General features: G+C 45.0%; 1 protein-coding gene across 2 annotated transcripts; it reads left to right on the plus strand.

Annotated features, from left to right (window-relative positions):
• Positions 1-52,080: 52,080 nt before the first annotated feature.
• On the plus strand, positions 52,081-109,205 carry CCDC9 (coiled-coil domain containing 9). Of its 2 annotated transcripts, none has more exons than XM_044305951.1 (15): positions 52,081-52,140; positions 58,379-58,427; positions 59,010-59,114; positions 60,196-60,339; positions 62,178-62,585; positions 63,283-63,366; positions 64,807-64,977; positions 65,064-65,239; positions 65,326-65,378; positions 66,795-66,915; positions 70,348-70,450; positions 73,250-73,754; positions 100,117-100,275; positions 101,017-101,864; positions 107,036-109,205. In XM_044305951.1, the coding sequence occupies exons 2-15, from the start codon at positions 58,425-58,427 to the stop codon at positions 107,063-107,065; spliced, it is 2,910 nt and encodes a 969-aa protein (XP_044161886.1). In that variant the 5' UTR covers positions 52,081-52,140; positions 58,379-58,424; the 3' UTR covers positions 107,066-109,205. The 2 variants fall into 2 exon arrangements, with proteins under 2 accessions (XP_044161886.1, XP_044161887.1); XM_044305952.1 differs by lacking the exon at positions 52,081-52,140 and adding an exon at positions 55,249-55,300.
• The last annotated feature ends 34,974 nt before the right edge of the window (positions 109,206-144,179 follow it).

Genomic DNA, 144,179 nt, shown 5'->3' on the forward strand with positions numbered 1-144,179 from the left:
TAGTCATCCTTTGCGACAAACCTTCACCTTTACTGACTCTAGAGGTAGTTTCCACTGCTTTATATTCCCAACCCTTGAGACTAGTGCTCCATTCTGTTAATCTCTAATATCCACAGTTGGTATGGTCATATCTAAACACAATTACCATAGACTGGGTCAGTTCCAGTCACACAGATGTACTTATTAGATCAAACTATCTGTCATCTGTCTTACAGTCCACTATACTGCAAAAGTTAACTTAGTTGTTCCTGACTCATCTTGATAATATAACACTGTTGGAATTTGATTTGACTGTGATTTACCCCTTGTACAATATGAAACAAACAATACGACATGCAAAAACATTATAGCTCTTATAGTCCTGGCATTTCATTGCAATATGACACGTAGATCCAATAAGGCTCTTCTTCCAATTCGACAGCGGTGGCGGTGGTTATCAGGACTTGATGTAGATCTTCAAACCGTAGCTCTAGGACTTTCCGCATGTCTCTCGTTTCACCACTACCCGATCTCCTGATTGTAAAGAAAACTTGGCAAAACACATTAGACAAAAAATGTGTGCAACAGACAACATAATTTGAAAAAACTACTATGCTGAATCTGGAGCTGTTGGGTAAATAGAGACCTAATCTAGGGGCATTCCCAAAAAGTACTTAGGCCCATCTTCCGGTTAGGTGTGTACCAGATGGAGAAAAGCCCCAGGGGTAGGTACTCTCACCTCAGTTAGTATCTTTTAGCTGTAGCCTTTGCTACAGGCCAAATCTCTGAATATCCTGGAAATAGATCAATACAGACACAGACATATTCACACTGTTCCACCTTTGTTCTGAATTAGTCAATCCGCAGTCTCTGAAATGGGTAAGATGACCTTGGCATATGCCTTCCTGGAACTCCCATAGTTCTCCCATGATTATTACAGCACTCACCTTCAACTAACCTAGTGGCAGCATTGTTGAACCCAGGTGCCATCCACCACAGAACCCAATCACACCTTCTCTCTCTTGATTTGCCCATGGTCAAAATCCATCCTCTTTAGGTAGAGTGCCCTCTGAAGGAAGAGTGTCTTACAATTCTCAAGAGTCCATTCTCAATCATCACCTCTACCTTTATCCTTTGATGTTTCTTTTCAGCCTCTGTAACCTGTATCTGAAAAAGAAAAACTTTTGGAAGTCCATTGGCCCTAAGCCATCCTGTATCACACAAACTTCCACTTAACGTAGAATAGTTTAGCCTTTACCTTCTCAGGCAGCATCAGGGCATCAAACATCTTTCATACACTCAGCATTCATTATTGATGGGCTTACCCATGGATCAAACAAAATCTCTGCTTCACCAGATTAGACCATAATAATGAGTGATACCGAAGGCATACCTGGATTAATATTGATGTTAGCATCTTACCCTCAGCCATCTTACAAACCTCAGCGAGTGTCTTCAGCTCTGTCTCCTGCACTAACATTGCTGGAGGGAGTGGTTCTTTCTTGATAATATCAGATTAAGTAGGAACAGCATCTCCTGTCCGAGATGATCCATCTTCCAAGAACCTGAAATTATCTACCAAAAACTCAAAAATGTGGTTATTAATTGGAGACAGTCATGTGAATTTGAATTTTTATTTTTAGAGGTGGGAGATAAGTGGGAAGGTAGGAAGGAGAGGTGAGAAGGCACTACTACTCCCTCCCCCCTCCAGAGGCAGCAGAGTAGTCAGATCTAAATTTGTACACCCTTAAGGCGGTGATTAGTTGGTGAGAGGAGTAGGAATTGCATTACTATCTACTCCTATGTGATACTACCCTTAGCCATGAGAGATCATGGAACATGTTTGCTATGAGGCAATGGAATTAGAACCTAAGGATTGTATAGATAATAGAGATCCAGCATTTGATTTTGGATGGCTATTTCCCTATGGGCGTTGCACTTGAAGGACTGAACATTTGTAGCTCCTCTCATGGGCGAGGAAGCGGGCAAGTACGTACAAGGTCTTCCTTCCCCCTTCTACTGGGGAGGACTGATGGGCAGCCACGCCCGCCTTAGGCCTTTGTTCAGTTCAACTTCAACAAAACGGAGGGCTATAGTAAACCTTCCAGATGATCCTTAAGACCATCCACAAAGGCAGCACTTAAGACTTTCTCATGCATATCTAAAGGTAAGCTCAAAAACCCAAATCCACCCAACTTTCCTGGAGTCTAGTGAAAACTTTCTCCACACTCTCTGCCCTGTCTTAATGCATATTCAGACAATGTGACTGACTGATGACCTAAACGCTTCCTCCCAGACTCAATGATCTTCACTATGCATTGCTCACCCAACAACAATGTAGTATCGTCCCCTTCACAATATCTCACAGCTAAAGCTATAATCTTGATAGAAAGAATCCCCAGCTCTACATTGGACTAAATTTTCCAAATCTCACTAACATGAGAAAACTCTCCATATTTTAACTGATTCTCTACAAAAGAGCATAAATAAGTCCTCTGTAGTGTTGAGCGAACTTGTGTTTTAAGTTCGGCGTCTAAAGTTCAGGTTCGGATTATCGAAGTATCCCGTTATGGATTCTAAATTCCGTTATGGTCCGTGGTAACAGAATCCATAACGGGATACTTCTATAACCCGAACCCGAACTTTAGACGCAGAACTTAAAACACAAGTTCGCTCAACACTAGTCCTCTGGATTAGGAATTCTACTCATCATGGCATCTCAGTAGGGGACCAAGGACGATATATTGGTTCATCAGGGCCATTATTTGGACCTTTGGGAGGAGGAAATTCAGGGGTTAAGTGCCTAGGGGGTAGAACTGGTTGAGGTAGGGCATGTGTGGATGTTACTACTTGTGGATGTTACTACTGGGGGTGATAGATGTCATACATCATACAATGATGCAGATATCCCTACACTTTTCTCTGACTGCAACCCAAATAAGTCTGAATAAGGACTAACAGTCCCTAGATTGATAGGATTGGACACTTGCAATTGGCATCATGGGGCAATCACTGCGGGCACTTTCTTAACTAGTAAAACATACAATTGGGAAAGGTTATTTGCAGACATCATTGGATCTTATCCAATGCTGGAGCCTATAACCTGAATTGGCCCTCTCAGATGCATTACCAGCCCCCCTCACCCAACCCCCATATGGAGAGGGGTTGAATTCCTGAGGGGGGGACTTTACTAGAGCACAATAGGGGAATGGAAAGGAAGGGATAGAAGGAGCTGAAAGCACGGTGGGAGTGCAGAGGAGGGGCTGACATAAGGAACAATAGGAGTTTTTGTGGAACTACAAGACACAGATTAACCAATGTGGGTTTCAGCAGATTTGGAGAAAGGGGGATGGGATGCCACATGTTTTTTTTTCTTTGTTCTATGGGATTCAAATCCTCCATCTTGCAATAGAAATACTGACCATTTTTCTCAACTTGCTATCAGTCACTTCCATAGATAATTTTCACCATAACTCAGCTCCTTTTCCTTTAATACACTTATCGCATGAACGATTTTAACGTAATAACTGAAACTATCCGTTCTTATGCAGTTTCGATACGCAGCCTCTAGGGGGAACTCTAACAGAATACTACGTATTTCCGGATAATACCGGATAATACCGGATATCTTTGCTACACAGTATCACAAAATGCTTTCATCTTAACTGAAACATTTACCTCTCTTTCTTGCATTAGCTGAGCCGCTGTTAACATCTCACCATTTTCATTATATCCCGTGACATTAGAATTACCCATTTTCGTTATTAATATTTTACTAATATTCTTCCTAATCAGGAAAACCACCAATTTTTTTAACCTAGATTCTTCCTAACCGGGAAAACCACAAAATTTTTTATCCAGATTCTTCCTAACCGGGAACCCGCAAAATTTGTTAACCTAGATGACAATATTTCCTAATTGGGAAAGGGAAAAAAATAAATAAAAATAAATAAAACAAAACATCCAATTAGAGGAACTCAAAATTATATTATCTAGATTCTTCCGATTAGGGGGAACGCTAACCTATATAATCTAGATTCTTCCGATTAGGGAATACAATCTCACTGGGATCCAATTCTACGTCACAGATATCCGGACTCAGCTGTCTATCAACTTCCGTTCTGATCAGCACGTCAATACAGCATGAAAAGCCACACAAAGAAGGAATATTCAAAAGGGTTCTTTCGTTCTAAAGGACATATCAGCTATAATTTGAACCCTTCTATCGCGATAACACCAATTCAACTCTTGAGAATCCACTTGGGCAAAAGGCTCAGAGAAGGGTTTGTAAGAATAAAACTTCTTACCTTTGCTGCAACTTGTGACCTCGTCTGATGGTTTTGCGCAAGTCCTCTCGTGGCATTTAAATCGGAAGTTACGCAAGCTGTCTGCCCACCCAGGGACGCCAAAAATGTAATCACAATTTATGCGATTCTCATCTTCTTTGTGTGGTGCCAAATCAATTAGAAGTATAAGTATGCATGTGCTATACTGCTTTCATAATGAGACCAGACCAAGAAGTTGGTTCCATGGAAAAGCACTTCCTCATCCCCTTGAGCCACAACAAGAGAGAGATTTATTTAAGTTACATTCACTTAGGGTACTTTCACACTTGCGACAGAGGAATCCGGCAGGCAGTTCCGTTGCCGGAACTGCCTGCCGGATCCGTCAAAACATATGCCAACTGATGGCATTTGTAAGACTGATCAGGATCCTGATCAGTCTTACAAATGCATTGAAATTCCGGATCTGTCTTTGCGGTGTCATCCGGAAAAACGGATCCGGCATTTATTTTTTTCGGTCTGCGTGCGGTATTTTGAAATACCGGATCCGGCATTCTGGCGAGTGTTCCGGATTTTTGGCCGGAGATAAAACCGTAGCATGCTGCGGTATTATCTCTGTCCTGAACATTCAAAAAGACTGAACTGAAGACATCCTGAACAGATTGCTCTCTATTCAGAATGCATGGAGATAAAACTGATCAGTTCTTTTACGGTATAGCGCCCCTAGGACGGAACTCTATGCCGGAAAAGCAAAACGCTACTGTGAAAGTACCCTTAAATAGCAGACATGACGTCACAAAAGGGGTGTTCCTTAGGAAGAGACTAGTGGCTCCTTAACTTGATAGGAGTGGTTTTAGCAACTTCAACTCTAAGTTCATAGGTAGATTTGAAAACTGCAACCTAATCCCCCCATCCCCCAGTGACCGTAAGACAAAAGAATGCACACGTGGCTCATACATCTGGTTTGCGTCCATCTAGCGGACAAAAATGTGTACTACAGAATGTTCACATTATGTATATAGAGAAATAAAACCTCTCACAACTGACACACTACAGTGGAGCAGATCACCGCCAAAATGAACCAGGGGGCTACCAGATGTTTGTCTAACAGTTTAGTGGACCCTACTGCATATGGAGCTCTGAAGCAAATGGATGATCACTGCACCTCTACTAACGAAGTTGTATAGGCAGAAATGGCTTAAATTTTCGTGGCGATATCAGAATTGGACCTCTGGTAATTGTCAAAGGGTTATTTTCTCCGATGAGTCACGTTTTCTACTTCATGGAATGGGTGAATGTTGGCAGAGAACAAACACCCTGCAACCATTGCTGGAAGAACACAAGCTGGTGGTGGCAGCATTAAGGTCTGGAGAAGGTTTTGGGGGCATTCTCAGGGCCACTCACCCATGTGAAAGGCACTCTAAACCAATTTGGGTATGAATCCATCCTTGCACATCATGTACACCCATACAGGCTAATTGTCTTCCAACAAGACAAGGCGATATGTCAGATGGCTAGAAATGTCCGACCAAGACTTCCAAGTACTACCCTGGCCCCCTAATTCCCCTGACTTGAACCCAATTGAGCATCATTGGGACCACCTGGATCATCGTGTTCATGAACCCTCAATCAGCTGTGGGATGCACTGCAGTCATCATGGCTCCACATACCTGTGACAACCGACCAGGACCTTACTGAGTCACTCCCGGCCCATCTAGCTGCTGTCTGTGCTACACTGTGGTCATAATAACGTGAACTGGCTGTGTATTTTTGATGGGGTATTTTGTCTGGAAAATAAAAAAAACGCTCTTTTGCTGCTGCAAATCATCTATCTGGCAAGAGGCGCACTTGTTTTATGTTTGTGATATTGGTGAACATATGGGCGATATAATGATGCTAGCGTCAGCTGGCAACATGAATTTTTTTGTTTTGCAGTTTTGGCTACAAAGAGATATTCTGTGGTCGGTAGTTATGGCTCCAAACAAAAAAAACATCAACCCACAGAGCTGGAATATTGTGGGGAAAAACACATTATAAACATAATATTAAAGGGTTTGTGCCAAGTTTTAGGTTCTGATCATACATCTGCAAAATGGGTCCGGATCCGCTCTGCGGAAAAGATGCGGACAGCACACAGTGTGCTGTCCGCAGCTGCACTTCTGTTCTGCAAAAAAATAGAACATGTCCTATTCTTGTCCGCAGACACGGACAAGAAAAGGCATTTCTATTTAAAGTGCCGGCCATGTGCCGTCCACAAAATTCGGAACACACATGGCCGTTGTCCGTGTTTTGCATATCCGCAATTTGTGGACCACAAAACACTTGCGGACATGTGTATGGACCCTTAAACCGATCATGTGAATGGGAATCCTTTGTCTCCCCGTATGAATGGAGCGGCTGGCCGAGCATGAACACTCTATGGGACTAGTGAGGTGTAACCGAATACAATCATCCCCTGCTGTCATTTCTTCTAGAAAGGGAGGGGCTGGAAGAGGAAGCAGGAGGAGCAAGGGTGCACAGAGTGGCTTGGCCCCGCCCTCACTGCACTTAACTGCTAATTTGCATTTGGATTAGAAGCACTTTTTCTCCAGAATGAATGAAGCAACGGATCACTAGGTGAAGGAGTTGACCGCAAAGATTTACGGTATACACACTGAACTGAAAAGTGTAACTGTCATATTTTTTTATTTGCGAGTTTATTAGAGCTAGGCATGTATACCTGAGTTAGTCTGTCAATGATTGTCAAAAGATCTGTAATTACCTTATAACAACAGCTTTCCTTAAAGGGAACCTGTCACCTTGATTTTGTGTATAGAGCTGAGGACATGGGTTGCTAGATGGCCGCTAGCATATCCGCAATACTCAGTCCCCATAGCTCTGTGTGCTTTTATTGTGTAAAAAAAAACGATTTGATACATATGCAAATTACCCTGAGATGAGTCGTGTACGTGACTCATCTCAGGGACAGGACTCATCTAAGTTTAATTTGCATATGTATCAAATCGTTTTATTACACAATAAAAGCACACAGAGCTATGGGGACTGGGTATTGCGGATCTGCTAGCAGCCATGTAGCAACCCATGTCCTCAGCTCTATACACAAAATCCCGGTGACAGATTCCCTTTAATGTCCCCTGTCCCCTTCCACTGATCCCTTAAAAGACCATTGCTATGGCTTGTCTTTCTTTCCTTTAGTGTAAACAGAAGACGGAGGGGCGGTCCTTCACACTGCATGCCTACATTTGGCTTCAGAGTGAGGAGGTGTGTCTTTCAGTAATCCAATCTGATTGGCTGGCAGGGAGCTGTTGGCAGGGAGCAAATGTGTATGGGAAGTGAAGGAAGGCAGTTTTGGCCTCAGAACTGGCAGATAAGCCACCTTGAGGAGATCCTCATATTGCAGGGTTCAAAACAGCCGTAAATAAGGGAAAAACTGAAGAAAAACAGTGGTAAGTGAAGAAACTAAAGATTGCTTTATGCATAATGGTGCTGCAGCAGTAACATATGCTAAAATTGATTTTTTGATGAAAACATCACAGTTACACTTTAATAATTAAACACTATGCACTGCCCCTAGTGGTGGATTTTGATGTCCATATCCGAAAAACAGCTACAAATTCTAAAAATATATTCATCAGTACAGAATACTGAAAATTACATGGTGTTAAAGGGAACCTGTTTCCACAGTCATAGACTATAATCTGCAGTACTTCTTGAGTATTTCTGCAGGTAAGCAGTACTGCAGTAATGTCCCCTGTTCCTGCTCTGACAGCGCTCAAAGCGGCACTGAAATATATTGTCAGGACTGCTGCGCACATGCACAGGAGTTCTCTGAATGGCACAGCAGTCCTGACTGTGTATTTCAGTGCAGCTTTGAGCACTGACAGCCGAAGAATAGGATATGAATCTGGACTCCATTTCTGCAGTACTGCTCGTGCATTACAGCAGCTAATAGTCCAAGATCGCACTGACAGATTCCCTTTAAAAGGTGTTCATACACAGCTTGATTTATCCACCTGATTTTATGACTGGGGCAATAAATTGATAGTGTAGGGGGTTACTCTAAAGCAAGCATGTCAAACTCAAAGGCTAACATGGGCCAAAAAAACAAAATTTAAGTTTATGTGGGCCGCATAAAAAAAAAAAACGCCTGGCCGTGCGGAGGCGTGCGGATCCGTCCAGACTTACAATGGAAGTCAATGGGGACGGATCCGTTTGAAGATGACACAATATGGCTCAATCTTCAAACGGATCCGTCCCCCATTGACTTTCAATGTAAAAGTCTGGACGGATCCGTTCAGGCTACTTTCACAGTTAGAATTTTTTTTACAATATAATGCAGACGGATCCGTTCTGAACGGATCCACCGTCTGCATTATATGAGCGGATCCGTCTCAGACGGATCCGCTCTGAACGCAAGTGTGAAAGTAGCCTTAGGGGCGAGAACCTGGGATCTTTCATCCCTTGTCCTATTCAGCTCTATCAGGGTGAATAGGACTTCACACTGTCCCTACTGCTCTGTGCCTTGTGCACACAGTATCAGGGATGTTACCATGGCAACCAGGGCTTCTGTAGCGTCCTGGCTGCCATGGTAACTGATCGGAGCCCCAGGCTTACACAGCTGGGGCTCCGATCAGAAGCTGCCACTGCACCACCAATGAGGGGGAGGGGAGAGGTCCCTGTGGCCACTGCCACCAATGATTTCAATACTGGGGGGGTTGAGAGGGGCTGGCGCACTGTGCCACCAATGATTTTAATGGGATGGGGGGGTTGAGGGGGGGGGCACACTGCACCACCAATGATAAATTACCCCTTTATACAGGAGGCGGGTACTGGCAGATCAGCAGTTAACCCCTCAGGTGCGGCACCTAAGGGGTTAACTGCCTCTGATCGCAGCTCCCTGTCAGGGGCAGGGTGCCGGCAATGCGATTCTGCTGCCGGCACCCGCCTCCTGTATTGTGTTAAACTACTTTCACTATCAGGCCACACAGAGCGGCGCCCAGCGATGTCTCAGCACTCACCATTAGTCCTGGGCGCCGCTCCGTTCGACTGCAGTGCTCCATTACTGTCTCCTCTCCTGCTCCACATGCTGCTGATTACTATCGGAGCGATGGGAGGAGACATCAGCTTCACTAGTGCGCGTTCCTTCTTCCTGGCTGTAGCGCTGTCCAATCGCAGCGCAGGGAGAAGGAACGCCCACTAGTGAAGCTGATGTCTCCTCCCATCGCTCCGATAGTAAGCAGCATGTGGAGCAGGAGAGGAGACAGTAATGGGGCACTGCAGGCGAACGGAGCGGCGCCCAGGACTAATGGTGAGTGCTGGGCGCCGCTCTGTGTGGAAATAGTCCAATCATTGGTGGCGCAGTGCGCCCCCCCTCTATTCTCATTGGTGGCGCAGTGCGCCCGCCCCTCCTCCCCCCCCTCTATTCTCATTGGTGGCGCAGTGCGCCCACCCCTCCTCTCCCCCCCCCCCCCTCTCTTCTCAATGGTGGCAGCGGCAGCAGCACAGGGGGAGGGAGGACAGCTTCCTTCTCCCCGTGCTGCTGAGAGAACATGAGCGCGCCGATAGCAGAAATACTTGCCGGGCCGCAAAAATATTCATTGCGGGCCGCATGCGGCCCGCGGGCCGCATGTTTGACACCCATGCTCTAAACTCTAAAGCAATGAGTATTGTCCCTAAGCAATAGGTAGGACTGATCAGTGCCAACATGCAGCAAGAGTCACAATGATGGGCAGAGGTCTCACCGGTGGTCAATGTAGGAGAGAAATTGGTCTATCTATAGTTACCTTGACACTGGGTTCACACCTGAGCGTTTTACAGCGCGTTCCTATGCGCTGTAAAACGCTCAACAAGGAGAAACTAATGCTTCCCTATGGGAATGGTTCACACTTGGGCGTTTTACAGCGCGTACGATCGCGCTGTAAAACGCCCGACGCCCCAAGAAGTACATGAGCTTCTTTGGGGCGTTTTGTCGCGCGTTCCCGTACATAGACTTTCGGGAACGCGCGACAATGGGCGTTCGCTTGTCTCTGTATGTGCGATTGTAAACGCCGGTACAATCGCGCATACAGAGCGCTCCTTTCAGAACGCTCAGGTGTGAACCCAGGGTTAGTCACACAGAGGCCTCTCTCAGGAGGAGAGAAGGTAGGAAATGTCTGGCGATGAGAAAGCTGCCAGCCCCGAATCTCACACACCTCCCTGTGGATTCCACACCAGGTCAGATGTGGGAAGAAACCAGTGTCGGTCAGAGAACAGGTCACTGGATAACATGCGGGCATCTGGAACTATAACCAGAGAAGCTGTAAGTCTGGTCCTCAACGTTGAACCCACAAGAAGCGGACACCAGATAGGGCTGTGTTCAGGGTTTGTGCTGCCCCAGGCACGTTTCGTGCTCACACCCCCTATTAGTTGGGATATATCTGCCTACTGACTTGGGGGTATACAGTCACTACATAAAATGATTTTGACCACGTGGTAAAATAAAAAAAAAAGCTGTTGAAAACGCACTTGGTTTTACCATAATTACTGTGGTTTTGTGATTTAGTTACTGGCCATGCAGTTTATACAAGTAAAAAACATTTACTGTACACTTTTAATCTAAAAAAAAACAACAAAAAAAACCACAGCAAATAACCGTATCACATAACCGCAGCACACCAGTGCGGTTTTAAATGCGTGTGTGGTTAAAAAAAAAGCTCATCTGGGAAAATAACAACAGAAAGATATATCTCATGGTGTGGCAGCCATGGAGAGATTCGCAGAGTTAGGCCTCTTTCACACTACGTTTTTTTTTTTTCCGCTTTGCGGTCCGTTTTTTGCGTTCCGTATATGGAACTATTCATTTCAATGGTTCCGCCAAAAAAATGGAATGTGTTCCGTATTCATTCCGTTTCCGTATTTTCGTTCCGTTGGAAGATATATATTTGGCCGCAAATCATGTTCAGTGGCTCCATTCAAGTCAATGGGTCCGCAAAAAAAACAGAACACATACGGAAATGCATCCGTATGTCTTCCGTTTTCGCTCCGTTTTTTCTGAACCATCTATTGAAAATTTTATGCCCAGCCTAAATATTTCTATGTAATTACTGTATACTGTATATGCCATACGGAAAAACGGAACGGAACAACGAAACGAAAACACAACGGAAACAAAAAAAACGGAACAACGGATCCGTGAAAAACGGAACACAAAACACTGAAATCGACATACTGTAGTGTGAAAGAGGCCTTAGGTAGGGAGTGAAAGATGGAGACATATCCCACCTACTCTTACTATAAACAAAAGTATACGACTAGTTGTGCACTACAGTAAAATGTCTCAAGATAACCCTTCACTCTTACTACAACAATTACTACATTAGACACTTTATCATAGGCTCTTGGTTTGGTTTATGTTAATTATTTATGTTTTATATTCTCTTTATCTCTTTCTCTCATTATCTAACTTGGCGTTGCTCGTGCAGGTCTCGGAGGTGACCTTAATGAAGATACGCCTTCCCCTGAAATGCATAGAGAGACATGTTTACTAACAGAAGATCCTTGAAACTGCACAGAAACCATTGTGCTCTCCTTGGCTATGACTCAGAGGATGTTTTGCCTTAATAATCTCTCCTGATCATTGTATGAGTACTGTACACTGTATCTTTTGTACGTCCATGTTTTACTGTTATATTTTTTTCTAGAATAAAAAGAGAATACATAAAAATAAATATATATATATACCCTTACACAGCAGCCAAAAAAATATAGACCTATGGCCCCATTCACACGACCCTATTTTTTGTGGATTGGATGTAGACCCATTCCTTTCAATGGGGCTGCACAAAACATGGACAGCACACCATATGCTGTCTGCATCCGTATGTCCATTCCGTGGCCCCGCAAAAAGGATAGAGCATGTCCTATTCTCCTCTGTTTTGCAAGCAAGTCTAGGCATCGTTACAATGGGTTCGCAAAAAAAATACATAATAATAACTGATGCAACACGGAGGTCATCCATATTTTTTGCGGGTCCGCAAAATACAATTGGACATTTGAACGCACAAGTCTAAAGGCCGCTTCATCAATGGATGGTGCATTCTATGATTGGAAAAATGGCAGCATGCACCATCCAGCTGTGATTTTCCCTCAAGATTTATTCACTCAAGTGAAAAACAGACAAGACGTGGACATCATCTATTAGAGCAGTGTTTCCCAACCAGTGGGCCTCCAGCTGTTGCAAAACTACAACTCCCAGCATGCCCGCACAGCCAAAGGCTGTCCAGGCATGGTGGGAGTTGTAGTTTTGCAACAGCTGGAGGCACACTGGTTGGGAAACACTGGACTAGAGGTCCTTATAATAATGCGTTCATGTTCACAGGCCAGAGCACAAACAAGTCTAACTTCACTTATCTGAATGAGCCCTAACTCTTGCTAGATGTTTGGCCGCCGTGTTTTTTTTTTTATACTGAGGAGTTTTACTGGTTTGCTGTCAGTGTGTGGATTATGGAACGGTCTGCTGTATGACAGGCAGTGAACTCCTCTCTGCTAGTTGGCAGTGTACATATGGGTCATATACTGGCTTCACCTTTCTCCTTATATGACTGCTCTGATGTCTCCTTATCACCTTTATCCTTATATGACTGCTCTGATGTCTCCTTATCACTTACTTTTTGCTAAAGGGAACCTGTCACCTCCCAAAACCATCCCAAGCCGCCAGCAGTACCTGTGTGTAGCCCGAAGTGTGTTTCTGATGATGCCTTTCTTCCTGAAGGCAGATACAGCAAAAGTACCGAAAACATTGTTTTATCCCCTGCCCGGCGCGTTTCTCCACACATGCTTGAAGTTGCGGAGGCAGCGGCCTCCTTGCTTCAAGTCACGGTAACCGTGTCCCCTTCCATGCCCCTTTGCTGTGACTGACAGCCGGCTGTTCGGCAAAGGCAGCCCAACTCTCGTGCATAAGCCCCATCAGTCACAGCGAAGGGGCCGTGGTTACCGTGACTTGAAGCAAGGAGGCCGCTGCCTCCGTGACTTCAATCATGTGTGGAGAAACGCCACGGGCAGGGGATAAAACAACGTTTTCAGTACTTTTGCTGTATCTGCCTTCAGGAAGAAAGGCATCATCAGAAAATCATTTATAAAATCTAAAAGGACTGCTGGAGGGCACACAAAAAATCAGGTTCAACACGGACTTAAATGAATATAAATATTTTTAATGAACATGCAACCCTAGAGTGTATAAATATATATATATATATATATATATATATATATATATTTATTCATTTAAGTCCGTGTAAAAGCAGATTTTTTGTGTGCCCTCCAACAGTCCTTTTAGATTTTATAAATTTTTTCCTTGGTAACTTGGGGTGGGTTGCGGAGTGAGCACCATATCCGTATCTACTCATTAGGTGTAGCCACTGTTACTCTTATTATCATCAGAAACATGCTGCTGGCTACACTCAGGTACTGCTGGCGGCTTGGGATGGTTTTGGGAGGTGACAGGTTCCCTTTAACTGCAGCAGCAAGTCATGGGACTTAACCCTTACTCAGCCCTTCTGAAGAGATTACATTCACTTTTGGTAAGAAGAGTGTAGGTCAAATCTCCTGACTTGAGGGTTAAATCTCCTGACTTGAGGGTTAAATCTCCTGACTTGTAGTTACATAAAAAAATAAAAAGTTAGTGATAAGAAGACATGAGAAGCAGCACTAAGGTGAAAGCTAGTTAGTTTTCTCTGTGACCTGCCAGACACCCTAGGGACGTGCCCTTATGTGCCTTGCTGCTTTCTCCTATATAATGCAGTAAATGCTGAGAGAATGGGCTGAGATCACAGGTGCTTACCCGTCAGAACTACTTCATTCCCAAAAAGGCTGTCGTATGTCTGACCCTAAAGCTTGCAAGCTTAAATGGGTTGTCCGGGATTTAAAAAAAATATCGCTGCTTTCTCCACAAACAGCACCACCCCTATCCATGGGTTGTGTCTGGTATTTAAGCTCAGCTCCATTGGAATGGGGCAGAGCTGCAATACTACACATGACCTGCGGACAAGGGTGGTGCTGTTTTTGGAAGAAAGCAGCCATGTTTTTGTAATACTTTTTTCTGACCATCTCATCTGTATGGGGGTGTCCCAGATTCCCCCCTGATGGCAGATGTTTGGGGAAAGAAAGAACAGGCATGTTGGATTTGAACATTCCCGATCCTTTTTTCCTCAGAGGACATTGGCTGCTGCCGGATGTGTCTGACAGGAGTTATCCCTACTGACAACACACGCATGCTTAGCAGAGGAGTGTGCATGTGTATGAGGGGTTTGGAGGGTAAATGACTTTTAAAGGGGTTTTCCGAGCGTTTAACACTAATGGCCTGTCCTCAGGATAGGTCATCAGTATCTGACACCCAGCACCCCCGCCGATCAGCTGTGGGACTGAGCTGCGCCTAGGCCATGTGACCGCTGAATATGATGCGCCACAACCTCTTCATACAGCTGATCGGCAGGGGTGCCAGTAGTTGGACCCCCACTGTTTAGACACTAATGATCTATCCTGACATTCTCTTTAAGATAACAAGGAATGCTGTGAGATTTCAGCTCTGAAGCCAGCAGAAGTGTGAATGCAGCTCTGAATTTTACCAGATAAGTAATGCAAAGGTTTTTTATGTAGATGCATTTCTTATGTAACCTGTAAAATTGTGCTTACAGGTGACTGTACGCCCCCTACCTCCTCTTCTTGCTGATTTACAGAAGGTAGAAGAGAGGGCAGTAACAATGACTGCAAGAGCAGACTACAAACAGGATGTATTTATTAACAGTATGCAGCAAAGACGACATAGTTCTGCATAGGAGCCGTGTACATAACACAGTCTTAAAGGGAATGTATCATCAGAAAATGACCGAGTGTTTAAATCACGTTTTTATGTTAAAGGGGTTTCCCGAGACTTACTGTAACTACTGATGACGTACCCTCTGGGTAGGTCATCAGTATCTGATCGGTGGGGGTCCGACACCCGGGACCCCCGCCGATCAGCTGTTTTGAGAAGGCATCAGCGCTTCTGTGATTGCTGCGGCCTTCTCTCAGCTCACCTAGCACGTTGTATAGCGGTTGTGATTGGTATCGCAGCTCAGCCCCATTCACTTTCATTTGATCGATGAACGTGTCGTCGCCGGCCTAGGAAAAGCAGAGTGAAGGCCGCGGTGCTATCGTGAGCTCCTGTGCTTTCTCAAACAGTTGATCAGTTGGGGTCCCGGGTGTCGGACTCCCACCGATCAGATATTAATGACCTATACAGAGAATAGGTATATAAAAAAGAAGATGGCTTCGGCAGCATGTAGCAGTATCAAAAACTTCTTTATTTGTACCTCCAGACACAAATGGCAACGTTTCGACTGTTCACCAGTCTTTGTCAAGCCTAATGACATCAGTGTTGGTAGGCATATAAATACCCCCCATAATAAAAAACACGCCCCACATTTAAATCAACAAAGCTAATCATTGTGATGGAATAAATCTGTACAGGTTGTTACTTACTGAAACCGGCATGGACTCCCTCCTCCTCATGTGCGCCACAGCGTGTTATTTACTCCATTGCGCAGCCGCGGCTCACCGGCTACACATGCCGGAAGTGTCGTCAGTTACCATGACTACGGCAGGCGTTGACGTCTCCGGCCAATAGATAGCCAGAAGAGAACATTGTCGTCATCATCTGCGCGACGCCCACGTGACACCCCACATGGTGCGCACAACCGTGCGTCAATCTCATGGGTCACATGGGCGGCGCAGCCAATGGAGACATAGTGCAAGTGTCGGAGCCATGGAAACCCCGACGCCGTGGACTGCGCAACTTGTCCTAAGGTGATGTGCATGATCCATATGTCAACATGCACACAATGGGTGGCTGGATGAACATTGTAAGATCAAGATCGCAACAATGATCACCACATTCTCCCTAACTGATGCCCAAATCAAACAGAGGTGGAGACCATGTCCGGCGTCACATATCATTGTGTATAGCACATATTTTAAAAATAGACACCCATCAGACAATAAAAGGCATTATATCATACAATTATAGCAATCACTATAATGGGGATGTGTTATCACATGTAAAAAAATTAATTATAACAAATTAATTAATGATGTCCCTATACTGAAGAGGACCATCGAACGACCCACATCAGTCGATAGATGTAACGTTAAACTCCAAGTTTAACCCATAGGGTTGAAGGGATCTAAGGGTATGGATCCACTTAAGTTCCTTTTTCCTTAAGATCGCCTTCCTATCGCCACCTCTTCTCAGATATCCAACGCTGTCTATTGCTCGGAATCTTAATTGATTAATAGCATGTTTACAATCAATAAAGTGTTTGGCAACCGGTTTGTCAATGGCTCCTGTTCTAATAGTACTCTTATGCTTATTAATCCTTTCCCTCAGTTCCATTGTGGTTTCACCCACATATATTAGGCTACACGGACACTGTATCATGTAAACCACATCTGTGGATTTGCATGTGAAGTGTCCCTTGATCTTAAACCGTTTACCACTATAGGGATGAGTAAAACCATCACCTCTCATGATGCAACTACAGTTGCAGCAGGAGAGGCAAGGGAAATTACCATTCCTAAGTGGTGCCAGTCTTTTCTGTTTGTCTAAATCCTTACCTCCTATGTCCGCTTTAACCAATCTGTCACGTAAATTACGGGTCCGTTTATATGCCATCATTGGGGGGACAGAAAACTCTTTGACTGTTGGCAGTCCTTTCTGAAGGATCTGCCAATCCTGGCGTAAGATGGCAGCAATATTGCGGCTGTCACCCCCAAAGATGGACACAAAAGGGATACGGGCAGACTCTTGTTTCAGTGGTTTTCTCACCAATGTGGATCCACGATTCATGGAAGTAATCCTATGTTTGGTACGGTTAATCAGCTGGTTAGGGTAGCCTCTCTTTGTAAATTTCCTACACATCTCATCTATTCTGTAGTCAAATTGGGTGTCATCGGATACGATCCGACGTACCCTTAGTAACTGGCTCCATGGAAGAGAATTCACCATGGACTGAGGGTGATTACTGTTGTACATTAGTAGGGTATTCCTATCTGTAGGTTTTTGGAATAGATCAGTACTGATCCTTCCATTGTGCACCTGAACTCGGACGTCAAGGAACTGCAGCTCACGGGCAGAATGCATCACGGTGAACTGCAGGTCCCGGACCCCAGAGTTCAGGTGCACATGGAAATCCTCCAGTTCAGGTATGGTGCCTGTCCAAATCAAGAAAATGTCGTCGATGTAGCGCCACCAGCACAGAACCCTCTCAAAAAAAGTGGAGCGATACACAAGCCGATCCTCGACCTCCGCCATGAAGAAACCTACAGATAGGAATACCCTACTAATGTACAACAGTAATCACCCTCAGTCCATGGTGAATTCTCTTCCATGGAGCCAGTTACTAAGGGTACGTCGGATCGTATCCGATGACACCCAATTTGACTACAGAATAGATGAGATGTGTAGGAAATTTACAAAGAGAGGCTACCCTAACCAGCTGATTAACCGTACCAAACATAGGATTACTTCCATGAATCGTGGATCCACATTGGTGAGAAAACCACTGAAACAAGAGTCTGCCCGTATCCCTTTTGTGTCCATCTTTGGGGGTGACAGCCGCAATATTGCTGCCATCTTACGCCAGGATTGGCAGATCCTTCAGAAAGGACTGCCAACAGTCAAAGAGTTTTCTGTCCCCCCAATGATGGCATATAAACGGACCCGTAATTTACGTGACAGATTGGTTAAAGCGGACATAGGAGGTAAGGATTTAGACAAACAGAAAAGACTGGCACCACTTAGGAATGGTAATTTCCCTTGCCTCTCCTGCTGCAACTGTAGTTGCATCATGAGAGGTGATGGTTTTACTCATCCCTATAGTGGTAAACGGTTTAAGATCAAGGGACACTTCACATGCAAATCCACAGATGTGGTTTACATGATACAGTGTCCGTGTAGCCTAATATATGTGGGTGAAACCACAATGGAACTGAGGGAAAGGATTAATAAGCATAAGAGTACTATTAGAACAGGAGCCATTGACAAACCGGTTGCCAAACACTTTATTGATTGTAAACATGCTATTAATCAATTAAGATTCCGAGCAATAGACAGCGTTGGATATCTGAGAAGAGGTGGCGATAGGAAGGCGATCTTAAGGAAAAAGGAACTTAAGTGGATCCATACCCTTAGATCCCTTCAACCCTATGGGTTAAACTTGGAGTTTAACGTTACATCTATCGACTGATGTGGGTCGTTCGATGGTCCTCTTCAGTATAGGGACATCATTAATTAATTTGTTATAATTAATTTTTTTACATGTGATAACACATCCCCATTATAGTGATTGCTATAATTGTATGATATAATGCCTTTTATTGTCTGATGGGTGTCTATTTTTAAAATATGTGCTATACATAATGATATGCGACGCCGGACATGGTCTCCACCTCTGTTTGATTTGGGCATCAGTTAGGGAGAATGTGGTGATCATTGTTGCGATCTTGATCTTACAATGTTCATCCAGCCACCCATTGTGTGCATGTTGACATATGGATCATGCACATCACCTTAGGACAAGTTGCGCAGTCCACGGCGTCGGGGTTTCCATGGCTCCGACACTTGCACTATGTCTCCATTGGCTGCGCCGCCCATGTGACCCATGAGATTGACGCACGGTTGTGCGCACCATGTGGGGTGTCACGTGGGCGTCGCGCAGATGATGACGACAATGTTCTCTTCTGGCTATCTATTGGCCGGAGACGTCAACGCCTGCCGTAGTCATGGTAACTGACGACACTTCCGGCATGTGTAGCCGGTGAGCCGCGGCTGCGCAATGGAGTAAATAACACGCTGTGGCGCACATGAGGAGGAGGGAGTCCATGCCGGTTTCAGTAAGTAACAACCTGTACAGATTTATTCCATCACAATGATTAGCTTTGTTGATTTAAATGTGGGGCGTGTTTTTTATTATGGGGGGTATTTATATGCCTACCAACACTGATGTCATTAGGCTTGACAAAGACTGGTGAACAGTCGAAACGTTGCCATTTGTGTCTGGAGGTACAAATAAAGAAGTTTTTGATACTGCTACATGCTGCCGAAGCCATCTTCTTTTTTATATACGTATTCCAAGGCCTGATGGATCAAGGGCCTACGGCTAGGCTGCTGCATTGAACAACGCATTATCTTGAGACCGTAAGGTGCTGCTTCTACACTTTCACGTTTATCTATACAGAGAATAGGTCATCAGTATATAAGTCTCGGAAAACCCCTTTAAATGTATTTTGAAAGAATTTTTGGCAATATTAATTTTAATTGCCCATACCAATATCTATATTTAAACAAAAACCATAATAACCTGCAGTTTTCGCACTGGCCACTAAGGCTAAAATTGGCGACACTTCTTGGTCTGTAGAGATCACTTTAATGCAGGTAATTGCTTATCATAACAGGTAAGGTTAGAATGACAGATACCACCTCTGTGTATAGATAACACAGGATCCACCATTCACAATAGGTGATATCACAGCTTATCTACTCCCTCCTGACCTCTGCACAGGTCACAGAGCATGCCTAGAAAACTCTCCCATAGAAGTCAACGAGGTCCCCTCCTGACCATTGTGTCTATGGCCCATGGTGGCTGCTGTAAAGCATATCTCTAACTGCTGTTAAGAACAGGTCAGCCAAGACGGCCGCCCCCATAATCATGGTCAGCAAATAGAATACAGAAATCTGAAAATGAAAACAGATTGCTAACTGGTTTTAACTGGTACAAAAAAATTCGGTGGCACATTCATTCCCTTTAAACAAAAGGATGTGCAAAGATACAAGAGGTGCAGGGATGGCCAACCTGTCACCCTCCAGCTGTTGCAAAACTACAACTCCCAGCATGCCCAGACTACCTACAGCTATCAGCCTACAGCAGGGCATGGTGGGAGTTGTAGTTTTACAACACTTGGAGAGCCGCAGGTTGGCCATGCCTGCATTAGTGGATGCCACCTGTGTTTGCTCAGTGATTTTTCACTGACCACTGGTAGGAGATTCACCAGGAAAAAAAAAAAAACGCACGGCCCAAACACGGATACTTCACGCACGTCTTTACGGATGAACCACTGATCATCTTGTCACGGGTGTCATCACAGACACGGACGTGTGAAAGAGGCATCATTTAGGGAATGTGTCCACGTGGCGAGTCCACTGTGAAATATCTGCTGCAGATCTGGCCAATATCTGCAGGAGCTAAATCTGTACCCAATTGCGCACAAACTTCACCCTCTGGATTGCAATGGGCGTAACCCCTGCAGATATCGGCACCATCAGCTGGCATGCTGAGGATTTAACATCCGCACCTCGTCTCAAGTCCTCCGAGGGAACATACCCTAAAACTCAAGGCTTTCCTTCCTTTCTTTATCCTGCTAGGCGCAGGGTTGTTGTAACCCATGCATATAGGCCCCAAATCTTCAAGAAAGGAAGATTTATAAAATCCGCATCCTAATGAATGCATTTCATGCCCCCCGATCCATCTGAGCGGCTGTTATGTCGCCCGGTTACTACACAAGGAAAGTATCGCCCAGCAGTCTATAGCCTCAAAGGGGATAATCTGGCCAATCACTCTCAGAGATTATCACAGACTGATCTGATAATGAATGATAGGAGACTAAAGCGGATTACGTCTTCTAGTGAATAAGAAAGGACGTGAAGCATCCAGAGACAGCGTGAATCACTGCCCTCACCGTGAATCATATCCAGTCCGGAACTTAAAGGGAACCTGTCACAGGGATTTTGTGTACAGAGCTGAGGACATGGGTTGCTAGATGGCCGCTAGCACATCTGCAATACCCAGTCCCTATAGCTCTGTGTGCTTTTATTGTGTAAAAAAAACAATTTGATACATATGCAAATTAACCTGAGATGAGTCCTGTACATGAGATGAGTCAGGGACAGGACTCATCTCAGGTTAATTTGCATATGTATCAAATTGTTTTTTTTACACAATAAAAGCACACAGAGCTATGGGGACTGGGTATTGCGAATGTGCTAGCGGCCATCTAGCAACCCATGTCCTCAGCTCTATACCCAAAATCCAGGTGAAAGGTTCCCTTTAAAGGGAATGTGTCACCCCAAAAAATTCTGATAGTTAAAACCAGGTAGTGACACATATCTTTTTAATCTGTTTTTATTTTGTATTTATTATTTATTTGTTTATTTTTATATTAGATTTTATTTTCTGATTACAGATTTTTTAATTCTATTTCCTGAAGATGATTATGGGGGCGGCCATCTTGCCTGAGCTGTTCTTAACAGCATTTAGAAAGCATTAAAAGGGGTTGTGTCACTTCAGCACATGGTATTTATCATGTAGAGAAAGTTAATCTCAGGCACTTACTGATGTATTGTAATGTGATGGAAAAATAAATCCAGCCAGCAAAGGAGGCAATATGGACAATCACAATACATTAGTAAGTGCCTTGTATTAACTTTCTCTACATAGTACATGCCACTTGCTGCAGTGAGACAACCCCTTTAAGAAAACTGCTTCACAGCAGCCCCATGGTCCATAGACACAATGATCAGGAGGGGACCTCATTGACTTTTACCCTGGGTTCACACCTGAGCATTTCTGAGACGCGCGTAAAACGCGCGTATTTGTCGCGCGTTTTTATGCGCGTTTTTGCAATAGTAAACACGCGTTTGACGCGCGTTTGTGTGATTGACTGCAGTGTTGTCCAATGAGTCTATGGCCAAAACGCGCGACAAATGCCCAAAAAAAAGCTCAAGAACTTGTTTATGCGTTGGGCGTTTTACAGCGCGTTCAAACGTGCTGTAAAACGCTCAAGTGTGAACCAGGGCCATAGGGAAGCATTGGTTTTCACGTGTTGAGCGTTTTACAGCGCGTTTGAATGCGCTGTAAAACGCTCAGGTGTGAACTTAGGGTTATGGTAGAGTTTTCTAGGCATGCTCCACCTGTGCAGAAATCAGGAGGCAGTAGATAAGCTGTGATAGCACCTATTGTGAATGGTGGATCCTGTTTTATCTATACACAGAGGTGATATTTGTCATTCTAACCTTACCTGTTATGATAAGCAATTAACTGCATTAAAGTGATCTGTAGAGACCAAGAAGTGGCGCCATGTTTAGCCTTAGTGCAAAAACTGCAAAATCTATATACAGAGGTGATATCTGTCATTCTAAACTTGCCTGTAATGATGAGTAGATAACTACAGTAAAGTAATCTGTATAGAACAAGAAGCGGCACCTATTATTAGACCCAGCAGTCAGTGCGAAACTGGTTTTTGGGCTGAGAAATATTTAGGGTAAACAGGGAAACTTCCTGATACTGAGATCATATTTTTCTTAATTTTTTTTGTTTGTTGGGGAAATTATTTTTGTCACTTTCGTATTTATACCCATCTAAGGAAATATAATAAAGGTATTCTTTAAATTGTCATGTTAGCTTTGAGATATTTAACTTAATTTTTCACGTGATTGATAATTTATCTGTTGGAACATCTAATTTTTGTTTGTTACGAAAACTGGTTTTTGTTTAAATATAAATATTGACAATTGACAATGGAAAATTAAATATAACATCAGAAAAAATTCTTTAACAATGTGTTGAACATAAAAACGTGATTTAAACAATAGGAAATTTCCGGGTGACACATTCTTTTTAAAGGTTTTTTGCACTCTAAAGACCTATCCTCCAGGTAGGTCACCAATGTCAGATCGGTGGGGGCCAGACATGCAGCACCCTCACCGACCAGCTGCCGGATATAGAACAGTGGCCAGAGCTGGATGCAGGCTCCATCCACTATGGGTGTTGGTGCCCCACTGATCTGATACTGATTACCTATCCATCTCTGCGCAGTGGAAACCCCTTTATAATGGCCAGACACGTGCGGCCTCGTACACATTTCCGTTTTTTTGTATTTTTTTCACAGACATGTGTTATCACAATACCGACCCATATTATTAAATAGGTTTGTTCACATTTCCGCAATTTGCCGCGGTTCCGGAAACAAACTGACGGAGGGAGACGGGCATTTTCTTTCATCCATGTTCTGGACCAAACATGCCCATTCAAGTCTATGGGTCCATGAAAAACCACTGAAACAGCGTGGATGGCATCTGTGGTTTTTCATGGACCATTTGTAGGAGATGCTCTGGAATTTATTTTTCAGCTGAGCAGTGTCCGTGAAATATGGATGACAAAAGAAAAAAAAAAGACACGTGGACCCAATATGGACTCTTCACGGATAAAACACGGACGGATCTTCCATGGATTTCAAACAGACACAGAAATGTGAATGAGGCCTTAGACTGTTGTTATCAGATCAGCCAGAAAACAAGTACTGGATTAGTTGGATTCTAATGTATTTCAGCCTTGATTCTTTATGGGGATAAGAAGCACAAGATGTGCCTGGCAGCCCCTTATCTCCTCCTTCCTATCAGGTTTCTGTAGCCCAACTATCACCCCCCCCCCCATTCTATGCCCCAATTTTTTAACCAATCCTTAGAGCAACGTTACCTAGTTGACTAATGCGGTGATACATCTCACTACTGTATGACCAGATAATTAGGCACTTTTGCCATTCAGGACTCTATGGGAGTCCTATGGGAACAATGGGGGTCATTTCCGAAAAAACTTTTTTGTGCCATTTTTGAGATATTTTGTCGCACTACATTTTTGTGCCGTGTGTCAGGGAATGGCGGGTGCCGGACTGGAACTTTGACTCCGGCAAATTTACTTTCTTTTACGCCTGAAATCAGGCAGAAAATAGGAGTAAAAACGCCTCTAGTCGGGAGCTGCACATGCCTCATCATAAATTAGGCAAATCCTCCGGCAGAGCGGGGTGGAAGGAAAAGCCGGTCTTTGCGAATGACCCCCAATATTGCTTAAGATATCTGTATCGCCGTGCATCTATTATTGGAAAAAATAGGAATAATTTCCTAAGACAGTCTTTTCCGGGGTCGTACCCTGGGGTTGTTCCTGCAAATTATGCACAGCTGTAAGCAAAGGAATGAAAAGAAATGGATCTGAGAACGGCAGCAGTTGCTTCCATATCTGTAGGTGGAACAATTACATCCCACGACAAGCTATGTATTGCTCGCCCACTGCCAGTGTACACCCTATGGTATATCCGCTATACTCCGTACTGCAGAGGTATGTGAGGATCGAGCAGCTGCGTTCCCCCGTCCTCGGCCAGGCAGCCTGCGCAGTCACACTCAGGACTGGCCCCGAAAAAAAGAAGAAGCCACCCCTCATATAGACAGATGTAGAGAGTTGTTTCCACGCCTGGGGAGGACGCACAGTTTGGAACACACAAACATTTCACAGCAGATTATAAGATATGACACCTGATACTTGAGAGGAATTCCTCCGTTCTCAAGATCTCTGCTTGCTGTCATTCGATAGAAACTCATCAAGGATCATTTAGTAACATTCCAACGCTAGTTTTTGGTGTAAAAAAGTTTTGTGACTTTGAAAATGCCCATGCGGCAATATTTTGTCACACGGGCGTTTATACAATGTCCTCGCCACTTTGGCCCTGGTAAATTGACTAACATTTACGCCTGGAAGGTAATACGCTTAGGTCTGTTTCACATTTGCGTTATGGCTTTCCGATTTCGAGATCCGGCAGAGGATCTCAATACCGGGCCAAAACGGATCAGTTTTGTCCCCAGTCATTGTCAATGGAGACAAAACTGATCAGGGTGCATTCAGTTCCGTTTTTTTTTGAACGGACACAAAACCGCTGCAAGCTGTGAAACGGAACAAACCGAATGAAAATCAATGTAAGTCAATGGTGCCAGATCGTATTTTTTTTTTTTTTTTTTGTAAGTGAAAAAAACGGACCTGGAGCCCATTGACTTGGTTTGTTCAGTTTAAATTTAATACAATGTGGCGGAAACTGATGCATCCGGATGTATTAAATGGCAGGGATCCATTTAATTCCGGTTTTGAGATCCTCTGTCGCATCTCAAAACCGGAAAGCCACAACGCAAGTGTGAACCAGGCCTTAGGGAGTGGCGTAGATTTTTACTCCAGGCGCACAGACTCCCAAGTGGCAACGCAATAAAAACACCCTTACACATACTGTCGCACAAGCGTTTATTAGTCATTTACAAAAAAAATTCGTCAGGCCTCGTCATAAATTAGGCACACCTCCGGCAGTATGTGCGTCTAGAGTGAAAACTACGCCAAACCCTGACTGGAGTCGTTTTCACTCCTTTTTTATGCCTGTTTTCAAGAGAAAATCTTAGCAAATTTGCCAGACCCCACCAGTAATTGCAAAAGACTTGCGACCTATGCCAAAAACTGGCGTAGAGATTAGTAAATGATCTGCACTACAGCTTTAGGCCTCATGCCCACGGCCGTTGTTTTTCTCCGCATCAGAGCCGCCGTTTTGGTTGCTCGGCTGCGGACCCATTCACTTCAATGGAGCCGCAAAAGATGCATTTCCGTATCCGTTGCTCCGTTCCGTGGCCCCGCTAAAAAACATGCGCTTTGCGGACAAGAACAGGTATTTATATTGAAGGATGTCCGTGCCGTTCTGCAAATTGCGTAACGCGCACAGACGCCATCCGTGTTTTGCGGATCCGCAATTTGCGGACCGCAAAACACACCACGGTCGTGTGCATGCGGGCTAAGGGTACAGCTACAAAGTGATTTTGAGTGTGACAAGTGTCGGGGTCGCAGCAAATGTGCAAGTCGCGCATCAACCGCATTTGTGCCTATCGCAGACCTGCGACACTACACGTGTCGTGCCAAAAATTGCCATGTAGTCGGAACCTTACGGGTCACTGAAGTTTTACAAAACTGTTGCTCATAACGACATATAAAAAGTTTGGATTGGTGAGGGGTGTAGTGCTGAGACCCCTACCATTCCCTAGAACGAGAAGGTAAGAGTTCTCACATAGCATGCGGTCGACAGCGAGGAGAGACTGTACTATGTGAGCACTTCTCGGAACACTCAGACCCTATTAGTTTAAACCTTGGATATGTCGCTATGACATATCGAAATTATTATTTATTTTTTTAAGTTCAGTGACCCTTTAATTTCCATGCAGAAAAATTCTGCAGCATGCGAATGAGATATGTTCAAATCTCAGCCCCGGGTGCTGTAATCCACTGCAAATGTGCTGGTAAAATAGGCAGCATTTCTGTCTTAGGCCGTCGATCGGCCGTTTCGTGCATTGGGGAATGTAATTTGCGGTCCCCAAAGCATGGGCAACATCCGTGCAGATTCCACGGACAGATCCAGACCCACTCAACTTGAATGGGTCCGTGATCTGTCCGCACCACCAAAAAATTAGTGCATGCTCTACTTTTTTGCGGTGCAGAGGCACGGACAGAAACCCCACGGAAGTGCTCCTTGTTGCCTCTGTTCCGCACCGGACTATCCGGGTTGCGGACCCATTAAAGTGAATGTATCTGCATCCGTGGGCCGGTGCCCATATATTGCGGATCCGGCCGTGTGCATGGGGCCTAATGCGAATTCCCCCGAAAGGCTCATGCACATCGCCATATTATGGCTTAATTTTCTACCTCCATATCCAAGTCCAATTTTATACCCGATAAGCAGAACTTATTTTATTGAATTACGTGCGGATAGTGCACTGCTTCTTGTAAGGAATATTTCCATACTTACGGTAAATGATGAAGCATTTACAGCAGCGCACTATGACCCTATGGCGTTACGTAGTAACCTAGTGACTATGGACGGTACTTGTTTACTCGGTTAGGCCAATTTCACGCGAGCTTGTAGATCCAAAAACGGCTTCATCTTCCGGACCGAACACTGACGCTGTAACCCGAACTCACAGCATCAAAATGACATGATGCTGCGAGTTCCTTCCTGACCGTAATGCTGTAAGTACCGCACAGTAGACACACGGTCAGGCAGGAACTCACAGCATCATAAGTCATTATGATGCTGTGAGTTCGGGTTAGAGAAGCAATGTTTGGACCACATAATGCAGCCATCTGCGAAACGCGCTCGTGTGAAACCGGCCTTACGCAAGTCAGGACAGCGCGGTATGGCCACACAGGGACATCGAGAAACCCGACAAATGTTCTTTATATTATAGGATGTGACATTGAAGCAGTTGTTGTAGATCCAACTAGCAAAAATGTCCTTTAAACCGCTCCCTATGAAAAGTACAAATGCTACACATTGTGTTTATAGAACAAACAGGAGATATAAAGCAGACAAAGAAAAATGCAACCCTAACGCGATTTCTAATATCCTATTGTCTCCGCCTGCCGCAGTACCCTTCATAGTAAAATACAGCAGAATAACAAACACCGCCCGACTGCGTGGTGTGAACCGGGCGTGAGAGATCTACGGCGTTGAAAGAGTTAAAATCGACAGCCCTCAAAATGGTCTAACGGTAGCCGAGGCGGTGTTTAATGGGAGAGAAAATGCCTGTGTATTTCTTATGTATCCCGGTGACCTGGCTGTATCCTGGGACTCAGCAGAGGGAGTCAAGCGCAGCGCTGCCGCTCCTAGAGAGCTGCCAGTAACTCCTTCCCTCCCGGGCACCACTGCCTCGCTGTGCCCGACCCTATAAACACAGCTTGGAAGGAGAATGTGCTCTGGTGGCACCCGTCTAATGCCCTGAGGGGCACATGGCAGTTAGATTAATGGCTGCTTATTAGCGTTGCCTTGCTGCCGGTCGCCTGTATGTCGGGTGTGCACACACAATGCGCTGTATGTGGTGTTTGTGTGTTTGTTGCAAGTTCTCCCACCGAACTTATCTCTATCACTACAGAAATTCTGCATCCAATCCCGTCACTTGTCGACGCATCGTGCCGCCGCTATTGGTCGGCGGGCATCCCTCCAGGTGTACGTGTGGCTGAGATGGGCACGCCGATTGGCTGAGGAGGACCCCATGGCATCCAATCAGGCTTTTTACCCTGCCTCGCAACCAGGCTCTGTGTCTCTGCCGCAGATTAGCCTGTTCAGGAATCAGAGCTAATTAGGATAATCCCATTACTGCAGCTCAGCATCTACCAGACCACAGCACAAATTCACCTTCCCGCCCGATGCTGCGAAACGCAGGGACCTGCCAGGAACAGGGGGAGGGGGGGGGATGCTGCAGGGGAAAGTGTGCCCATCCGCTTTAATTGTCCCTTTAACCCGCGGAATGTGTGGCTTTCTATGGATTTGGTCCCCGCATACAGCCGATCATGTGACTCATTAAACATGTCATTACCATTACCTCATTGTTAAATCGCCGTTAACCCATTACTTACCCTCCCAGAGACCTACGGATAAAAAAATAAATAAATAGGGACTATGTTTTCTATAGTTTTTTATAGTTAACATCAAGTTTCATCAAGTCCATTTGACTTCTGTTCACTGGATGAATACAAGTTCTTCACATATTTGAGTCTTCGAGGCTTGAGGTGGCCATAAACATTTGATACCCACCACCCAAAATGTGTCAGTCGGTAGCTGTCACCCCCTAATCCTGAGGAGGGAGGGGGAGGCTGCTAGACAACTCTGGTTCTGCTCCTCTTAGGGGGTGGATGACTGAGGGGTGTCCGGCAGCCCCCAGTGCACAACGGCTCATTAGATGATCCCACCGGTTTTGGAGGTCATTGATATAAAGCAGAGGATCGCCTTCGTTACACATAGAGGAGATGCATTTACGGCACTGTTATTACCCGCATCGCTCCCTTTAGTTTTAGTTTATTTAGTTTTTTAGTTTTTTTTACAGGTTATCACACTTGCTGCACAACAATCCGGCAAACTGGAGTTCTCCCGATCCGGCCTCGCTGGATACAGCCGTTCACCACCAGAGCCCATTGACAGAGCACTGAAAGTGGTAGAGGGCGCACTGCGCACACGCAGCCGCCATCCATCCATTTCTATGGGGCTGCCGAAAATAGTGAACCGCTGGCTCGGCTGATTCCGTCGGGCTCATAGAAGTGAATGGGAGCGGTGGCCGGTCATACTCCCAATTACTTCTATAGGGAGGGCGCTTGGTGGTGACCAGACCAGAGTCCTCCAGCCACCACTTTGCGGGGATCTGTTCTCGATATAGGTGTGGGTCCCACACCTATCAGACAATGGGGGCATATCCTAGCAGATATGCCCCCATTGTTTCAGATGAGAATACCCCTTTAAATCAACGTGCTTCACCTGTCAAAACTGCATACACAATTACCCATCTCAGGCTTTCATGGTACAGGCTCTGCTCTTTCCATACCTCCCATAAGAGTGAATGGGAGCTGCCCAAACTACGTAACGTCTTAGTTCCCCCCTTGCACTCCCGTTAGATTTGTCTAATTTATGAGGAGGCCTCATCCTAAATTAGACACATCTGTGGCAGTTTAAAGTAAGTAGAAAGTAACATGCTTGTTAAAACAATACCTTTATTAGTATAAGGGGGTAAGGGAGCAAAAAATTGCTAAAGTGATATCCAAAATTAAAGAAGGATACTCTTTAAGAAAAACTCCTACTATGAATCAGGGCCGTCTTTAATATTGATTGGACCCTGGGCAAAATTTTACTTGGGCCCCCTGGATCCCGCCTTCCCACACCTTAGCAATCACGCCCTCCACCACAACACACACACAAAAAATCCACACATCTGGTAGAGTCCAGTGAATGACTGTAAATACTTCCAGTTCTGAAGATTCCAGCGGCTCAGGATCAGTGCTCTGGGCTCAGGCTGGAAGTGGGCACCGCTCTGCAGGAAGGAGACCGGGGCTCGGCTCACCCTAGTGTTACAGTGCACTCCAGCACCCCACAGTATGCAGTATAGCACCCTATAGTATACAGCACCCCACAGTATGCAGTATAGCACCCTATAGTATACAGCACCACACAGTATGCAGTATAGCACCCTATAGTATACAGCACCCCACAGTATGCAGTATAGCACCCTATAGTATGCAGTTTAGCACCCCACACTATACAGTACCCCACAGTATATAGTAGAGCAGTATAGCAGCCCACAGTATACAGCACCTCACGGTATACAACACCTCACTGTATACAGCACCCCAAACTATACACGATACAGCCCCCCACACTATACAGTACAGCAGTATAGCACTCCACACTATACCGCACCCACAGTATACAGCCCCCCACACTATACAGTACAGCAGTATAGCACTCCCCCCACTATACAGGCCCCCCCACACTATACAGGCCCCCCACAGTATACAGCCCACCACACAGTATACAGGCCCCCACACAGTATACAGGCCACCCCCACCCCCACAGTATACAGCACACCACACAATATACAGCCCACCACACAGTATACAGCCCACCACACAGTATACAGCACCCCACTATACAGTAGTTTACAGTATATTAACATAACAGCCCCTGTCACCTTTTTCTGATGTAATCTTTACACAAATAGGCTCCACAGTTAACTTCTGCAACACTCCACAGGACCTGTGATGACCTCATAGCCATGTGACCAGTAATTGCTAGGTTACTGGTCACATGGTAATGATGTCATTAAGGTCCTAGATCAAAACTCATTAAGGTCCTAGAATTAAGATCATTAACACAGTACGATCATGATGCCTGTGTAGCCGACAGCCTGACACCCGGGGCAGTAGCTAGCAGGGCTCAAGAGGCAGCTGCCTTGGGCCCCCCAGGAGCAACTGGGCCCAGGGCAGCTGCCCCTTTTGCCCCTTGGTAAAGACGGCCCTGCTATGAATAGGATAGTTAGTTACAGGGAGAGATAGATGGTCACTTAGTGTAAAAGGTATAACAATAAGGAGCCATTTAAATCCTGGGCCCAGGTATACCCCCTGATGGTGGAAGTACCCTGTCCCCGTACCTATATGTATCTAAAACCCTAGTAAAGCCCTACTTGAATGATGGATACAAGATAAATCCATTAACCCAAGGAAAAAAACAACATGATATCTATATATTTGTACTAAAATCCCAACGCGTTTCACCTGCGCCTGGCAGTTCATCAGGGGGTGATATATAATAAATATTCGTAGGGAATACAGATAAACCAATAGGTAAATGAAGATAATACTTAGCTCCCATAAATGGCCTGTTGGATATGATAAAGATGAAAAGTAATGGGCCCCAATGTCTGTGAGGGATCCATAATCACGGACAGCACACGTCCGGGAGCCGACCACGGACAGCACACGTCCGGGAGCCGACCACGGACAGCTCACGTCCGGGTGCCGACCACGGACAGCACACGTCCGGGAGCCGACCACGGACAGCACACGTCCGGGAGCCGACCACGGACAGCACACGTCCGGGAGCCGACCACGGACAGCACACGTCCGGGAGCCGACCACGGACAGCACACGTGCATATTTATGTTCATGAAACTGGTTATGTTCATGTAATTGCCTGGTCTACCAGCAGATGGCGACAACATTGGCAAGGTTAGTTTCCCTGGGGAGGAACCTCCTAGTTCCATTCCGGCCCTCTTTAGAGAGGGAGGAGTTTAGTTAGTGAGTAGGTCAGTCTACCCTACCCCCCCCCCCCTTCCCCCCGTGGGGAGAGGTTGTGTGAGGAGTTTGTCTGACTTAACCCCTGCTAGGGGAAGGCAGCAGGCCTGGCCCTGTCTGGACGGGTTCTGTTAGTCCTACGCCAGCCTTATCACTGGAGGTTGTGCACACCCAAGCATAGGTGAACTTGAGGTACTCCAAAGCCAGGACAAGAAGTTCCTAGGATTAAAGTAAGAGACAGACTACAGCTAAACTAAGTTCCAGCAGAAGAGGAAAGCTCCTATTTACTCCAGCTAGCATAGCAGAGCTGAGATTGTTGCAGAGAAGTATTTACCTGCCAGATTAAGCCAATACCTGCTGATGACCAAGATACTGTTTGGATTACCGTTTATTACAAGTAAAGCTGTGTTCAATGTTACTACAAGTCTGGACTCTATTTATTCTACTTAATCATTATTCAAGTGCAACTACCCCTTTTTTCATTTGCTTCGCACTACACCACGTCTGGGATCCAAGGATGTCCAGGTAGGAACACCGTGACACGTGTACACAACATCTACAGAGACTATATGCCACTCTACACCACTCTGGCAATCCTACCCTGGGTACCAACATTACCATCTACAAAGGGGACTCCATGTCCTCGTTGCTTAACTGCAACTGGCGTCACGATAACTTGCTCTATAAGAGGGACATATTTTGTAGAAACCTCCTAAGGGGCAACGGATCCCCCAGACGCTGGCAGTGGGCCGCTGCACACCTCTCCTGACATGTCTGTTTTAGTAACTGAAACAGATGTTCAATTTCTCTATTATTCCTGTCAGTCGTTTATGAATAAAGTCCAGTTGGATGTTACCAGTGTCAGACTCTGCAAGGATACCCTCCCAACTGATAACACCCTGTTGTACCTTTATTCATAAACTTCTAGCAGGAATAATAAAGGAATGGCACAACAGAGTCATAAGAATAGATACTCCAGAGTTGTTGTTACATGGGGTAATGTTACTAACGTTAGTAAGGAGAGGTGACAGGTCCTCCTTAGGTGGTCTCACTTCAGCAAGTGGTATTTATCATGTATGGAAAGTTAGTACAAGGCACTTACTAATGTATTGTGATTGTCCATATTGCCTCCTTTGCTGGCTAGATTCATTTTTCAATCACATTATACAACGTGTTTTTCCATGGTTACAACCACCCTGCAATCCAGCAGCAGTGGTCATGCTTGCACACTAAAGGAAAAAGCACTGGCTTCTCTGGTGGCTGGGACTGCGGGAGTACACATAGGCTAGTGCTTTTTTTTTTTTCTATAGTGTGCAAGCATGACCACCGGCACTGGATTGCAGGGTGCTGATAACCATGGAAACGAGCAGTGTATAATGTGAGTGAAAAATGAATCCAGCCAGCGAAGGAAGCAATATGGATAATAACAATACATTAGTGAGTGCCTTGTAATAACTTTATGCCATTTTATCATGTAGATGACGTGAGACAACCCTTTTAGGCTGAGTTCACACGAGCGTGACAGATTTGGTCCGGATGCGTTCAGGGTGCGTTCAGTTAAACTCGCACCATTTTGCAAGCAAGTTCAGTCAGTTTTGGCTGCAATTGCGTTTAGTTGTTCAGTTTTTTCCGCGCGGGTGCAATGCGTTTTGATGCGTTTTTCACGCGCGTGATAAAAAACGGAAGGTTTACAAACAACATCTCCTAGCAACCATCAGTGAAAAACGCATTGCATCCGCACTTGCTTGCAGATGCAATGCGTTATTAACGCAGCCCCATTCACTTCTATGGAGCCAGGGCTGCGTGAAAAACGCAGAATATAGAACATGCTGCGATTTTAAAGCATTGCAGAAGTGATGCATGAAAAAAAATGCTCATCTGCACAGTCCCATTGAAATGAATGGGTCAGGATTCAGTGCAGGTGCAATGCGTTCACCTACTGCATTGCACCCGCGCGGAAATCTCGCCCGTGTGAACGCAGCCTTAAGGCCCTAAGGGCCTATAAGATATAATTAGTTTGGCGGTTCCTTTTGATGAACACTTTTATTACTGACTGGGGTGGTTTCTCCAACTTGGAGATTTTAGAGCTCACTAAGGGCTATAGTATAGTATAGGTCAGTGATGGCTAACCTTGGCACTCCAGCTGTGGTAAAACTACAACTCCCAAGATGCCCCCCTTGCTTGGCTGCTCTCAGAACTCTATAGAAATAAATGGAGCAATTTGGCACCAGGAGAGGTAAAATACAGAGTGGGCTCAGCATGCATGTGGAACCTGCATTCCCTGAATTTAATGGAGGCCAGTATCGCACCAAAAGAGGTAGTATTTCGCATAGGAATCTGTCTAAAAGAGATCGCCTTGCCGGGGTGGACAGGCAAAAATGACTTTCTACAAAATGTATTTGCCAAGAATCTCACATTTAGGGCTCATGCACGCAACCATTGCCTGTTTTCACGTTCCGCAAAACATGTATACCGGCTGCGTGCGTTCCGCACTTTGCGCAACGGAACGTCTGGCACATAATAGAACAGTCCGATCCTTGTCCATAACGTGGACAAGAATAGGACATGCTCTATATTTTTGTAGTGCCACAGAATGGACATACGGTGCTGTTCACATCTTTTGTGGCCCCATAGAAGTGAAGCGGTATGCATCTATCTGACCCACAAAAAATGTGGATTGGATGCGGGAATAAACACGTTTGTGTGCAATACAGCATTAAAGGGGTTCTGCAGTTCTTTTAAACTGATGATCTACCCTCTGGATAGGTCATCAGTATCTGATCGGCGGGGGTCCGACACCCCAGGACCCCTGCCGATCAGCTCTTTGAGAAGGCCGCGGTGCTCCAGGAGCACCGCGGCCTTCTCTTGGTTTCCCTCAGGCCCAGTGATGTCACAGCTAGTATCACTGGCCTGGGCGGGGCTAAGCTCTGTTCACTTGAACAGAGTTTAGCCCCGCCCAGGACAGTGATACTAGTCATGACCTCACTGGGCCTGCGGTAAACAGCGAGAAGGCCGCAGAGCTACTGCCAGCGCCGGTTCCTTCTTAAACAGCTGATCGGTGGGGGTCCTGGGTGTCGGACCCCCACCGATCAGATACGTGATTTGCAGACAATAATAGGACATGTTCTATCTTATAACGGAAATACGGAAACATTCCATACATACATATTCCGGAAATACAGAAACATTCCTCTTTTTTTTGCGGAACCATTGAAATTAATGGTTTCGTATACGGAACGCAAAAAACGGCCCGTAAACGAAAAAAAAAAACGGTTGTGTGAAAGAGGCCTAAGCCTACAAGCTTAGCCACGGCAGAAAGCAGAGTGTTTATGCTGCAGAATCCACAGCAGATTTTGACAAAGGCAAAATCCGACGTCTGAGCATACCCTATGCATTCAATACGAGCAGATTTGCAGCATCCAAAGTGTAAAAAAAATGTGTCAGAAGCCGCAGCAGTTTCTGCTTCAAAGTAGACACTGGATTTTACAGAGGCCGCTGTGTGCACATAGCCTGAGGCTGGGTTCAGACCTGAGCGTTTTACAGCGCGTTCCTACGCGCTGTAAAACGCTCAACAGGCAAGAACCAATGATTCCCTACGGGAACGGTTCTCACCTGAGCGTTTTACAGCGCGTACGATCGCGCTGTAAAATGCCCAACGCCCCAAGAAGTACAGGAGCTTCTTTGGGGCGTCTTGTCGCACGTTCCCGTACATAGACTTCAGCAGGAACGCGTGACAATGGGCGTTCGCTTGTCTCTGTATGCGCGATTGCAAACGCCAGTACAATCGCGCATACAGAGCGTACGTTCAAGTACGCTCAGGTCTGAACCCAGCGTAAGGGTTCTCTTACATGAGTCATTAATATGAAGTCAATTGGCGCCCCTTAAGGGTGCCTGCACACAATGCAGATTACGCGTAGTTTTTTTTCTGCGCGGATTTTCGTGCAGAAAAACTTCAGTATAATACAGTACCCGCAAAGTGAATGAGATTAGAGAAATCTAATGGACACTTTTGCTGTGCGGATTTTGATATCTGCAGCTTGTCAATGATGTTTTTCTTGAGCGGATTTCACCCCTTTTCAATGGAAGGGTTAGATTTGAGAAAAATCTGCATAAAAAAAGTGCCCAAAAAACTAAATAAATAGTGCGAACTTATGTGTTTTTGTATGTGGTTTTGGTGCAGATTTCATACACGTAAGACTACAGAACAGACATACTAATGCGGACAGCACACGGTGTGCTGTCCGCATTTTTTGCGGACCCATTGAAATGAATGGGTCCGCATCCTATCCGCAAAAAAAACGGGACGAACACGGAAACAAACAACGTTCGTGTGCATGTAGCCTAAATCTGCACTTAGGGCTCATGCACATGGCAGTTTTTGCAGTACGCAAATTGCGGATCCGCAAAATACAGATACCGTTGGGTGTGGAACCTCCTGCCCTCTGTAGAACAGTCCTTCCCTTGTCTGTTAAATGGACAAAAATAGGTCATGTTCTATTTTGTTACCGCAGAACAGACCTACGGATGCACCCACATCTTTAGCCCCCACTGAAACAAATAGGTCCACATCCAACCCGATAAAAATGCTGACCAAAATAAGCTTGTGTGCATGAGCCCTTAAAGTGCCTTTCACACAGCCCGATGGAAATTCAAAAGGGGACGAACAACCGCTATTACGATCATTTGTCCCCCCCCCCCCGTCTCTGCATATTGCTGGCAGCACATCCTGTTCACACGGGGCAATGTGCTGCCGACAAATTTAGGTGCAGCATGAAAGCTAGCATCACCCGACAAATATGTTTTTTTTTGCAGGGTGATTGGCGCCACCTTTACCTCTGCCAATTTTTGGGACCGATTCTTTGTATGAACTTGGTGTAACAGGGCTCATACACAGGGTTAGGTACGACCCAGGGTGACATAACCCACAGATGAAAGGCTCATCATCGCTGCTATAAGTGGTGACTGAGGTCAGCAGCGGGAGTAAGTGTTACCCAAACAATATATCCGCCCAGAACATCATTTTCCACATCACAGGTTCCCATCCGGGCAAAAGAGGAAGTGCCGGTCAGTTACTTCTTATTCCTGAGGCTGGGCCAAACGTTTGGCGTCTTCGGAGACCACAGCGACTTGTTTACCAGTGAAATAACATGCAGGGTGGACCGTGAGAAAGGCGCCGTCCCAGGGTTCCTTGTATGTATCTTACATGACCCCCTGCCCAGTCACTCCTTGCTGACTGTCCTGTTCGGTCTTTCCTCGGCAGTACTTAAAGTGACAGTAACCTCAAAAAGTTGACCTGCCTGTTTATGTCTGGCATATAGATATCCTATGGTGGTTTATTTCATGAGCAGTCTAAATTACTCTATTTCTTCACCGTCCTGATCACAATGACAAACACAATGGCTGACACTCGACCGCACTCTAGTTGTAGTGTCCCGAGGACTAAAGTAAGATAGGAGGAAGTAAAATAGGTGCGGCGAGAAGCAAGATGGTGATGGAAGTTTACAAAACAGCGAGCTTTACAAACGGCCGTCATGGAAAATGGCCTGGGTTTGCAAAACAAGGATATATTTGTACAGGCCTCTCTGCGAGGGGGCCGCTTAGGGCCGACACTTGTGACCATAATACGGCACTCAGCGCGGCACCATGGGTTCATCGTCTGATGTCCAAATAGTCTGGTGTATATATTCTGTCTTAGAGGGGTTGTCTAAGCATACTCTCCTGCCCGATCTGACATTGGGGATGAGGAGACACAATGGTACACTGGGTAGGACAGTTGCCAAATCAATCAACTATCCCATGGGGCCTATTCTAATTAAAGGGGTTTTCCAGTCTTGGAGCAGACAGCCTCTGTGGTTCTAACATACACCCCTTAGGCCTCATGCACACAATCGTATCCGTTTTGGCGTCCACAAAACGGACCACGGCCTCTTCAACCAGCTGATCAGCTGGGTGCCAGGTCTCGGACCCCTGCCGATCTCATATTGATGACCTATCCTGACTGGGGAAATATTAAACTCTGAGACCCCTACTACTCTACCTACTAGATAGAAATGTAACTTAGGAGCCAGAGCCCCATTGCAAAATCTGTAATACGGCCCCCCACCTTCAATGCGTTTTCTATCATTCTAGTAACTATGTGGCAGAGGGTTTTTTGGTTCCCCTTCAGTTTCCTGGACACGGAAGTGACTGCTGCCTCTGCACCCCATCTAGGTGCGTCCTGCTACTTGGAACACATGCACACATTTGTATGGGAGTCTATGGAGTAAATGACGCCTCCACTTTTACTCCATTGGATGCCGTATCATCTGTTTTTCCGTAGAATTATTTTTGATGGTCCCCGGGTATTCACCCATAAACCCCTATATAGGGATCTGGACTTTGCTGAAGGGGAACCACATGGCTGAATAGTCCCAATGTAGTTGGCTGCTGACCCACAGGAGTCAGAAACACCGATGCATGGCACTGAAGGAACAGGCAATATTCGTAGTCAGTAATCAGGCCGAGGTCAGGGCAGGCAGAGTTCGTTTGAATCTAAAAAACAATTCAAAGGGCAGGCGGCACAGGATCAGTATCCTGAACATGCACAGATCAAGAAACAGGCAGACAAACATAATACTAGCTCTTTTACAGGCTCCAGTTAGATAGAGAGACTTGGCAAGGTCTGTTGGGACCAATTGATCAGGCAAACACTGAGGGGAACAGCCAGGTATCTATAGGAGCAGCTGATTGGCAGCTCACAGAGCATGAGATTAACCCTAGCAGTCAGGTACAATGAAAACAAGTCCTAATTACCTCACAGGAAGCCAGCACAGAGTGTACAGGAGTCAGGACAGCAGCCGATATAAATCGCCATTGTTACATTGTATCTACCTATCCATCTACAATGACCTCAAAGTCTTTAGACCCTTTCACTTTTTTCACATTTTGTTATTTTGTGGATTTGTGCTAAGACAAAAAAAAAATCTGATTTCCCTCCCATCAATCTGTACTCAGTGCCCCATAATGAGAAACTGAAAACTGGATTTTTGCAAATTTATTAAAAAGGAAAAACTAAAATTAAGCATGGACATAAGTATTCAGACCCTTTATTATGACGCAATTTATCTCTGGCCCATTTCTCTTGGTCGCCTACATCTGGAGTCACTTTTGGTAAATTTAGTTGGCCGGACATGATTTGGAAAGACACAGCCCTGTCTATATAAGGTCTCACAGCTGACAATGATGATAAAAAAACAAAACAAAGCCATGAGGGAGACAGAACTGCCTGTAGAGCTCAGAGATAGGATTGGGTGGAGGCACAGCTCTAGAGAAGGGGACAAAAAATCTCTGATGCAATGAAAGTTCCCAAGAGCATTGGCCTCCGTAATTCTTAAAGGGTTTCTACCGCCAGAAATACTGTTATGTAGCTGACTGACTAGCGATGCGCTAATGTGAGCACTACGTAACAGTGTGGTTTTTACCTTTCTCCCTGCAGCCGTTCTGCTAAAATACACACTTTTACAATATGCTAATGAGCCTAGAATCAGCACCTAGAGGCTCCGTCTTCTCACCCTTTATCCCGCCCCGCTCCTCTTGATTGATGTCATGGTTTGGAGCTTCCCTGGCGAAATCCCCCGCCTGCGCCATTCACTTTTGTATTCGGCACAGGCGCAGTGAGTGAATGATGCACTCCTGGTGCCGGGTTCCTCACTGCGCCTGCGCCGACTACGTCACAGTGAGGAAGCCGGTATCAGGAGAGCTGCCTTCACTCACTGCGCCGAAAACAGAAGTGAACTGCGCAGGCGCGGGATTTCGTCAGCGATGCTGCGAACCGTGACATCAATCAAGAGGAGCGGGGCGGGCAGAACAGGGGACCTGGGCGGGATAAAGGGTGAGTAGACGGAGCCTCTAGGTGCGGATTCTACGCCCACATAGCACCTAGAGGCTCATTAGGATATTATAAAAGTGTGTATTTTATCAGAACGGCCGCAGCGAGAAAGGTAAAACCCACACACTTATGTAGTGCGGACATTAGCGCATCGTTATAGTCAGTCAGCTACATAACAGAAATTCGGATGGTAGACACCCTTTAAATGGCAAACATTTGTAACAACCAGGACCTTCTAGAGCTGGCTGCTCCACCAAACTAAGGGGGGAGAAGAGCCTTGGTAAGAAAGGTCACTCTGACTTTGTGGCAAAGGGGCCAGGAAAAAAGCCTCTCCTCAGTTGAGGATACATGAAAGTTTAAAAAAAACAAAAACCCCTAAACGACTCTCAATCTGTGTGAAACAAGATTTATCTGGTCTAATGAAACCGGGACTGTTCATCAACTGCCCAATACCATCCGTACAGTGAAGCATGGTGGTGGCAGAGGAAACCTGTGCCATGCAGGCGAGTATAATGCTTTTTTTTTTGTTTAAATAGATCTATGTATGGCACTATGGGGAAAATACCTGGTGGTGGAAGGAAGAGCATTATATATTGGGGTATTATACTACAGTGGAGGATGGGGGTATTATACTACTGTGGAGGACGGGGGTATTATACTACAGTGGAGGACGGGGGTATTATACTACAGTGGGAGAGGACATTATATATTGGGGTATTATACTACAGTGGAGGACGGGGGTATTATACTATAGTAGGGAAGGACATTATATATTGGGGCATTTTACTACCGTGGAGGATGGGGGTATTATACTATAGTAGGGAAGGACATTATATATTGGGGCATTTTACTAAAGTGGAGGATGGGGGTATTATACTACAGTGGAGGATGGGGGTATTATACTACAGTGGAGGATGGGGGTATTATACTACAGTGGAGGATGGGGGTATTATACTACAGTGGTGGATGGGGGTATTATACTACAGTGGTGGATGGGGGTATTATACTACAGTGGGGAAGGACATTATATATTGGGGCATTATACTACAGTGGGGGGGGCATTACATATAGGGGTCATTATACTAGAGCATTATATGTGGGGGCAGTATATTATGGGGGGTAGCATTATATATAGGGAGCATTATACTAGAGGAAGAGAACATTATATAAATGGCACTATAGGGGGCCTTAATGCCCTATGGGGGCATCATTAATGTTGGAGGTACAGTGTGAGCATTATTATTGTGCATTACTGCTAATGGGGTTTGCTACTGGGGGTACTGAAGGGGGCACTATTACTATTGAGTGAAGTCTGAGTTATTGGGGGGGGACTATTTGAATGACATTATTAGTGTGTGGGGGTATTGGGGAGAACAGCTGGCATAGTATTGGGGGTAGCAGCAGGATGACACTGTTGGGGCACCAGGAGGGAGAGGATGATGGAAAAGGAATCTAAGATGTCTGTGTGTCAAACTCTGCAGAGACGAGACGCGGCTGGAAGAAATCATCATGGCGGTCCGATCTCCGAATGGAGAAGATGAGGAAAGAGAACATCTGTATAAGAGGAGACATCACTGGATGTAAGAGGTATGTGGGGCTGTATTACCCTGTATGTAAGGTCCATCCACATACAGTATGTCTTTAAGGCCTTGTGCACACATCCATATTTTTGGTCCGCATCTGATCCGCATTTTTTGCGAATTGAATACAGATCCGTTCATTTCTAAATCTGTGTGCCTGTGCCTCATTACATGGTATGGGGCCACAAAGAGACGCTACTATAATGTACGGGGGCAACACAGAGACATTTTACTGTATAAGCCCATAAACTATAATGTCTCCTTGTGACCTCCATACCGTATAGAGTAATGTCTGTATACTGTATGGGGGCCACAAGGAGACATTACACTGTATGGGGGCCACAAGGAGACATTATACTGTATTCGGGCTACAATTTGTAGCCCCCCATAAAGTATAATATCTCCTTTTTGCCCCTGTACAGTTTATTGTCTCCTTGTGGCCCAAAGTGGTTTTTCTTCTAAATGAGTATTTATCGCAATATATATCAATATTACGAAAAAATTATAATAATATTGTGGGAATATTTTTGATATCGTCCAACCCTAGGAAAGACCTTAAAATGGCTGTGCACCGACGGTCCCCATCCAACCTGACAGAGCTTGAAAAAAGCGGCAGAAAATCCCCAAAGTCAGGTGTGCAAATCTTGTGGCTTTATACCCAAGACGACGGGAGGCTGGAATCGCTGCCAAAGGAGCTTCAACTAAGTCCTAAGTAAAGGGCAGGAATTCTTATGACAGTGATTTTAGTTTTTTTCCTTTTCAATAAATTAGCAAAGATTTCATTCTGTTTTCACTTTGTCATTGCGCGGTATTGAGTACAGAATGATGGGGAAAAATAGATTTTTTTCATTATTTTGGCACAAGGCTACAACCTAACAACATGTGAAAGGATCTGAAGGCTTTCCAAATGCATTCTATCTATCTATCTTATATGCAAAGTTACGTTAAGCGGCCTCCAGTTCACGGTTGTTTACTATGATGTCACACAGTTTCAGATATGAGCGAGTGGCGGCCGGCCGCAGTCTGTAATTTCCACAATAAAGAGAAGTGTGTCCGCTGCAGCAATGTCACCTGTGTGATCAATTTCCGGATACTAGTGTCATCGTCTGGAGAACGGTTACCCAGTCTAGAACGGGAGAAGAATATATTTTAGGTGCCATTGACACCTAGTGGTCAACTGTGGGAAGTACATAAAATATCCTTTAGGGCTCATTCAGATGGCCGCCTGCTGTTCGCAAAGATGCAGATCCGTTTTTTTGTGGATTAAACTTGTCCTATACTTGTCAGTGAAAATCAGAACATGGCCCCATTGAAGTCTATAGGTCCGCAAAAATACTGAATGCAATCAGTTTTCTTGAGGACATGCTGAACTGTCCGCAAAAAAAGGACCCGCATTTTTGCAGACAGCATACGGCCGTCTGAATGAGCCCTTAGGGTCTATTCACACATCTGTGGTGGATTTTATTGCGGATCCGCAATACACCGGGTCGCATATGGCCAGCACTAAATAGAGAAGCCCTATTCTTGTCCGCAGCTGTGGACAAGAATAGGACATGCTCTATTTTCTTGCCGAGCTGCAGACCAGAGGTTCGGGGCCGCGCTCCGGAAATGCGGATGCGGAGAGCACATAGTGTTCTCTCCACATCTATTCCGTCCCCGTAGAGAATGAATGGGTCCGCACCTGTTCTGCAAAATTGCAGAACCGATGCAGACCACACTTGCGGACGTGTGAATGGAGCCTTACACTGAGGATAGACCATCAATATCAAAATCCTGCACAAGTCCTTTAAGACGGCATGCTGCCAGGCACGCCTAAGGATAGTGAATGTGGTGGCATAGAAATCCAACAGGTTTGGATTTGCTGACTGTCGGGTTGCTGGAAACTGCAGGTCACAAGTGAACCACATTCACTATCTATAGGGGACATGTGGGAACGCAACATTACTATATTATAAGTACCAACTCCGCATGGACCCCTAGCCTGATGAAAGCCCACAGTTTCTCCTCTTGCACGCTGCACCTCCACATATCATCCAGGATCCGTGAAGAGTTGTCGGGGTGTGCCACTAGACCTCTTCAACGCTTCCATAAAAGTTTATGGCCACTAAAACTTTATGAATAGAGCAGAAAGGAACATCAACTTAAAGGGGTTGGCCACTTTGCGTAAAAATCTCTACAGCTTCCTAAACTTAATAAAAGTGTCAATAACAAGCACTCTACCACCGGAACTGCATTAAAAACACTATTTTATTGTACAAATAAAATAAACCAAAAAGAAAACTGGTAGTGAAAATAAATCATAAAATGACAATACCATACACAGCACAAGATTCCGTTGCAGTTTGCGTATTCTCCTATATTCCTTAAAAAGCTCAAGGACCGTGAGACAGAGAGATCTTGCAGATTATGGCCTCATGCACACGACCGTTGTTTTGGTCCACATCCGAGCCGCAGTTTTTGCGGCTCGGATGTGGACCCATTCACTTCAAAGGGGCCGCAAAAGATGCGGACAGCACTCCGTGTGCTGTCTGCATCTGTTGCTCCGTTCCGTTACCACCCCAAAAAATATAACATGTCCTATTCTTGTCCGTTTTGCGGACAAGAATAGGCATGTCTACAATGTGCCTTCCGCAAATTGCGGAAGGCACACAGGCAGGTTCAGTTTTTTTGCTGATCCGCGGTTTGTGGACCGCAAAAAACTGAACCGTCGCGTGCATGAGGCCTATATAGGTAGATTATTCAATGAATCCTTCACAGCAAGTCCCTCAGAGTTAGAAAAAAGTATCACAACCCAATATCTTATATGTATCCAGTCCATCCAACAATTACACTGCTCCACTTGATTAGATGGTGTTAGGGTACTTTCACACTAGCGTTTTTCTTTTCCGGCATAGAGTTCCGTCACAGGGGCTCAATACCGGAAAAGAACTGATCAGTTTTATCCCCATGCATCCTGAATGGAGAGTAATCCGTTCAGTTTGCATCAGGATGTCTTCAGTTCAGTCGTTTTGACTGATCAGGCAAGAGAGAAAACCGTAGCATGCTACGGTTTTATCTCCGGCGAAAAAAAAAATGAAGACTTGCCTGAACGCCGGATCCGGCATTTTTTCCCATAGGGATGTATTAGTGCCGGATCCGGCGTTCAGAATACCGGAATGCTGGATCCGTCGTTCCGTTATGCGCATGCGCAGACTGAAAAAAAAGCAGAAAAAAATAAATGCCGGATCCGTTTTGCCGGATGACACCGGAACGACGGATCCGGCATTTCAATGCATTTTTTCAACTGATCAGGCATTTTTAAGACTGATCAGGATCCTGATCAGTCTTACTAATGCCATCAGTTAGCATACATTTTGCCTGATCCGGCAGGCAGTTCCGGCAACGGAACTGCTTGCCGGATCTCTCTGCCGCAAGTGTGAAAGTAGCCTTATATCCGAATATCAATTCATAAAAGTTTGCTGTGTCCAAATAATTCATAAAATGTCACTTCTCCACTGTTAGATCACAACTAGGTCCAATTGTTGAGAGGGGTGAGCCGCTATATACCGTACATATATTTTTAGCTTCCTAAACTTGTGAGCAGTACTATAGGAAACCCCAAGCCCCCCCATATCTCACCACAGCACCCCTGGTAGACGCTGGTAGCTGCTTCATGCAGGGCAATCAAGTCATTCACCCACCTGACCGCTGCCTCGGACGCCTTTTCTGTGCTGGTGCCGAAAGCATGGTGCGCTGAATGTGGTCAGTGCTGATGCAGAAGATGACGTCCGGGCAGTGGTCACAGAGGTAAAGGATGTGACCACTTCCAACGTCATTGTCAAGGTGGCAACGGTCGCTGTTTACGGATGGAATAGGGGCAAAGCAGGGGTGCTGTGGTCAGATATGGGGGGCTTTGGGTTTCAGATTCGCATTTTAAAACAGTAATAGTGGAGATATGGCACTCAATATCTGGAGGACTGCTCAAAACAAATTACTTTATTGATGCAATTATCATATTAAAAAATTAAAATGTCATACAAGATACGTAAATTGTACAGAAATTAAATAACAAAAGGATAAAACGTCACAAATGACGATAAGGTAAAAATCACTCGAGGTATAGATATATATGTCAGACAGCATATAGGTGCTTTCTAAATTTCTGATTGGTTCACCACAGAAAGATAAATTGTCGATAATTTAGCACTACATAAGCTGTTTATCCATAATTCTCTGAAAGTTTTTCGGTTAGTAAAATCGTTGATTCTTATTACTGTAACGCAATTATAGACTTTTCGATTTAGGATCCGAGGAAGAAGTCAGAACTCTTTGGGACTTTGAAACGCGTCTGGGAGGAATCTGGACCCCACATTACCACCATTCTGGCGTACGCAAGGACATCTACAGGTTTACCTCCTTATTAATAACCTCTCAAGTGACTCGTCCTATATAAGAATTTATGCTCGAAAACTTCCTGGAGTGATATATAGTTTCACCTTCAACTTAATCGAAATTAAGGAGAAGTCGAGCACGTGGGACGCTGAGGAAACGGCAATCAAACAAGCCGCATTCAGAGGTTGGAGGTAAGGGAATAAGACAGCTCGAAAATAGGTGGGACGCCACCCAGAGCTAATAACTCCCGAACTTTTACAATTCGATAAGTTTAAAGAACTGTGACATAAGAATTACTGTGACTCTTCCAAACATTCGAAATAAGAGTTCATAATTAAATCGAAAAGTCTATAATTGCGTTACAGTAATAAGAATCAACGATTTTACTAACCGAAGAATTGGTGACTATCGAAAAACTTTCAGAGAATTATCGATAAACCGCTTATGTAGTGCTAAATTATCGACAATTTATCTTTCTGTGGTGAACCAATCAGAAATTTAGAAAGCACCTATATGCTGTCTGACATATATATCTATACCTCGAGTGACTTTTACCTTATCGTCATTTGTGACGTTTTATCCTTTTGTTATTTAATTTCTGTACAATTTACATATCTTGTATAACATTTTAAATTTTTTAATATGATAATTGCATCAATAAAGTAATTTGTTTTGAGCAGTCCTCCAGATATTGAGTGCCATATCTCCACTATTACAATGTTTTTTAATCCTCTGGTGTTTAGGAGTTAACACTTAGATAGTGAGCACCTTTCTATCCTACGGATTGGTAGAGCCACTCCATTCTGTGAATTTCTTAATCCGCATTTTAAAACAGGAATCCGAAGTGGGCTTCGGTACCAAGGTCCCCGCCAGTACCAAAGCCGACCTCTGATTCCTATTTTAAAATGCTTTTAAAATAAACAGATAGGAATACCAAAGTCATTCACCAAAAAGTCTCACACAACTTCGGCCGAGACAACAGTTTCCTACACGGAGCCCGTACATTTTAATGTGGTACGGAAACAGCATTTCAAACAAAGTTTTTTTTTAACTGATTAACTTCGGATCTGTGATCCAACGCCTACCTGTGACCATAAAGTGGGCTTGGGTGGCCCCCTGGTTATCGGCCCACCGGGTAATTTCCCTGTAGTGTCTATGGCCAATCTGCTCCTGTTCATGAGACTCCATCTGGCATTTTGACAGAAAAAGCTCTGCGTAGAGCGCTATTTTTTTCATCAAATGTGACAGATCTGGTGGCAACTGACAGAGTGTTTAAAGGGAACCGGTCAATGGGATTTTGGGTATAGAGCGGAGGACATGGGCTGCTAGATGGCAGCTAGCACATACACAATACCCAGTCCCCATAGCTCTGTGTGCTTTTATTGTGTAAAAAAACTATTTGATACATATGCAAATTAACCTGAAATGAGTCCTGTCCCTGACTCATCTCACGTACAGGACTCATCTCAGGTTAATTTGCATATGCAATTATTTTTTTTACACAATAAAAGCACACAGAGCTATGGGGACTGGGAATTGTGGATGTGCTAGCGGCCATCTAGCAGCCCATGTCCTCAGCTCTATACACAATCCCAGTGACAGGTTCCCTTTAAGGCAAATGTGAACAGAGCAAAGGCTCGCTCATATCAAGGTAATATCTGAGGCTGGACGTGTTCAACAGCGACTGCGGCACCTAGGACATTTGGTCAGTATTTTTCATCCTTTTTTTTTTTTAAAGACTAAATCAGGAGTACATTGTTTGAGGCTTTAGGATCCACATCTTAAAAAAATGGATAGAAACTGCTGATTAAATCCTAAAGTGTCCATGATGCCTTAAAAGCATAGGACAGATGGAGGTGGCTCCCTTAGTGTGGTCGCAGTGGACCTAACAAAGGCGCCAGGGCTGGTATCACAAACATCTCAGGTCCCAGCATTGGTTGGTGCACCATGATGCTTAGATATGATATGAGCCTAATTCATAGGAGGGAGCAGCGTGATCAGTCTCTGTAGATGTCCCCAAACAAGTGTCCCAAATAGATAATTGTGTAAACTTACTAAACGTAGATAAACGGCCACAGTCCGAGCCCGGCGTGATGACAATGAATGATGTTCCAGCCAAAACCGCTCTGGCCAATATTGGCCTTCCTGGATAAAAAATTGATTACCGTATTTTACATTTTATAAAAGGCACTTTTTCCCCCCCAAAAGTGTGTGTGTGTGTGTGGGGGGGGGGGTGTGACAGTGCATCTTATAAAGCAAATACTAGTGAGCACATGAAAGTGCTCATTAGTATGCAGGCAGCGCAGAGCACAGCGACTGCATCACTGCTAGCGCTTGCTCCCCTCACCGCTCCCTGGTCTTCTTCTGGGCCCTGTGCTGCATTTTGTCCTCACTGTGTCAGGAAGTAGTGCACATGGATGAACACTCTGATCTGATGCCCAGAGGAAGACCAGGGAGCGGTGAGTGTAGGAAAAGCGTGCTATCCGGAGCAGGAGAGGTAAGTTCATTTATTTACCATATTTTTCGCCCTATAAGATGCACTTCCATTATGGAAGACCGGGAAGCGGTGAATGCAGCGATCCCCGGGCTCTGTAATCACCGCTTCCTTGTCCTCGACCGCTCGCTGTGCTGTGACTGCGCACAGCGTGAGAATGTCGGCTCGCTGTGACTTCTGTACAAGTCGGGTCACAGCACAGCGTGCGGCAGGAAGAGCCAGAAGAATAGGAGCTGGATCCCTGGAGAGGCGGCGGCGTCCGGGGCAGAAAAGGTAAGTTGATTTACTGTTTTTGTCTGATCTGAGGTCTAAATGGGGGTCTTAAAATTGGGGGTCTGATTTGAGTATCTGAATTGAGGTCTTGTTAACATAAGTATCTGATCTGAGGTCTAACTGGGGGTCTTATTAACACTGGGGGTTTGATCCGAGGTCTAATTAGAGGTTTTATTTCCACTGGGGGTCTGGGCTGAGGTCTGATGAAAAGTATTTTTTTTTCTTATTTTCCTCCTCTAAAACCTAGTTGTGTCTTATAGGGCGAATTACAACGCAACAGCACTCTGCAAACCAAATAAAGTACAAAAAAGTATTCTAATGCTATGCTTTTTAAGTAAATTTGAGATTCTTGGCAAATACATTTTGTACAAAATTTGGGCCCGTCTGCCACACGTCAAGGCGGGAACCTAACACTAAATTCTACCTGCTATGTGCCATGTCGGCTACCATAAAATTCAGGGAGTGTAGGTTCTACATACATGCTGGGGCCCACTCCACACCTCTCCTGGTGCCAGATGGCCCCCAACGAATGCAATGAGAGCCCACCCAATGCCTCTCCTGGTGCCAAAAGGTCTGATGAGGATTTGGAGTCTGATCTGAGGTCTTATAAAGATTTTTGTCTCATCTGAGGTCTGACAGATTGGGGATCTGAACTGAGGTCTGATGAAGATTGGGGGTCTTATTTGGGAGAGTCTGAGATGAGGTCTAATAAAGATTGGGGGTCTGATAAACACTGAGGGTCTAATCAGAGGTCTGATGAAGATTGGTGCGTCTTATGGTCGGGTGCATCTTATAAAGTCAAAAATATGATTAATGAGAGGAAAAATTACAGAATAAATATTCAATTTTACAAAAACCATTAGCACAAAAAAATGAGAATGCTAAAAATTGCATTGCATAAGACTCTCCCGATCAGATGTTCTACCGAATTAGGCAGCAAGTCCTGAAGTATAAGAAAAGAAGGTTATAAAATCAGCAGCACGTACAAGTAACGACCTCTGTGTACAGCATCAGACTGGACACCTGGGGGGCAATATATTCATTACCTGATGATTACCCAGCGTCTGAACTCTGGCAAAAAAATTGGTAATTTTGGTGTACAACAGTTTTGCACAAAAATGTACTGATTTTTTTAGATTACTTTTAAAATGTGGGTGGCTAATGGGGAGTTTTTTCGTGAGATTTACCAAATGTAAAAAAAAGGTGCATTCTAAATCCAGTAGAGGTTGGTGTAAAAAACTGGAGCAACATCTGGAACTGATGAAATCAGGATATGTCATCAATATCAGATTGCTGGGGTCTGACTGCCAGCGCCCCACCGATCAGCACTGTGTCCTCTTCACCGTTTACTTGTTCGCCATTGACATCCCATTCAGTTCAGTGGCAGCTGGAGGCCTGGTTACAGATTTTGTACTAGTACCTGGGAGTTTCACATTACGACTGGAGTGGCCTAGGTTATTAAGGGGTCAATATTAGCATCTGTGGTGTTCTGCAGCAATAAGGGTTGGTTATGCTGTTTTTTGTGTGTGGATTTACCAGCTGAAAACCACATGGAATCTTCCTCTCATTGTTGTCGGTGGGAGTCCACGCTGCCATCCATACACCAAGAATTTCCAGGCCACGTCAAGAGGGGACCTGTACCTTCTGAATAGAAATCATGGCGAGTGTCCACATGTGGAATAGCACCATTGAATCAGCATTGAACTCTGTAGCAGATTTCCCCATTGGAAGAAATACGCCATGTAACCATACTGGTGGATTCCATGGGAGAAATCCAAGGCTGAACCTTGAATTTCTGCCACAGCTTTGCATTTTGAATGTGATAGATCTGCTCCTGCCTTTAGTCTTTCAGTGTGGGCACCCGCTGCAGTTCCATACAGAAATCCTGCCAAAAATGTGATCCGGAAATCTGTAAGGAAATGGCGGTACGGACTCTTATTGACAACAATAGCGGTTTCTGCATGGATTCCACACATTTCTCACAGCAGAATCTGCACCGAAACCGCACTATGAACAAGTCCTATAGGGTTAATCTAGCATCCCTGGTGGTCTAGTGCAGCTTAGGGTTTATCTGAAGTCTAAAAAGGCCCCCCCAATGCTCAGGCCCCTTGTATGGATTATACTTACCTGCTCCCCGACACCCGCGTTGGTCCGGATCCCTGCACGGACACCGCTGCAATAGCAACAGGGGGAGCAGCCAATAGCAGGCCGCGATGGGGACAAGTCTTCCTAGATGCTAGGGAGGCTGGTCACCATCATGGCCAGCTATTGGCTGCTCCTCCATCGCGTGGATCAAATCAGCGGTGCCGTGGTGGCCGTGCAGGGATTCGGAGCGATAGGACATGTCCTATCTTTCTCCGCATGTTGTATATCGCGGACCCATTTAAGTCAATGGGAGTTCACACGGCCGGTGCCCATGTATTGTGGACCAGCTGTTTGCGGTCTGCAGCATAGGCTCGTCTGAATGAGCCCTTATTCCTTTACCAAGGTGATGGTTTGGGGACCCATGAAAAGTTCCTGCGTAGGTAGCATTATGACATCATTAGTGACCAGTCTCCGATGATGTCATCATTATGCCATTTTCAGTCCACCCCCCCCCCCCCCCCCAATATCTATGGAACCGCAAGCTAACTCCATACGAACGCCCCTGGACCTGTGAAGATTTGTAAACCATGCATTCGCTATGCGTGCAGCGCCCTCTGCAGGCTAAACGATTGGCTTCATAACTGTTAATATCTGCATTAGGGCTCATGCACACAAACGTGCGCCTGCCGGACCCATGCTGCTTGCACAGGCACCGACTGTAGGGCCTCCGTTTGAGGACGCAAGACCCATTCACTTAAATGGGGTCAGTGATCCGCACCGCTGTTTGCAGGCCACAATACGGGCACGGGCCGATAACAGTCACGTGCATGAGCCCGAAATGAGAGTTCACATCACCATTATTTTTCCGATCTTCTGATCCGTCAGTAGAACAGAAACATTTTTTTTTAAAAAGGATCCTGTAAAAACAAAACAAAACAAAAAAAACGTTATGCACATTTTACATCCATATGAGCCACTAATGGAAAAAAAAGTCCTTCAAACTGGGGCTCAGGATCAGTGTTTTTTGTTTGTTTAATTTGTGGCTTATTGAAGCGATTTTCCATCAATTTTAAGATAGCACAACCCCTTTAGTTCCGAATTAACAGTGTAAGGGCTCGTTCACACGACCGTGCCGTTTTTTGCGGTCTGCAAATTGTGAATCCGCAAAACACGGATGCCGCCTGTGTGCCTCACACAATTTGCGGAACGGAACAGGAGGCCTATTATATAAAATGCCTATTCTTGTCCGCAAAACAGACAAGAATAGGACAGGACTCAACATTTTTGCGGGGCCACGGAACGGAGCAACGGACGCTGTTTGCATCCTTTGCGGCACCATTGAAATGAATAGTTCCGTATTCAGACTGCAGAAAACAGCCCGTATACGGAACGCAAAATACGTTTGTGTTTGAACGAGCCTGGGATTTTAGTACTAAAAACAAAAAGTCATCTAATCTGGCAACAGGACAAGGTATATGCCGGATTATCAGCCTTTCTTGATTACCGGATGGAGGAAAGGTCCACATGGTACTTGTAGTTCCACTAAATCTCGGCAACCACAGACTGGCAGCTCCGTGCCCACAATAAACATGTCCGACGCCGGCGCCGCACGTAAGCGTAATCACGTGGACGCCATTCGAAGCTCCGCCCTTGCACGTTCTGCGTCTGAAGGGGCGTGGTTTAAACAGGAACACGCGTGTTGTTAGAGCAGGAAGGCAGAGCGGGGCTGTAGCAGGTAAGGGGGATTAACCCTTATAGGTCCCGGTGTGTATGGACGGGACGGGCAGGGCTTGTGGCGCAGCGGGTGAATGTGGTGTAATTAGAGGGGTGGACAGGAGGAGGAGGCGGTCATGGTGTACGGGGTTTGCGGAGTCTGGCATGGTGGCGCAGGTGCGGATGGTAAGGCTGGTGGTCTGCCTGGCATGACCATGGCAAGTCTGGTGAGGTTATTTGTCGCGCATGCTCTGCGTCTTTCCTGCTGTGTAGGTTGATATTCACACTGTGCAGTGAGTGGAATGCAATGGTCGGATGCTCGTCCACAGGAGTGTGAGTTGTAACTGAAGTTCTGCAACTTTCTAATATGCTTCGTTTTAATTCTTCCCTCCATTCCTCCTTGCTGTCAGTGAATGGAACGTCTCTTGTGGGCTGGAGGCCTGCACAGCCCTGATACTTAGGAGAAGCAGAGTGTTTCCTGGGAAAGTTACACTTGTATCCATAGAGCAATCCTGTGAGGTGATCCATTGTATCAGGTCACAGAAGAGTGAGATGGGGAGACTACAGGGGAACCTCCCGGGGGGTCGCTGAACCCTCGCCCCTGCCCTCCAGCCGGTTAGGCTACTCACACTTGCGTTGTTTTCTGGTATTGATGTCCGGCAATAAAACCAGAAAAAAAAAACTTTTCGGTTTAGTCTTCATTAGTGTTGAGCGAACTTGTGTCTAAAGTTCTGGTTATCGAAGAATCGCGTTACGGATTCCGCTACCACGGACCATAACGGAATTTAGAATCCCTAACAGGATTCTTCGATAACCGGACGCCGAACTTAAACCACAAGATCACTCAACACTATTCTGAATGGAGAGGGATCCGCTGAGGATGCAAGCTGTGATTTTGTGTCCGGTCATAGAAACGGATCCATCACTGAAAAAACTATATAAGTCGATGGTGACGGATCAGTTTTGATTTCACACAACCGCCTCCTAACGGAACGGATGCGTCCTGATGCACAAAATCAAAACGGATCTGTTTAATTCCAGTATTGAGATCCTCTGCCGGATCACAACGCAAGTGTGAGAGTAGCCTTACATAACAGCTAGATGCTCTCAAGGGGTTAACCAGTAATAAAGGATGACCTCTCCTCAGGTCCTCAGCAAATCTAAGCCAAAAAATTGACTTCGATCCGAATTTCAGGGGAAAAAAAAATCTATACGCTACGAAGCCGAGTTTCCTCGAGCTTCGTGGTGACTAATCTATTCTTCCTGATATGGCAGTTTAAAAAAAAACAACAACCCATACCTCTTGATTGACAGTGGCCATCTTGTTTGAAGAAACCGTGCGGAAATCTTGCGCGCAGTAACTGAAACAGTTGACCTAACCCCTTTGCCACAATGAAAGAGCTCATGGCCCTTTCAACCCTGATTAACCCCTGAAAAGCCTCAATTTTAATAGCGGATGCCGTAGTCGGCGATGAACGCATCTGAGGCGTTCAATGATGGGGAGGGCGGGGGTAATCACCATTCCCCGTCATTGCCCCCGCTACATACTAGGGAATGCGATTTGTGACGGTACGGTAATTAGTAACTAATCGAATCTATTTTTGATAACTTCGCATGTGACCGATGTACTATGTCACATGGCCTAGGAAGAGGCTGCAGCACTCATGGAGGGCCGACTTCTTCTAACGGTTGATCGTGGGGGTGTTGGACCCTCACCAATCAGATACTGAGATGAGTGCTGTCCCTGACTCCTCTCACGTACAGGACTCATCTCAGGTTAATTTGCATATGTATCAAATCGTTTTTTTTACACAATAAAAGCACACAGAGCTATGGGGACTGGATATTGCGGATGTGCTAGCGGCCATCTAGCAGCCCATGTCCTCAGCTCTGTACACAAAATCCAGGTGACAGGTTCCCTTTAAGTTCCTGCTTTAGGCTCCATTCACACTTCCGTAACGTGTTTTGCGGATCCGCAAAACACGGACAGCGGCAATGTGCATTCCGCATTTTGCAGACCGCACATTGCCGGCACTAATAGAATATGCCTATTCTTGTCTGCAATTGCGGACAAGAATAGGACATGTTCTATTTTTTTTTCGGGAACGGAAATGCAGACCCGGAGGTGCGGGTGCGCATTTCCGGAGTCAGGCCGCACATCGTGCAGCCCCATAGAAATGAATGGGTCCGCAATTCCGTTTCGCAAAATGCGGAATGATCTGTCAGGTTTTTCATGGCCATTTTGCAACCGTGTGTATCCATTTCCTGGCAACCAAATTACGCCCTTTTTGGCGTGTATTAGTGGCAAAAGGAAAAAATATCTTTGCCGCTCAGCGGTGCAGTGATCTATTCTAAAGCCCAGTTTGCCGTGTATTAGTGGCGAAATAAAAAATATTTGATCTATTGTTTGGTTATTTGATGTGACAGTATGTCAGACAGAGAAGTGCCCGGCCTGCACAGGGGAGTGGCAGAGGCCTGAATGTTTCAGGCACAGGTCACAGCAGGGTAAGGGTCCATTCACACGTCCACAAAATGGGTCCGCATCCGTTCCGCAATTTTGCAGAACAGGTGCAGACCCATTCATTTTCAATGGGGCCGGAATGTGCTGTCCGCATTTGCGGATCCGCACTTCTGTTTCCACAAAAAATAGAACATGTCCTATTCTTGTCTGCAATTGCGGACAAGATAAGGCATTTTCTATTATAGTGACGGAGATGTGCGGTCCGCAAATTGCGGAATGCACACTGCTGGTGGCCGTGTTTTGCGTGAACGATGTATGCTGACCCGGACGTGTGAATGGACCCTAAGGGAGCGTGGCAGCAGGGGTCACAGCGAGAGGCCTGAGCTTCCAGTGTCAGATTCTAGCGGTCGTGTCTTGACCAGCAACCCAGCTGTTCTTGAATGGTTGACTCGGTCATCCACTTCGTCCCAAGTGACATCAGACACCCCCAGCCAAGAGTCGGTGGGTTCCTCTGACACAAGCCTTATTTGGCATGGCCCGGGAGCAGGCCCTGTGCCCTCACCTGTCCTCAACCTGCCTCTGTCCTTTTCTGTTCCCTCAGCCAGAGAAGTATTGTATGCTGTAGGCTCAGCTCCACTATACAGCGAGGACGAGCTATTAGAGGACAGTCAGCAGCTACTGCCCAGCCAAGATCTGGAGGAGACACCTGCCACTTCCTCCGGTAGGTGGGCAAGTAGTGATAAGGACAGTGGAGGAGGACATCGGTGACGTGCAGACAGTACTTGATGATGATGTAGCTGATTGCACTTGGGAGCCGGGTGATGAAGGGTCTTCATCGTCATTGGGAGAAGAGGAGGGCAGCTTGCCCGTGAGCCAGCAAGTCGCTAGCGTGGCCAGGAGTCATCAGGGTGGCAGCAGTGGGAGGTCGGGAGCCAAACGTGCCCGGGGTAGACCACCCTCTTCAGAGGAGCCTACCTGCCTGGGAAGGAGTGGTGCAGGAGTTCACGGAAGCAGCGGCGGTAGCAGTCAGTGAGTGCAGAGTGTTGGGGGTAAAATCACCCACTCTGCGGCGTGGCAGTTTTTTGTTAAGCCGCCGGAAGAGGTGAACATGACCATATATAAAATATGTGGTCACGAGGTGAAGCTTGGCCAGGGTGGCAATGTTGGCACCACGGCCCTGCGTCAACATATGCAGCGTTATCATAAAGTGGCCTGTGAGAACCGTGGCTCTGATGTGGTGGTCCAGCCTGCTGCAGCAACTGCTACATCACCCAGTGGCACGCACCCGGTTTGATGCAGTCAAGGCTTCACCACCTCAGCCGAAGGGAACTGTCTATCCTCCCATCTTCAGTCATTTCGTCAGCAATCGATCACCGAAGCGATTGCCAAGAGACAGCAGTATGCGTGCACGCATCCAACGGCGCGGAAGCTGAACGTGCTCCTGGCCAAGTTGCTGGTGCTGCAGTCCCTCCCTTTCCAAGTGGTGGACTCTGCACCTTTCAGTGAACTGATGGCTTGTGCCGAGCCGAGGTGGAGATTCCCAAGCCGTCATTTCTTTGGCAAAAAGGCAGTACCAGCCCTGCACACATGTAGAACAGAAGGTCGGCCAGTCCTTGAGCCTGTCGGTGTCTGCCAAAGTGCACGGCAGCGCGGACGTGTGGAGCTGTAACTACAGTCAGGGACAATACATGTCCTTTTATGGCCCACTGGGTGAATGTGGTTCCTGCACAGCCACACCAGCAACTTGGCCAGGTGACGCCGCTTCCGCCTCCACGTTGTCACGCTGTTGGTCCTGCGACAATGTCCGCCTCTGCCTCCTCAGCCTCCACTACGGGCACAAGTCACAGTGCCCCTCCAGCCTTCCACATGTGCAGGGCACAGCGGTGTTCTGCGCCTCGTTTGCTCCATAGACAGGATCCGTGTTTTGGGGGTTATTGTTCTGACGGATCAGAGGAAGGGAAAAATAATCAGGGACGTCAACACAAACGTACTGCTGACCCCCTCTCCACTCTGTCGGGGCTCTACTTGTATAAGTGTGTAATAGAACAGGTTCTGTAGACATCTATGTGGAATCAGCTGCGGACAGTGTAAAAGGAGTGCGCTTCTTCTTGGCGCTAACATCGACCTGTAAGGCTGAGCTCATACTTGAGTTATTTGGTCAGTTTTGGCCCCGTGACTGCCCAAATAAGTGACGTGTGCAGTAATTCTAAGAGCGACGCCTGTCATCTGCATGTCATACGGACTCGCAGTATTGTTTCACTACCACAGCAGACTCCCTATGCGTGTTACTGCAAGGTACAGTGTTCTATGCAACTATTTTTTTCCCAAAAATTTGGCAAATCTAATTTTTGAAAAATTCACTAGTCTCTAGCAGTGACGTCAAGCAGAGATATTGGAATTACAAGGCATAGTAAAAAAGGTGCACTGTCTAAACATAATGCAAGTGCCAGCAATCAGTGGTAGTTACCCGGAGAAGCTCCATGTTGCCTCTGATTTGGCTGTGTGGCACCCACTCAAGTCAATGTCAACCCTTTTGTGTTGGTTTTTCGCTCTGGCTATAAAGAAATGTTGTCCGGATGTGACATCTCCTTTAAAGGGGGTTTCCTCTTCATAACACTTATCTCGTGTGACCACGCTCCATTCACTTCTGTGGGACTGAAGGATGTGGCCTGCTCTGTGTTGGTGCTATAGAGTGAGTGTTCACATAGGGGGACCCTGTTCTTGTGATTGGTGGGGGTCCTAGCATTTGGACCTCCAGAGATCATGCATTTATCACCCGTTCTTTGGATAGGCGATAAATGTGTTTAAAGGGGTCCTCCTGGATACTGGTATTGATGACTTATCCTCATATCAGATTGATGGGAGTCGAATACGCGGCACCCCATCTGATCAGCTGTTTTGGGCTGCTGCCGCACGGGATGTTAACAGTGTATGGACCAGAAGGCGTGAAGTGTCGTTGTACGCTGGCGTACTGCAGCTCAGCTCCCATTAACTTGCATAGGCTGAGCTGCAGTATCCCAGTACGGCCACTACACAGTGTACGGCGCTGTCTGCCTCCAGCTCCATATGCTTTATAGTTTCTGGCACTGTGGCAGCCTGATGCAGCTGATCATGGGGGTGCTGGGTGTCAGACCCTCACCAATCTGAAATGTAATTATTTATCAATATCTGTATAATATCTAGTCACTTGATTGACAATACACAACAATTTAAAATGAAAGATAAAACAGAAGTGACTGGTGGCGCATGACTGTTAACAGGATAATAAAGTGCTAGTGCAAAGTTATATGGCTCGCTCAAAGCATGCTGTGTGATTTTAATATCTACTATAGCCAAATTTAGTGACTTATAGAAGCCCCGGCTGAATGCATAAATAATGCAGAGATAAATCACAACGGTGAGCAAATAATAAATGCCAAAGCGGGGCACATAGATAACATATAATTGAATCACAGCGGGGGATATATATATATATATATATATATATATATATATATATATATATATATATATATATATATTAGCCAAACTAAATAGTATGTGAATAAATCACGGCAATAAACAGAAGATACGTATTTAGATTGAGTTCCTAAATGGCATGTAGGTAAATCATAACCGTGAACGATGTATACTGACCCGAGAAAAGACTCGCACCACCAGTCCACACCCCGACGCGCGATTCGCGTTCTGCTTCCTCCTTTGACAACCCCTTTAAGCGTTTTAAATCTGTGTCTGTTGTGTTTATATGATTATTGCTGTATATGTGAAAAGTTTTAAACTAGTAATCTTTGTTTTTCAGAAAGAAGACACCGCTGAGGTTCTGCCCGGCACCTCCGCTTACAGCAATGGTAAAGTTTAGGGACCTATTCTATAACTCTAACCCCCTCCATGGTGTGCATGTTCAGCTATATGGTTAACTCTTTGTACAGCCTTTCTCTATTCTGACTCCTATAGGGGGCACTCTGAGCAATTGGGGCAATTGAAATTTGCCCCATAGAGGATTTTTGACTTCCAGTAGATTAACACAATAGGATTATGAGTTGGACTTGATGGACCTGTGTCTTTTTCCAGCCTTACAAACTGTGTGTGAGCAGTGGACCCCCTTCCTGATGTCTATACCCCCTAATTGCAGAGAGCTGTTGCATTGCATGTTTTTTGTTTTATACCCCCTAATAGGGCACATGGAAAGGGTTCGTCAAAGACGTTGAATGTGTGTATCCACTGTTGTGCCCTTGACGATGTATTAGACAGCCTGCTGTATCGGGTGTGTCCTTCACAGGGACCTCCGTACCTTCCTTGTGACTATACACGGCACCCAAGTGCAAACATGATGTGCAGAGAAAGCATTCAACATCCACCCTTTCCCCATTATGTCTTGTGATTTTCTTGGTGGGATCTGTTGAATGATGGGAGTGATTGTGTCGTGGCAGGCTTCTGTATTAGACATGAAGTCGAAAGAAGAGAAGGATGCTGAGCTGGACAGGAAGATTGAAGCTCTGCGTAAGAAGAATGAGGCCCTTGTCCGGAGACACCAGGTAGGTATCCCCTGTGTTATGCCCCCTGAGCAGGGTGGCGCCGCTCCAGCCTTTAGTGATAATCGTATATTATTCTTCTAGGTGGAGGTTAAGCTAAATAAGCTTTATATAATGTATGTCTATGGCAAAGTGAGTCAATCGTGTTAATATCCTGGTACCACGTGGCGAGCAGCGTATACTCACTGGCCCTAGGCATCTTCCAAGCTCACGGATTCATGTGTTAAGGTCCCTTTACATGGGACGACAGAGCGGCAGATTGTCGGGAAGAAAGCGTTGCGACAATCTGCTGCTCAGTGGTGGAGGAGACAAATGTTATTGCATGCAGCGATCTCCTCCAGAGTGTGGAGAGGAGCGACCGCCATTGCTCGTCCTCATACCGACATGCTGTGTAATCACAATCTGCTGCTGGGAAGTGACAATTTTTGAGTCCGCACAAACGATCGGAATACCTGATGAACCAGCATTTCACTCATTAATCGGGTAATCGGCAGTACATTTACACCATCAGATCAATCCTCACGAGTGCTATGAATGCTCGTTAGCAATTATCTTTAGGATTCTCAGTCTGTGTAAAGGGCCCTTTAGTAGCATATGTAAATGGCATGTGATGCCAGCCTGGACGTCTCTGCACTGCTTCCTACCCAATCGGGGGGATGTCCCCATCAATCAGGTATTTTGCTTAGATGGAATTGTCCAAAATTGTTCCAATTCTATTCAAATAAATCCTGCCTGTTCCTCAGGACGGTTTTTCTAAGACCGTCCTAGTGATATTTTTTTGTATGTCCTATAAGGATCCCTGCTAATGTTGTCCCTATGTCGGGTAGCGCTTTGCCTGTTCGGGTAGCGCATTGCTGTCCGCAACTTTTGCGGCCCCATTGAAGTGAATGGGTCCGCATCCGAGCCTCAAACTGCGGCCTGGATGCGGACCATAACTACGGTCGTGTGCATGAGGCCTTAGTCATTAAGCCTTGGTGCTATTCTTTTTTAGTGTAATTTCACCGAAAAACTGTCCCAATCATTGGCATTTGTAGCGTGTGCTTATACCGTGGCTGCCATATTTATAACCATTTCTGATTCCAAGATGATCGAGGAGGACCGCAGGATGGCTGAACAAGAGGGAATTGCGGTCACCACCCCAAGAAAATCCAAACACCTGGAAAGTGAGCCAGACAAGGCTCGGAAGGAGAAGGAGAATTTCTCAATCACTCTTGAAGTTTCTGCTGGGGTAAGACTCATTTCTCTGAGGGTTGGTGGTGGGGGAGTCTGGTGGGAATCCAACAATGTAAACCCTGATCAGATGCTTATTATGGCACAACACCTTTTAAAATGGGTTTTTAACTCATCTGGCTACCATTTCACCTTTGGTGTATAAGCTTTAGATAGAGAAGACTTTTAGGGTGCATGCCCTTTCTTAAAGGATAACTGTCACACTTAGACCCTAATTTCAATTTTCATATATGTAGTTACTAATAACATGATATTCCAGAATCAGTTACTATTAGACTGACTTACCCCATATTTAATAAGATTCAGCCCTTAGTAACCAGTCTGCATAATTTCACTATTCAGTTAAGATGGCCGCCACTGCCCTCTCCCTGAGGCTAATCCCGCCTGCCCTCACTAGCCAGTAACAATAGCCCCCCAAAAGTGTCAGTAACCAGAGCCCTCCCCCCTAAAGGGTTAATCTCCTGCAGCACAAAGGGGTCCTCTTACCACATGTTGCTTTCATTTATACACTGAGCAGACGGCAGATCTCCCTTCCCTGCTCTGCGCTGCTTCAGCTCTGCATTCTCCAGCTCTGCTGAGTGAGGGAGCGTCTGCCAAGCGCAGGGACAGGGAGAAGTGCACCCAGCCCAGGCACTGTTATCAGCTGCTGGGGAGGACCTGGCTTTAATCATTTACACACAGTCCCTGGCTGTCAGTAATGTGACCTTGCACGCTGCTGCTTCTGCGTCCTCCGTCCTTCAACACATACATAGACGGACCCTGCATAGCAACCTGATTTTAAGCACAGGTAAAAGTAGGCAGTACAGGGGACAAAACTGTGGTATTAAGGGGTAATTGAATACACAGTGAAAAGTTGAAATAGGGCCACCAAGGAGATATTGGTACCTTTAATATTGATGGCCTATCATGAGCATAAGGTATCTGATCGTCGTGGTCCAACAACGTGCACTCCTGTCGATCAGATGCTCTGCAGTAACTCCAGTGCCAGAAATACACAGCTCAGTCCATTTCTGTAGTAACCGGAGCTGGTTATTGCAGTAACCACCTCCATCTGCTACAGTATCTGACGGAGCTGTGTAGTTCTGGCATCAGAGCTACTGCAGAACAGCAGATTGGTGGGGGTGCGGGGTGTTGCTCTCCTGCCAATCGGAGATTGCTGGATTGACCATCAGTATTAAAGTACTGGAAAACTCTTAGCTTGGGAGCTCCCGGCAGATATAATTTGTGCTCAGGCGATGAAGACCTCGTGATGACTTTGTCGTGTGCAAATGAAGTGGGAGATGTACAGTGGCCGAGAGATAAGATGTGGTGGTCAAGTCATTTGCACAGACTACAAAAAAATTCAGAACTGTGGATTAGGCCCAGGATTACTCATCGGCACTTCTGAGAGCAGGGGGAGTATACTTTATTAAAGTTCTTAAACTTTTATAGGAATCTACCTAGATGGCCTGTCCTCAACAATGTTCTATACAATGTATTGCCTTTTCTGTTCACACCTATGTGTCACCATGGTTGCAGACTACAAATAAATCCTGTAGTCGGGTATTACTTTGCTCCCTTTACCCCCAAACAATATGAGAGGGGGAAGGTAAAAGGCAATAACGTGTAGCTTGAGAATCTGATCACATAGGGTGGATTGGTTTGCAGTCATGGAGATACATTGCTCTGCATGTCAGCTGTATACAGGAGGGTTTGCATTACAGAAGACACCAAAAAAAATGAGCATTTGAGCAGAATACCCTTTAAATCCTTTAAGGTTGTGATATCACTAAAGGTCACCTGTCAGAAACTGGGAACTTCTTCCTTCTCACACATTGCATTGCCTCATTATTTCAGGAGAAGAGAGCAGTCAATGATGGCAAATCGCCCAAAGCCTTGCATACCCCTCCTCGCTCTGAAACCTCCCCGAGAAGTCCCACGCACAGGACCAGCAGCCGTACAGGTCTATTCTCTGGTGGACGATCCCCTCAAGAGGATAAATATGGGGAACCATTTAAAGGAGAAGGCGATGGTAGTCATCCATCTGAAAGGGCTACCAGGGGAAGACGGAATCAAGTCCCTGAGATGTCTAGAAGAAGTCCAAGGATTCCTAATGACGATTCTCATGGAGAACGATGGTCGGCATCCCCTAGAGGTGCAGAGAGAGGTGGAAGAGGTCCAGGCCGGGGAGGTGGCGTGGGAGGCCGAGGCGGTGGTCATGGAGGACCGGTGGATGGCATCTTAGGACCTGACAGAAAAGTTAAGGTATTAAACTGAGCTTCTTGTAATTTCTTCTATTTGAAATGACTTTATAAAAGATTTATTCTTCCAGGAAGGGCGCCCAGAGCCCCCATGGTTAGCACTGTTGTCGTACAGAGCTGGGTTTAAATCTGACAATGTGCAGTATTTCCCAAAACATACTCCTCCCCCCCCCCCCCCCCAAAAAAAAACCCATACTGAATGGTTAAATGGCGTCTTATGAAATTGGCCCTATTGTGTGCTTTTGAGATGGGGAAATGTAGAATATGAGCTGCTCTGGGAACATAGACTGATGTGAATGGTGGTATTCTCTGTACCGGGCTGCAGAATATGTTGGCGCTATATAAACAAGGAGAAATAAATTATTGTGCACATACATTTTCTTGTCTGGCTAAGTGGGGTTGATGCAAAGCTGAAAAATGTGTAACCATATTCAGACGCTGTACCGCAAATCCAAGTAAGATGCGGTACGATACATTGGATGTGACTTTGAAAATGCCAACCACACAATGTGGGGAAAAAGGAGCATGCCACGGATTTTCTGCCTGCAATGCTTAGTGCCAGAATCTGCAGGGCGTCTGTGTCACAGTCCACAGCAAAATGTGCATGTACCCCTTGTGGTTTTTCTATGGAATCACCGTGGATTTGTGGCAATATTAAAATTCCACAATCTGTGGCTTTACTTGTAATTTTTCTGTTTTAGGAATGGGAAGAGAAGAGGAAGCAGAATATTGAGAAGATGAATGAAGAGATGGAGCAGATTGCAGAATATGAAAGGAGCCGAAGGGTGAGGATCATTTTGGGGCCATAAGGATATGTTATGCACTGATCTGCATAATTAACACCGTTTTCATTCAGGGGAGCTAATCCTCATGTTTTCCACCAGGAATAAGTGACCGGCTGCACAGCTGGAAAATCACATGGCAATTTTTCATGCACGTGAATAGGGTTGTGAAGACCCCATGCAAATATATGGGATGCGGATTTTGGTGCAGGATGTGATCTAAAATCTGCATGAAAAAACAAACAAACTTTGAATTTACTGAAGTTATACAATGTTTAACCCTTTTAATGCCTGCCTGCTGTCTTCAGTGTTTTTGGCATCACTACACTTAAGAAGGGATTTAGTGCTGCCGGAGCACTCCGGCGCTAGTAACTGACTGTTGGGGTCCATTCAGACATTCGTAGAATGGGTCCGGATCCGTTCCGCAATTATGCAGAACGGGTACGGACCCATTTATTTTCAATGGGGTCGGAAGAGATGCGGACAGCACACAAGTAATAAATTTGTAATAAAAAAAAATATAAAAAAAAAGCCCCACACTCCTAAAAATAAAATCACGATTATTTGTGTAAAATACATTTTATTGTACACATATTAAATAAAATAAAAAACAAGCAAACACATATTAGGTATCCACACGTCTTTTAATAGCCTTCTAAACGGTGTAAAAAATAAATGGAAAAAGCACCAAAATGCTTTTTTCTTTTTTTCCACAGCAAAAAAAAAAAATACGGAATTTATATGTACTTCCAAACCATGCCAAAAATAACATTTCTTCCGCATAAAACAAGATCTCAGATAGCCAGTGGGGGGAAAAAAAGGTTATGGCTGCTGAAATGCAGAGAGGGAAAAATGAAAAAATGTTGCTGGTCTTTAAGAGGTTAAAGGTGACTGTTTCCAGTGATAACTAGCAGATTTTAGTCTGCTACAGAAACCAATCAACAAGCTGGTGGTCTGATCCACCCCTTACAGCTTAGGCCTCGTGCAGGACTTTCGTCTCCACTCAAAAATCGTATTCTGAGCGGACACCGAACAGACCCCATTATAGTCTATGGGGTCTTTAGGCTCCGTTACGCTCAGTTATCTGCAGAATCCGTTCTCCTGCTCCTTAACGGAGCCGGAGAACAGAAAGGAGAAACTGTGATGTGAACGAGGCCTTAGCGGAGCTACCATAGTGGTCCTTCCTATACAGTGGCTGGTGTAAAGACGACATTCCCAAAATACAAGTCACCAGAGCAAGGTCTGTGGTGACTCTGAGTTAACAAAGGATGCTGGGTGATTTCTGCTCTGAAACCTGCATACTTGTAAATGCTGCTCTGCACTAAAGTACCTTAATGCTTTATAACCAACAACGCATCACCATTGCATAGATTACCGGGTACTCACCGGGGAAATCTTTCGTACATATCCTTTAGTGCAGCTGAAGGTTGATCTTTCTTGCAGGATGGAGTAAGGGAGAAAAATCCAATCCGCAACTTCCTTGATGATCCCAGAAGGGCAGGTCCCATATTAGAAGTTGATAGAAAGGAGGGAAGCCGCAGGCACATCAGAAATTGGGGTGGCCCTGATTTTGAGAAGGTTAAAACTGGTATGGATCGGGAAAAGGAGAGTCACGTAAGTGTCCTTGTGTCTGAAATGTGCGTTAATTATCGCTGAGCCTCCGCTGCGCCACATACTTATTATTGGCTTTTAATATAAAGGGACGGAGCCCTGGAGGGAAAAATCGGATAGACATGTCCATGACGGGCAAAGAGCGTGCAGAGTACGTACGGTGGAAACAAGAACGAGATCAGATTGATCAGGAGAGACTGGCACGGCACAAAAAGCCAACTGGACAGTGGAGGCGAGAGTGGGATCTCGAGAAAACTGATTCTATGTATGTAGCCAGAATGAGTGATGTTACATGTGCAACCTGTATGATCTTAAACCAATGACATAGCCTGGCTTTGTGCTTCTTGGCAGGTTTAAGGAGGGTGCGGCACCCCATGTAGAGGAAGAACCATTTAGCAGAAGAGGTGACTATAACTTCATGTTAATTCTAGTTTACTTTTTCTACATCAGACATATTAAAGGGGTTGGCTCATCTTGGACATTGGGGGCATATTGCTAGGATATCTCCCTAATGTCTAATAGATGCGGATGCCACCCCCGCACGCGCCTCTGTCCTCCAGTCGTTCCCATTGGGGGTGCTGAAAATGGTCGAGCAGCGCACTTGGCTAATTTCAGAAGTCCCATTGAAATGAATGGGAATCGCACCGTGCAGGTGCCCGCCCCGCTCCATTCACTTCTACGGGGCTGACGGAAATAGCGGAGCGTGTCGCTTGGCTATTTTTGGCACTTCCATAGGAATGAATTGAGGGCGGCTGCGTCCCGTTGCAGGCTACATTCTAAGAATAGATGCGGGTTCCACCTCTCTATCAGACATAGAGGACACATCCTAGTGATATGCCCCCAATGTCCAAGATGAGACGACCCCCTTTAAGTGTAAGTTGTCTATCTAACATACTTTGGTTTTCTGAGTTTCACTACTTTTTGCTGTCACTGAATGGAATCATTCTTGTTCAGATCCAAAAGCTGAAAGCCTGTTCTGATTATATCCTTGGCACACTAACAGGTCATGCACACAGCAAACCTGCTGCATTACAGGCTTAAAGGGGTTTTTCAGGCTTTTCATATTGATGACCGTTTCTCGGGTCAGCTGTATGAAGACAAAGGCGCGTGTGTCGTCTCCAGTCTTTCTTCCTGCTCGCCGCTGCTATATCGACAGCGATCAGGAAGAGACAGGAGACAACCCTGTCATACAGCTGATCGGCAGGAGTGCCGGGTGTCTGACCCCCTGCCGATCTGGTATTGATGACCTATCCTATGAAAAGCCTGGAAAACCCCTTTAAGAACTTAGTGCGTTGCCATATGGTGCCTCTTTGAGAAGTGACAGGCGGGCCCTCTAGGGTGTGGAGTTTGCCACCAGAGACAGCGCCTGTTTTTTATTTTCCATGACCATTGGCGCAGTTCCCTGCCGCATTCTTTGCAGCTCTTCTTGGGAGGGCAGTCTTGAACAGGCTCTTACCACTGAATAGCAAAGGGAATAACAACAACCTTCTTTCAGAGTCCCCATAATAGCTCTATGGCACATATACCCTTGAAGCAATGCTTCTAGGTGAGAATACCCTTCCATAGCAGCGTAAGACCCAAGGATGTACACGCTTCCAGCCTCTGCATACGAGCAAAAATGTTTCCATTCACTGATGGTGAAGCTTGAAAGCACAGGATGTATTAGAAAGTTGCACTTGTAATTATACAAGGAGTAATTCAGAATAAACTTCTCCATGATGATCCTGGGGGCAGAACTGCATACGTGGTGATGATGATGTGACCGATAGTTGTCATGATTCTTCGTTCTATTTAATGCTTTGCTTATTTCTCTATCGCAGACCAAGGAAAACGAGGGGCTCCCAAACCACCCACTATGGCGGAGTTCCTTCCACAGAGCCTTAAGAGACCAACACAAAGGAGGAATCCGAATAGGGGACGGGCTGGGAATAAACCTTACAGGTGGGTCCTGCTTAAAGGGGATCTGTCTCTAGTCACTTTGTTGCCCTAACTTAAAGGGGTTGTCTCATCTGAGAAATTGGCTTATCGCTAGGGTATGCGACCAATGTCAGATAGGTGTGGGTCCTAGAGGTAGGCCCATCTCCAGAAGGGGGCATGCACCGTGTGCGCTCCATTCATTTTTATGGGAGCACCGAAAATAGCCGCGCAAACGCTTTCAGCTATTCTCGGCAGTCCCATAGAAATGAATGGAGGGTGGACGCACACATGCACGGCTGCTCTTCGCTCACTTTAAGGGTCCCGTTCTGGAGTAAGGTGCGGGTCCCAGAGGTGGGACCCACCCCTATCTGACATTGGTGGCATACCCTAGCAACATACCACCAATGTCTCATATGGGACAACCCATTTAAGGCAAAATCTAGTGACAGATGGTTCACTTAAAAAGCATCTATCAGCAGGATCTGTTAAACTATAGTATAAATATGCGGCACATGGAATATTCTTTGCCATTTAAAGGTAATTTTATTTGGTGATTTTCACAATAAGAGGTGCATGGTCCAGTTTATAGGAAATTAAATGCTGCATAACCACTATATCCATATATGAGCTGGATGTTTCGGTCCATAGGGACCTTCTTCAGCGACTTGGAGTTTCTGTGGTCAGAGATAAAGGGATATCTGTGCTGTCGCTTCTTGGACTTGGCGTTTCCAGCATGCAGCTTAAAGATTCATAGATGGTATATGGGATCCGTACTCCCCATGATGGAAACTCCGAACAAAGCCGATGAAACCCAACAGTGTGTCAGAGGTTGAGGCCCCCGTTTTAAATTGGCCCAGCCATTTTGATAAAGTCTTCAGCCTTGGATCTGTTCAATACACAGAATGAGCCAACGAGTCCTGAGGACCTGGCTCTCCACAAACCCTGCCGCTGATTGCTATAGATAAAATATTATGTAAATCAGCGGCCGAGGTGGCGAGAGGACTCTATCAGGACTCATCAGCTGCGTACTGAGCAGATTCATATTAGAATACACAGTGCCTTCATTATTTTGTGCAGATTTTATTTTCTACCGCATGTGAATGGGGGTTAAAATACCCCCATTCACCTGCATTAAATGTGGAATGTTTGGTGCATTTAGTCAGGATTTGGGCATAGAATCTGCTCCTAATTCCACCAGATCCTGAGCATGGCGTGAGACTGCTGAAATGTATTTTCTCAATGATTCTACAATAATGCGCTAAAAAGACTGTAGACTGAAAATTTTGATTTGGCTGCTTCGCCAAGTTTCACAAAGAAATTCGGTTCGTCACGAAGCGCATTCCTTTGTTTGTAGCGGCCTCAATGATCGGAAACAGCGAATCACTGCTCCCCCCCCTGTCATTAAACACTCAGATGCCGCGTTCATCACTGAGCGTGGCCTCTAATGTTACAATTGAGGCCTTTCAGGAGTTAAAAAAAAAAAACATACCTTATCTATTTGCTCACGGAGAGGCTGTCGCGGCCATCTTGATTGAAGACTCTGTGCAAAATCTTGTGCGGTGAAGTGATGACATCACACACTGCCAGCATGCTGCCTTGGCGAGGCAAACAAATGGATGAGGTCAGTACGTTTTGTTTTGTTTACTGCCATTTCAGGAAAAATTGATTGGTTACCATGAAGCGCGAGGAAATTCGGCACATTAGGCTTAAGTAATATTTGAGAGAATCAAATTGGTGGTGGCTGCTCTCTATGTAGCTATATGATGTGGTGCTGCAAATCCAAAGAGAGGACACCCTACCTCTCGGATGTGGATAATATTTTCAAAATAGAAGGTGAGGACGAGCACTCACACAGTTGGCATACATTTATTAAGAACCTGATATAATTAATCAGCTAAAATGCATAAAACAATAATACAATAAAATAATGTACATCTATTCAGTTAGCCACAATGGGATGCTCACTGATGTCAAGTGATTTGACAGTCTCTGTCCGTCCTGTGGAAAAATATGATGATAGAAGACCTAATTGGCCTAATGTCCACAAAATTCAAGCAAGAGATAATACTTTTAGAGGTGTAGCTCCTCAAGTTTTGCTGTTGTACCAATATGGTAGGTAATGGCAGATAACAGATGATAGTCCCGTCACATGTGATGTTATTATTGACAGAGAGCTTATTCGCTTTATAATTGTCGGCTTTACAGCCGCTTACCTCCCCTTCGTATGTCCCTTCAGTCCTGCGGTTCGCTTCAGACTGAATGAAACAGGGCTCGTCGGTTGCGGCTTGTTCTGTTGGTATATTTGATAGCCGGATTTACCGGCTGCCGATCGCTTACCTCCAAGATCTGTAGTATGCAGCAAACGTGAGAGGCCTCCGGCTGGTAAGAGGCTAGCGTCTCACGTGGTGCTGTTGGTATCCGGGTTTGATACTAGCGGGGTACAAATTACGTCACTTCCTGTGACGTGTTCTCTTCAGTGCATCCGATGTATCCGAAATGAATTTTTCCGATTTCAGAAGGTATACTACCAAAGTTCAATTTGCATGGCCATGCAATAGAAGAAATGCCGACAGGTATACAGCGCAATCCCAGACGCGTTTCGGGAGTTCTCACACTCCCTTCCTCAGTGGTTGCGCCATACCTGTCTCCAGCCCACTTTTATACCTCCCCAGGTCCCCTTCAAAATCTGGACCGGAGTTTTGGATAGCACTGTTGTATTCCTGTATATTTTGATATTGGGACTTCTGATTTTCATAAAGTCTTTCGCTGAACTTTTCGCTAACAACCTCAGATTTTCATATCAATGAGGGTATATTGTCATTTCAATTCTTTAGGTATAATATACACTAGTTGTAATACATATGAGACTAATGTCCCATCACTGCAAACATCCCATTAGAGGCCATAAGTTATAATAGAAACTTGTGCTGCCCACTTCGTTTCCTACATTCACAACATTTTATAATGTATAAAATATATAAAAATAGATGATATCTATGAAATATAGCCATAAAGTATATCAATAATGTACATATAATAATAATATATATATAAATGACGGATGTTTAATATATTATGATTTTATATAACAATGTCATGCATATGTTCGCCACAATTTCCCCGATATTGGCAATACTTATAAAGCATCTCCAGTTCTAGTGAGGCCATTAGTCACAGGATGGTTTAACCCATTAACACCCAATAGATGAGGATACCTTTATAAAGAAGGATATCTTTACAAGAAACCAAAAAGTTCCAACTCTGAGTTTAGGCCTGATGGTAACAGACTGCCAAATTCATATATTTTACGGGACTCCCTCCTAGACATTTGTTTAATAAAATTGCCTCCTCTCCAGTGCGGGTCCACCTTTTCCAGTGCCGTGAAGACGAGACTGGCCGGATCGCTGTTATGGGCCTCTTTGTAATGTAAGTAATATTTGTCTTGTTCTCCTACAGTATGCATGACAGTCGGTGGGAAGAGGATGATGATGTTGGAAATGAAGAGGAGCAACCTCTGTCATTAGAGGAGAAAGAGAAGGAGACTTGTGTAGAGAAAACGGTAAGTTAGGGCTGCAGCTATCGATTATTTTAGTAATCAAGTATTCTACCGATTAATCCAGTTCTCCCTCCAGTGCAATTAGTTCCTCCAGCATTGCCACCAGTTCCCCCTCCTAGACATCAGTGCCCAGCCGCAGCACCAGTGAACGAAAACACTTACCTTTCCTGTAGGGGTGCTGCCGACACTCCAGAGATCTTCTATCCTCTTCTTCATGCTCTGCACTGGGACCTGAAGTCCCACAGCATTAGGTCATAGTTCACGCTTACGTGCACTACGTCCTGACGATGTGTGTACGTCAGGATCCACTGCAGCAATGTGCGGGCAGGCAGGTGACCACGGAGCGTGAGTAAGGGTCCATTCACACGTCCGTAGTGTATTGCGGATCCGCAATATACCTGGCCGGCACCCCCATAGAAATTCCTATTCTTGTCCGCAATTGCAGACAAGAATAGGACATGTTCTATTTTTTTTTCCGGAGCCGTGGACCGGAAATGAGGATGCGGACAGCACACTGTGTGCTGTCCGCTTCCATTCCGTCCCCATAGAGAATGAATGGGTCCGCAGCTGTTCCACACAATTGCGGACGTGTGAATGGAGCCTAATAGCAAGCTCTTTAATCGCACTCAGTGGTCACATGGCACAAACGAATCATCAATGCAAAAAATTTGCATCAAGGATTATTTTTTTTTTTGTGTCGAGTTAATCGATTAATTCGAGTAATTGTTTCAGCCCTACAGTAAGTTTTTATCCCACAGAAAGTGTTTCTGGAGCAGCTTAGCAGTGTAAGGGTACGACCACGCGTGGCATATATTCTTTCACACAATCGCACTGCAGAAAATCCATAGTGTTTACCGTAGCAGCAATGTGGATAAGATTTTAACAAAATCTCATCCACACACTGCAGCAATCTTTTGCAGTGGAATCTGCACTTGACTTGACCTGCGGTACAGATTTTTAATTTGAAGCCAGTCCATTTATACTGTGGATTTACACCGCTGATTATACCTTTTGCAGCATATCAGCAAGTAAATTGTGCAAATTTCTCTGCAGGTTTTACCATTAAATGACAGCGGATGTTCCACAATAAAATCCGTCACATATAGTTGGACCCTGAAAGCAATTTTTAGAGATTTTACATTAAAGTTAATGAGCCTTTAAAGAACTAGGAGAGCTGCCCGTGCATGGATGTCACTGTGGTGGGTACTGTAGTAGTTAGGTCATCCATGTAGCAAGGACTATTCTAGAAGTCTCCCAACCCACACTTCCTTTTGTAGGGTGAATTCACACAGGATGGAGAAGCTGCAGAATGTACCTCTGGATATGTAGAGCCTTAGGGTCCATTCACACGTCCGCAATTCTGTTCCGCATTTTGTGGAACGGAATTGCGGTCCAATTCATTTCTATGGGGCCGCCCGATGTTCGGCCCAGATCCAGAAATGCAGACCCGCACTTCTGGGTCCGCAATTCCGATCCCGAAAAAAATAGAACATGTCCTATTCTTGTCCATTGCCGGTGTCCGTGTTTTGCGGATCCGTGTATCCTCAAAACGCACACGGATGTGTGAATGGACCCTTAGAGTAGCAGGTATGTAGAGGAAACTTTGAGACACTCTTCCACATGCTGCTCACACTTTCTTTTACAGAAGTTGAGCATTTTGCTTGTTTTGTAACCTGTTGCAGGGGTGACATTTGTGGTGAATACTCAGCAAAATCTGCATGTTAAGGCCTCATGCACACAACAGTTTTTTGCGGTCCGCAATTTGCGGTACAGGCGGCCCATTGTAGAAAAGCCTATTCTTGTCCGCAAAACGGTCAAGAATAGGACATGTTCTATTTTTTTTTTTTGCGGGGCCACAGAACGGAGCAACAGATGCGGACAGCACACGGAATGCTGTCCGCATCTTTTGCGGCCCCATTGAAGTGAATTGGTCCGCTGCCAAGCCGCAAAAACGGTGGCTCGGGTGCGGACCCGAACAACGGCCGTGTGCATGAGGCCTAAACGTGTGGATTTAGCCTCAGGTTTATAATGCTGAGCTGTTTCCATCAGTCCTATCTGTGAATTGCATGCTCCAAATACTGCATCAATCAAATTCCTTGTCCTGGCTTTGGGGAGGGATGGGGGACACTGGGGAACTAGCCATTGGAGCAGGTCTAGTAGTCTGTTCTTTGCTGATCTAACATTTGCCACCTGTCCAGTGGCTGTGTGAAAAATCTCAGACTAGAATAGCCCTTTAAAAGGCATCTGTCAGCAGGTTTGTACCTATCACACTGGCTGACCTGTTACATGTGCGCTTGGAAGCTGAAGGCATCTGTGTTCGCATTGCTAAGGCATATGTGCCCGCATTGCTAAGAAAAATGATGTTTAAATATATGCAAATTAGCCTCTGAGCAACATGGGCGTTGCCATTACACCTAGAGGCTCTGCTCTCTCTGCAACTGCTGCGCCCCCTGCACTTTGACAGGGCCAGAGATTGACAGGACCAGGCAGTGAAAACAAAATGCAGGGGGCGCAGCAATTAGAGAGAGTAGAGCCTCTAGGTATAACGGCAATTCCCCCATTGCTCCTAGAGGCTTATCTGCATATATTAAAACATCATATTTCTCAGCAATGGGGCGCATAGGAACATGGGACCAACACAGATCCCTTCAGCTGCACATGCAACAGGTCAGCCTTTTTTATAGGTACAGATCTGGTGACGTCCTTTAATTTCTACCCAAACTGTATAGCACAGTAGGAAATGTGTGGTTACGAACAGAATGTAATTATGTAAAACTCATTAATCTTGCATTGATTCCTTAGGAGACTAAGAAGGCAGAGGAGCCACAGACACGAACCCCAGAAGTATCAGCAGCTGGGAGAGATGACAAGGAAAATAAAAGGGAAAATAAAAGTGTAGAAGATGATTGCGAAGAAGATGAAGAATGGACGGATGCTAGTGAGGATGAAGAGGACGTTGAAGAAGAGGAGGAGGAGGATTCTTTAGAAGCTGAGGAAGATCTTGGTAAGGATCCCGACAAGACTCCTCAAGCCAGTGCTACCCCAAAAGAAAAAAGGCTACCGAAAGATGTGGTGACCCCTAAGCTGACGATGCCTCCACACGACGTGAACACCGATGATCGAGCCGTGGAGACCAAACCCACCAGTCCTTTCTCCCCAGAAGGACACCGTCCAGTAACAGACTGGGGGGAGGAGATGGAGCTGCTGTCTCCTCCAGGAAGCGGCAGCGAGGACAGTCCTCCTCAGGCTGTTAGTACGAGGGGATTCAGTGAAGACTCAAAATCTCAAGAGAACTCTTCACCCTCAGGTCAGTGAATATTGGGATGTACTGTTACTACCTTCTAGTATCTCATCTTGTGTACAGTGGTATGACAGTATATAGGATGCAGTAAAGTGAGTTCACTACGATGGGATAAATGGATGAATGAAGGCATCACCCTGCGCCATTGACCAGCAGTAGGGAACAGTCACGGATAGTGTCCCTTAAGAGGACCTGTCGTCTCTCCTGACATGTCACTTTTAGTAACTACTTTTATTCCCCATGTAGTAATTCTGAAACATCTATTCTTATGACTCTATGTTGAGCCATTCCTCTGTTATTCCTACTAGTTATAATAGTTGGAGTGTGCCCCTGCACAGTCTGACATTATTCAATCAGTTCAATCATTATTATTCCTTCTAGAAGTGATGAATGAATTGTAAGCAGTGGGTGGGTGTTACCAGTTGGGGGGTGGACCCCTGCACAGTCTGAAACTATCCAATCAGTGCTTCCAGTGTCAGACTGTTCCAGTTACCACCCCCAACTGGTAACACCCAGCTGGACCTTTCATTGCAAACTGCTAGCAATTCATTAATGACTTCTAGCAGGATTAATAAAGTAACGGAACATCCTAGGGTCATGCGAATAGATGCTCCAGAAGCTCCATGCAAGTAGTTACTAAAACGGACATTTCAGGAGAGGTGACAGGTTCTCTTTAAATAGGGGCATCTAGAAGGTATAAGATACCCTAAGGGTCTGTCAGGATGCTCTCGACATACTGTGATCTTATCCTCTGTCAGTAAGTACACTGCTGTGTGTAGGGGCCATCTTTAAGGTGAGTTCCCCCCCCAATCGTAAGCGGGATATATTACATAAAAGGAGCTTGGGTAATGCTGACCTGCCACACACTTATTTAGCGTTGCTTTTTAGTACAGCTCCCTAGCAGCATAGGAAGTCGTCTCTGGTAGTCTGAAAGAGCCCTGGTGTCTTATCATTAGCTCTGCATGCTACTCTACAGGGGCCCCATGTTTTACACTGCTACGCTCTATGCTCCTTCTTTTTTTTTTTTTTTGGCTGCTGTGTATAAGTTCAGGCTTAAAAGGATTGTCCCAAGATATAAACATAACCCCTATCCACAGGTTAGGGGATACGTTTCTGATCAGTGGCGGTCAGGCTGCTGGGACCCCCTCTGATCACCAGAACAGGGGCCCCGAGTCCCCCAAATAAATGAAGCAGCAGGCAGGCCAACTGATGCCCCATTTATTTTCTAAATGAAAATGGGCCAAATGAGACAATAAGGTGGGTGCCTGGAGAGGTGTCTGTACAGGCCTGCTACCCAGTTATGAAGATCTATTATGGGTCTTTAGCTTTCTGCCCCCTGCTGGAGGGAGTCCTGTATGACATGCCGGATTTTCTATCCATGTCTGGATGCAGTGCAATCCACATTTATTGTGCTCTATGTACAGTACATACTGTAGAAGTTTTCTTTAGTGATTGGCTATGTTTTCCTGGACTTAGATGCTGGTGACTAGGGATGAGCGAACTTGCTTTTTTCAAGTTAGGATTCGACGTTCGGGTATTTGTGCAATTCTGTTATGGATTCCGTTATCACGTGATATAACCGAATGCTTTGAGGCATTGTGTATTGCATTTCGTCATAATAGAAGTCAATGGGCAGCATAACGGATCCGTTATGCTGCCCATTGACTTCTATTATGACGGAATGCAATACACAATGCCTCAAAGCATTCGGTTATATTACATGATAACGGAATCCATAACGGAAATGCACAAATACCCGAACGCCAAATCCTAACTTGGAAAAAAAGCAAGTTCGCTCATCCCCACTGATGACATATCCTCAGGACAAGTGGTCAATATCAGATCAGTAGGTTTTCGGCTGTTCCGAGCAGCCCCCGGGGCCACAAACTATATGGTAGATGGAGGCGTAAGCAGAATGCCCCGTCCACTGTCGTGGCTGTGCTGAAGTACTGTAATTCAGCTACTATTCGTGAATTGCAGTATGCATAGTGGATAGAGCCTTCTGCTTCCGCCTCCATCTTCTGTGTAGTTTATGGCGCTGGGGGCTGCCCAGAACAGCTGATCGGTGGGGATGCCAGGTCTCAGACCCCCCCCCCCCCCCCCCTTCTTTTAAGAGTATAGGCTTTATATTTTTTTGTTACATGGACTGAAGTTTCTGTTCTTCCCAACCCTGCAGGCTATAACAGGCGACGGCACAAAGTCAGCTATTAACCCTTCAGCTTCCTGCCAGGTGTCCTCCCGCAGCGCTTGTGATTGGATAATGAATGATTAGCCTTGTGCGATTGATCTGCATGGATTATACTCAGAACGCATTCACCTGCATGCATGTCATCATGCGGCTGACGTCAGGGGCTTTGGTTTCCTCGCCTATCTGTGAATTCTCTTATGCTGACATGATGTAAGCGGTCCACCCCGTGGGCTCAGTATTTGGTAAGGGGCATGTATTCCGCCTGCCTTATCTGCATAAACTATAATCAAGGCTGGAAATTGTTGATCATGTGCAAGTATTTCTTAAAATGTATCATACATAGTATATAAGGCCGAAAAAAGACATTTGTCCATCCAGTTTGGCCTGTTATGCTGCAAGTTGATCCAGAGGAAGGCAAAAAAAACCTGTGCGGTAGAAGCCAATTTTCCCCACTTTGGCCCTCTACATTTTGTCCTTGGCTTACCCTGCAGCCTTGACGTACATCAGTTTACTTACTGCCACCGCTAGACTGCATTGATGGCTTCTCTACTGTGACCTGCTTGCTTTGTCTTCCCACCATAATCACTGATGGCAAAGTGACTAATTAAATACACCATCACTGTCTGATGATGGTGTTACTGCTTGGACCTACCCTGTCTTGGAAGAGGTGGCAACTCTACAACTTTTGCATGGTGGTTCCACTCCTAACCCTGCTCGTTATCTGGAATTGAATCCCTTCCCTTCCCAGTGAGCGGGACGGCATTATGGTTCTGACTGCACTGAACAAGGGTTCTTTAAGAAAAGTTGTTGCAGGAGTCCTCAGTGGTCAGATGTCATTGCTATCCCATTAGTGCTTGCATGGTGTGCCCATCTTGGCCATACAATTTGCAGATGGTCTTTGTTAAAAAAAAAAAAAATAAGAAAAATCATGTTCTGAGTCTACAGGTGTCCATCTCCATGGTAACAGACTACAAACAAACTGTGTAGTCTGAATACACCCCCCCAAATCTGTCCCTCTAATTTTTGCTAATATATATTTAGCAGATAAAACAAGAAGGGTGCAAATGTAATGTAACGCGACGACAGTATCCGACTACACAGGGTTTCTTAGTCTGTCACCATGGAGATGCAGGAGCTGTAGATGGAAAATTGTATGAATTTTTGAATCGAGAAAACTTGCAAAGTTGTATATTTATTATAGATGCCTTGGAGCAATAAAAAGAATTGGTTGTGAAGGTGGATATAGCTTTAAAGAGCGTCTGTCAACATGATTAAGGCCTAGTTCACACCTCAGTTATTGTCAGCCAAAACCAGGTGCGGGTCAAAAACACAGAACAGGAGCAGATCTTTACCTGATCTCTGAGTAGGCTTCCGTACTGGTTTTGGCTCACAATAACTGAAGTGTGAACTCGGCCTAACCCTAGTAAAGCAGGCATATGCTGCCTGGTAGGGTTGAATGTGCCAAGTGCACCACTACGCCTGTGTTGCAGCACTCTGTGGCGGCACAGGAGAGGAAGAGGTGAAGCGGTGCTCTAAGGGACTAGGCCAGACACTCGGTGCTCTGAACATCTCATTAACTTAAAAATGAGAATAAAGTATTTGTCTAAAACTACCTCTGATTGCAACAAAGGTGGGTGCACTGAGCAGGATCAACCCTAGCAGGTAGTATCCCTGGTTTGCTAACGGATGCTCTTTAAAGCCTGCACTGGCCTGTTACATTGTGCATCCCTTTGATTGCATTATCTTTATATGTTTCCAAACCCGCTGCACTCTGTATGTGTAACTAATATGATATTGAAGGGGGTACTAACAACGTTAAAGTTCACAGTATTTACTCCCAATTCTAACAAATTAAAATCAAGCATGGGCAATTTAACGCTGCCAGCTCATTTGCTATTTTAGACGTAAACCTGTGCAGACTCTGTGCCCAAATACATTCTCTGCACTATTGCGTCTGAACTAGTGTGGGGTGTGTTTTTTTTTTTTTTTTTTTTTTTAAGTTCTTGGCTTGAAATAATTTAGTGTATTTCAGTAAATAAGGGCCTTCGAGCATAGCTGGGAGGGAGGGGGGGAGACATGTGTCTTGGGTGCTGGATGCCCCATGTGCTCCCCTTCTGCACAGTTAGTAGGATGGGTTAAGAAAAAGGGATCTTGAAAAAGTGTTGCTTTTGCCCATAGGTGGTACAAGTCAAATCAAAGCCAATTAACTAGAGTGGCAAAGAATCCACTTTTTTAAAATCCAGTACAACTTGTTTGCCTTATTTACAAAAAAAATAATATTTTTTTTTTTTAATTCTTACGAGACGTTCGTTTTGTAATGAAATGTTGTATTATTGCACAGAATCATGGAAACTCAATCAGTCATGGTAATTACATCTGCTGCTATCATGTTAGTTTTTTTTGTTTTTTTCCAATGGTTTTTATAGAATTTTGCGTAAAGACCAAAAACAGAACCAAATACAGATTTCCAAATAGAAGAGAGAATACATAATGTCAATGAGCCGCTATCATGTTCTCGTATCGCCTACTACAGGGCTGCTTGTTGAGCCTCCTCCATGTGTACTTTTTTAAAATTGTATAACAGTGACACCTGCTGGTTAAACATGACATAACGGGCAACCTCGACCCTACAATACAATACACTTTATTGATTCAGACGAAAATTTCAGGACAATTGAAAATAGGCAGTGTTAAAGAGGACCTGTCACCGCTCCTGACATGCCGGTTTTAATAGCTGCTTGCATTCCCTGTGTAGTAACAATTCTGGAGCATCTATTCTTATGTCTCTAAGTTTCTATTAGCCTTCAGTAAGGGTACAGAGCGGAGGTAACCAGTTGGGGGTGTGTCCCTGCCCAGACTGAAAATGGCAGCACTGATTGGATAGAGTGAGTCTGTGCAGGTACACCCCCTCCAACTGGTTACCGCCCCTCTGTACCCTTACTGCAGACTGCTAGCAATTCATTCATAACTTCTAGTAGAAATAATAAAGGAATGACACAGCATAGAGCCACTAGATGGTCCAGAATTGTTATTACATGGGGAATGCATGAAGCTATTAAAACAGACATGTCAGGAGCGGTGACAGGTCATTTTTGAAATATGTATTTTTATTTATCATTGTATTGATACAGATTTCCAATCCTAATTGTGAGCCTTGAATCATTTTTCTTGTAATATTGTATTAAAGGAGAACTCCATCCAGTGATGAAATTCTTTGCCTTTTGCTCTCCTATTCCGTGTTGTTGTTTTTTTAATATATTTTTTGGATGCTCCAATATGGAGCAATCGGTCACTCTGATATTTCTTTCTTTTGTGAAGACTTTGATGGGAAGAATTGCTCTTCATTTTTCATTTACGAATGGCATCCTCCTTTTAATGAAATACTTGGGTGTAAATAAGTTAATGTACCTGTTCCCTGAACTGACGTTAAGGTGCAGATTTTTTTTGATTTTTTTTTTGCGTGTGTCACATTTCTTTGTAATAAGGACAACAAATTCTCAGAATTATGTATTTCTGTAGGTATAATTAATTTTAAGGTATTTGTTTTATTAGCTGGAACGTATTACTGAAATTAAATACATTTTTTTTTAAAAATTATTGTTTAGTAATTTCTTTTAAATGAAGAGCTGATGGGAGAATCTCCATCCATACAAAACCGCTATATTTTGTTACTACTTTTAACTGTATTTTACGGTGTGTGGTCCCTGTAGCAGCTATATGAACAGTTCTATGTCCAGACACCATAACTCGGCTCTCTCTCACAGTGGGAAATCCCAGCACAGTGCAAAGCACCAGCAGCCATGTTACTTCCAGACAATATGCTGCATAAAACAGAGCGGAAACATGTCAGACAAATAAAAAGATGTGGTCGCTGAGTTTCTGGTTGACTATCGATCCCAAAAACAAGGGGATCCATTAAAGTAAGTGGAAGTTCTAGAAACATTGTTGGATACATGACCACTAGAGATGAGTGAATCTATTCTTACAAGGGGCTGTCTCCGCTGCTGAAGAAGCTCCCACCTGCTGCTTGACTGACAAGCCTGGACATCACCTAACCATCTCACGTCAGGGTCACATCTCCGCGGAGGCTCTGTTTCCTATTCCGGAGCAGAGACGCTGGTGTTGTATGCACAGTCGCTACTCGCGAATGTCCACCTCTTCCTTGAGAACAAGGCATCGTGTCTCCATATAGCCATCTCGGTCAGAAATGTGGTTTTATGGCCAGCCTACTGCCATGAATGATATATAGCTCCTGTATCTATTTCTCCTTCCTCCAAGGGATATTCACAAAGATTGTGCCTCATCATAAAATAAGTACCGTATTTTGGTTCGGTGAACAGGATTTATACCGTACTTTATACCACATTTATCACTTGATAAATTTGATTAATCCTTAAAGCGGTTATCCAACCTCTATAGTGAATCCAACCTCTATAGTGATTTTTAAACTTTAAAACCATTTTAACACATGGGTCCAAAATCGGCTTTGGTACCAACTGGTACCTTAGTACCAAAGCCGACTTCGGATCCATGTTTTAAAATGATTTTAAAGTTTAAAAATCAAATTCCAAAGTTAATTACTAAAGTCCCGCAAGACTTCGGGAATGAATTTGCTTTGCCAGGGCCCATACATTTGAAAGAATCTCCGTACAGCATTCAAAGTTTCGAACAAGGTGACTTTGGATCTATGTTCCGAAGCTTGCTTCGTTCAACACTAAACCTAACACTTTTGTCTAGAAAAGCGAATCCAGTTTTCCTACTCCAGTGTTTTTAAATAACGAATACAATCTGGAGTGAAGCTCATTAACTTATTCCCAACCATATATCAGAAATGGAGTGAGTGGTGTAAAAATGCTAAAAGTCGTGAAATGTTTGTACAAGGAAGTCCAAAAGGTTACAAAAGCCCCATATAGAATTTTTTCACCTTTTTGCTTTTAGTTTTTAATGCAAAAAGTGGCCTGCGGGTGTCATCTTTGCACTGATCATATATATCTGCACAATGTGCTGTGTACGCATAGCTCCTGTTTCTTTGTTATGCTGTACAGGTTGTCATCAGTTTGTCGCCAGTGGGGCTCAGTGTAATGTTCTTATCCCAGACGCACGTGGGGCGGTTTCGTTGGCAGTAAATGAACATTTATATACATTTTTGGATTATATTTACTGTATATTTTATTTTAAAGGGGTTGTGCATTTTTTTTTTTTAAATGGATGATCTGTCCTCAGCATATGTTGTCAAATATCTGATCGGAGGGGGGCAGAGTCCTGGCACCCCCAGCTGTTTAAAGAGGAAGCGGTGCTCAATTTAAAGGCTTTTTATTTTATTTTTTTGCACTGCGCGTCATCTCATTTACTGTAGCGGTGCAGTGTCATTGCAAGTGCTCGTCCCATTCACTTCAGTAAGTGAGACGACGCTCAGTGCAATGCTAAAGATGAAACAGCGCTAACATGAGCGCCGCCTCCTCCTCTTCAAACTGCTGATCGGTGGGATTATGGGACTCGGGACACCCTCCGATCAGATATTAATGACCTATCCTGAGGACAGCTCATCAATATAAAACCCCTGCACAACCCCTTTTAATTGTCCTCACCATTCCATTTATTCTGCAACTGCTAACCTACGCCATCACTTTATGAGCCATCGGGGTCTGCGGTCCCCTACACGGTCACATCCTGCCTACCGAGTTGTGCAGGAAACTGTAGCCAGACCCCATTCACTTGAATAGGACCACCTGCCGTTCTCGGTGGACAAGCTCGGCTGTGCAGGGACAGCGTGGAAGGGGATGCTGCACGGAATCAGCTGTGTGGACCCTTCAGTCTCTGGATCAGTGAGTAATCCCAGAGGTTGGACCCTCACAGATAGAAAGTCTTCACATATTTTAGCGATATGCCGTCACTTTATAAGAGTAACCATTTATGGGTTCCTTCTGTATATATGCTCCTTGATGAAAAAACAAAAAACACACATACACACCCAGATAGAAATGTCAGGTTACATGCAGATATGTCTCTGGCGGATATGTAAATAGTTACAATTGGGGTCTGATTAGACACTGGGTCTTGCCACAAGAGGTTGTAAAATTGCTTTCTCATTTGCCCTATAAAAAGGCTCTCAGAGGCTACTTTTGAGTAGTGTACCTTTCGGTGAAAGATCGTTGACTGCTAGACATTCCTCTACAACATGTCAAAGACATTTTGCCCAGTTTACAGACTGATAGGGGGCACATCATCGACCTGAGAGGAGCAGGGTGGTCATTTTGACGAGTTGCCTGCTATCTAGGCTGTTCTGACCTAGCTGTTACAAGGTATAGGGAGCAGTTATTGTGGGCATGTGCGCACACTGTGAACAGGCTCCAGACGGCTCTATAGACCACCAGTAGAGAGGATTGTTTAATCTGCTGACAACACGAGCGGCTCCCACAGTTTCGTTGTCCACCACCCAGACACAGGCGGCTCTGACACACCGCTGTCTGGACCACTTCTAGTCACTTAGAAGGAAATTTGGTGTTTCAGAGCTCATCGCCTTCATTTGCAGTGATGTCATGAACGAGAAACCTAGACTGCTACGGACTGGAAACATCTTTGGTGACAAATCCTGGTTCTGTTTGGAATTTGACAAATTTCGAGTATGGAGGCCTGGTGGTGAAAAGTGATCTGCGGAGCCATCACATACGACTGTCACCCCTTGTAGTGATACGGAGGGCACCAACAGCTCAGTGATATGTGCAAGACATCCTGCGGACACGTGTTCCCCTCATGGCAGGGCTTCCAACTGGCATTTTTCAATAGGACAATGATCCATTCACGGGACTATTTTTGGTCTGCATCTGATCTGCATTTTTGTGATTCGGATGTGGACCCATTAATTTCAACGGGGCCGCAAAAGATGCATACAGCACACAGTGTGCTGTCCACATCCATATGTCCGTACTGCTCCCCCCCCCCCCCCTCCCCAAAATTTTTTTTTTCTACTCTTGTCCATTTTGCAGACAAGAATAGGCATTTGTTGGTATCTGTGTTTTGTGGTCCGCAAAATTGATACGGTTATGTGAATGCCCCCTTATGCTCACCCACACACAAGGATTTCCCAGGAATGTCTGCCAGATTGTAATACTTCCTTAACCTGCTTGGTTGCCAGATTTATCACCCAGCTGTAACATCTGTGGGCAAATATGCCGCAGGATACCATATAGAACCTGTATGCCTCCATGCCAACAGTATCTCATCTCGTATCCGGGCTAGAGGCCGTATCTCATCTCGTATCCGGGCTAGAGGCCATATCTCATCTCGTATCCGGGCTAGAGGCCATATCTCATCTCGTATCCGGGCTAGAGGCCGTATCTCATCTCGTATCCGGGCTAGAGGCCGTATCTCATCTCGTATCCGGGCTAGAGGCCGTATCTCATCTCGTATCCGGGCTAGAGGCCGTATCTCATCTCGTATCCGGGCTAGAGGCCGTATCTCATCTCGTATCCGGGCTAGAGGCCGTATCTCATCTCGTATCCGGGCTAGAGGCCGTATCTCATCTCGTATCCGGGCTAGAGGCCGTATCTCATCTCGTATCCGGGCTAGAGGCCATATCTCATCTCGTATCCGGGCTAGAGGCGCAAAACAGGGTCCTAGAGCCTTCTTTCAATTGTATAGTTTTCCCCAATAAACTTCTTCTATCACATATTGTAATCGCATGTCATCATTACGTTCACACATGGAAAGCTTTATTTAATCCCAACAACTCCCTCTCTGTTCGTAATTTTTTTTTGTCAATGAGAGTGTGTGTGTGTGTATGTATATATGTATATATATATATCACACTTACATGCAGTATTTTATTGTTCTTTTAAATTGATTGACACTTTTTATGATCCTGGAAAAGGTAATGATGATTTATCCTCAGAATAGGTCATCATTATCACAGCAGTGGAGGCGAAGTCCCGGTATCACCGCTGATCAGCTGTTTCAGGGAGTCCCTGTGCTCTCCAGAGTTCTGGTGAGCAATGCAGGCTCCTGTGAGCTTTCCAAGGACAGAGCTGTACATCGTATGCTGGCAGTGATTGGTATTGCAGCTCAGCCCCATTGACACGAATGAACTAGGCCATGTGATAGATGTACAGTGATGTCAATGACCTAGGAAGAGGCTGCGGCACTCAAGGCCTCTTCTAACAGCTGATCGGTCGGGGGCCCCGGGTGTTGCACCCCCCACAGATCTGATACTGATGAACTATCCTGAGGATTAGTCATAAATATATTTTCCTGGATAACTCCTTTAACTACTTACCTAATGCCTTGGAACGTCTGGCTGGTCCACATATAGCTCTGCAGGGTCTGAAATCGTACCAGTACAGGAGAGAAGAGCTGGCTGTCCCCTAGAGATACAGAGATGAGGGTTTATTGCTGTCTTTGCCCTCCTGATTTCTGTATACACGCTGCTAAATGAGTGTTGCCATTTATACAGGTCAGGAAGTGGCAAAGCAGACACTGATTGCCGGGTATCTGCAGGAGCTGCTGGGTTTTAGCAGACCCAGATCAGATCTATAATGCAGTCAGGAGTCTGTATTACGCCTGTACCTGGGGGCTACTGCGATGAGCACCTCCCCCCAGGGCCCTTAATAGATGTAATGACGCGCGTCCCAGGTGTAGGAATGCAGAGTGGTATAGTGCGGCCTAAAATGTCTCTATGTGTCACTGTGCTCCTACCTGGATACGGCTGGACCCCAGGCTTTGGCTCCGAAGCAATAAATAGGGGTAATAATTGAGGGATTGAAGAAATAATCAAGTCCAGACCTTATATAAAGTTGAACAGCAGCTTTACTTGAATAAATGTTCATCCAAGACAATCTTCAAGCTTTATCTTGGTCCCAGCAGGCTTTAGCATTAAAACTGGCAGGCAAACTCTTCTCTGCTACACTTGTTTCTCTCTGCTGTACTGGCAGGCTGGCTGTATAACTCAGACTCTTCTGTCTACTGCACTTCTCTCTTTGTAGTCTGACTCTTAAGTTATGCCAGGGAACTATACTGGCTTCTGAGGCTTTCAGCTTTGGCCTCCATGGCTAGGAGAGCTGAGGGTGCTCTGGCTGTCTTGGGCACGTTCAGCAGAGACATGCCCAGCACACGCTCCCTTAGCAGGGGGTAAGCTGGAGCTCACTAACTCTGGTCCCCACCCTTCCTGCAGGAAGTGGGGAGAGCCCACAACTCCACAGAGGGGGGTTAGAATGGAATGAAAAGCTCCATTCTACCTAATTGTAGCTCTGCCTTATTTGCTGCCACCTGCTGGTGAACCAGGCACATTACATTTGAACATAACAGTTGCTAAACATTAGAAATAGGAATACACTGTGTAGTGGACCTGAAATAAATACACAAGATGACATTATATTAGTCAATTAGAGATAGTAGTGGGGTGAAGAAGTGGTAATGCCACTCTGGGGTGTTACACTACTATATCTACGGCAGTTACCAGGGAAATCGGCAATAAAAATGCTCCCTAAGGCCCTTTTCACACAGGCGAGCATTCTGAGTGGGTGAAATGCGCGACGTGTGCGCATTGCACCCGCACTGAATCCTGACTCATTCATTTCAATGGGCTGTGTACATGAGCGTTGTTTTTCACGCAGCAGGTTCTATATTCTGCGTTTTTCACGCAATGCAGGGCCCATAGAAATGAATAGGGCTGCGTGAAAATCGGTCCCCATTAAAGTCAATTCACTGTATTATTTTCCCTTCTAACATGGTTATAAGGGAAAATAATAGCATTCGTAATACATAATGCTAACTAAAATGTCCATTGAGGGGTTAAAAAATAAAATAAACTCACCTCATCCACTTGATCGCGCAGCCGGTATCTTTTCCTTTCTTCTTCCTGCAAAAGGACCTGCGATGACGTCGGCGCAGGTCCTGCAGGAAGAAGAAATAAGACGATACCAGCTGCGCCATCAAGTGGATGAGGTGAGTTAATTTTTTTTTAACCCCTCAATGGACATTTTAGTTAGCATTCTGTATTAAAGGGAACCTGTCACCTGGATTTTGTGTATAGAGCTGAGGACATGGTTTGCTAGATGGCCGCTAGCACATCCGCAATACCCAGTCCCCATAGCTCTGTGTGCTTTTATTGTGTATAAAAACCGATTTGATACATATGCAAATTAAGCTGAGATGAGTCAGAGCTTGAAAATATGACTCTTCTCTGGTCACACAAGTAAGATATGACTCTTTTGTGTTAATTTGCATATGTATCAAATAGTTTTTTTGACACAATAAAAGCACACAGAGCTATGGGGACTGGATATTGTGGATGTGCTAGCGGCCATCTAGCAGCTCATGTCCTCAGCTCTATACCCAAAATCCCGGTGACAGGTTCCCTTTAAGAATGCTATTCTTTTCCCTTATAACCATGTTAGAAGGGAAAATAATAAAATCAAACACCTAAACCAAACTCGAACTTCAGTGAAGAAGTTCGGGTCTGGGTACCACATTCAGTTTTTTATCACGCGCGTGCAAAACGTATTGCACTCGCGCGGAAAAAACTGAACAGCGGAACGCAACCGCAGACAAAACTGACTGAAATTGCGTGCCTACTCGCGCGTGTTTGCCGCAACGCATCCGGGCAAAATCCGTGATTCCCGTGTGAAAGAGGCCTAAGAGTGCATTTACACAACCATATGTATTTTGAGGTCCACAAAACGATGATCTGTAAAGAATACGGATGATGTCCATGTTGCATCCTTTTTTTGCAGACCCATTGTAACAATGCCTATAGAAATGAGTAGGTCCATGTGCATTTTTTGCGGATTGGATGTGGACCAAAAATATGATCATTTGAATGGTGTCTCAAAGTCTCTCATGACCTTAAGGGGACACAATGAATATAATTAGGCCTCTTTCACACTTGCGTTGTCCGGATCCGGCGTGTACTCCACTTGCCGGAATTACACGCCGGATCCGGAAAAACGCAAGTGTACTGAAAGCATTTGAAGATGGATCCGTCTTCAAAATGCTTTCAGTGTTACTATGTCACCCAGGACGCTATTAAAGTCCTGGTTGCCATAGTAGGAGCGGGGAGTGGTATATTTACAGTCCACGCGGCTCCCGGGGCGCTCCAGAATGACGTCAGAGCGCCCCATGCGATCACGTCATCCATGCGCGTGGGGTGCCCTGACGTCACTCTGAAGCGCCCGGGGAGCCGCATGGATGGTAAATATGCTGCTCCCCCGCTCCCCGCTACACTTTACCATGGCCGCCAGGACTTTAGCGTCCCGGCAGCCATGGTAACCACTCTAAAAAAGCTAAACGTCAGATCCGGCAATGCGCCGAAACGACGTTTAGCTTAAGGCCGGATCCGGATCAATGCCTTTCAATGGGCATTCATTCCGGATCCGGCCTTGCGGCAAGTGTTCAGGATTTTTGGCCGGAGCAAAAAGTGCAGCATGCTGCGGTATTTTCTCTGGCCAAAAAACGTTCCGGTCCGGAACTGAAGACATCCTGATGCATCCTGAACGGATTTCACTCCATTCAGAATGCATGGGGATAATCTTGATCAGGATTCTTCCGGCATAGAGCCCCGACGACGGAACTCTATGCCGGAAGAAAAGAACGCAGGTGTGAAAGAGCCCTGAGATAGATAAATACAAAACTGCAATAAACACAAAGCCCTTCAACTCTTATCAGCTACAGTATGATAGCACCACTTGACGACCCAAATCTATACTTCTCTTATATCAAAATTGGGGACAAAACTCAAGTATGCATTTCACTGCTATGAAAATAAAAAAAACATGTAAAAACAAAAAAAAAAATGGTGTGTTTACATGTGCTGTATTTCAGTGCAGATTTATGGAATCCATGTGAAGTCCGTTCACAATCTGCAACCAGGAAACATAGAGCCTATTGCTTATTTCAGCTGGAAATGCCGAGGCTCAGCCCCATTGAGTGGAGCTAGTTCTTGTGTAAATCTGTGGCATACCGGCAGGGAATCTATAGCAGAGATGTTATCGTACGGTCACGCATTCAGTTTTTGTTTTGCCATTTTGGAGCCAAAAGCTGCCTTCAAACGAGTGTATTTGCAGTCTGTATATTGGCTGGATTTTATGTACCAAAATCTGCTGTTAGTGATTAGAGCTGTTCACATGGGCGTATAATTTCCGTCAGTATTTGAAATCCGCAGCATGTCCGATTTTTGTTCAGATTTGTTTCCAAATACGTCTATTACAGTCTATGGGAGAGCATCAAAACTGCAGGGAGGAAAGAATATAAGTATGCAAATCCTGATGAAATCCTGAAGCCGTACGGATGGTATATCATCCAGAATCCGTGCGTATTACAGAGCCAGAGTACTGATGGATTTCAATACGCTCATGTGAAAGCGGCCAAAACCATGAGTGGATTAAAAAAAAAAGAGGAAAAGTTCTGGCCGTCCTCAATACTGTCTCTCCATAAAAAAACGCATTAAAAAAAATCTGAAATTGTGGTCGTACCTAAGGGTATAGCCTCGGATTCCTGTTATAGATATATATATTTACATATACACATAAAAGTACCGTCCCAGACTGTTTCACTTCCGAAATCTTGCATAAAAACTTCCAAATGTGTGTCGCAACTTCAGCCACAAGTGTCCCAAGCCGCAGATTGACTCATGTGCTTTTGCAATGTGAGGAAATTAACGTTGCTGAATTAAGATGGTGTCATTTTATCATGGTGTGTCGCCGCACCCTCTGCCTGCCCTAGAATGACATAGCGCCACATAATAAATGTCTACAGGGGTCCCGTTTGGTTCAAATTCTAAAGCCGTATTCACAAGTCTATATGTAAGTCTGTGTGGGTGCCATCCCTTTACTTCCAAAAACGTGAGCAACATGGCTGCACGATGGTGGAATGCAGCACTCCTCCAAGCATCATGTCCCCTTTATTGGTTACACAGGCACAGCAGCTCGCCCCTTTCTGGTAAAGCAGCTCAGTGCAATGTCCTAAGGATTAGTGTTGGGCGCGAATATTCGAATAGCGAATATCGTCACTTTGAGAATTCGCAAATATTTAGAATATAGTGATATATATTCGTAATTTCGAATATTCTAGATTTATTTTTATTTTTTTATCAGTAACCTCCCTTCTTGCTTGTGGGCCAATAAGAAGGCTGAAGTATCTTTGTCTGAGCTTAGCAACATCCCTAGCAACCAATAGGAAAGTTGCCGACCCCTTTACTATATAAGAACCTCCCCAGCAGCCGTTGTATGCAGTATTTTGCAGATCTGAGAGAGACAGCAGTGTTATTACTGTTCTCTGTGCTTTCCTGTGTCATTACATTAGATAGTTAGTTAGCTTATATATATATATATATATATATATATATATATATACAGATAGTTAGTGGGAGATAGTCAGTGTAGGTTAGATAGTGATATAGTGCAGCTGATAGGTTCTGCTGTCCATACATACACTGAACAAAAATATAAACGCAACACTTCCGGTTTTGCTCCCATTTTGCATGAGATCTGAAACATTTTCTACATACACAAAAGACCCATTACTCTCAAATATTGTTCACAAATCTGTCTAAATCTGTGTTAGTGAGCACTTCTCCTCTGCCGAGATAATCCATGCCACCTCACAGGTGTGGCATATCAAGGTGCTGATTAGACAGCATGAATATTGCACAGGTGTGCCTTAGACTGCCCACAATAAAAGGCCACTCTGAAATGTGCAGTTTGCTCACGCAGCACAATGCCACAGATGTCGCAACGTTTGAGGGAGCGTGCAATTGGCATGCTGACTGCAGGAATGTCTACCAGAGCTGTTGCCCGTGCAATGAATGTTCATTTCTCTACCATAAGCCGTCTCCAAAGGCGTTTCAGAGAATTTGGCAGTACATCCAACCGGCTTCAGAACCGCAGACCACGTGTAACCACACCAGCCCAGGACCTCCACAATTGATTTGCATAACCAAAGAATTTCTGTACAAACTGTCAGAAACCGTCTCGGGGAAGCTCATCTGCATGCTCGTCGTCCTCATCGGGGTCTGGACCTGACTGCAGTTCGTCATTGTAACCGACTTGAATGGGCAAATGCTCACATTCGATGGCGTCTGGTACGTTGGAGAGGAGTTCTGTTCACGGATGAGTCCCGGTTTTCACTGTTCAGGGCAGATGGCAGACAGCGTGTGTGGCGTCGTGTGGGTGAGCGGTTTGCTGACATTAACGTTGTGGATTGAGTGGCCCATGGTGGCGGTGGGGTTATGGTGTGGGCAGGCGTATGTTATGGACAACGAACACAGGTGCATTTTATTGATGGCATTTTGAATGCGCAGAGATACCGTGACGAGATCCTGAGACCCATTGTTGTGCCATTCATCCACGACCATCACCTCATGTTGCAGCATGATAATGCACGGCCCCATATTGCAAGGATCTGTACACAATTCCTGGAAGCTGAAAACATCCCAGTTCTTGCATGGCCAGCATACTCACCGGACATGACACCCATTGAGCATGTGTGGGATGCTCTGGATCGGCGAATACGACAGCGTGTTCCAGTTCCTGACAATATTCTGCAACTTCGCACAGAAGAGGAGTGGACCAACATTCCACAGGCCACAATCAACAACCTGATCAGCTCTATGTGACGGAGATGTGTTGCACTGCGTGAGGCAAATGGTGGGCACACCAGATACTGACTGGTTTTCTGAACCCCCCCCCCCCAGTAAGGCAAAACTGTGCACATTTCAGAGTGGCATTTTATTGTGAGCAGTCTAAGGCACCTGTGCAATATTCATGCTGTCTAATCAGCACCTTGATATGCCACACCTGTGAGGTGGGATGGATTATCTCGGCAACAGAGAAGTGCTCACTGACACAGATTTAGACACATTTGTGAACAATATTTGAGAGTAATGGGCCTTTTGTGTATGTAGAAAATGTTTCAGCTGTTTGAGTTCAGCTCTTGCAAAATGGGAGCAAAACTAAAAGTGTTGCGTTTATATTTTTGTTCCGTGTACACACATATATAGTGCTGTGATGTCACAAATTCACAACAATACTTAGTGCACCAATCACTAATAAGTAGTCAGACCAGTTAAAATGTGAAGTTGCACGTATTGTACCAAAATATTTGCATCATTAGTGCCAAAATAGCGCAAATTCAAATATTGCCCCTGCCGCTCATCACTACTAAGGATGGGGATATCAATGTTTAAAAGGCTTCTGTCACCCCCAAAACACAATTATTTTTTTGGGGCTTGTTAAAATCCTTATTTAACGACTATTCCCTATATAGGGCTCTTACCTTTGTCTGTGGCTTCGTTTCCTTAAAAATCGATCTTTTAAAATATGCAAATCACTTCACTACCAGCAAGTAAGGCGTCTACTTGCTGGTAGCAGCCGCAGAAAACCGCCCCCTCCTCTTGTTGATTGACAGGGCCAGCCGCGATCTCCTCCTCCGGCCGGCCCTGTCAGCATTTCAAAAATCGCACGCCTGTGTTGATTCGGTGCAGGCGCTCTGAGATAAGGAGGCTCGCCTCCTCAGCACCCTCTCAGTGCGCCTGCGCCGATGACGTCTTCTCTTTCAGTGACGTCATCGGCGCAGGCGCACTGAGGGAGTGCTGATGAGGCGAGCCTCCTTATCTCAGAGCGCCTGCACCGAATCAACACAGGCGCGCGATTTTTGAAATGCTGATGGGGCCAGCCGGAGGAGGAGATCGCAGCTGGCCCTGTCAATCAACAGGAGGAGGGGGCGGTTTTCTGCGGCTGCTACCAGCAAGTAGACGCCCTACTTGCTGGTAGACAGGTAATTAGCATATCATAAAAATAAGTTTTTTGCCAAATCTACTGACCGAAAATTATTAATAACATAATGTATAGCAATATCGCAGGATAGGGATTATAAGTACACAAAAAAAAAAAAAAAAAAAAAGAGTTTAGTGGGGTGACAGAAGCCCTTTAACTGCCTCCCGACCGCTGTACGCACGGATGCGTCCGGGAGGCGGTTGATTTATTCCTCCTGGACGCATCCGTGCATCATCTCGCGAGAGGCGATATTTCCTGTGAACGCGCGCACATAGGCGCGCGCGTTCACAGGAACGGAAGGTAAGCGAGTGGATCTCCAGCCTGCCAGCGGCGATTGTTCGCTGGCAGGCTGGAGATGCAATTTTTTTTAACCCCTAACAGGTATATTAGACGCTGTTTTGATAACCGCGTCTAATATACCTGCTACCTGGTCCTCTGGTGGTCCCTTTTGTTTGGATCGACCACCAGAGGATACAGGTAGCTCAGTAAAGTACCACCAAACACCACTATACTACACTACACCCCCCCCTTCCCGTCACTTATTAACCCCTGATCACCCATGATCACCCCATATAGACTCCCTGATCACCCCCCTGTCATTGATCACCCCCCTGTAAGGCTCCATTCAGACGTCCGTATGATTTTTACGGATCCACGGATACATGGATCGGATCCGCAAAACACATACGGACGTCTGAATGGAGCCTTACAGGGGGGTGATCACCCATATAGACTCCCTGATCACCCCCCTGTCATTGATCACCCCCCTGTCATTGATCACCCCCTTGTAAGGCTCCATTCAGACGTCCGTATGATTTTTACGGATCCACGGTTACATGGATCGGATCCGCAAAACACATACGGACGTCTGAATGGAGCCTTACAGGGGGGTGATCACCCATATAGACTCCCTGATCACCCCCTTGTAAGGCTCCATTCAGACGTCCGTATGATTTTTACGGATCCACGGTTACATGGATCGGATCCGCAAAACACATACGGACGTCTGAATGGAGCCTTACAGGGGGGTGATCACCCATATAGACTCCCTGATCACCCCCCTGTCATTGATCACCCCCCCTGTAAGGCTCCATTCAGACATTTTTTTGGCCCAAGCTAGCGGAAATTTTTTATTTTTTTTTTTCTTACAAAGTCTCATATTCCACTAACTTGTGTCAAAAAATAAAATCTCACATGAACTCACCATACCCTTCACGGAATCCAAATGCGTAACATTTTTTAGACATTTATATTCCAGACTTCTTCTCACGCTTTAGGTCCCCTAAAATGCCAGGGCAGTATAAATACCCCACATGTGACCCCATTTCGGAAAGAAGACACCCCAAGGTATTCCGTGAGGGGCATATTGAGTCCATGAAAGATAAGTTAGCGGAAAGGGAGACTTTGTGAGAAAAAACAAAAAAAAATCAATTTCCGCTAACTTGTGCCCAAAAAAAAAATTCTATGAACTCGCCATGCCCCTCATTGAATACCTTGGGGTGTCTTCTTTCCAAAATGGGGTCACATGTGGGGTATTTATACTGCCCTGGCTTTTTAGGGGCCCTAAAGCGTGAGAAGATGTCCGGGATCCAAATGTCTAAAAATGCCCTCCTAAAAGGAATTTGGGCCGCTTTGCGCATCTAGGCTGCAAAAAAGTGTCACACATGTGGTATCGCCGTACTCAGGAGAAGTTTAGGAATATGTTTGGGGTGTCATTTTACATATACCAATGCTGGGTGAGAGAAATATCTTGGTCAAGTGCCAACTTTGTATAAAAAAATGGGAAAAGTTGTCTTTTGCCAAGATATTTCTCTCACCCAGCATGGGTATATGTAAAATGACACCCCAAAACACATTCCCCAACTTCTCCTGAATATGGCGATACCACATGTGTGACGCTTTTTTGCCACCTAGGTGGGCAAAGGGGCACACATTCCAAAGAGCACCTTTCGGATTTCACAGGTCATTTTTTACACATTTTGATTTCAAACTACTTACCACACATTAGGGCCCCTAGAATGCCAGGGCAGTATAACTACCCCACAAGTGACCCCATTTTGGAAAGAAGACACCCCAAGGTATTTCGTGAGGGGCATGGCGAGTTCCTAGAATTTTTTATTTTTTGTCACAAGTTAGCGGAAAATGATTTTTTTATTTTATTTATTTTTTATTACAAAGTCTCATATTCCACTAACTTGTGACAAAAAATAAAAAATTCTAGGAACTCGCCATGCCCCTCACGGAATACCTTGGGGTGTCTTCTTTCCAAAATGGGGTCACTTGTGGGGTAGTTATACTGCCCAGGCATTTTAGGGGCCAATATGCGTGAGAAGTAGTTTGCAATCAAAATGTGTAAAAAAAAAATGGCCTGTGAAATCCGAAAGGTGCTCTTTGGAATGTGGGCCCCTTTGCCCACCTTGGCTGCAAAAAAGCGTCACACATGTGGTATCGCTGTACTCAGGAGAAGTTGGGGAATGTGTTTTGGGGTGTAATTTTACATATACCCATGCTGGGTGAGATAAATATCTTGGTCAAATGCCAACTTTGTATAAAAAAATGGGAAATGTTGTCTTTTGCCAAGATATTTCTCTCACCCAGCATGGGTATATGTAAAATGACACCCCAAAACACATTCCCCAACTTCTCCTGAATATGGCGATACCACATGTGTGACGCTTTTTTGCCACCTAGGTGGGCAAAGGGGCACACATTCCAAAGAGCACCTTTCGGATTTCACAGGTCATTTTTTACACATTTTGATTTCAAACTACTTACCACACATTAGGGCCCCTAGAATGCCAGGGCAGTATAACTACCCCACAAGTGACCCCATTTTGGAAAGAAGACACCCCAAGGTATTTTGTGATGGGCATAGTGAGTTCATGGAAGTTTTTATTTTTTGTCACAAGTTAGTGGAATATGAGACTTTGTAAAAAAAATAAATAAATAAAAATAAATCATCATTTTCCGCTAACTTGTGACAAAAAATAAAAAGTTCTATGATTTCACTATGCCAATCAGCGAATACCTTAGGGTGTCTACTTTCCGAAATGGGGTCATTTGTGGGGTGTTTGTACTGTCTGGGCATTGTAGAACCTCAGGAAACATGACAGGTGCTCAGAAAGTCAGAGCTGCTTCAAAAAGCGGAAATTCACATTTTTGTACCATAGTTTGTAAACGCTATAACTTTTACCCAAACAATTTTTTTTTGCCCAAACATTTTTTCTTTATCAAAGACATGTAGAACAATAAATTTAGCAAAATATTTATATATGGATGTCGTTTTTTTTTGCAAAATTTTACAACTGAAAGTGAAAAATGTCATTTTTTTGCAAAAAAATCGTTAAATTTCGATTAATAACAAAAAAAAGTAAAAATGTCAGCAGCAATGAAATACCACCAAATGAAAGCTCTATTAGTGAGAAGAAAAGGAGGTAAAATTCATTTGGGTGGTAAGTTGCATGACCGAGAAATAAACGGTGAAAGTAGTGTAGTGCAGAAGTGTAAAAAGTGGCCTGGTCATTAAGGGTGTTTCAGCTAGGGGGGTTGAAGTGGTTAAAGGGTTCGATATACCTGTTTCCACCAAATATTGATTGAGGGGTGCGATATACCTGCTTCCACAAAATACTGATTAAGGGGGTTTGATATTCCTGCTTCCACAAAATACTGATTGAGGGCTGCGATATACCTGCTTCCACAAAATACTGATTAAGGGGTTTGATATACCTGCTTTCACCAATTATTGATTGAGGCCTGCGATATACCTGCTTCCACAAAATACTGATTAAGGGGTTCGTTATACCTGTTTCCACCAAATATTGATTAAGGCCTGCGATATAACTGCTTCTACAAAGTACTGATTAAGGGATTCGATATACCTGTTTCCACCAAATATTGATTGAGGCCTGCAATATACCTGCTTCCAAAAAATACTGATTAAGGGATTCGATATATCTGTTTCCACCAAATATTGATTGAGGCCTGCGAGATACCTGCTTCCACAAATACTCCTCTTCTCTAGGGCTTAGGCACAGGGTCATTTTGAAAATGACAGGCAGAAGAAGAGGCAGGCCGTTCTGCAGGGGTGGTAGTGGTCGGGCAGGCCGGAGTTTAAGTAGGAAGTTGGAGAAGGTGCGTGCGATTACTTCAAAGGGCGCACCAGAGTTGGTTGAGTGGCTCACTAATACTTTCGCTTCTGCACCCTGTTCATCTTCTGCATCTGCACCCTCCTCACTCTCTGCTGTGTGCACCCCCAAATACACCACCACCATAGCCCCTCCACTCGAGTCAGAGGAATTATTTTCCCATCCATTCCCAGACCTTACCGATGCGTAGCCATTCTTGACATCGGATGAGGAAGAGGAGGTAGCAACAGCTGCCACCCAGCAGTCTGACGACAGTACCCAGATCAGCCCAAGAAGGGAGGTCCCCGCTGTTGCTGCCTACTGCGAGACCTCAAATGTGAAGGTGACGATGATGACGTGTCGATGGACGTCACATGGGTGCCCATAAGAAAGGAAGAGGAGGGGAGTTCAGAGGGAGAGACGGAGTAGCAGAGAGGAAGTAGAAGCAGGTAGAGCTCTCAGGGCACAGGAGGCAAAAAGCAGACTGCAAATGCATCTGAAGCGAGCCAACCACAATGCACGGTCACTTCTGGCGCTCCCAAGACACCGGCACATGGCTCTGCAGTGTGGACTTTTTTTAACGTGTCAGCTGCTGACAATAGTGTTGCCATTTGCAGCCTGTGCTGTCAACGCATAAGTCGCGGTAAGCCCAACACTCACCTAGGGACGACCACCTTAAGAAGGCACCTGGCCTTCCATCACCGAGCCCAGTGGGAGTAACGCCCTCAGAACCCATAAAGCCACACGTCCTGCCTCTTTGTTCGAGCGTAAAAAGTTGATGACGTCGGATAACCCTCTTACCCAACGGCTGACCGCTGGTTTGTCGGAACTGCTAGCCCGCTAACTACTGCCAATTTGTGGCCATTGGCACACCGCAATGGAAGGTCCCCGGAAGGAAATATTTCTCCCAGAAGGGCATCCCAGAGCTATATGGCCACGTTCAGCGGCAAGTGAATATATCTCTGGCACACAGTGTCGGTGCCAAAATACATCTGACCATAGACACTTGGTCTAGCAAATACGGGCAGGGAAGGTACATAACTTTTACTGCCCACTGGGTGAACCTTCTGACGTCCGTCAAGCATGTAAACCCGTGGCTCCCGTGTGGATTTGCCAAGAATTGCATGCAGGCCTGCCTCTTCTTCTCCTCCTACTCCATCCTCTGTCTCCTCCTCGGCTGGCTCCTCCTTTTCCACTGCTACCGCCTCTTCCGCGGCGCTCCCCAGAACCTATTCGACGTCCCAGGTGAGAGTTTGCAATGCTGTGCTGCGGCTGTTGTGCATGGAAGCCAAGAGCCACACCGGTCCTGCACTGCTTTCAGCTCTGCAGTCACAGGCCGATCAGTGGCTAACCCCGCTCAATTTGACAGTTGGTAAAGTGGTGTGCGACAACTGTGCCAATCTGCTGAGCGCGCTGGAACAGGGCAAAATGACACACGTGTCGTGCATGGCACACGTCCTGAACTTAGTCGTGCAACGTTTCGTTGCCAAATACCCCGGGTCCAGGACATCTTGCGGAAGGCTAGCAAAATCTCTGGCCATTTTAGATTTTACACGGCCATGGCTCGCCTTGCTGACGTTCAGCAGGCGACACCACTTGCCTGTCAGATATCTGATTTGTGACAGCTCGATGCGCTGAAACTCCACCTTGTATATGCTTGATAGGCTGCTCCAGCAGCAACATGCCGTTAATGACTACCTGTACGAACTCTGCAGCAGGACAGGTTCTGGGGAGCTTGGTTTCTTTTCACCGCGCCAGTGGCTGCTCATGCGCGACGCATGCAGACTTCTGCGGCCAGTTGATGAGATCACCAAACTGGTCAGTTGCAGCCAGGGCGCCATCAGTGACATCGTACCTTACGCCTTTCTGGAGTGTGCATTGCATCGTGTCATTGATCAAGCCATCGAGGAGCAGGAGCTGGAAGATGAGGAAGTCGCAATGCTGGATGAATTCCCAGTGGGGGCTACTCCATCTGAGACAAGTCAGCAGGAGTCTGAAGAGGAGTCAGAGGAGGATGGTGGCTGGGGGGAGAAGGAGGAGCAATAAGAGCAGGCGTTGAGGGGGACTTTAAACTTTTAGGGGATACCTGGTGTTGTCTGTGGCTGGGGGGAGGAGACCGAGGACGACATTCTCCTGGTCGATGAGCAGGAACGAGGGTGCTCCACCATTTCCAATTTAGTGCAAATGGGGGCCTTCGTGCTCCAGTGTTTGAAGAGGGACCCCCGTATAAAAAGAATAAAGGGCAAGGACCAGTACTGGGTGGCAACGTACTTAGACCCCCGGTACAAACACAAAATGGTGGACATGTTACCAGCATCACAGAGGGCTGGCAAAATGCAGCATTTTCCAGGCCTTGCTGCGAGAGATGATGCATTCTGTTGTTGCAGGCGCTGGCAGAGGAATTTCCACCCACAGAGAAACAGGTGCGGGTACCAATCCTACCGCGCCTGCAAGAGGAGGGCGGTTTAAAGATGTGTTGGTCACTTTGGATATGAGATCATTCTTGCAGCCAACCCATCGACAGCCGCCCTCTGGATCCAGCCTTAGGGAATGCTTAGACCGACAGGTGGCCGACTACATCGGGTTAATGGACGCTCTGAGAAGCGAGGAACCCCTGGACTACTGGGTGTGCAGGCTTGACCTGTGGCCAGAGCTGCCACAATTTGCCATGGAACTCTTGGCTTGCCCCTCGTCGAGTGTCCTGTCCGAAAGGACGCTCAGTGCAGCAGGGGGGATCATGACCGATAAGCGCACTCGCCTAGCTCAAAGTGTGGACTACCTCACATTTCTAAAAATGAATGAGACATGGATCTCGGAGGGATTCAACACCTGTGATGACCACGTGTAATTGAATTTCCTCATGCCAGCCCACACATATCCGCAACCACCCAGAACTAAGAATGGTCCTTGTCTTATGGATATACAGCGGCATAAAAGGCCTTTTCTGTCAGGTGAATGCCTAATTTTTGGGGCCTCTACTCCAGTGGCCTACAGTAAAATTTACCTCCAGCCTTTGGGGTCTGTACTCCTGTAAAATTTGTATCCAGTGACCGCCTAATGTACCTCCAGCCACATAATCACAAGTTCTTTTCTGTCAAGTGAATGCCTAATTTTTGGGGCCTCTACTCCAGTGGCCTATAGTAAAAATTTTATCCAGTGACCACCTAATGTACCTCCAGCCACATAATAACAAGTTCTTTTCTATCAGATGAATGTCTAATTTTTGGGGTCTGTACTCCCGTGGCCTAAAATAAAATGTGTCTAGGCTCCAGCAGGGCACATTTTTGAGAGTTTCCCTTTAAGACTTAAAAAAATGGCCCCTGATAAAAATACATATTTTTTGTAGGAATTTTTGCCAATGATCCCCCTCTGGTATATCACTGTCCATGTTGTGGGATTATTTGTGCACTTCTAGTAAGTATATGGTGGCTGCAAATATGATCTGAAGGTTTTTCAGGTTCGCCTGCCATTAAAGTCAATGGGGCCCACCGCGAACGCGCGGTTCGCGAACATTTGAAACATCCCAGCCGATGTTCGTCCATCACTACTCCCCATATGTAAAATGGCACTAAACCTAAAGTCCACATGGAAAGCATAAGATGAGCTGCTGCTGTGATTCTGCTTTATATAGATGAATGTTGACAGAGGGTCGCAGACAGTAATGACTATGGGGGGCAAGGATTCTTCTGGACTTTCTGGCACAAATCCCAATAAAGTACTTTAGTCAGCTTCTCTCCAACTAGGATATAATATACCTTTAAAGAGGACTTCTCACCTCTCCTGTCTGTTTTAGTAACTACTTGCATCCACATGTAATAACAATTCTGGAGCATCTATTCTTATAACTCGGTTTTACCATTATTTTATTATTCCTGCTAGAAGTTATAAATGAATTGCTAGCAGTTTGCAATGAAGGTCCAGGCGTTACTGGTTGGGGGTGTCCCTGCACAGTCTGACACTGGCAGCACTGACTGCAGGGATCTCCCTCCTCCAACTTGTAACACCCATCTGGACCTTCACTGCAGGCTGCTAGCAATTCATTCATAACTTCTAGTAGGAATAATAAAGGAATGGAACATCATAGAGTCATAAGAATAGATGCTCCAGAATTGTTATTACATGGGGAATGCAAGTAGTTACTAAAACAGACATGTCTTGATAGGTTAGAGGCCCCCTTTAAGCTCATATTATAGTTTCATGTTCTCATTGAAGACATGCTATTATTTTTCAGCAGGAGATCTTGTCTTGTGTGTATAAGTTTTCTAATAAGTCATCTTTTTTGTAATTTATAGGCTCAGCCCAGAACCAAACCCCAGCCCTGGATCCGGTGAAGAATTTAACCCCTGTCATAGAATCTGAGTCTGTGCATTGCACTGAAACAAAAACAAACATGGAGCCAAAGTCACCAGAGAGGCTCCCGGAAAGAAATGTGGAGACCAGAACAAGTCCCGGTAACCTGCACTAATATATTAAAGGGGTTGTCTCACTTCAGCAAATAGCCTTTATCATGTAGAGAAAGTGAATACAAGGCACTTACTAATGTATTGTGATTGTCCATATTGCCTCCTTTGCTGGCTGGATTCATTTTTCCCATCACATTATACACTGCTTCTTTTCAGGGGTTATGACTACCCTGCAATCCAGCAGTGGTGGCTGTGCTTGCACACTATAAGGCCTCTTGCACACGAATCTGTGCTGCCCGTGCTGCGGCCCGCAAATTGCGGTCCGCAATGCACGGACACCGACCGTGGGCCAGCCGCATGCGAATCTCGGCCTGTAGTGCTTCCGTGGGGTTCCGATCCGTGATGCGGAATACACGCGGCCAATGTCCCGTGTATTGCGGACCCGCCGCAATACGGCCACGGGACACACACGACTGTGTGCAAGAGGCCTAATTTTTATCTAGTGGCCAATGTGATTGCAGGGTTATATTACATAAAATAAATTAAAAAGTAATAAAAAAAAGATATAAATAATATTACATAGAAAGCTAAAAAATAAATAAAATTCTAAACAAATATGTTTAACATATAACGAGAGTGTGATTGAAACAATTGGTCATTTTCTGATGACACATTCCCTTTAAACATAGCTGTCTCTTCCTGTGTCTCTGCAGTCCATAGCTGTCTCCCTGACTCGTGGACAGCTTGTACCCTGTTAATATACTCCGATTTTATTACATTTATTTGCAGAAGAGACCTCCCCAGCTGCAGGAGAGACCTCTCCAGTAGAAGAAGCGACTTCTCCATCCCATGAAGTGACCTCCCCAGCTGCAGGAGAGACCTCTCCAGTAGAAGAAGCGACTTCTCTATCCCATGAAGTGACCTCCCCAGCTGCAGGAGAGACCTCTCCAGTAGAAGAAGCGACTTCTCCATCCCATGAAGTGACCTCGCCAGCTGCAGGAGAGACCTCTCCAGTAGAAGAAGCGACTTCTCCATCCCATGAAGTGACCTCCCCAGCTGCAGGAGAGACCTCTCCAGTAGAAGAAGCGACTTCTCTATCCCATGAAGTGACCTCCCCAGCTGCAGGAGAGACCTCGCCAGTAGAAGAAGTGACTTTTCTATCCCATGAAGTGACCTCCCTAGCTGCAGGAGAGACCTCTCCAGTAGAAGAAGAGACTTCTCTATCCCATGAAGTGACCTCCCCAGCTGCAGGAGAGACCTCTCCAGTAGAAGAAGAGACTTCTCTATCCCATGAAGTGACCTCCCCAGCTGCAGGAGAGACCTCTCCAGTAAAAGAAGAGATTTCACTATCCCATGAAGTGACCGCCCCAGCTCAAGAAGGGACCTCCCTAGCTGAAGACGGGACCTCCCCAGCTGAAGAAGGGACCTCCCCAGCTGAAGAATCAAGCTCCTTTCCTGAAACAGTGAATTCTCTAACCACAGAAGAGACCTCACCAGCTGCAGTTGAGACACCACCAAGCGCAGAAAATTCATCAACAGTCTTAATTAAAGCTCAAAACAATGCACAGGAGACCTCTCAAATTGTGGAAGTTCTGGAAGGAGCTGCAAAATCTGTGCACATTGCTGACTATGAAACGGTTTGTTACAGAAAGGGCTCTGTCTGAACGCTCACCTCCTTTCTTGCATCTGTCTCTTGTTTGGAACGTCACTGTGGCTGTCCGGGGCGGTATTGCTGGCACTGCTAACCACCAGCTGCGCTTTCTTTCTGCATGCTTTGTCTAGTGCTAACTCATTACAGTAAGATTGATGGAACCAGTAGCACATTGTGTATGACCTGCTATTAGTGGTGGGGGAAGGGAAGCAACCACTGATAAGAGCAGATTTCTGACGTAGAAGAGTGGTAGTCATTCAAGTCTGATCAGTCTTTGGATTAGTAAAAACTAGATGAATACGGTACTTTATTGTACCAGTACTTAATACTGAACCTGCAAACTGTGGACAAGATAGGAACTTGTCTGATGTAGGAAACCCTTTTTCAAATGACCTATTATTAAAAAGGGATGGTCCACTCCCCCATTTAGCACCCTCATTTTTAAAGGCCGTGAACTCATTTTGGGTTAAAAATCACCCCACCGCTGGGTTTGGTCTCTGTCACTCCGGGGCCGGCTCATCCTCTCCCTGCAGCGCTGAAATCAACATCTGTTGATGGGGAGACATGTAACCGCTGCAGCCGATCACAGGCGGTAGGGGTGACCTGCTCCCCTTTTGTCACACCAACTAGTCAAGTGACGCCAGGAGAGCAGGTCACCGCTGGGGCCAGTAGTTGGCTGCAGCAGTCACATGTCCTCCAGTCCACAGATACTGATTTCACCTCTGCAGGGAGTGGAAGAGCTGGCCCGGGAGTGACAGAGACCGAAGCCAGGCCCAGAGACCAGCTATGTGCGATCACTACTGAGGGTCGGCCACTCTGGGAGATCTGTATTAGTCTTGGATGACCCCTTTAAGCCTTACTCCTATCAGTTTAATAAGAATTTAGCTATAATGAGTGTTTATGAGCTGTCAGGAGTTCAGAGATAAGGGCTACACGTCCACCCATCAGAGCAGCAACCGGGTGGGTTTAGTGTCGATGTCTCTAGACCCCATTAGTCTGATTTCAATTACTATTGTATTATATATGGCTCACGTAAATCTCAGGGGTATTATTAAGCGATTCCTTGTGGGATCTATTCATCTCACCTTCTTTAGGTTGTCATCATATAAATCCAGTTTTTTTTTTATAGATTGCAAATAAATAATTAATGAAACATGTGAATGAGTAGTAAGTGGTAGCCCCCACCTATTATATTAGCCCACCCATTATACTTGATCCTCATTTATGAGAATGTGAAAATGAGGTGGGATCTGTTAGTCACCATGTGGATCGGTCATGCAGCGTCTTGGCTTCTGTTATAAATGGAAGCCATGATGCCAGTGTGAAAACGGCCTAAAGGTACCATTATCCAACCTGCTGATTTAGGCAGGACCGGACAATATTCTTATGTCTGTTGGGGGGTGCCGATATCCCGGTGATGTTTGAGCGTAGTAAGGATTGGACATGGATTTCAGCATGCCTGATCCTTTGTTCTCAAAGGAGGAAAGTCGTTGCCAAGGTCTTTCAGCAACTTAGTTCCCTTTTCTCATTGAAAACACCTGTGCGTCTGGCTAAACTGAGCATGCACATGGACCTCCAATGAGGCGAGGTGAGGCAACTGCCTCAGGCGGTAAAAGCTAGAGACAAGTGGTGTAATATTGTATTTCCCCTGCAATGCCAACTTTAGGCTTAGTGACCCTCAGATGCTTCCAGCTTATTGGGGGACTTTTTATGGTGGGATAGATGATTTCAGATTCTTAGCACTAATGATGATAGATCATCATCTGCTGTGGCGCTGCAATGGTTACCGGGTAGTCAGGAAGTGATATTTCCACATTACACATAATTTATGTATTTTCCCTGTTTCTTAAAAGCTGCACAGAGTGAAAGACGCTCAATAATACATGACCAGAGCCGCAGTGTTGACTCCTTCATTGTCCATTAAGGCAGCCTCGTTAGTAATCTGCTTATGTGACGGTAATTACTGTATTGCTGGGGGAGGTGGGTGTACAGTGAGGAACAGAAGTATTTGAACACCCTGCGATTTTGCAAGTTCTCCCACTTAGAAATCATGGAGGGGTCTGAAATTCACAATTGTAGGTGCATCCCACTCTGAGAGACAGAATAAAAAATAATCAGGAAATCACATTGTATGATGTTTTAAAGAATTTATTTGTCCTTGTACTGCTGAACAGAAGTATTTGAACTACCTGAGAAAATCAGTGTTAATATTTGGTACAGAAGCCTTTGTTTGCAATTACAGAGGTCAAACGTTTCCTGTAGTTCTTGACCAGGTTTGCACACACTGCAGCAGGGATTTTGGCCGACTCCTCCACTCAGATCTCCTCTAGATCTGTCAGGTTTCGGGCTGTCGCTGAGCAACACAGAGTTTTAGCTCCCTCCAAAGATGTTCTACTGGATTTAGGTCTGGAGACTGGCTAGGCCACTCCAGAACCTTGATATGCTTCTTACAGAGCCACTCCTTGGTTATCCTGGCTGTGTGCTTCGGGTCGTTGTCATGTTGGAAGACCCAGCCACGACCCATCTTCAATGTTCTGACTGAGGGAAGGAGGTTCTTGCTCAAAATCTCACAATAAATGGCCCCATTCATCCTCTCCTTAATACAGTGCAGTCGTCCTGTCCCCTTTGCACAAAAGCACCACCAAAGCATGATGGTGTTCTTGGGATGCAACTCATCCTTCTTTTTCCTCCAAACACGACGAGTGAAGTTTAGACCAAAAAGTTCTACTTTGGTCTCATCTGACCACATGACTTTCTCCCATGCCTCCTCTGGATCATCCAGATGGTCCTTGGCAAACTTCAGACTGGGCCTGGACATGTGATGACTTAAGCAGGGGAACCTTCCGTGCAATGCATGATTTGAAACCATGACGGCATAGTATTCTACCGACAGTGACCTTCATGTCATTGACCAGCTCCTCCCTTGTAGTTCTGGGCTGATTCCTCACCTTTCTTATCATCAGTGATACCCCACGAGGTGAGATCTTGCATGGAGCCCCACGAGGGAGACGGACAGTCGTCTTTAGCCTCTTCCATTTTCTACCAATTGTTCCAACAGTTGATCTATTTTCACCAAGCTGCTTGGCAATTGCCCCGTAGCCCTTTCAAGCCTTGTGGAGGTCCACAATGTTGTCCCTGGTGTCTTTTGACAGCTCTTTGGTCTTCCCAATAGTAGTAGTTGGCGTCTGACTGAGGGGTGGACAGGTGTCTTTAAAGAGCTCAGACAGGTGCTACTAAATTAGATTAATGAGTGGAGTAGAGGTGGACTTTTTAAAGGCACAGTAACAGGTCTTTGAGAGCCAGAATTCTTTCTGTTTCTGAGGTATCACAATACTTATGTTCAGCAGTGCAAGACAAATAAATTCTTTAAAAATCATACAATGTGATTTCCTGAATTATTATTTTTTTTATTCTGTCTCTCAGAGTTGGAATGCACCTACAATGTGAATTTCAGACCCCTCCATGATTTCTAAGCGGGAGAACTTGCAAAATCGCAGGGTGTTCAAATACTTCTGTTCCTCACTGTATGTGCATTACCTGCTCTTATATAAAGATAGACTCTGTGATATTGTAATGTCATATCATATCCTGTTCTCATGTGGAATGACCTTCTACTCCACATCACTAATGCAATATGTAACCAGGACTTATATGGAGTATAGGTGTCGCACATCTTGCCGGCTTATGTGCGGCAAAACTTGTGACTTTTCTTCGCTCAGGTCCCCTTTCAAAGTAATGAGAAAAGGGAGTGTGACATGAGTGGGGAAGCAGGCGGGTTTTCGGCATGGAAAATGGCTAAGCCAGCAAGAGGGCAGTATATCTTTTATAGAGCCCTGCTCTTCTACATCATTTTGGCTCTTCCTCCAGCAGCGCAGAGGGACTTGAGACCGGCGTGGAAAACTACGGTATTAATAAATGTCCCCTATAGTGTCTTATCAATGGTCCAGGGATACAATTTCTTTTATCATGGTCTTCTAGTGTATTCAAATGCAAAGTCTATTCCTTCTAACTCCCTCATACACATGCATGCTTGGTCAAGCATGCATCCGGAGAGTAAGCTAAACTACTTTTCGCCCTTGAGAATAAAAGGATCAAGCACGCCCATTCCTTCTGTCCCCCAACAGCTGCCATTAGCGGATAATCTGGTGAGCCTCAAACATATAAGATAGTTAGCAAGTCCCACCAAAATCAAAGCGTTGGCCCTTCATTTCATCTAATGTGTATGACCACCTTGAAGGGTACGTCCACATGGGACATAAAACCATCCAATGCAAATGAGTTAGATGCAGATTTTGCCAAGGATTTCAGTCTCTGCATTGCAAAGCGTGAATTCCACAGAGGGAAACTGCTGCATAAATTGATCTGCTGTGGATATAAAACCCGCACTAGAGGACAGTTTAGGCTGTGGATTTTTTTTCTTGCAGTGCGTGAATGAGATTTCTTCAAATCTCATCGGCTTGCCTGCTACAATAAAATGCTGCACATTTGTTGCACCGCTGTGGTTACTCTGCAGTATTTCCGTCTGGTGTGGATATACGGTATTGCAGCTTTATCTATGAGTTGCATAAGGCGGTGGCAGTATTTGACATGTACTTTTTGAGGTTTTTTTTTATACAGAACTCCAGATCCTTTACATAGCCACAGATAATATAACTCTGGCTTCCTGCAGCTGCTACTAGAGGGAGCTTAGGAGTTTTCAACAGTAAGTACTCCCTCTAGTGGTGCCTGCAGGCAGCCAGATTTTTATCGTTTGTGATGGAGGTCTGTCTGTGTCAGAAAAAATGCTTGAAACGAGGCACCAATGTCTATTATATGTGGTGCTATGAGTGTATACTGGTCATCGTACTGGGAAGATAGTTATGGGGCCCACCAACAAGAGATGAAAGAGATCTGCAACCCTGAATGAAAGTGGAATCACAATGCATGGCCTGGTATATGTTTCCGAAATGTTCGATTTCCTGACCGCATGGGGGCATACATCTCCTTGGCTGTCCTGTGCATGCTGTTTACTTTATGCCGTGTTGTCTATATGTACAATGCATGTTCTACTATATACTGTGTTCATGCTTCAACCGTATTATCTATAGCGCCAAGACCTGGTGATCACTGTCCACATGATCATAACAGATCATCTTGTCTTTTTTCTTCCTCCTGTAGCAAATTATGGAGGTTCCACCATCATCCTGACCAAGATCTTCACTCAAACGTTTCTCAGGCATCTCCCCTGTCCAGACATGCATTCACCCACAGCAAGCTTTGGGTTGACGTGAACACTTATGTTCCAGTCCACTACTATATTTATTGCTCCAGGTCATGCCGGTGTTTTTATGGTGGCTAGTAAACGCTTGCAGGAAGGGTCTTTGGGGAAGGCTGAGTATCTTCATCTATGGAGAACCTGCTTACAGGCAATATTAGGCACAGCTGTGTCCATGCACTACAAGTGACATACAAATTATTAGACTCATCCTATATAATATTACTGTGCAAATGCATTTTGGAACGCCTCACTTATTGCCGAATTATTGACTGTGCAATGCTCCGTACGTGTTCTTAAATTCTGTATTCACCAGTAGGCTGCAGCTTTACATGCAGCCTACTGACTGAGGTACTTACACATCTGTTCATGTAAGAGCCATGACAGAAGAAGCTAAAAACGTATAACTTTCTAAGGGCCTGTTCACATGGCGGGTTTTACCACAGAATTTTAAAGCAGACAGCCATTCCGAAATACATCTTAATGTGAGGCAGCGCTGAAGAACAGGGAGTGGCTGCTGAGAAAGGACATGGGTTTAAGCCGCCGCTTTGTGATCCTCTGTGCTGCCTTCTATTGGGATGTATGGGGGACAGAAAGGACACAGACAGGTTTTCAGCTGAATTTTGGCACTTCTGTCGGCATCGAAATTCCGCAGTAAAACACACAGTGTGAACGGGCCCTTAAAGTAAATCTCCCATACCACTGTAGGTCCAGTATGCACTTTTTTTTACTTGCCTAGACCTGAGTTTTGTTGTATAGAAACCTCCAAATCTCTTGCATAGCCACAAATGAGAATACTCTGGCTGCTTGCAGCGGCCACTAGAGGGAACTTAGGAGCTTTCAACGGTATACACTAAGTGCTCCCTCTAGTGGTGCCTGCAGGCAGAAAGCATTTTATCGTTTTTGACTATGTAAGGGATTGGGAGGTCTTTATCTGAAAAACTGCTTGAAACACTGTAAAGATATATTAGGACTATAATTAATACATCATTTTGAACGAATTTAGGTTAAAAATGTGTTTCAATGGGTTATTACACAATAATTATTATGGAATTATAGGATATTCCCTTGAAGAGTGGACATTCACTCTATGTGCATTGTAACCAACTGTCTCAAATTTTCCAAGACTGTCTCTGATTTCCAGAGACAGTCCTGACAAATTTGGACTGTCCCAAGCCAAAAAATGGGTGGGACTTATGCAAGATGGGGGCAGGGCTTACATACCTCAATGTATGTCAATGCTCACAACATTTGTATTTTATTTTCAGCCTTTAGAAAGTGGTAAAGAGGTCTGAGTGATCATATGTCTCTTCATCATGGCCTACCTCCAGACGCTGCCCCCCCCATCTTTTCAATAATTGTGGAGTGAATAAGACAGTGATGAAGCTTCCTTATTTACAGTATATATAGTTATGTGGACACGATTATTTATTATATTCTTACTTGGGGAGCGTCCCAGAATCCCCCAATTAATTTTTTAATTTATTAATTTTGAAATGTGTTAATACAAATCATTTCTGACAAGTAGATGATCTGGGGAACAATCATGTTCATGATGGAAGCCACTACAGTCCTTGACTGAATATATTGGGACGCAAATAAATCACTAAACATGGAAGTCCATCAAAAATAATATTACAAATGATACTAATATACCCTTAAAGGGTAGGTTCACCTTTATTTATCATTTTACAGTTTGCCTTTAGCGTTAAAGGGATCATTTTGTGTACGGAAACCATTTTTAGATACTCTGTTAGGGACTGTCTTTGTTGTCTGTAGCAATCAATCACAGCTCAGCTTTCATTTCTTATAGTGCTCTTCAAAGATGAAAGCTGTGCTGTGATTAGGTTGCTATAGGCAACAAAGATGGTTCATCTTTTAGACAGTTTTTATAAACCTCCCCCAAATAGTCAATAGACGAGGCCCTAACAGTCAGTCAAAGCAAAGAGTGTCTACAAAGAGAGAATTAGCCGTCTGAATATACCCTAAGCTCGGCATTAAAATGCATCTCTGTTATGGCCGAGTGAAACTAGCTTTATCAATTTAAAGAGCATTGGGGTCATTTATCAAACTGGTGAAAAGTAAAACTGGTTTAGTTGCCCATAGCAACCTATCAGATTCCATCTTTCATTTTTGACAGCTCCTTTAGAAAATGAAAGGTGGAATCTGATTGGCTGCTATGGGCAACTAAGCCAGTTCTACTTTACACCAGTTTGATAAATGACCCCACATCTGTAAGCTGGATCAAGCCTATTAAATCAGGCATACAGTGTGTTAGGGTTCATCATGCTGAGTGAAATGACCCCCTTTCTTGTTAAAACCCGTGGCCCAATTTTTGAGAAATCTGCTGTTTAATTTATGGGCTAAAGGGAAATGTAGTGCACTGGAAGGTGGGCCTAACTCCTCGAAGCACCCATTCACCACTGCTTGTCCCCTGAGCCTCTCCTTGAGGGAGAGGTCAGTCATCCTCTCTGACTTATTCCCTGTAATGCGCCCTTGACTCAGAATCGGGGAAAGCCGACTAAAGATGTATTGCACATGCGCTGTTTGAAGATTAACTGGCGCATGCGCAGGATTACAGGCAGGAAGACAGTGAAGATGTCTGGCCCTGTCACTTAAAGGGAAGGGGAGTGGCTAATGCAAAAGGTAGTGGCGAGGCGCTGCTCAGAGCACTGAACGCCTCATTAGCGTATGACATAAACTCAAAAATGAGGCCAGTGATTTCAAAAAGAGAGGGGTTGTTTCACTCAGCACAATCAACCTCATTATACCCCACCCCCACCTGCGGGTCCTGTCAGGTGAAGCTACTTACCTGCTTCCTGACACTCATCTCCATCTGCTAGGGTCCACCGCTGGCTTCTCCGGACTTCTAGCACCGCTGGTAAACATCCAGCACAGACGAGGATCATGTGCACCCCTACAGCCTGTGCGGTGAGGTGTCCCTCAAGTGGCACATTACATGATAGGCGTGATCCTACTGACAAATACCCTTTATGGATAGCAGTAGTAAAGCAGAATTGTGAATACTGCTCTGAAGGCTTATCAGTAAGGGATAAGTAATGTGATGTGTTTATAAAGTTACTCGATTTGTATGTAGATTATATGTACAAGGACAAGAACTTTAAAGAAGTTATGCCATGACTGATGCAAAAAATGAAAAAATCAGACATCATATAGGACATGACAATCTCTTTCTAACAAAGCTAGAACCAGCCCTGTACCTCACATGGGTCCAGAGATCTCCACATTCACTGCTACAATTGCTCTGCTAGATTATCTTCTGTCTGGCAGCTCAGGGAGCATGTCCTTTCACATGGGGTGTGTCCTTTCTGCTGCAGTTCCTTCTCTGTAACTGCCACAGCTTCTAACAGAACATACAGCTGGTGGTTGAAGATTTAGGCCTCATGCACATAAACGTATTTTCATTCCGTGTCCGTTCAGTTTTTTTTTGCGGACCGTATACGGAACCATTCATTTCAATGGGTCCGCTAAAAAAACAGTAGATACTCCGTGTGCATTGCGTTTCCGTATGTTTGTATTTCCGTTCTGCAAAAAAATAGAACATGTCCTATTATTGTCTTTTCAAGGACCGCAAAATACATACGGTCGTGTGCATGAGGCCTTAAATTGAGCACATGCAACCAGCTCAGTGAGATGGACAAAATAATAAGGAAAATAACAAACAGCAGGTGGCGCTATACAGATACATTTTATTGACTAGCTCACTGGCTATACTAAATTTTTATGACATGCAATTATAAAAAGATCCAGGTGCTGGATTGGAAAAATGTAGAATATGCTTCGTGACACAACTCCTTTAAAGGGGTTCTGCACTTTGTTTTAACTGATGAGCTATCCTCTGGATAGGTCATCAGCATCTGATCGGCGGGGGTCCGACACCCGGGACCCCCGCCGATCAGCTGTTTGAGAAGGCAGCGGCGCTCCAGTAGCGCCGCGGCCTTCTCACTGTTTACCGCCGGCCCAGTGACGTCACGACTAGTATCAACTAGCGTCGGCGGGGCTAAGCTCCATTCAAGTGAACAGAGCTTAGCCCCTGCCCACGCTAGTTAATACAAGTCAGTGACATCACTGGGCCGGTGGTAAACAGTGAGAAGGACGCAGCGCTGCTGGAGCGCCGCTGCCTTCTCAAACAGCTGATCGGCGGGTGTCGGACCCACGCCGATCAGATGCTGATGATCTATCCAAAGGATAGCTCATCAGTTAAAACAAAGAGGACCTTTCATCGGTCCAAACATTGTGAACTAAGTATCATGATCTATACAGCGGCGCCCAGGGATCTCACTGCACTTACTATTATCCCTGGGCGCCGCTCCGTTCTCCTGCTATCTCCGGTCACTTGGTTATAGTAGGTGGAGACTGCCCTTGTTCTCGTGGGCGTCTCCTTCTCCCAGGCTGTGACAGCCATATTAGTAGTCACTAAGCCTTATCAGAGGCTCGACTTTTAAGTAACTTGAGGATTCAAAGACTCGGATGCGGACATTGCTGTCTGCTCAATGTCATTATTATCCCGGACATCTAAAGGTATCTGGAGACCCTAGAATTGCGATCTGTATGTTTCAACCCTTCATCATTTGCTATATTGTGTCTGTTCACATAAAATCTATACACTGTGATTTTTTTGGGAATGTATGGAAATGTATTTATTGCCTACAGCATCCCTGCTCTGTATTTCTGTATATACTGACCTTGTATACATAGGTATCTCTTCTCTTCCATGCTGCATTGTCAGGTTTGCACATTCTCTATGTAGTTTGAGTTGCTCAGCAGCGAACACTGTTAATTAGCTGCAATATACGAGAGTAAGCATACACCGTACCGCTGGGTTGTGTCATTTGTCCCGGGGCTGTGAAAGTGAGTGCGACTAGGTATGTGTGATAACCATGCCCTGATGGGCAGAATGGACACCAGTCACTATCAGGGGTTGTGACTACTTGGCAGTCGGTGCAGTCAAGTTGTCTAATAGAGAGATGTGACAAGAGTCTCCATCGCTTCTCTGACCTTGAAATCTCTCTATACACAGACAGTTCTATGGATACAACTATATAAATCCATAGTTCAGTACTAGCTGTAGAAATCCCTATGCAGTTGGCTCCCTCTAGTGGTGGCAGCAGGAAGGCAGAATAGCTATCGACCACTATCTCTCCCAACTCCCTATACACATGGATGCTCATCTGAGTGTTAAATAGGGAGATGGGAAAGAAGCCATTATATATCTGCTGCCGGTTCAAAGTTGAGAAGCCCAGATATAAATTAGATGGTGGACCATAGATGGTGTTTTTGGTCAACATTAAGTTAATGAATATAGCCAGCTTTAGTTTTGCCACGGGGCCCTGTGATTTAGCAAATGCGTCTTTGAAACAGTTTTTTCCATTTGGTTAAGTGAATAATTTTTGTGCATTTTTTAAGTATTTTTTTATTTTATTTTTTTACTAGGTGAAGGACCCGGCTTTGCTCGGGTATATTTAATCTATTTCATTTAATGTTTGTGTGTGTTGTGAAAAGATATCAACACTATCCACTATGACATCTACAGCCCCCCCCCCCCCGTAACACTGACCCCGCCTCACAGTGCTCCGTCCGTTAAAATTGGACCTTCACAGCAGCCCACCGCCTTAACTTTGACCTTTACAGCAGCCTGCCCCTTTAAAAGTGAGTTTCACAGCACACCACCCCCTTGACAGTGACCTCCACAGGGGCCCGCCCCCTTAACTTACAGCAATCTGCCCCTTAACACTGACCTCCATAGCGGACCATCCCCTTAACTGTGACCTCCACAGCAGCCTGCCCCTAGGGTGGTCAGAGGTCCAGTTTTAGGCCAGAGAGTCCGGCTTTCAGACTCCCTGTCTTACGTCTGGCGCAGGGCCTAGACGGACACAAGGATGTCCTGTTGAACAGCTCACACTCAGACGGCACCACTGTGCTGTCTGAGTGTGAGATGCAGGGAGAAAGTCACCCTCCCTCCCACCCCTGCAGCTAACAGAAGTTGATTTTTAAACTTAATTTTTTAATCCCTGTCTGCTGAGGAGTGTGAGGGGCGTGGCCTAACCAGATTAGGGTGTGGCTTAGTGGGACCTAGAAGTTGATTTTTAACTTCATTTTTTCAATCTCTGTCGGCTGAGGAGTGGGAGGGGACGTGGCCTAACCGGATCGGGGGCGTGTCCTTTTGAACAGCTCACTCTAAGACAGCAGCACTGTGCTGTCTGAGTGTGAGCTGCAGGGAGAAAGTCACCCTCCCTCCCACCCCTGCAGCTGACAGAAGTTGATTTTTACCTTTATTTTTTCAATCCCCGTTAGCTGATGAGTGGGATGGGGCGTGGCCTAACTGGATCAGGGGTGTGGCTTAGCGAGACCTGGGGGCTAGGTTTTAAGTTCGTCTTTTGAGGGTGGACACATTGTGGCAGGGGGCGTGTCTGAGCTTCTTCCTGCAAGAGTTACGCCCCTCTGAGCACCTTACTGGCTAATTTGCATACCAAATAAACTAGATTTTCAGAGGATAAAAAACATCTATTGCTGGAACAAAGGAACATCTGTAAATAAGGTAATAAGTGCTATTAGGCCATGGCTTTACTTCAATAGCAATTATCTTGGTGACAGATTTCCTTTAAAGCTCACCTACAGCAGTGAAGAAAAATGGCTGGGTTGTTATGGAAACCTGTGTCAAACTGTGTATGTAAAGGCCTGCGAAATTCTATTGGCTGATAAGGATCATGTGACCAAGCTTCTATTCGCTAATGCATTTTTTGGGAATATCTCCGGAACAGTACATCCTAGAGAGCTGAGACCTGGTCTAAAACCTTCCCGGACACCTGATGTACCTGATGTGTGCCAAATTTTGTGATTGTAAATGCGACGGTGCGGATTCCTTCAGCAGACATACATACACACACACACACACACACACACACACAGGGGCGTGACTAGAAGTGCCTGGGCCCCACAGCAAATTTTTGTATGGGCCCCCCGCCCAATTTTTGATATACTATTTTTTCCCCCACCTGTCCTTTTTATTTTTGATAAAAATCTTTTTATTTATATGCAAATTACCTCCGGCCGTTTGTGCCCAGCTGCGTCCATTATCGCCAAGCCCAGCGCCGTCCCGCGATTAATTATTCATTGCTGTCCTCGTCTTTTTTAAATTTTTATATGTGTGCCGTAGTCTCGCGCATGCGCCGATGTTACTCACGTGCGGCCCCGCGCGGTGTCCTGGCAGCAGCCTCAAGTAATGTAATCGCGCATGCGCATAGTAAATACCTCTCTCCCACCACCACGTCAGAGCCAGACAGGTGAAACAATCACATCTACAAACAGTTTGTAAACATTAAGTGAATCTAAAACTAAAAACAAATTAATCATATAAAGACAACCAGGTCATTCTTATCATTCAAACCTAATGACCCCATGGCATTAATTCTTATAATCCATTCAGCTTCCCTTTGTAATAAGATACGCTTTCTATCTCCTCCTCGCATTGGTAATTTAACTACTTCTATGCCTGCACATTTTAGGACCTCTTGCCTTCCCTGATGCATGTCATGTACAGGTCCTTATAAAAAAATTAGCATATTGTGATAAAGTTCATTATTTTCTTTAATGTACTGATAAACATTAGACTTTCATATATTTTAGATTCATTACACACCAACTGAAGTAGTTCAAGCCTTTTATTGTTTTAATATTGATGATTTTGGCATACAGCTCATGAAAACCCCAAATTCCTATCTCAAAAAATTAACATATCATGAAAAGGTTCTCTAAACGAGCTATTAACCTAATCATCTGAATCAACTAATTTACTCTAAACACCTGCAAAAGATTCCTGAGGCTTTTAAAAACTCCCAGCCTGGTTCATTACTTAAAACCGCAATCATGGGTAAGACTGCCGACCTGACTGCTGTCCAGAAGGCCATCATTGACACCCTCAAGCAAGAGGGTAGAGACACAGAAAGACATTTCTGAAGGAATAGGCTGTTCCCAGAGTGCTGTATCAAGGCACCTCAGTGGGAAGTCTGTGGGAAGGAAAAAGTGTCGCAGAAAACGCTGCACAACGAGAAGAGGTGACCGGACCCTGAGGAAGATTGTGGAGAAGGACCGATTCCAGACCTTGGGGGACCTGCGGAAGCAGTGGACTGAGTCTGGAGTAGAAACATCCAGAGCCCCCGTGTACAGGCGTGTGCAGGAAATGGGCTACAGGTGCCGCATTCCCCAGGTCAAGCCACTTTTGAACCAGAAACAGCGGCAGAAGCGCCTGACCTGGGCTACAGAGAAGCAGCACTGGACTGTTGCATGTCATTCGGAAATCAAGGTGCCAGAGTCTGGAGGAAGACTGGGGAGAGGGAAATGCCAAAATGCCTGAAGTCCAGTGTCAAGTACCCACAGTCAGTGATGGTCTGGGGTGCCATGTCAGCTGCTGGTGTTGGTCCACTGTGTTTTATCAAGGGCAGGGTCAATGCAGCCGCTATCAGGAGATTTTGGAGCACTTCATGCTTCCATCTGCTGAAAAGCTTTATGGAGATGAAGATGTCATTTTTCAGCACGACCTGGCACCTGCTCACAGTGCCAAAACCACTGGTAAATGGTTTACTGACCATGGTATTACTGTGCTCAATTGGCCTGCCAACTCTCCTGACCTGAGCCCCATAGAGAATCTGTGGGATATTGGGAAGAGAAAGTTGAGAGACGCAAGACCCAACACTCTGGATGAGCTTAAGGCCGCTATGGAAGCATCCTGGGCCTCCATAACACCTCAGCAGTGCCACAGGCTGATGGCCTCCATGCCACGCCGCATTGAAGCAGTCATTTCTGCAAAAGGATTCCTGACCAAGTATTGAGAGCATAACTGAACATAATTATTTGAAGGTTGACTTTTTTTGTATTAAAAACACTTTTCTTTTATTGGTCGGATGAAATATGCTAATTTTTTTAGATAGGAATTTGGGGTTTTCATGAGCTGTATGCCAAAATCATCAATATTGAAACAATAAAAGGCTTGAACTACTTCAGTTGGTGTGTAATGAATCTAAAATATATGAAAGTCTAATGTTTATCAGTACATTACAGAAAATAATGAACTTTATCACAATATGCTAATATTTTTAGAAGGACCTGTATGTGCTCAATAAGACGTGTAGCTCCAATGCCGGTTTCTATTGATTTCTTATGCTCCCTAAAACGCACATATAGGGCTCTGTAAGTTTTACCTATGTAGAAACGTCCGCATGGGCAGAAAACAACATAAACAACAAACTTTGTTTTGCAGTTTATAAACTGTCGTACCTGTGTGCCTCTGTGCATAAAATCACACATAGAGCAGTGTCCAAGCCTAAAATTCCTCCTTGGTCCCCAACAATCTAGCACGGTGGTTCATTGGTTAGCACTGGTGCCTTGCAGCGCTGGGGTCCCAAGTTCGAATCCGACCAAGGACAACATCTGCATGGAGTTTGCAAAGACATACTGACAGGGAACTTGTGAGCCCCATTGGAATATGTCAGTGTGAGTGCCAATGCCCTTTCAAACAGCTGATTCATAAATGTCTTGTTAAACCCCTTTAAAGTGACTGTCCAGTCATGACTTCAAAGATACTTCTCAGATCTTGCTCCTCTGTGGCTTGTCACAACAGTTTAGCTACAGAACCAACAGGGAATGTAAGGTAGTCTGAGACACACCCCTTGTCTCCTAATTAGTTCAATATGCTGCCCTGACCCGACTCCTTGCAGCTCTGCCTCCTCTGATTGGCTGCTGTTTAGAAGCCAAATCTATCAGAGGCTCAGCAGGAAGAGTGGATTTACATGAAAGAATCATACTAAATACAGATAAAAAAACTACCAGGAAGAAAAGATGATTATCAGGTCATTTCTGCGGGAAAATGAGCCCTGTAAAGGAGAGCCTGGATGGGCGCTTTCATTCTCTCTGTATAAATGTCAGCCTGACTGTTCCCAGCGAACACAGTCTGAGAGCCTCCTGTCGGGTCATCCATTCACTGCCAGAATCAGATTATCTGTGACATCTCATATATGGAGTCTGTGGATCCGTAATTATCTGGCAAATACTACACTTCATCTTCTCTACACAAATCACCCACATATAGCGAGGAACAGAAGTATTTGAACACCCTGGGATTTTGCAAGAAATCATGGAGGGGTCTGAAATTCACATTGTAGGTACATTCCCACTCTGAGAGACAGAATAAAAATTAAAAAAATCAGGAAGTCACGTATGATTTTTAAAGAATTTATTTGTCTTGCACCTGAGAAACACAAGAATTCTGGTTCTCAAAGACCTGTTACTGTGCCTTTAAAAAGTCCACCTCTACTCCACTCATTAATCTAACTTAGTAGCACTTGTCTGAGCTCTTTAACCCCTTAGGGACACAGCCTTTTTACACCTTAGGACCAGGCCATTTTTTGAAAATCTGACCAGTGTCACTTTAAGTGATGATAACTTTAAAACGCTTTGACTTATCCAGGCCATTCTGAGATAGTTTTTTCATCACATATTGTACTTCATGACACTGGTAAAATAAAGTTAAAAAAAATATTTTTTTTTTGCATAAAAAAATGTCAAATTTACCAAAAATTGGGAAAAATTAGCAAATTTCAAAGTTTCAGTTTCTCTACTTCTGTAATACATAGTAATACCCTTAAAAATTGTGATGACTTTACATTACCCATATGTCTACATCATGTTTGAATTATTTTGGGAATGATATTTTATTTTTTGGGGATGTTACAAGGCTTAGAAGTTTAGAAGCAAATCTTGAGATTTTTCAGAAATTTACAAAAACCCAATTTTTAGGGACCACTACAGCTCTGAAGTCACTTTGCGAGGCTTACATAATAGAAACCACCCAAAAATGACCCCATTCTATAAACTACACCCCTCGAGGTATTCAAAACTGATTTTACAAACTTTGTTAACCCTTTAGGTGTTGCACAAGAGTTATTGGCAAATGGGGATGAAATTTGAGAATTTCATTTTATTGCCTAATTTTCCATTTTAACCAATTTTTTCCACTAACAAAGCAAGGGTTAACAGCCAAACAAGACTGTATCTTTATTGCCCTGACTCTGCCGTTTACAGAAACACCCCATATGTGGCCGTAAACTACTGTACGGCCACACAGCGGGGCGTAGAGTGAAAGGTGCGCCGTTTGGTTTTTGGAAGGCAGGTTTTGCTGGACTGGTTTTTTGACACCATGTCCCATTTGAAGCCCCCTGATGCACCCCTAGAGTAGAAACTCCATAAAAGTGACCCCATCTAAGAAACTACACCCCTCAAGGTATTCAAAACAAATTTTACAAACTTTGTTAACCCTTTAGGTGTTGCACAAGAGTTATTGGCAAATGGGGATGAAATTTGAAAATTTAATTTTTTTGCCTAATTTTCCATTTTAACCCATTTTTTCCACTAACAAAGCAAGGGTTAACAGCCAAACAAGACTGTATCTTTATTGCCCTGACTCTGCCGTTTACAGAAACACGCCATATGTGGCCGTAAACTACTGTACGGCCACACAGCGGGGCGTAGAGTGAAAGGTGCGCCGTTTGGTTTTTGGAAGGCATGTTTTGCTGGACAGTTTTTTTGACACCATGTCCCATTTGAAGCCCCCTGTTGCACCCCTAGAGTAGAAACTCCATAAAAGTGACCACATCTAAGAAACTACACCCCTCAAGGTATACAAAACTGATTTTACAAACTTTGTTAACCCTTTAGGTGTTGCACAAGATTTAATGGAAAATAGAGATACAATTTCAAAATTTCACTTTTTTGGCAGATTTTCCATTGTAATATTTTTTTACCAGTTACAAAGCAAGGGTTAACAGCCAAACAAAACTCGTTATTTATGGCCCTGATTCTGTCGTTTACAGAAACACCCCATATGTGGTCGTAAACCGCTGTACGGTCACACGGAAGGGCGCAGAAGGAAAGGAATGCCATACGGTTTTTGGAAGGCAGATTTTGCTTGACTGTTTTTTTTGACACCATGTCCCATTTGAAGCCCCCTGATGCACCCCTAGAGTAGAAACTCCAAAAAAGTGACCCCATTTTAGAAACTACGGGATAGGGTGGCAGTTTTGTTGGTACAAGTTTAGGGTACATATGATTTTTGGTTGCTCTATATTACACTTTTTGTGCGGCAAGGTAACAAGAAATTGCTTTTTTGGCACCGTTTTTTTTTTGTTATTTACACCATTCATCTGACAGGTTAGATCATGTGGTAATTTTATAGAGCAGGTTGTCACGGACGCGGTGATACCCAATATGTATACAATTTTTTTTATTTATGTACGTTTTACACAATAATTTCATTTTTAAAACAAAAAAAATGTTATAGTGTCTCCATATTCTAAGAGCCATAGTTTTTAAAATTTTTGGGCGATTATCTTAAGTAGGGTCTCATTTTTTGTGGGATGAGATGACGGTTTGATTGGCACTATTTTGGGGTGCACATGACTTTTTGATTGCTTGCTATTACACTTTTTGTGACGGAAGATGACAAAAAATGGCTTTTTTTACACCGTTTTTATTTTTATTTTTTTACGGTGGTCATCTGAGGGGTTAGGTCATGTGATATTTTTATAGAGCCGGTCAATACGGACGCGGCGATACCTACTTTTTTTTATTTATGTAAGTTTTACACAATGATTTCATTTTTGAAACAAAAGAAATCATGTTTTAGTGTTTCCATAGTCTAAGAGCCATAACTTTTTCAATTTTTGGGCGATTATCTTGGGTAGGGTATGATTTTTGCGGGATGAGATAACGGTTTGATTGTTACAATTTTGGCATAGATGCGACTTTTTTGATCACTTTTATTACCTTTTTTGGGAAGTAAGGTGGGCAAAATTCCAATTTCATCATAGTTTTTAATTTTTAATTTTTATGGCGTTCACCATTCGGGTAAAGTAACATTACCGTTTTTTTAGATCAGGTCGTTACGGACGCGGCGATACCAAACATGTGTAGGGAATTTTATTTTTTTCATTTTTAATCAGTGATAAATGTGTTTTTTGATTTTTACTTTATTTTTCACTTTTTTTTGGACCCAGACCCACTTGGTTCTTGAAGATCCAGTGGGTCTGATGTCTGCATAATACAGTACAGTACAATATATATTGTACTGTACTGTATTTTACTTACACTTTGTCTGAACAGATCTATGCTTTCAGCACAGATCTGTTCAGCACCATGGACAGCAGGACGCCTGAGAAGGCGTCCTGTTGCCATGGGAACCTTCCCCGTCTGCTCAGTAGTGGCCAGAACTGCGCAGACGGGGAAGGGTAAGGACGGGGCTTGGGGGGCTGCCTGGAAGCTCTCTCCCTCTCCATTCGGGGGACTGCAAAGGCACAGCAGCCCCCCGATCGGAGAGGGAGGGAGCTCCCTCTTACTGTTAACCTTTTCCATACAGCGGTCCGTACGGACCGCTGTATGGAAAGGGTTAAACGGCTGACATCGCATCACCGATGTCAGCCGTTTATACCAGGGTGCCAGCAATGTGCTGGCACCCTGGTATACCCACTAGACGCCAACGATTACGCATAACGCAGGGGGGAGGGATACAGGAAACAATTTTTAATCCTAAAGTTTCTGATCCCCGCGGTCAGAAACTGCAGAAATCGCAGCAAACCGCAGGTCTGAATTGACCTGCGGTTTGCCGCGATCGCCGACATGGGGGGTCACGGGACCCCCCCGCGCATTTAGCCTAGGTGCCTGCTCAATGATTTGAGCAGGCACCGGGTTCCGATCACTGCCAGCCGCACGGCAGTGATCGAAAATGCACAGGGCGTAGATGTACGCCCTGTGTCCTTAAGTACCAGGGCACAAGGGCGTACCTGTACGCCCTGTGTCCTTAAGGGGTTAAAGACACCTGTCCACCCCTCAGTCAGTCAGACGCCAACTACTACCATGGGCAAGACCAAAGAGCTTTCAAAAGACACCAGAGGCAAAATTGTGGACCTCCACAAGGCTGGAAAGGACTACGGGGCAATTGCCAAGCAGCTTGGTGAAAATTGATCAACTGTTGGAGCAATTGTTAGTCGTCTTTAGCCTCTTCCATTTTCTATCAGTCTTCCTCAGACTGGGGCTCCATGCAAGATCTTACCTCATGGGGTATCACTGATGATAAGAAAGTTGAGTAATCAGCCCAGAACTAAAAGGGAGGAGCTGGTCAATGACATGAAGAGAGCTGGGACCACAGTTTTAAAGGTTACTGTCGGTAGAACACTTCGCCGTCATGGTTTCAAATCATGCATTGCACGGAAGGTTCCCCTGCTCAAGTCATTACATGTTCAGGCCCGTCTGAAGTTTGCCAATGACCATCTGGATGATCCAGAGGAGGCATGGGAGAAAGTCATGTGGTCAGATGAGACCAAAGTAGAACTTTTTGGTCTAAACTTCACTCATCGTGTTTGGAGGAAAAAGAAGGATGAGTTGCATCCCAAGAACACCATCCCTACTGTGAAGCATGAGGGTGGTAACATCAGGCAGCAAAGGGCCCCTGTGCAAAGGATGTACCTGGATCCCCCGCCTCAAAACCACAAATATAAACATATATGTGCAAATAAAAAACATCTTGTGAATATGTTTACAATATGTACAGTGGATATAAAAAGTCTACACACACCTGTTAAAATGTCAGGTTTCGGGACGCTCCCTACCCAAGCAGACACTCGAATCTTACGTTACTCTGATACCCAAAGAAGGTAAGGACCCCTTGAATTGCGGCAGTTATAGGCCAATTTCCCTCTTGAACCTGGACTTGAAATTATGGGCCAAGATTTTGGCATGCAGATTGAGCAAGTTTCTACCTAACTTGATAGGACATGAACAATCCGGATTTGTCCAGGGCCGAGAGGGAAAGGATAACACGCGTAGGATATTCCACGCTATACACATGGCACATAAACATAAGATTCCCTTGACTCTGTTAAGTGTAGACGCTGAAAAAGCGTTTGACAGAGTCAACTGGCTATATATGAAACAGACGCTGCAACGTTTTGCTTTTTCTGAAGTATTCATATCGGCAATATTCACCCTATATAAAAACCCATACGCCAGGTTAAAGGTAAACGGGATGCTTTCTCCTTCCTTTAACATTACGAATGGAACCAGGCAGGGATGTCCTCTGTCCCCCTCACTGTTTATCTTAGTAGCAGAATCACTCTTGCAACTAGTCAGGCAAACACCAGAAATCCTGGGAATCAAATATGGCAAGAGAGAATTGAAATGTACTGCATTTGCAGACGACTTATTGTTTCTAGTCAGAGACCCGGAGAAGGGACTACATCCACTGATTAAGAAAATAGATGAATACAGCTCTTTATCGGATTTCAAAGTAAATCACTCTAAATCGGAGATAATGAATGTCTCTCTGCCTAAGTCCAAAATCGCCCCCTTGAAGGCTAGTCTCCCATTTAAATGGACCAAAGGACCAATTAAATATCTAGGGATCTTGATCCCCAGTAGCACTCATGACCTGTATCAACACAACTACATCTCGCTAATGAAGGACACTCAGGGTTTGTTACACACTTATAGCCTACCCTATCTCTCTTGGATGGGAAGAAAAAACGTACTCAAAGCATACGTAATGCCGAAAATCCTGTATACAATGCAGTTAGTACCGATCTGGCTTCCTAAATCCTTTTTACGGAGTATGAGAAGTATGTTCTCGAGGTTCTTGTGGAATGGAAGGAGGTCTAGGATATCACATGACATTCTAACTAGACACAAGGACAGAGGAGGCCTGGGCCTGCCGGACATATCCAGATACTATAGAGCGATACAACTTAATAGATGGCTTGAGATGGTGGACCCCAAAAGACAGCCGGATGTCCAAGCAATTTGTAGCTATAGTGTGGGTAAGTGTTTTCAGAAACACTTGTGGCTACCAGATAAAACCACCTATAACAAAACAATAGATCCCTTGATGTATAGTCTCAGTAAAACGTGGGAAGAATTGAAAGAGAAACTTGCTCCTGACCCATCCCCTCTACTACCGGTAAATCTGCTACCGGACCTTCTCGAACATAGCACCTTAGACAAACCTCAGATATGGAACTTTCTAACATCGACAAAGTTGGGTGAAACCACTCCAAATATAGAAACTTCCATCTTGGCAGCCCTCCCGTCCTCAATTACTGACTCCCCAGGCTTTTTCCTAGCAAAATCACATATCAAAGCTGTGTGTGGGGAGTTGACGGCGAAGTATTCTCTCCAGAGACCCTTAACGGAGTTTGAGAAATTAATGGCGTCGCCTCTTTCTGCCACAAGGAAGGTGGCGGCGTTATACCCAGTGACAGGAGGCGAGGGCGAACAGTTGAGACCTCCATAAATCAAAGAGTGGGAAAAGGAATTGAACAGAGTGTTAACTGACACAGAGGTAAAAAGGATATTAAGAAGCTCGCATGGCTTCTCCCGTTGCACCAGGCTACAGGAGAATCACTATAAGCTTCTGTCAAGGTGGTACAAAACACCTGATTTTCTATACAAAAGAGGCCTAGCACCTACTAGAGAATGCTGGAGATGTGGCAATGAGGTTGGAACCCTATCGCACATCTGGTAGAACTGTACGAAAATTAAGACTTACTGGAGTGAAGTAGAATCACTAATTAAGAAACTCACATCACCCAATTTTGACCTTACCATAGAAATGGTGGTACTTGCACTCCCGGTATCCCAATACTCCCCTTCTAAAAATAATTTGGTCTCGCATATTATAGCGGCGGCAAAAGCATTGATCCCCCTGCATTGGCTTGATGTCAATCCCCCTTCTACACAGGAGATGATAGCCAAGGTAACCCAGATTTGCAGGTTTGAGGAGATGTCTAGCTGGATTGGACGGACACACGACAAGTTTGCAAAACTATGGAACCCATGGAGATCTCTGGCGAAGGTGAGCCCTGTGCCCTGAGTCTGAACTGTTCTTGTTCGGGCCTTAAATAGGCGATATCCCCCCCCCCCTCTCCCCCCCCCCTAAGCTTAAGCTCTTCCCCCCATACCTCTTTTTTACTTGCCTTAACTCTTACTCTTCTTTCTTTTCTACCCTGAACTGTTTCTTGTGTTAATCCGCTGTATATATGGGGCTTAAATTAGGTGGCATCCTAGATACTCTGGAAGGGAAAATATTTGCGCTTGTTACTCTACAATAGAGTGTTATAGGGAGCCAACTTCTGATAATTGTTAAGACCCCTGGTTTTCTGTATGTACTTAAAATAACATGCGTGTTGACAGAGACACAACTGTGAAATGCGAATCTTACATGCATCCTTTCCTATGTCACATCAATGCATATATGTTGTTTTTCTTTATGAAAATGGAAAATAAAGAATTTATAAAAAATAAAAAATAAAAAAATGTCAGGTTTCTGATGTAAAAAAATGAGACAAAGATAAATCATTTCACAACTTTTTCCCCCTTTGATGTGACCTATAAACTGTACAACTCAATTGAAAAAACAAACTGAAATCTTTTAGGTAGAAAAAATATAAAAAATAAAATAATATGGTTACATAAGTGTGCACACCCTTAAACTAATACTTTGTTGAAGCACCTTTTGATTTTATTACAACACTCAGTCTTTTTGGGTATGAGTCTATCAGCATGGCACATTTTGACTTGGCAAGATTTGCCCACTCTTCTTTGCAAAAACACTCCAAATCTGTCAGATTGCGAGGGCATCTCATGTGCACAGCCCTCTTCAGATCACCCCACAGATTTTCAATCGGATTCAGGTCTGGGCTCTGGCTGGGCCATTCCAAAACTTTAATCTTCTTCTGGTGAAGCCATTCCTTTGTTGAATTGTATGTATGCTTTGGGTCATTGTCATGCTGAAAGATGACGTTCCTCTTCATGTTCAGCTTTCTAGCAGAAGCCTGAAGGTTTTGTGCCAATATTGACTGGTATTTGGAACTGTTCATAATTCCCTCTAGCTTAACTAAGGCCCCAGTTCCAGCTGAAGAAAAAACGGCCCCTTGGCATGATGCTGCCACCACCATGCTTCACTGTGGGGATGGTGTTCTTTTGGTGATGTGCAGTGTTGTTTTTGCACCAAACATATCTTTTGGAATTATGGCCAAAAAGTTCAACCTTGGTTTCATCAGAACATAACACCTTTTCCCACATGCTTCTGGGAGACTTCAGATGTGTTATTGCAAAATGTAGCCTGGTTTGGATGTTTTTCTTCGTAAGTAAAGGCTTTTGTCTTGCCACTCTACCCCATAGCCCGGACATATAAAGAATACGGGAGATTGTTGTCACATGTGCCACACAGCCAGTACTTGCCAGATATTCCTGTATCTCCTTTAATGTTGCTGTAGGCCTCTTGGTCGCCTCCCAGACCAGTTTTCTTCTCGTCTTTTCATCAATTTTGGAGGGACGTCCAGTTCTTGGTAATGTCACTGTTGTGCCATATTTTCTCCACTTGATGATGTCTTCACTGTGTTCCATTGTATATCTAATGCCTTGGAAATTATTTTGTCCCCTTCTCCTGACTGATGCCTTTTAACAATGAGATCCCTCTGATGCTTTGGAAGCTCTCTGTGGACCATGGCTTTTGCTGTGGGATGCGACTAAGAAAATTTCAGGAAAGACCAACTAGAGCAGCTGAACTTTATTTGGGGTTAATCGGAGGCACTTTAAATGAAGGCCGGTGTATGCTGACTCCTATTTAACAGGATTTTGAATGTGATTGCTTAATTGTGAACACAGCTACATCCCCAGTTATAAGAGGGTGTGCACACTTATGCAACCACATTATTTTAGTTTTTTTTTGTTTTCTTCCCTCTACCTAAAAGATTTCAGTTTGTTTTTCAATTGAGTGGTACAGTTTATAGGTCACATTAAAGGTGGAAAAAGTTCTGAAATGATTTATCTTTGACTCTTTTTTTTATTTCATAGAAACCTGACATTTTAACAGGGGTGTGTAGACTTTTTATATCCACTGTATATATATTCTTTTCATACTAGGTCACTTCTCTAACTCTGCCTAAAGCATAACTATACACACCCAGTCCTCTTAATGCCGCCACATAGTATTTATTCCCCCTTTGTGCCAGTACATAGTAGTTATGTCCAGATATGTGCCCCCTCACGGTAGTAATGGTCAGTTATGTGCCCCCTTCACAGGAAGTAAAAAAAATATACTCATGATCACAGTTCAGCCGCTGGCGCTCCACAGCAGTAGCAGGATGTAGTGTCACACATTGCTCTGCTGGTCTGTGTAGGAGGAGGAGCAGATTCCCCGCCGCACCGCTCCTCCTCATACACAGACTAGCAGTGTGATGTGTGACACTACATCCTGCTGCTGCTGTGGAGCCAGGTCCATATTTAGATTTGATGCTGCCCTAGTCACTTTAGTGCCAGTTTTCTCCCCCCAATAAAGTCCATAGCTGATCGTAAAATATTCCCTAGGCCTTCAGCTATCTCTCAGGACTCCCTCATACACTTGGACATTTAAAGGACTGACCTGTTATGTGTGCGCTTAGCAGCGGAAGGCATCTGTGTTGGTCCCATGTTCATTGCTGAGAAAAATTATGATTTATTATATTATATAACTGCCGCACCCTCTGCACTTTAACATAGCCCGGTGGGATGACATTTTCACTGCCAGGTCCTGTCAAAGTAGACAGGGAGCGGCAGTTGCAGAGAGAGCAGAGCCCCCGTTGCTCCTAGAGGATCATTTACATATATTCAAATATATATATTTTTTCTCAATAATGCAGGCATATATGAACATGGGCCCAACACTGACCGGCACTGATGGGTGGCTTTAGCGCTGCCCTAGCCATTTTACAGACTAAGGCAGCGCTAAAGCATGTCCATTAGTGCCAGTGACATCACCAGGCCCACTGCCAGGCGGAAGCCACCCCCAAATAGTATCCCCAGTGGTAATTAGGCTCCCTACAGTGCCCTTAGTACTAATAAAGCCTCCCTATAGGGCACCTCTTATAATCTATAAGGCACTTCTATAGAACCCTCAGTAGTAGTAATGCCCTCCACCACTGCACACAGTATTTATAATGTTCCCTGCAGTGCCTGATACAGTCCCATGTAAATAACCTATCGTCCTTACAGTCTTCTATACCATGCAGTCCCATGAAAATAACTTCACTCCTTTCCCTTCAGTCTTCTATACCATGCAGTCCCATGTAATTCACACCAGTCCTCTCCCTACAGTCCCATGTAAATAACTTCTCTTCCTTACAGTTCTCTATAACATACAGTCCCATGTAAATAACTTAAATCTCCCTCCTTCACCCCCCTCCAACACATAGTCCCATATAAATAACATCACTCCTTACCCTCCAGTCTTCTAAAATATCCAGTCCCATGTAAATAACACCAGTCATCTCCCTCCAATGTTCTATAACATACAGTCCCATGTAAAAAAACATATCTTTCTTATAGTCTTCTATAACATACAGTCCTATGTAACTGACACCCCTCCCCTCCCTTCAGCCCCTCTAAAATACAGTCCCAGTTAAATAACATATTTTCCTCCCACTAAGCAGGGAGGAAGTATAATGGAGAGAACCACATCTCCCAGCATTTCTCTCACACTTACATTTATTCCATGGCATCACAGCTCTCCACTGCTGAGCGCTGCCTCTTTCTGCATTGGTCACATGATGGTGACCTCATCACAGGTCCTACCTCCACTTCCACTGCTGAAAAGATCACATGACTATGATGTCATCAAAGGTCCTTCGGCTATGGAGTGTAGACACAAACAGGCAGCAGATTCGCAATAAGTGCTAATTAGGCCGCCCCCGCCCACCACCCCAAAACTCTGCCCACTCCCGACCTCCACACCAAGGTGCCCAGGTTAGGGAATTAAAAATTTGATAAGATAAAAAAAAACGCCTCTGCTGGCACTGGGATGGGCCCCCTCCCTTGCTGGGCCCCTGTGCAGCTGAACCAGCTGCACAGGCGGTATGTCCACACCTGCTGTGAAGCATGGGGTGGTAACATCATGCTTTGGGGGTGCTTTTCTGCGAAGGGGACAGGACGACTGCACTGTATTAAGGAGAGGATTAATTTATTGTGAGATTTTGAGCAACAACCTCTTTTCCTCAGTCAGAGCATTGAAGATGGGTCGTGGCTGGGTCTTCCAACATGACAATGACCCGAAGCACACAGCCAGGATAACCAAGGAGTGGCTCCGTAAGAAGCATATCAAGGTTCTGGAGTGGCCTAGCCAGTCTCCAGACCTAAATCCAATAGAACATCTTTGGAGGGAGCTGAAACTCTGTGTTGCTCAGCGACAGAACCGAAACCTGACAGATCTAGAGGAGATCGGTGTGGAGGAGTGGGCCAAAATCCCTGCTGCAGTGTGTGCAAACCTGGTCAAGATCTACAGGAAACGCTTGACCTCTGTAATTGCAAACAAAGGCTTCAGTACCAAATATTAACATTGATTTTCTCAGGTGTTCAAATACTTATGTTCAGCAGTGCAAGACAAATAAATTCTTTAAAAATCATAGAATGTGATTTCCTGAATTTTTTTTTTTATTCTGTCTCTCAGAGTGGGAATGCACCTACAATGTGAATTTCAGACCCCTCCATGATTTCTAAGTGGGAGAACTTGCAAAATCGCAGGGCGTTCAAACACTTCTGTTCCTCACTGTAAAAATCTTAACAAAGATTTGCCCCAATGTAACTGACTTTGTTTTTAGCATAAAAAAAAATGCATTACAAATTTCTAATCAAACATAAGAATAAAATAAGCATCAGAATTCCTCTAATGCATCATCTGTGGTTTTTTATTTATTTATATTTTTTGGAAGAACATCAGACTGAGGAATTTGCAAATCAATTCCCTCAGCTTCTGATTTTGTGAAAATCTATATTATACTGCTGGATTATACATTTTTTGATGCCAGGTGCACAGGATGCCAAGTTTATTTCTAATGTATTTAATGTCTTAGTGTTAGACCATTTTGCAGGAGGAGGACTCATCAGATGTTGCTGATTTAGACCATTGCCGTCTATCACTCAGCACAGGGAGAGCGTAATGTAGCAGAAAACCTTGTGACGTAAATGTAATTCTCACTTCTCCTGAGGGTACATCCAGAATAGACCAAATGCATGTAAAGAGCAGGGGGGAAGCTGACAGAAGGCTTGGAAGACTCAGGGTTTCAGAGTGTGACGATGGTGCTGACGAGATTCCAGCCTCTCCCTGGGAATACAGAGCAGTGCTTTCATTCTCATCCAGACAGCTGCACCGATGGTCACTCGCTCCTGGTGTCGCTGATATCCGCTGCATCGAAACAACCGTCTAGAATGTGAATTAGATAAAGAAGATAATAGTCGAATTTCCCAGCTCTGGAAAAATAATGACGCACCGGGATGTGGATTCTATTACTGTGCCCAACCAGGATCCAAATTATGCAGAGGACAAAAAGGCGAAGACCATACTCAACAACAAACAATGGGTCAGGCTGGCCACCGTCGTGGCCTACTTCTTGTGTGTTTCCCTTGGTGCCATCGTCCTGGCCATCATCTATGGTCTCCTTTGGACTCCGTCTTTAAACAGGAACAATTCTCTTGCGGGACAGGTGGTTAAGAACTCTGATGGAACCAACTGCTCCAACCTTGTCGCCCAGCCCTTACATATCAAAGAGTCTGATTTGAGCGTTAGATCCAAAAGAGGTTTCAAAACGTTCCTGCTCCAAAGTTCTTCATTGGACATGCAGGGGCCACAGCTTCAGAGGATTCGAAAGAGGATCCCAACTCCTCTCTATAACCCGGTGGAGCTCAACACCAAGAAAGAACAGCCAGCGATATCCAGATGTGGCTCCAAAAGGATAGAGGGCACAGATCGTCCTGGAGGGACCTCAGAAGAAGCCAGTGGTTCTAGACCTGACTGTGACTAATGATGGGACTCCGGTGATGGGTGGCAGGGTATGTGACAAGGAGGAAGCCAAATGAGGGAATTCGGTGATTTCTGTCTTAAGACAGTTCTTCTTCACTTGATCAAGTCCCAGTAGACATTGCATACCTTTCTAACACGTCAGGGGAGATGGACAGACGTGCTAGTCTGTAGTCAGCCATAGGTTTACATGCTGCCTCTATGGTGACATGTAATATCCCGTTTCACATATATAACGTACAATGTATATGCATTTCTGTGTGTGAGATGTTTTCACATCTGTAACATACTTTATGTCTATGTATCCAGATGTCCATGTATGAATATTACCTGTACTGAACATAGAGCCATATATTTTACTATTATATAAGATCTGTCATAGGATCATGTAAAGATTACACGGCATAAAGATCACACTTAGCGATGCCATGATATTTCTGTGTCTGCATGCATACGTCCCAGTAAAAGCACACCGATTGCTGATGTCACCTTGTCTCAAGTCATATTTTATCCTCAAGGGTCAAAGAGCTGCAAAGGTAATATGGAGAGAGCATTGTAGCATGCCTAAGATATGTCACAAATGCCTATTGTCCGAACACCCCTGTAATATTAGATCGATGTCATGACCTTCAACTATGTTCATATGATATGGTAACTGATGCTAATGCCCTTGCGACTACAACGTAACATGTTTATGATTTTTTTAGTTTTTTGTAGCCTTAATTTGTGATTAATTGTATGGTATGATTGCTGTGGGCTCCATCTGCTGATCACAAAAACAAGGGTCCTGTATCCCCAATTTTGAATGGAGTGGTGGTCATATACATGCACTGCTGCTTCATTCAGTGTCTATGGACTGACTGACCCTTGTTCTCAACTTCGGTGGGGGGTCCCATCAGTTAGACCCCCAGCAATTACATATTTATCACTTATCCTGTGCCCTTTTATTCTTCTTTGACTAGGGTAACAGTCAATGCCCCACCAATACAGCGATAACATCACAGGTGCATTGCATTGTGCTTCATAAGGAATGGAACCCAATGCACCGGATTCCTACCGATCTCTAGAAATATCATTTTTATTTATTTTTACTCAATTCAAACAGAAGTGTCATAACTGCTCCTATCAAGGGTTGTCACCCAACTTTCCTATAGTCATAAATAGCAAACCTGTCTACTTCTGTAGTGATATAATACATCTATGGAATGACCGATTTGCCATCAGGGGTCTGGAAGAACTAGATCAAAAGCTAGAGCCATACCAGATGTTGGTTGTCATCCAGCTTTCTTAGAAATGGTGATTACAGAATTTAAACCGGCTTAAAACACGTTACAACCTAAGTGAATGGGAACGAGCAATTTAGTTTATTCACTTAGTTATCTTTATATTATCTTTATATATATTTACAGCATTGCATTTGTGCCTCTGCGATCACCCATGGGGGCAGCTGGAGAATACACTGATCCCAGTCTTTTAACCATTGACTGTTGAATGAACCTGGGAGGGGTTGATTGTAATTTTTAGTGGTAGTGGATCAAGGGGGCAACTGCCGGGCCAACAAATGTCCCCAAGGCTGTCATGAGCTAATGCCTGTAAAACAGCATTTTACATGCACAGGCAGTAAAAAAAAAAAAGACAAAATTATTTAAGTAAACTATAACCAGTCAGTCTCCTCCCCCCTCTGAAAGCTGTAATTATACTCCCCAGTAAGTTCACAATCAGTTTTTTTTTCTCCCTCTGGCAGCTATATAGTCCCCAACAAGTTCCTCAGTCAGTTGCCTCCCCCCTCTGGCAGCTATGAATATACTCCCCAGAAAGTTCCCAGTCAGTCTTCTTCCCCCCTCTGGCAGCTGTAAAAATAGTTCTCAGTAAGTTCCGATGCAGACAGATAAACATTATACTATGGATTATGAATAGGATTAAGGATCTGGCAGATGGGAAAAATTGCTCAACAAGTGCCTCCAGCAGCACTGAGGTCAGCACATAGGGAAGGAATTTTTTCCCCCTCAAAGGGGCATTCTCATCTTAGACAATGGGGCATATCGCTAGGATATGCCCCCCTTGTCTGATAGGTGCGGGTCCCACCGCTGGGACCCGCACCTATATTGAGAACTGAGCGGGGAGCGCTGTGGCTGGAGGACCCCAGATTTCCTGGGGTCTGTCCACCACCAAGCGCTAACCCCCCCCTCTCCCATACAAGTGAATAGGAGCGTGCCGTGCATTCGCGGCCCATGCTCCCGATCATTTCTATGGGGCAGACGGCAATAGCCGAGCCAGCGCTGGGCTATTTTCGGCGGTCTCATAGAAATAAATAGAGGGCGGCTTCGCATGCGCAGTGCGCTCTCCTTCACTTTCAGGGCTCCGTTCTCGATATAGGTGCGGGTCCCAGCGGTGGGACCCACACCTATAAGACAATAGGGGCATATCCTAGCGATATGCCCCCATTGTCTGAGATGAGAAGACCCCTCTAAGTGGGGAAAATTGGCTTCTACCTCACAGGTTTTTTTTGCCTTCCTCTGGATCAACTTGCAGGATAACAGGCCGAATTGGATGGACAAATGTCTTTTTTTGGCTTTATATACTACGTTACTATGTTACATAGATATACACATTGCTATACATTTTAAACATCAGGTGGCGACATACTTTGTAAATGTAATAACTCCTCAATGTTGGTGGGACAACCTGAGGGGTTAATTGTACGGATCACAGCCCCCTGTAAGAGATCGGATGCTGCCAGGCAGCAGGGGGCAGTCATGTACACAGTTCTTAGTATATTCTAACTTGAAGCGTCCCCATCACTATGGGAACGCCTCTGTGTTAGAATATACTGTCGGATCTGAGTTTTCACGATGTGAAAACTCAGCTCTGAAAAAGCTGTATGCAGACGGATCTGCGGATCCGTCTGTGCTAAAGTAGCCTATGGACACGAATCACGGACGCGGATGGCAATCTTGTGTGCCTCCGTGTTTTTTCACGGACCCATTGACTAGAATAGGTCCGCGAACCGTTGTCCGTCAAAAAAATAGGACAGGTCATATTTTCTTGATGGACAGGAAACACAGATCACGGACGCGGATGACAAACGGTGCATTTTCCGAGTTTTCAAGGGACCCATTAAAAGTCAATGGGTCCGCAGAAAATCACGGAAAACGGAACAACGGACACGGATGCACACAACGGTCGTGTACATGAGGCCTAATACATACGGAGCAACACGGAAACAAGCTTCACAATTTATTACAACTGTATATACTAATTAAAATACAATACAATAAAAATGCACATGAGGATAAAAATTAAAATGATATACGATAGAGTATTCCCAATGGATTCAATTAATGGCTCCCAATATCCTTGGTCATCTGCAGTCGGATATAACAAACAACAAGAAACCAGCTGGGTACAAGAGAAGGTAAGCCCACGAACGTGGGTCACCGGTATTGACTTTGATGCATATCTTGTGAACACCGTCAGCATCGATTTCTTATACGATCTTTCATACGATTTTTGGGATGTGGATTTTTTATGCGAAATTTTGTGTGAAATTTTGTGATTGCTCTCACTCTCCAAAATATAGAATTTAGAGTGTTTGGAAAGTGCGTGGGCTGCATTTAGAAGTGGAGGAACGCACCTGTTTGCTGCTGAGACATATCATTGTCCACCAAAAATAGTTCCAACCACTACCTTGTGATACCTGTAAATTGGGTGCATTCCTATTACAGCTCAAACCACTGAGACACGTGTTACACAGTTTTATGAACATTGTGCCATTTATTAAAATAGGATCCACAATCCACGCGCAATTCCTTGCCACAGCAATTTTCTGCATACTAGCAGAGCAGGACATATACCAAAGAAACACCTAGGGTATCTGCAACTTGTTTGTGGACATTCACCAGTGGCTGATTCCACATTAACAACAGGTGACCAAGGATATTGGGAGCCATCAATTGAATCCATTGGGAATACTGTATCGTATATCATTTTAATTTTATTTTATTTTTATCCTCATGTGCATTTTTATTGTATTGTATTTTAATTAGTATATACAGTTGTAATAAATTGTGAAGCTTGTTTCCGTGTTGCTCCGTATGTATTAGTGTGCCAATCTTCTATTGTCCTGGTCTAGATTTGTTAGAAAGAGATTGTCATGTCCTACATGATGTTTTCATTTTTTGCATCAGTTATGGTATAGGCTTTTTAAGGGCGCTCGTTAGCAAAAATAAATAAATAAAAAAACTGACTCAGTTTTACCACAAATTGCTGCGGTCTAGCAATAAGGTTTTCAGCCGCTTGGCTTGGATGGGTGAAGCACATTGATGCTACCTTCAGGGATGCCCAACCTGCAGCCCACCAGCTGTTGGAAAACTACAACTCTCAGTATGCCTGGACAGCCTTCAGCCAGGCTCGGACTGGCCCACGGGGAGGCGGGGGATTCCTCGGTGGGCCCCCAGTCTCCTGCGCCCGGAGATAAGACAGAGGAGTAATTATGTCTCTTGTTTCTCAGGAGAGATAATTATTGTAACCACTAGGTGGCAGTATCGCACAGTGATGCAGCCTCCTACTGGTGTAAATTGTACAGGAGGCCCCGCAGTATCTTCTAAACTTCCTGGCTGCTGGCAGTGAAGGAGGAGAGAACATGTCCGGCCATCCACCTGCCCTCCCTGCTGTAAGAAAACTGGCTGCTGGAGAGAAGGACTCCTCTGCGGTGCTGGGCTGATTTCTCAGGTGTGTGACAGTAGTGCACTGTAGGATATTGTAAAGGGGAGCTAGAGGATTTGTTTATAGCAGACACAGATCTATGAATGTGTGCTGCTCTCTGCAGAGTTCAGAGTGGCATTGGGGGGACTCTGCCCTAGGATCCCCCAATGCCTCTGCTTTAGGTGCACCCTCATAAGTGCCCCAGCTCCAGATGCCCCCCAATGCCTCCACTCTAAATGCACCCCTAATATTGCCTCTTCTCCAGTTGCCCCATAATACCTCTTCTCCAGGATCACCACTATTACCCTGCCTCGGGCCTCTTCTTTAGGTGCACCCCCATTACTGCCCCAGCTCCAGATGCCCCCACTCTAAATGCACTGCTAATATTGCCTCTTCTCCAGTTACCCCTGCTCCAGGATCCCCACTACTACCCTGCCTCAGGTGACCCTAATGCCCCTGTTTCAGTTATGACACTCCGTTTGTGCCCTTTGTTCATGTTTCTCCTCTAGCGCCTTTGCTTGGGCTTTGTTAAAGGTTGTGACCTGCAAAGGGGGTTGGACTTATAACTGAAAACTTCTGCACAGTGCGTCACATTCTCCAGTAATGACACGTACGGTTTACATGGCGGCAGTGATGGTATTCCGTATTTACAGTCATCACTGCTGACATATAAAGATATACTGGTGGAGTGGTGGAGGATTTAAAGGGGTTGTCCAGGTTTTTAAGTTATCCTCTCTACACCATAGGGCATAACTATATGATTAGTGGGGTCCGATTCTGCGACCCCCCACTGATTCCAGGAATGGGTCCTGTTCCCCCTTTTTGATGGTGTGGCGGGCCACACATATGCCCTGCTGCTCCATTTATTCTCTTTGGCATAGGCGTGCGCAGCCTATTACATTAGGGTGTGCACCCTAAAGCACAAACACACACGACGCGCGCGCGTGTATGTATGTATGTATGTGTATATATATATGTTATATCCACAGATCCTCCATAACAGTGTGTCAATTTTTATTGTACTAACCTACTACTGGTACTTAAAAGACAAGCTTTCAAGAGTTCTCCTTTCTTCCTCGCTACGCTTGAGTATTGAGAAATAATCTATTCCTAAGGGTGGGTTTACATCTGCGTTATGCCATTCCGTTATAGGTTCCGTTCCAAACGGAATATATAATGGAATGGCCAGATGGAATGCAAAACGGAAACCTTTAAGAGGCATTCCGTTTTGCTCTGTCCTAATAGAAGTTTATGAGAAAGCATAACCAATCCGTCTGGGTCCCGTTATGCTGTTATCCTGTCGACAGGACTTTGTTTTCCGTCTTGCATAACGGGAACCAGATGGATCCGTTATGATTCCCATAGACTTCTATTAGGACGGAGAGCAAATGGAATGCCTCCTGCAGAGTCTGCACTGTACGAGAGAGACTGCTATAGTGGCTGTAAAGGGAATAGTTGCAGAGCACACAATGACAGCCCCAGAGCCTTTCTGCTGCCTGACCAACCGTATGCTGCCACAGCGCCAGCCTGCAGGACATCAGAGAGGCCTGGGGTCCACATTACAGCACCAATACATTTATTTATCAAAAAGCATCATACATAGCTAAAAACAAAACAAAAAACATTTTTTTTACTGTCCCTTTAAACAAAAGCCAGAATATAATAAAAGACAAAAAAAAAACTATTTACTTACAAAAGAAGCTGTTCAGTCGTCTGCTGTGCCGTCCTCTGCTTGCTTCCGCAGATTCTTTCCCCTCCTTTCTGTCTCTCCTCAGTGCGCAGGCGCACTGTTATGGGAGATCTGTGGATGACACACTGTTATGGGAGATCTGTGGATGACACACTGTTATGGGAGATCTGTGGATGACGCACTGTTATGGGGGATCTGTGGATGACACACTGTTATGGGGGATCTGTGGATGACACACTGTTATGGGGGATCTGTGGATGACACACTGTTATGAGGGATCTGTGGATGACACACTGTTATGGGAGATCTGTGGATGACGCACTGTTATGGGGGATCTGTGGATGACGCACTGTTATGGGGGATCTGTGGATGACACACTGTTATGGGGGATCTGTGGTTGACACACTGTTATGGGGGACCTGTGGATGACACACTGTTATGAGGGATCTGTGGATGACACACTGTTATGGGGGACCTGCGGATGACACACTGTTATGGCGGCATCTGCGGATGACGCACTGTTATGGCGGCATCTGCGGATGACGCACTGTTATGGGGGCATCTGTGGATGTTGCACTGTTATGGGGGCATCTGTGGATAACGCACTATTAAGAGGATATCGATGGATGGCACTGTCATGGGGGCATCTGTGGATGACGCACTTTTATCAACAGTGCATCATCCACAGATCCCCCCATAACAGTATCATCCACAGATCCCCCCATAACAGTGTCATCCACAAATCCCCCCGTAACAGTGTCATATTCCACACAGATGCCCCCATAACAGTGTCATCCACAGACCACAGATATCCCCTTAACAGTCTATTAAGAAGATATTTGTGGAAGGCACTGTTATGGGGGTATCTATGAGGAATCTGACACAGATGCGGGGGGGGGGGGGGGTCTGTGGTCTGTGGATGACACTGTTATGTGGGGCCAGGGGGATCTGTGGATGACACATATATAGCAGCATCTTGTGCTATATATGTGTCATCATCCACAGATCTCCCCCCCCCCCCCATAACAGTGTCCCTGACAGTGACCCCCCAGGGGTGGAGGCCGCCGGGGTCTTATGCAAGCAAAGTGTTGTAATAAACTACTTACTGGGAGACTCCAGCTAGTAATCCACAATCATTGGGCAGGCGGCAGCGTAACATGACATCACTCCGTCACGCCGCACGCGCCTGCTCCTCCCACTTTATTAATGAAGCAGGCGGAGCAGGCGCGTGGCGTCGGAGTGAGTGACGTTACGCAGCCAGCCGCTGGGACACGGAGCATGGGAGCAGTCTGAAGATATCATTGTGGCTGTGCGGGACAGCCGGGGCTCAAGCGGCAGTGCAGGAGGCTGAGCACGGAGGTGTGATTAGGGTGTGCCCAGGCACACCCGGCACACCCCGTGCGCACGCCTATGCTCTTTGGGACCACTGGAATTAGCCAGCGCTGTACTCCGCCATCTCCAGTGACCCCATAGAGAATGGAAGGAGAGGCAGGGCATATGCTCGACCCTCCACTCAATCAAGAAGGGGGATCAGTGGGGGCTCCAGCGTTCAGACCCCCACAGATCACTTAAGTATCCCCGATCCTGTGGATAGAGGATACCTAGAAAAGTGGACAGGCGAGCATTTCTATTTTAGTTTGACACATATTTTGGGACAGATTTTACATTTATATTTTATTTTAATTTTTTTTGCACCCAAAGAAAACCTTTAAAGATAGAAAATGTGAAAAGGTCTAACAGCTATGACACGACAGGTGATAAGTGTCTGATTGATGGGGGTCTGACTGCTGGGACCCCCATGATCAAGGGAACGTGGTCTTAAGACCCTTGTGTACATAGATTGGTGGTAATGTAATTGAATGTCTCAGGACCCCTTTTTTCATGATTAGTGGGTGTTCCAGCAGTCAGACCCCAGCAATCTGATATTTATCACTAGTGTTGGGCGCGAATATTTGAATCACGAATATTAATCGCGAATATCGGCACTTCGAGAATTCGTGAATATTTAGAATATAGTGATATAGATTCGTAATTTCGAATATTTTAGATTTTTTTTTTTCATCAGTAACCTCCCTTCTTGCTGGTCGGCCAATGAGAAGGCTGCAATGTCTTTGTCTGAGCTTAGCAACATCCCTAGCAACCAATAGGAAAGCTGCCGACCCCTTACTATATAAGAACCTCCCCAGCAGCCCTTGTATGCAGCATTTTGCAGATCTGAGAGGGACAGCAGTGACATTGCTGTACTCTGTGCTTTCCTGTGTCATTACATTAGATTGTTAGTTAGTTAGTTAGCTTATATATATAATACAGATAGTTAGTGGGACATAGTCAGTGTAGGTTATATCCTGATATAGTGTAGCTGATAGGTTCTGCTGTCCATACATACATGCTACAGACATAGTGCTGTGATGTCACAAGTTCACGACAATACTTTGCGCACCAATCACTAGTAAGTAGTCAGACCTGTTAAAATGTGGTTGCACATTTGGCGCCAAAATATTCGCATCATTAGTGCCGATTTCGCAATTGCGAATATATTGGAGCACTCTATCTGCAGATAAAGCTATTGTAATGTTATGCCGTGCCAACTATTTTCTCTAGTCTCAGGAAACTTCTAGCAGCCTGAAAAATGTAGCTATAGTGACCCACAGCTGTATTTTGCGCGAATTACGCAAATATTACATTGCCGATTTTTCGCAATCAAGAAAATAATTGAGATTTTGCGAATATATGACGAATATTCTACCAAATATTGGCGAAATATTGCAAATTCAAATATTGCCCCTGCAGCTCATCACTATTTATCACTTATCCTGTAGATAGGCGATAGGTCATTATGGTAGGACAACCCTTTTAAATATACTGTAGAATATGTGCAATCTGAGGAGGTTACAATTTGGTAAATGTCATGCCAGACAAGGGGTTAAAGGGTTTGTCTCACGTCAGTAAATGGCATTTATCATGCAGTTAATACAAGGCACTTACTAATGTATTGTGATACCCCATATTGCCTCCTTTCCATCACATTATACACAGCACGTATCCGTGGTTATTACTGCCGTGTAATCCAGCAGTGGTGCCCGTGCTTACACACTACAGGGAAAGGTGCGCATAGGCAAATACCGTTACCTATAGTGTGTAAGTACGGCCACCACTGCTGGATTAAACGGTGGTAATAACCACGGATATGTGCTGTGTATAATGTGATGGAAAGGAGGCAATATGGACAATCGCAATACATTAGTAAGTGCCTTGTATTCACTTTCTCTTCATGATAAATGCCAATTGCTGAAGTGAGAGGACCCCTTTAGGTGTGCTACACTTTATAGGGTTAGACATAAATGTCTTGGTGTGTGCATTGCGTGTTTCCTATGTGTGATTGGTGTGTGCTATATATGATATATGTATCAGTGGTGAATGTGCAGCATGTGACATATGCATCAGTGCCAATGAGTGATTGGTGTGCGCTGCACGTGTCTTGTTTCTGACTGACTTAAGTGCAGGATATCCGTATATGTGTAAATTCTGCCACATGTATGTTTGTGCATTTTGCTGTGAATGTCGGCCATCATACTTCATCTTTAATATTTCTGTTATCACTGTACGGGCTCATGAACACGACCGTTGGATGTTTGGCAGTCCACAAATAGCGGATCTGCAAAATATGGATACCGGGTGTGTGCATTCCACATTATGCGGAACAGAACAGCCGGCCTCTAATAGAACCGTCCTATCCTTGCATATCCCATTTTGCAGAACGGAAATGCGGACATACAGACACAGAATGCACACTGAGTCATTTTTTTTTTTTTTTGCGGCCCCATTGAAGTGAAGGGAACGGTACGACTATGGAAAAAAAAATACGTTTGTGTTCAGGAGCCTTAAGGTGGGCCCCCAGAATCAGTTACACTGGTGGGCCCTAAGTACTCCAGTCCGACACTGCCTACAGCTATTAGGGCATGCTGAGAGTTGTAGTTTTGCAATAGCTGGAGGGCAGCAGCCTAAACCATAAGCCTAAAATCCTCTGCATTTACTGTGCAGTTCAGTGGCGGATCCAGTGGGGGGGGGGCAACGGGGCAATTACCCCCCCGAGCTGGCGGCGGCGGGGCACAGGGAGATGAGCGCTTCCATTGTGGAAGCGCTCATTTCCATAGTCATCTGTATCGCCGTCCTCAGGACAGCGATACAGATAACTGTGCTGAGGCAGGGGAGGGAGAGGCGTGTACCTTTCCCTTCCTCTGATAGGCTGCAGGCACTAGGCCGGCAGCCTATCAGAGGCTGGCGCAGGTGGCGCGATGACGTCATCGCGCCACCTGAGCCGTACAGTGCGGGACACAGGCCAGAAGAGGCCTGCATCGCATCGCTGACATGGAGGTAAGTATAAGTGTTTTTTATATTTATAATTATATATATATATATACAGTTGTGGCCAAAAGTTTTGAGAATTACATAAATATTGGAAATTGGAAAAGTTGCTGCTTAAGTTTTATAATAGCAATTTGCATATACTCACAGAATGGTTATGAAGTGTGAGAGAGAATATATACCTGTTTTGTTTCCCCCGTTCCTAGAGGTCCGATGCAAACTGCCCCCCAAAACCACCCCCCCCCGTCCATAGTTCCCAACTGGCTGTCCTTCTTGCCATGAAAATTAATCTTAATCCCCAAAAAAAACATTTCCACTGCATTTCATTGCTGTCATTAAAGGACCTGCTGAGATCATTTCAGTAATCGTCTTGTTAACTCAGGTGAGAATGTTGACAAGCACAAGGCTGGAGATCATTATGTCAGGTTGATTGGGTTAAAATGGCAGACTTGACCTGTTAAAAGGAGGGTGATGCTTGAAATCATTGTTCTTCCATTGTTAACCATGGTGACCTGCAAAGAAACGCGTGCAGCCATCATTGCGTTGCATAAAAATGGCTTCACAGGCAAGGATATTGTGGCTACTAAGATTGCACCTCAATCAACAATTTATAGGATCATCAAGAACTTCAAGGAAAGAGGTTCAATTCTTGTTAAGAAGGCTTCAGGGCGTCCAAGAAAGTCCAGCAAGCGCCAGGATCGTCTCCTAAAGAGGATTCAGCTGCGGGATCGGAGTGCCACCAGTGCAGAGCTTGCTCAGGAATGGCAGCAGGCAGGTGTGAGCGCATCTGCACGCACAGTGAGGCGAAGACTTTTGGAAGATGGCCTGGTGTCAAGAAGGGCAGCAAAGAAGCCACTTCTCTCGAAAAAAACAACAGGGACAGATTGATCATCTGCAGAAAATATGGTGAATGGACTGCTGAGGACTGGGGCAAAGTCCTATTCTCCGATGAAGCCTCTTTCCGATTGTTTGGGGCATCAGGAAAAAGGCTTGTCCGGAGAAGAAAAGGTGAGCGCTACCATCAGTCCTGTGTCATACCAACAGTAAAGCATCCTGAGACCATTCATGTGTGGGGTTGCTTCTCACCCAAGGGAGTGGGCTCACTCACAATTTTGCCCAAAAACACAGCCATGAATAAAGAATGGTACCAAAACACCCTCCAACAGCAACTTATTCCAACAATCCAACAACAGTTTGGTGAAGAACAATGCATTTTCCAGCACGATGGAGCATTGTGCCATAAGGCAAAAGTGATAACTAAGTGGCTCGGGGACCAAAACGTTGACATTTTGGGTCCATGGCCTGGAAACTCCCCAGATCTTAATCTCATTGAGAACTTGTGGTTAATCCTCAAGAGGCGGGTGGACAAACAAAAACCCACTAATTCTGACAAACTCCAAGAAGTGATTATGAAAGAATGGGTTGCTATCAGTCAGGAATTGGCCCAGAAGTTGATTGAGAGCATGCCCAGTGGAATTGCAGAGGTCCTGAAAAAGAAGGGCCAACACTGCAAATACTGACTCTTTGCATAAATGTCATGTAATTGTCAATAAAAGCCTTCGAAACGTATGAAGTGCGTGTAATTATATTTCACTACATCACAGAAACAACTGAAACAAAGATCTAAAAGCAGTTTAGCAGCAAACTTTGTGAAAACTAATATTTGTGTCATTCTCAAAACTTTTAGCCACGACTGTACAATACTTTTACTGGCACATGGGGGCTATTACTGGCACATGGGGGGCTGTTATTACTGGCACATGGGGGGCTGTTATTACTGGCACATGGGGGGGCTGTTATTACTGGCACATGGGGGGCTGTTATTACTGGCACATGGGGGGGCTGGTATTACTGGCACATGGGGGGCTGTTATTACTGGCACATGGGTGGGGCTGTTATTACTGGCACATGGGGGGGCTGTTATTACTGGCACATGGGGGGCTGTTATTGATGGCACATGGGGGGGGGCTGTTATTACTGGCACATGATTGGGGGGGTTGCTCTTGTTACTGGCACATTATTGGGGGCACTATAGGGGCATCTACTGAGGCCACAAAGAAGGGGTATTTTGTATGGGGCACTCTGTACAGTACAATTTTATACTGGGACACATTATGGTGGGTACTATGGGGAAGGGGGGAGAGGAGTACTATAGGGTCTTCTACGGGGTGCACTAAGAAGGGGTATTTTATACTTGCAAATTATGGGGGACACTGAGGGCATCTACTGGAGCATTTTATACTGGTACATTATAGGAGGCACTAGGAGGAAGGAGGGTGTGGAGCACTATGGGGGCATTTACTAGGGGCACTATATAGGGGTATTTTATACTGGCACATTATGGGGGCACTATAGGGACATTAGCTCATCTGGGGGCATTACAAGGGGGTATTTTTTGCACTGTCACATTATAAGGAGAATTATTTCTCCTGGGGGCGGCATTATGGTGGGCTTTATTACTCCCCCATGGTATGACCCCCTAGTAGCAGCACCAGCCTCTCCCTGCTCTGCTATCCCTCTGCCCCTTCTCCAAATCCTTATTATAAAATCTTTCTCATTAGGATAAAACACATCATCAGCTCCGCCGAGCCCCCGGCCAAGTGTGGAAGTGGCGTCCGAGATCCCCAAGGGCCAAGCCAAGTAATTGTAAGTTTTCATATTAAATATGTTTGTTATACACATATAGCATACACTGTGCCACACAATGTACAGTACACCGCTGTTCTATAAACGTCATTGTTTTGTGGCGGCGGACAGAAAATAATCTGAAAGTGCCCCTCCCGAGACCAGACTCTGGATCCGCCACTGGTGCAGTTAGATATAATTTATGGAGAACAGGGTGACTGTAATGTGGAGTAAGTTGCATTTTTGTCCCACAGATATGATGAACAATATGATTTTCTGCCGATCACATTCAGGCATAAAAATTATCATAACTTTATATCATATGCAATCAATTATGTTCACACTAACCAACTTAATACCTCCCAACCGTCCCGGATCCTGCGGGACAGTCTTTGATTGCAGTGGCTGTCCCGCTGTCCAGGTACATGGGAGGTACAGTATGTCTCGCTTTCTGGCAGCTGTTTCTGCATCTATAGGAAGCAGGGACAGTTGCCTGTATTATGGTGAAGCAGAGTCGGGATCGACTCCCTGATTCATCATCCCTCCCCCCTGCTGGCTCTCCAAACGTCTGGTCTGTGCAGAGGGCGGGGCCAGCCGTCAGCCAGCCTCGGCTCCGCCTTTCACAGACTAGAGCAGCCGATGTCCTGCTGCTGCTTGGAAGAAGGTAAGTATGTGGTATTTATTTTTTTGCTTTCTGTGAGGGGCACAATGTGGGCATATTACTGGGAGGCATAATGTGGGCATATTACTGGGGGCACACTGTGGGCATATTACT

This window comes from Bufo gargarizans, chromosome 9, assembly GCF_014858855.1.
Source record: "Bufo gargarizans isolate SCDJY-AF-19 chromosome 9, ASM1485885v1, whole genome shotgun sequence".
Classification (NCBI taxonomy): domain Eukaryota; kingdom Metazoa; phylum Chordata; class Amphibia; order Anura; family Bufonidae; genus Bufo; species Bufo gargarizans.

Coding starts and splice junctions, on each gene's coding strand:
- CCDC9 (XM_044305951.1), top strand. Junction 64,978..65,063: donor ATCGGGAAAAGGAGAGTCAC/GTAAGTGTCCTT, acceptor TTTAATATAAAG/GGACGGAGCCCTGGAGGGAA. Junction 65,379..66,794: donor AGAACCATTTAGCAGAAGAG/GTGACTATAACT, acceptor TCTCTATCGCAG/ACCAAGGAAAACGAGGGGCT.